The sequence below is a fragment of the Lacerta agilis genome, chromosome 3 (genome assembly GCF_009819535.1).
Source record: "Lacerta agilis isolate rLacAgi1 chromosome 3, rLacAgi1.pri, whole genome shotgun sequence".
Classification (NCBI taxonomy): Eukaryota; Metazoa; Chordata; class Lepidosauria; order Squamata; family Lacertidae; genus Lacerta; species Lacerta agilis.
In genome coordinates, this window is record NC_046314.1 from 58,818,679 (window position 1) to 58,940,574 (window position 121,896).

The following is a 121,896-nucleotide window of genomic DNA, read 5'->3' on the forward strand; positions in this document are numbered from 1 at the left end:
TCTAGAAAGCTCCATGACTGACTATGATGTCCCAACAGTGCACGATGATGAGTGGAAATTGTTGTGCTTCAGGGGAATCATCCTGTTGCTGTTTGTCCCTTTCTAACAATAATTCCATTATACGTTTACTGAACCTTGGAGAGACTGAGACAGTACATTGCCTCTGAAGTTTCTGGCCAGGGTAGTCAACATGGTACCTGCCAGATGTTGTTGAATTACAGCTCCCATCAGCCCTACCCCCTGCATGAACAAGGTCAAGAATGAATGGGAGTTGTGTTCCAGAAACATCTGGAGGGCATCACATTCTCCTTCCTTGGGAGAAACTTTGTGGAGCTCTGTTAGAAAGGTGTATAGAATCCTAAGATATAAAGCTCTCACCTTATCAGAACTTGTGTGCAGTGCATATCCACTCTGCATGCCAAAACAGTCCCTGAATTTTCAGCATCACTTTATCCGTTCTGTGGCAAGAATGTGCAGACTTTGAAGACTGAAGGTAATTTGTCACCTCATTACGACTAGATGTGCTCAAATTATGGTTTTGGACTATTACGTACCGGCATTTGGACTAAAATAATGACGAAATGAACATTCCGGTGCTGTCACTAAAAGCATGCTGAAGGGCAAAGAAAATTGTGAATGTTTCCTTGCATTTAAGCACAAACAAACAAACAAAACCTTCTGTACTCATAGCAAAGAGCCAAGTATTAATTTGCAAAGCCCTGAACAACTTGGATCAGAGATAACTTAGGGACCATCTGAACCCTGATATCCCAGTTTGACCACTGAAACATCTTTGGTTTTCCTCTGAGTTAGTGAAGCTATCTGGTGTGGACATGAAACTGGGGCCTTCAGTGCAGGGGCAGACATTGGTAATCTTTGGTTATATGGTGCCCTTTGTGAGGCCAAAATGGATCTTTTCAGTTACGGATCTTCTCAATTTTGCGCTCCATCAGCTCAACACCCTGTACAGGGGAACTGCCCACACGGCCCTATATCTGGAGCTGCTTCAGTGCTATTGGTCCAGACTTGTGGACTGCCCTTCCAATAGAGATTCAGCAGTCACAATCAGTATTAATTTTTAAATGTTTGCTGATAACATTTCTATGCTGTCAGGCAAACCTATACAATTAAAGACATTTATTTCTTTTATAGTTAGTGGGTGATCTGCAGGTTTGGATTATTGTATCATTTGGTGTGTATGTGTGTGTTGTGCACTGATGTGATTTTTTTATGCTTGTGAAATGGAACTTCTCTCCTTCACCTGTTCATACCTCATGCTCTCCCTAAATCTGCTCTGGAGGGTTGCAGGAACCCCTAGTATAGATTTAATGGTAATCAGGGGGAAGGAGAGGGGAGGGACTCCTGCTGCACAAGCAGAAATCCTAATATTGAGTTACTTGGCACTACATTGGATGCAGCCTTAAGTATATATATATTTTTACAAATAAATAAATAAGCATACTATTGAAGGACCTCTCGACATACAAGTCCATACTATTGTCTGTTGTTTCCATGTGTTTCTGGTGTTAGATTGTGAACCCTTGGGAAAAGGACCTCCTATATCTCTTCTTTGTAAAGTGCCATGCACATTGATGAAACTATACACACCTTTTTGCATGTAGGACAGGTGCTTCTGAGGTGGGGAATCAGCCCAATGTCAAAACCCCACCTGCCATTTGAAGTGAGGGGGGTTATGTTGCGTATTGCTTTTCATAGTGTGCTTGGCGATCCAGATACGAGATCCAGGTGGGTGCCAACGGGCCGCTAATTTTTCATGGACCTGCTGCTTCATGTTAATGGAACTGGGAGGGATAGATTCCAAACCTGCATTTCCGATCCAGCAGAACTCCAAAGCATGTTTTTAAATGAATGTGCCATTTCATGTGTTTCAAAGGCAACATTTCCACATGCCTAAGCTGTTGTGGGTCTCTACCCTTAAGCATTTCCGTATCAATCCAACACAATTTTAACCATACAGTGGCAGACAGAAACTTTTTTATTAATCAGCTTTAAATATACAATATAATCCTTAACATGCAGTTAAATTATGTCAGAAGAGTGTGCTTGGGTTGGAATTCAACTATTCAAACCACAATTACAGTTAGTTTAACACTTAACTAACACATTATGCTGTATGATATACAGAGCACAGCAGTGACATAGTTCCTGCCAGTGAGGCTTACAGTATCTAAGGCTACAATTCTATACATGCTTAATAAGCATAGCATTAGCCTGTAGGATGGTCAGGATAAATGATGGGGGAAAGGAAAAACAGCAGTAACAATGCATCAACCGGGGGGGGGGTGTATTTTTTCCATCTCCCCCCACCCCCACCCAAAAAAGAATTCCTGCAGCCATCCATGATATAAAGGAACTAGCTATCAAATGGCCCATTCCTTGTGAGGCAGTTTCCAATTCAATACCTACTAAGCTTTTTCTCCCTGCAGCATCAGTTATATAATAAAGAGGCATCTGAAGATGTGTGCATGCATACGAAAGCTCATACCAAGACCAAACTTAGTTGGTCTCTAAGGTGCTACTGGAAGGAATTTTTTATATATATAATAAAGAGGGATTGTGTTGCTTCTTACCAATTGTTGTGCAGAAATACAAATATATTACAAAATAATTGCCTCAATAAAAATATAACAATAAGGACTTTTGCCACTTTCTCCCCACCCCCAAGCACTGATCACTGAGGATAGCTATGTGATTATAAAGCAAATGTATAAACAAAAAGAGATTAATACAAAAGCACGGTAGGAATATTAGCAAATTGTTACCTTGCATAGCTTTGCTTCTGTCTTATGAAAGAGCATGCGTTGTTGACTCATGCCATTAGTCTGCAGCCATTTCTCCCATTGTGGCTTACACAACATATTCGCAACACACAAGTAGGCAGGTAAAATTCCAGAAATGGAGCTCAACAAATTTAAATATATTTTCATGTGCTTAAATTTTCATTTCTGGTGGCATGAGTAGCAAACACCAGCAGAATTTGGATACCTCATGAGGGAAATTTTTTCCTGCAATATAGGAACACCTGAAGGATGTAAGGGCTGTAGATGCCAGAGAATCAACTGATAAAACATTATAGTAAAGTAACTCATCCAGTTTCAATTAACGTATTAAGCACTAAATAACATTTCAGTATTTCAGTGCTAAGTACATTCTTAGGATTTCCATTAAGTTGCCAGGTTACCTTGACTAAATAATGCTACCGCTGACAATTTCTTCTTCCACAAATCATTAAAAATCCACTAGCTAAAACAAAAGGATGTATGTGGACTGTTTTCGACCATAATGCTGCAACCAAATTCCCTTTCAATAGGAACAGATCAGATTCATTTTAAGTATGCACAATTTAATACGTAAGTCTTCAATCACACCAGTTGATTAGTGGATGCTTGATTGGTCAGTCACAGAAAGGCATTTACACTGTAACCTGCCCATTAAACAGGAAAGGTAAAAAATTCTGGTTCTTCCTAGGAACCAAAAGGGTTTATTAAAAAATCTAACTGTTCTGCATCAAACCAAAATGGGAAATGGGAATAACGTATTGTTTTTAACACCTTGGCATATTTTTCAATTTGTTTTTAAAAGCTGTTAAAGCCCCTCTACTGCTTCAATGTGTGGCTGAGGTGGTGGTGGAGGCCGAGGGATATTTTAGTCTGCACATAATCGGCATGCAAATGTTTAGGAAATCAATAACATGACTCCGTTGCTCTTCCTAGAAGTTATGCATAATAAGGTTTGACATTTCCCAAAATATGATCTTCATACAGGGGGAGGCAGCAAAAAAAGAATCCGAGACCTATACCCATAAGGCACATGGTCCACCCAAAGCCATAGGACCAGCCGAGCTGATTCCTTATAACTCCTGGGTAATTCTCACGTAAATATTTTGAGACCATTACAGCGTAGATGACAAGGCCCATTAGAGAGAATACAGCTGTGAGAAAGAAAGAAAAAACACTTTAAGTAAAAATTAGTGCTGGTGAAAACAGAAACAATATAATTCCTTCTTGCCATGAATTAAGATTAGGTTAGTGCAATGCACTCCACACAAGGTTGCCCTTAAAGAGCGTTCAGAAACTGCAGCTGGTACAAGAGACAGCATCCAAGAAATTTCTGCATTCGTTCTGCATTCAGACCATATTATGCTGTTCTTTTATCAACTGCACTTGCTTTCAATCTATTTCCAGGTTCAGTCCAAGATGCTGGTTCTTCTCTATAAAGCCCTAAAAGGCTTGCAACCCGGGTATCTGAAAGGCAGTCTCCTCCCATGGGAACCTCTCATAAGAACCTCCTCCCTGTCTAAGATTTGGTTGGTGGCAATGCAAGAAAGGGGCTTCCCTAAATGGCTTCAGCCCAGTATACCTGAAGGAGCATCTCCACCCCCATCGTTCAAGGCTGGACACTGGACCCTCATTGTGACAAGTGAAGTTACAGGGAACCAGGCAGAGGGCCTTCTCGGTAGTGGTGCCTGCCCTATGGAACACCCTCTCATCAAGGAAATAAACAACTATCTGACTTTTAGGAGACATCTGAAGGCAGCCCTGTTTAGGGAAGCTTTTAATATTTGATGAATTATTTCATTTTAATATTTTGCAGGAAGCCACCCAGAGTGGCCCAGCCAGATGAGTGAGGTATAAATAAGTTGTTGTTGTTGTTGTTACTTGTGGCAGCATCCCACGTTTGGAATTCCCATTTGAAAGAATGGCTAGTTACAGCTCATAGGAACTGGAGTTTAAATGGAGAGTCCCAGGTTCTCCATCCCTACTCTTAAAGAAAGTAGCAGAGAGAAGATTTGGTGGCTGGAGATTATGGAGCAGACCACCCATGAGGACAGTGATGATAAAGCTATAAAGACGTTAAATGGCCTGGTTTAGGAGGCATCAATTCCTAAGGCATGATTATTTTTTTTATACAGTATATATAAAAAAAGGCGGTTAACTATTTTGTCATGTGATGATAACATTCTGTAATTATTGCTGAGCAGGCTTCTGGAGGTTTGTGAATTCATGCCACTCTGCACCACCACACCCGCTGCAACTATGCAAAAAGGACACTCCTGATTCATTGTGCTCTTTAAGAAGGTCTGTTGCTCTTTCCCTACAGCTAAAGAAGCAACTGCTCTCTCCAAACCAAAGCCAGGCACCCACCCTTTGCACTGAAACACAGCCTTACCAGCAACAAAACACAGGCCTCCGATGCCTCTGATGAAGTTGAAGCGAAGCGTTGAGATGGCAAACGCGATGATGGCCAGGGCAAAACAGATCACTATGATTACAAATCCAACAAAGAAAGTGGCCGCTGCAGCCTTACCCCAGGCTGAAAATAAAAATAAAAGTTAGCTGCATTTTACTCTCTGTTATTCTAAGATAGCCGTACAAGTAGGCCTATATGCAGTGCTTTTTTCCCTTAAAAAAATGTTTAAGGGTACTCTCATTTTCCTACTCATATTGAAATACTGCCCCTCAATGAGGCTAAACTTAGATTCACAAAATGTTTAGGGATATGTGTACAACTGCGTGTGTGTGCCCCCCCTGAAAAAAGCACTGAGTATATGTAACAGTTAAAGAGGATGCGTGTCCTCCCCTTTTTGTATGAACTGGACTTTTAACATAAGTCAGGTGATAGATATTAGTTGTTTTTTTCTTCCAGAAATTTGAGTTGGAAGGAGACATCTCTGCTCTTAGCATATCCACTCATTCTACTTTCCCCTCTGTTAAACTGGATTGCCAGGTTATGGTGTTGATTCAAAAACTTATTTGTCCAGAGGTGACTGTCAAACAAAAGACATATGCATACACACAATGGCAACCAAAGCTTGGCTCAAATGACTCTTGGTTGTCTTACGAACTGTTGTATGTCTTTAGCCATAAGAATATACTGTCACATCAACACACATTAACACACTGTGTGTAGAAGCTGAAGGGAATAACCTGAAAGTGTCAGGGAATAAAGCAATTCCAGAGTACACATCTGCCTCTGGTCTTTGGGTGTCAATCAGGAATGAATGAATGAATGAATGAATGAATGAATGAATGAATGAATGAATGATTTGAACCAGTCGGCCTTGGGATTTTCATATACCTTCATGTAGGTGAAATCAATACTAAATCAGTCAGGATCTTAAAAACCTGAAACTCAATGTGTAATGTTGCAGAGCATCTGCTACTGAAATGAGTATTTAAAACACACACACACACACACACAGAGAGAGAGAGAGAGAGAGAGAGATTTTAATTCAGGTATTTAAAGTTTTTGAGGCAAACTGTTATGCCCATTAAATTATGTGCCTGAGCATATAGAGTAGGTGGGTAAATAGGTACATAGAACTGCATTACTGCTGTTTAATGAACAACACAGTCAACTGGAATTGACTCTCTCTGTCTCTCTCAGTCTATTATACTTTGTATGGGAATTGTTGCTGTCCCAACAGGCATAATCTTACAAGAGGCATTCCCCATTCTCTAGCACATGAGAGGGAATGTCTTTTTAAAAAATGGGAGTTGAAATTTGCAGTTTTGCTAACACACACACACACACAAACACAGACAGACATACAACATAGAAATATGTAAAATATACCAGCCAATTGATCAGGGGCACCTTTTTACTGGATCAAAATGGTTTTAGTCTTAATCTAACCAATTATTTGACTAAATACTATTTGAAGTCTTACTATATAATATATGTGTTTTTGCATAGCTTGATTAAAATGCTGATGTTATTTTGGAACAAAATAATGAAAAAAATAAACAATATAGAAATTATTTCTAACATATTTGAAAACATTATGCCTGCAAGGTTTTTCTCATGTTGCCACCCAGCCAATGCTCTACTGCTGGTCAATTGTTCTAAGAAGGAGAATGGGGGGAAAGCAGTCTTTTAGAGGAGAAAAGCCTAGGGAGACAAGATGCAGCCCAGAGATCTTTATCTAACTCTCCATCCATCTTTTATGCCAGGGTGGAGAACCTGTGGTACTGCATTGCTGGACTACCTCACTCATCATGCTTGACCATTGGTCATGTTGGCTCGGGATGATGGAAGTCCAACAACATCTAACACAGCCACAGGCTCCCCACCAATGTATTATGGCATTTGGCTGAAAGCCAAAGAAAAACAGAAGAATCTGTATAAGACTAATGTACACACTATCCCTTTAAAGCACATTCTTTCCCTCAAAGAATTATGTGCGCTGTAGTTTACCAATCACAGATTTGCAATGCGCTGTAGCTTACCAACAACAAACTGCAGTGCCAAGAATTCCTCAGGGAAAAGAATGCATTTTAAAACATAAAACATAATTCAAAATTTTACTTTCAGGTAAGTATGTATAGGGATTACAGCCTTAAAGTAGTGTAGTCATATACTATCTATACAGAGATACACATGAGTCAAAATGCGTCTTTTATTGTAGCGCAGATGGCCACTATCTATAGCCTGTTCTCCACACAGTCAACTGGAATTGTTTTGTTGTGCAATCTCCCCATCTTCTACCACCTAGCAGAGAGAGTTTCACGTTTATTTAATATAACCGTACATGCTTAAGAATGGCTGGAACATTACATACAAACCACAAAGGAAGATTTATAAAGCCAAATTCACATTTCTTATTTAAAGGGTGAGGAAGAAACAGAAGTATTTTGATCATTGACTCCTAAAATCAGTTCCCAAACTGACAGGAGAGCACTATGAATTAACATATCCACCAGGGAGGGGTGGTGCTGTATGTCAATTGACCAAAACGGTGAGCGCTTACTTTTTACTAGTGGGTTTGCATTTTTACATATTATGACCAGCTCATAAATTGACCCGGCCCATAACCCAGATTTTCACCTGTTGTTAATCCTGTTTCAACATTTTCCCCCCATCATGACAATTATTGCAGTTGCTGATTAACCCAACATAATCTCTTGTGAATCACAAGAGGAAGGAGAAAGAAGTCATATGGATTTCAAAACTGATGCTATATGGGAAACAGGGAGTCCGTATTAAGAAGATGCTTAAGGGAGGCCTTCATTCCAGGTCATATTTTAAGAAAGAAGTCAGAGATGAGGAATGACATCTTAGAGTAGACCAAAGTTTTTCTACTGCAGATATAGATTTGCTAAACAGAAAATTACCTAAAGTGACAGTTTGGATATATATTACACCATTTGTCCAAATAGATTTCCTTCCTATTCATTAATATTCTGCTTTCCCCACACAGTTCAACACAGGCTCTATCACATGATTCTTCTGAATATGCAAAGCTCAGTTCCACACAACAGTTCTTTACAGTATGCTTTCGTTTATGGATTCTCTGCCTGATGACATCTCCACGCTTACCCAAAACTACTTCTTGTCATGGTGGAAAGTGCAGGGGAGATAAGAAGGAAGCTGTTAACCAAACTTTGTTTATACTGTCAGCACTTGTTCTACTGTCATGGATATAAAATTGCTCCTAGAAAACTTGAGGGAAGATTACTCATTTATGTAACTGGATTTTGCCTCATTCTAGCATTTCAAGATCACTCCTTGTCATAATTGCTAAAATTCATTCTTAAAAATAATTTCTGAACATTTCTATTTTGAAGAAAAGTTTAGGAGATATTGGTCAAAGTGAGCAGAAGCACTCAAGTCCAGAATAAGAAGAAAACATGACACATATTTACCAATGAAAGATAATTACTTTCTTCTCTGAGCTCTCCTTTCAAATAGGAGATGATAGATTAAATAGATAGAGATAGATAGATAGATGATAGATAGATAGATAGATAGATAGATGATAGATATAAAGCTTGAGTAGACTAATCACTATCATTGGATCATAGTTTTTACCACTGTGATTCTTACCAAAATCCATGAGCGATATGCATTCCCATTCTTCTCGTTGAGTACATAATCTCCATAACGAGCCTTGTTGAACAAATGGTCGTGTTTCTGAGCTTACCCAGCCCCAACCAACCAGTGCGATGATACCAAAGATCATTGCTAAGCCCAGAAGAAGAGGCAAGATCCATCTGCAGCGTGTATAGTCCAGACCATATTGAACCATCTTGTTTGGGTCTTCTTTAGTGGTTTGACCGATAAGCAAAAAAGTCTTCCTACTATTTGCTTCAGCAGCCTGGGAAAAACAGTAGTTTAATAAAGGATTATGAAAAGTGTGTGTGTGTGTGTGTGTAAAAGAGAAAGGAAGAAAGACAAAGACAGTGAGCAGCTTTGTGATCCAGACAGGCGCTGAAGGAAAAGGCTCCACCTACATTTCACTGAACAAGTAGCTGCAACAAACCTGTTGAGCTGGAAAGAAAATTCAGAGCTGTGCACACCTTGAAACCCGCCCTCCCTTTTCTTTTTCTTTTTGCTGCTAATTAAATGATTATTATGACCCATTGCCATTAGCATTTTGCCCTTTCCTGGCTTTAAGATTTCACAGCAAAGAGCAGTGTGGTGTATTGACGGGAAGAGAGAAAAGAAAGATGGCGAACAACAAAAGTAGCTCTTGGTTTACCTCTATGAAGGATAAACAGAAGGTCGTGCTTAATTTTATCTTACTGTAACAGTGATGGCTTCCACTAAAGATACTTAGGAGTTGTTCCTTTGGCAAAAAGGCTTAAAATTATCTTAGAGAAATTGTGGATTCACGATAATCTGTCAAAGAAAAGGAGGCAGTGCCAGCTATGCAGCCAGCCATGTTTTGAGGCTATTTGAGGTGGGGGTGTTTGCTTGAGAGCTTTATGAAATGAATTTTGATTTGCTGAATCCAAATCTGACATTATCTAAGTCTCCAGTTTAGCATTGACCAGACTCTCCAAACTTTCTCCAATGAAAATAGGGACATCCTAAGGAAAAGTGGGACATTCCAGGATCAAATCAGAAACTGGGACAGCTTCTCTAAATCAGGGACATCCCTGGAAAATAGGGACACTTGGAGGGCCTACGTTGACCCTAAAACCACAGCTAGCAGCCAAGTCAGCTAATTCCAGCTCCTCACCAGCACAAACATGCTCTTGCATATTCACCATTCAACCAATTTAGATGGGCTTTTGAGGTTCAACCTAATGTTAGACCTAACTCTTATCCCAAACCATTTCAGAAGCCTAATCTGAAAATTTTAAAAATGGCGGCCAACTGGAATTTATTTTGGGCAACAACACATCTGCACAAAATATGTCGTGAAACCAATCTTGTTAGTTGTGTAGCAGATTGAATGACAAATAATAGACTGTGAGGGCCTCTCAGGCAAGATGCCCTTGGCTTAGTCAGTCCTTTTAAAATGGAAATGATGGGCTCATAGACTCCACGCCCCAGCTACTGCTGCTGTGAGAGTTACTTCTCCTCATGATCCAAAGACAGACAGCAGTTGGCTGGGGAGCAAGGAGGAGCTTCTCATTGTATCAACAACTGTCTCATGTCCAAAACCGCAGCAGTTTTGCTGAGCTGCTCTTTGAGTAAGGCTGCATTTGTAAGCAGACCACAATAATAAATTCTGTTCTGTTGTTTATTTATTTGAATGGATACCTCCCATTCTTTCCCCCTAGTGCAGGCATCCCCAAAGTCGGCCCGCCAGCTGTTTTGGGACTACAACTCCCATTCTCCCTGACCACTGGTCCTGTTAGCTAGGGGTGATGGGAGTTGTAGTCCCAAAACAGCTGGCGGGCTGAGTTTGGTGATGCCTGCCCTAGTGCTTAAGACTTTTGAAATGTAAGAACATGAATCATAATGCAATCTGCACAAACCTAGTGCCCTTCATATGTTTTGGACTACAACTGCAAAACATTTGAAGGGCACAAGATTGGCCAAGGCTGTCATAATGGATCTGCTTGTTGGATTTCTAGAACAACAGCAGAGATTTCACTTGCTATCTGGATGGGTAGTTATGGGGGAATTAAGGCACTCTAATGTGCGCTTGCATACTAAAGATGTTTTTAAAAGCTGCCCTAATGGCAAAATAAGGATGATAATTTAGGGGCTGTTCTTCCGCTCGTAACCATTTAGTGATCTATAGTATCACTTGTCCTTTTCTCCAAGCTGTTAAGTTTAATCAGGAAACTGATTAAACTGGTACTTTAGGATAGGATGCACACAATACCTTTCACATCCTGAATATGAGGAGATTGAAGGGCTGCTACTGACATGTGCATTGTCATCTCCCCTGTTGGTCATTCATTTGGCCAGAGATGCACAGGTAGAGGTCTTTGGTGCAAGGGAATGATGTGTGGAATCATGGCTGGCATGTATATCAGTAGTGGCGGGGGTGGCGGGGGCAGGGCCCCACCCTGTGCATTGAGCGAAACACGTTAAGGATATCCCCGACATCAGGCTCTCAAGATGTTGCTGAACTACAACTCCCATCAATCCCAGCAAGCATGTCCAATGACCAGGATGAATGTGACTGCAGTAAAGCAAGTCCTTGAGGGCCAAAAGCTCCCCACACCTGCCCTATATGAATGTCATTGGTGGAACTAGGGTAAGATGTGTGACTTCTGTGGCAAGTATAAAGCCCTTCTGTGGGAATGAAAGGCTAGATATATCCAGTGGCAGCAGTTTGTAAGATGTGATGAACAAGTAGTCTGAAAATTGAATGAAGGATAGGTTTATCATCAACTGTTAATGTGGACTGCTACTATTTAATTATACCAGCCAGCCAGGAGGCACCATTCCATTTCCCCCCTGTCCCCCCCCCATTTCCCATTTCTCCCACCAACCAGCATTCCTGGCTACTGAGCACACTCAGTTCTCATTGGGTTGCTGGGGGTGAACTAAGAGGAGCAATGAGTCCTTAAGGCCAGAACTAGTCACATGGAAGATTATCATCTTGATTTGGCTCTTCTGTTGCCAATCTAGAAGTGTGTAGCTGCTCTGGAAAAGACACTTGCTGGCAGTGCCTTTTGTAAGGTTTGGGGTGCTGTGACTCACCTCAAAGCACATGCCTCTGTAAAAGTAGTGTATGCCATTATGGCTTGGAATACAGCCAACCTCTGCTGGTTCCAGCATGCCACTGGGTGATTTGCAATGGCATGTGAAAATAAGGTCCCCACAATTGCATCAGGCTTTACTCAGTTGTCCTGGGTGCAAACTGACTTTTGTTTGAAGTCACCACACCCTCTGTGATGGTGAGAATAGGCCATCTGTAATCCACAGCCACTGCCTGCGTCATAATTATTTTGTCAATAACACCAACCCTCTGCTTTAAAAAATAAATAAATTTAAAAACATTTCCCCATTTTATTAGCATGTAACTTTAATAACTTTAAAACGCTTCATTTATTTACAAATGCAGACCGAAATTATTCTTTAAAAAGTCAAAAGCTATTTTATTTATTTTATGTTATGTTAACCTTTCCCTGCATAACCTATGCAAGGCATGCATGTCATTTTCTAATGAAACACTCCCATTTTAATGTATCAAAACTGTTTATTTAACTGAAGTCCGTACGATACAACAACCTGAACATTTAGTACAAGCAATTGGTAAAAACAGACTTGCTACTCTAAAACATCTGAACGTAAGCCATTAAGCAAAATAACAAATTATGTGTCCTAAAAATATCCCTAGTCTATACAAACCAAAAGCATCCCACCCCATCCAGATTTCGGACACATTTTGTTGAATTTAGAACATTTGTTCCTATTGGGGTTAGATTGTGGGGCATGAAGACTGGGCTCCATAAAAAAGAGGACAATAACTGCTGTAGGAACTGAGGGGTACAAAAAGGAGCTATTTAAATCTTGCTATGCCACAGCAAAATGGAAGGCTGACTCTACTTAATAAAAGGTACATGTCCTGTTTTAAGTCTTATAATGAAAAACAATACAAGAGTTTGCAAGTGTAAGGCGTGCACTAATACTAAACTCCCTCTTCATTTCATTGGTCATGTTAGGAGGTGCTCCAGATACGATTTCATCAAACAACTTCAGCACAGCTTCCAAGGCATGTGAATGTCAATCCTCTACTGAAAAGCGCCAACGTTTTAAGAGCTGACTCAAAACATCCATTTAAGTATGTGCCTGAGAAGGGGGAAACCCCATGGCATGCTTATGCACCATTTCAACTGGTGACATAATGCCACTACTATGTGCATGAACACCCTTCAATTGATTATCAGCCTGGAGTTATCTTTGGATACACCTTTGCTACCCAATACTCAAGTAAATGTCATGTTCTAGACCAATCCTCCAGATGCTCTTGGCCTGTAAGCCCCCTCAGCACCCGCCAGCATGGCCAAGGGAGTCCAAAACATCCAGAAGGCACCAGATTGAGAAAGACTGTACCAAAAGATGGGTTTGGCCTTTGGAGGTGCAAGCACATTGCTGACTTACCATGGGCGGAAGCAGGTGGAAATTAAAAGGAGCCATTCTTTGTCATCACCTATCAAATTCCACCTTTAAGAACTGTAAGTTCTTAAAAGTGACAAGCAGTATCCAATGCTGCAGTTCCACTGCTGCAACATATTTCTGTAATGCAATGGAATTTCCTCCTCTGCCCCCTCCAGAAGAGGACACTCCAGAAAAGATTTTGGGAACACATAGGGGAAGGAGCCAGCAGAACCAAGCATGCAGAGCATTGAATACAGCTCAGTGTTAACAGACTTCTGCATGAGTTACTCAAAAACGTTGGCATGACTGTTCACATAATGAGTCTTACCTTCCTTAAGCTTTCTCCCTTAACCCCCCCCCCTCATTTTTTGTCTATTTTGATGTTTTGCAAAGCTTGACAATAAGTACAACCATTTATTTAAAAAAAACAGCAAATATTTCAAACTTTTAAAGAAACATTTGTTTTCTTTGGTTGTGTGTTGCTATGTTTTGTGATTTAATATACGTACAGTGGGGCAGCAATCACATTGCAGAGTCATTAAAACTGTTGCATTAGTTTTTTCTTGAGAACTTATTTTGCTTTACCAACCTTTATTAAGCAAATTATTCAACAGTGGATGGATTTGTTTGGACAATGAGATTTATAAAATACATCAAATAGTCATGTCTGAAGTTATAAATCGCAATACACAACATTTCTGCAAATACAAAAAAAACCCTGTAAAAAGGTATAAAACTGATATTTGATATTCCAAACTCTTCTTAGTAATATACTTTAAATCATGATGGCTGTCATGATAAACATAGGTTTTATACATTTACAAAATATTTTAAGTATATGAAAGTATACACATATTCCAATCAAGGTTTCCAGTCATAATAACCTTTTTAAAAAATATTGTGTTCAAAATAGTACCACTTTAATCCTGTCCATCACTACATATAGCATCTAAAATCTGGACACTTTGAAGACCTAAAAATATTTGTCATCATCCAAGTTACAGAACCCAAATTGATACACTTTTAAGTCCCACTAATTTTTAGTTTGGGAACCCCAGGTTGCAATTCTATTGTCAGTAACTCAATGGGCTTACTTCAGAGTAAAGAGTTATAGGACTGCACTGCTAAGCACATGCTTAACTTTCCTAGATGTGATCAAATATGGAGGAGCATCACCATAGATTTAAAAACCTGCAATATAGTATCTCACTGCTTGATAATTGCCCATCTTATCTCTTATGTGATTATGGCTAGCTTTGTAAATCCAGCTTTTAGACATCTCTGGGAAAGCTACAGTTCTCATTTCATGGATATGGTATCCCTGTTGTGAATTTTCTGCCATAGGGACTTTGGAGAGTAAGACTGGAAGCAGGCACACATTTTTTATTACTACTACCATTACCTCTGCTAGAGCATGTTACTTTTTGCAATTTATTTGTATCAAAAATTGTATCTCAAAATTCTTATAAAAATTTTTACAGGGAGGTCCATTTAGCATTGATAAAATTCTATCAGATATTGAGTGTAGGGATAGAAACGCAGCTCTAAAGCTTTCTTTCACCCTCAATTCACAACTGAGAAATGTAAAACATACAAAATATTTTACAGTGTTTGGAGATTGATTGACATGGGGTGGGAGGAGATTGAGGCAATTAATTTGAAAACCTACAGAATGCCAGTATGCATTATACTTGTGCATACAAAATGTTGCAATCCTTGCACTTGAATTTACTGTGGAGTAAGTAGTAACTATTTAAGCTCAGTACTGTAGTCATATTGGCTGCAACTCTTAAGCACTCTTCTGGTGCAAGCCTCACTGAAACTTTGCTTAGCTTAAAAGATTGTGTGCTAAATGTATAAATATTTATTCTGCACTTTTCGAAAGCATTCTCATTGACACTATCTTGCTGTAACTTTTAGTTTTTTTCTAAAATCCATATCAGACTGACATTACTGGATAAGGATCCTGCAAACCTAGACTCTGAGGGTTGTGCTGGTCTTAAAGTGTAAAAGGAATTTACTCAGTAAAATATCAAAACATAGAAACAAACCACACGGAGACACATCTTACTTTCTTATGAGGTTATTAAAAGGAAACTCGTATTAACCATCAAAATACAATTTATTCTGTCTTCCTTGTAATAACAGCAGCTGCCAGATCTGAAAATGGATACAAGACTAAAAACGAACTGTGAAATTTGGTGTAATTATTAGAACAAAGCTAGGAATTCTATGTCAAATGAAAACAGGGCAATATAAGCATGCTCTTTCCCACAAGCCAGAAACGATATAGTTTTCTTTACTGAAAGCAATCTTTTCTACTAACTCCGTATCAAACACGTTCGCCACTGCTGTAGATGGGGTAGGGTTTGATGTTGCCCAGGACTTCATCTTCCCAGTTGGGGAGGCAGCAGAAAAAGAAGGCACAGCCTATCGCAATCACAGTGCTTGCCCAACCAAAGCCATAAGCCCAGCTGAACATGTTGCTTCCTGTCAATGGAATGTCCTCCACAAACATCACTGGATAGATGACCAGGCCTATAATTTGGAAAGCAGCTGAATGGAAATAAAGCGAAGAAAAACAAATTAGGAGTTATATTAATAGCCTTTTGTCCTGAGCAACTTATTTGGAGCTAACTGTATTCCTGTTAAATGTTTCATCAGTTACTCCTACAGTTACAGACTGGTTGCAGAACCCTCACGCTGGGCGTTCCGGAATCATTAACTATGTGTTATTTCTGAGCAGATGAAATAAAGAATGTTCAACTCAGTACTTGTCTTGCAAACTGGACACAATTCGCTTATCAACACCACAGACTCAAAGTGGGTTTAACAGTCATTCCCCCTTCCAAGAGAACCTGAGAAATTGTTTGGGTTCTGTAACAGAGCATTCTTAGCACCTCAATACTACAGTTCCCAGGATTCTTTCTAGGATACTAGGAACTGGTATGGGTTTGCAGTGTCAATAAGTTTCCACAGTAGTGCCTGAAGTTCCTAGCAGTCGTGGAAATTCTTCACATAAGTGGGGATTTATCCACACAAAAAAACCCTATATGTTGAAGTATAAAAAGGAGGAAGGAATAATGGGGGTGTACAAAAATCAGGAAAATGTGTCAGCTGCCTCCACTTGACGGTGCTGCATCTCAAGCAATGTCACGTAATGTACATGCATTTCCTGCTTTAGGAACACAATGCATTCCCTGAAAATTGTTTGTTAGGCGAGCATTCATATAATGTGTCCATGATTTCCATTCGCATAGCGAGTCACCAATGTGCATTGATTACTATGGGGAAATTTCTAATGCACTCCTGACCCCAGGAATCTGTGGTGCACATAGCAAGGTTTTGGGTACTAATTCCTAGTGTTCAGATAAGTGAATTTCGCATAGCGAGCGTTCATAAGCAGACCTGTGAACACACGTGTTGAGTCACCTCAACACTAATACCTTAAAACACATATAAGATGTATCTGCCACTGAAAATCAAGATAATTTAGTTCCTAGAAACAATGACATTTGACTGCTAAAGTACATAACGGTCCAGTTTGGCTGTAACAGTAAGCAATGGTTTATTAAGGCATGCATGAGCCTGGAGTTTATCTATTCACCCTCCTGCTTGCTCCTCCAGGCCAAAGATCAGAAACTTTTACTTTCCGTTTCAAGTAAGCACAGTTAAACATTTGCATCCAAGGCATTTAGTTAAAGCAGCCACTATGTTTTGCAGGCAGATGCCTTTTCTGTAACTAATCCTAGGCAGAGTGTGAATCTGCCGTGAAAACAAGTTACAAAAATCTCTGCTGCTACTTCTGCAATTGCAGCAAGCACAGAAACTGTAGCATTATGTACCTGTGTAGCAGTTTTTCCACAGTCTTTATTGGTGGCTGGTCAAGATGGATTTGGTGCGGGGGAAAGTAGTCCCTATTTCCCCCAACATGGAAAATGGTTCTCATACAGAGGAGCTCTGTAGGTCAGAATCTGAGACTAACAGAGGTTGTAAGTCAAAATTAACCTAAAGGCTGATGGGAGTTTGGTGCCTTAAAATGTGTGTGTGTGTGTGTGTGTGTGTGATGTTACAAATCTCAAATATGCATCCCTAAATATTACAACCTTGATTACTTCTGGACTAACACAAGCATAGTCACTACTGATTAGTTTTTGAAATGGAAACAAAATTTTCTCTAGGACCAAGAAGATTCTGGAAAATAAATCTAAGGAAAGTCACATTGTATTGAGTGTAAGCCCAGCGTTTAAAATCAGTTTCTCTTAGCTGTAGTCTTACCAACGACGAAGAGCAACCCTCCAATGCCTCGAACAAAGTTGAACCGTAGTATATCAATGGAAAAGGCTATGACTGCTAGGCAGAAACAGATGCAGAGGATGACAAAGCCAACAAGATATGTAGCAGCAGAAGCTCTTCCCCAACCTATGATTTAAAATAAAGAAGGGGAGAAAAAGAGAGGCTATTATACACACACACACACACACACATATGAATTTAGAGCTTAGTGATGCATGCAGAGCACATATTTCACATTTTCTTCTGGTCTTTTCCCCTTTCCTGTTTACTAAGACCCTGTCCTTAAAGAGCGTATAAAGCTGACTTGAATTTTGCAAAAATTTGAATGCAGCTCCAAGGTAACACAACTGTGAATAGAACGCACAACATGATTTTTTTAGAGAAGGAAGGAGGACACGAATCCTGTTGGATTTATATATAAGCAGCAACCATTTTGTGTGGGGGGTCCATTCTTGACCCCCATGTGCATCGGCAGAGCATGAAAAAGCCTGCCCCACCCCGTTTTCAGGCCACTTCTGGGTCAGCAGCGATGAGCGTGTGCATGACCACACGTCAATCAGACAGACACCTGTAAAATGGTTGCTGCCCAGAATCCTGTTTCTTCACAGTGACCAACCTATGGAAAGGCTGCAAGCAGGACATAATGGCAACAGCCCTCTTGCACCATCGCCCTCCTGCAGCAACTGGTATTCAGATTCACTTTGATCACACTGCCTCCGATCAAAGAGATAGCATGCAGTCATCATTACTCATAGCCTTCTCCTCCATCAGCATCCTATCATTATACATGTAGTACATTACGTTGCTTCTCTGGGCCCTGCTCAACTATCTAGGTGCATCCAGTGTTGCATATACCCTGTCTAAGACAGCCAGAAATTGAGAAAAAGGATGGCTTAGCTGTGCTTTAAGCTGGTAATGTGAACACAGCCTAAGAGTGTGAGACAATGGATTTACATGACACTGGAGGCCAGTGGTAATAACATATTCTATCATTTTATCAAAAGGTATTAAGGAATGTATGGATTCAGTAATAATGCGGTAGCCAAAAAACCTTAATTGCATTGAAAGTCCCAGATTTGAAGCTGTTCAGTTTTAATGAGACAGAAAATGCACATGTCAAGAAATGAGTCTAGATCCAGCGGCTTCCTTAAATTAGAGCTGCAAGCTTTAATACAGGCCTTCATGTGCATTGAAGAGTACAATTTTGTGCCCATGTACTTAGAAGAAAGTTCCACAGATAAAGTTAAGTGCTGTACCAACATACCAAATATTCCTTCCAATGTAACTTGAAAGTTTCCTGCTCGTAGATTGTGTCCTTTTATTGCTTCTTGTTGAGTTAGACACCAGAATTATTGATGACTAGTCTGTTAATTAGGGACGCAGGTGGCCCTGTGGTCTAAACCACAGAGCCTAGGGCTTGCCGATCAGAAGGCTGGCAGTTCGAATCCCCGCGATGGGGTGAGCTCCCATTGCTTGGTCCCAGCTCCTGCCAACCTAGCAGTTTGAAAGCATGTCAAAGTGCAAGTAGATAAATAGGTACCGCTCTGGCGGGAAGTTAAATGGCATTTCCGTGCGCTGCTCTGGTTTCACCAGAAGCGGCTTAGTCATGCTGGCCACATGACCCGGAAAAACTGTCTGCGGACAAACGTTGGCTCCCTCGGCCAATAAAGTGAGATGAGCACCACAACCCCAGAGTCGTTCATGACTGGACTTAACTGTCAGGGGTCCTTTACCTTTAGTCTGTTAATTGGCCCTTGTCAGTTTTCATTCCGTCAGGGGCTTTAATTACCAATCTGAAGCACTAAGTTTGCTCTTAAAATTTTAATATATTGGGAAACAGCTGACAGGTTTGAAGATTCACAGGTGAGGTTGGGGGGCCAAAGATGGACAAACTACCCCAGAAAAAGCACCCCTGCCACAGATACTACTCCTTCCCTAACACCACATAAACCCTATCTAAATATAAAGGGCAAAAAATGTCGTATAATGCCCAGCTTACACTTAATGCTACACACAGTTTAGCATTATGTCTGAACCCTAAACTGTGGTTAATGTGACATGAATTTAATAAGGACAAGCCAACTTCATAAACAACAGTTTGAAGTTGGCTTGTTTCCACTAACCATAGTTAAAATTAACTGCAGTTTGTCCAGCTTTGGATATCAGAACAAGCTGCAGTTAGCCAAAACTGGAAGTGAAAGCTTCCAAAACCCTCACAAAGGTGCACCAGAGGAAGAGAAGGTAGTGTTCAAGCCCAAGACTCACTCCTATTATACTTTGTATATTATTGTATTTATACTGCTTAATGCTAAAATAGGCCTCTAAGCAATTGGATGGCACAGGAGAACACATCTTAGCTTGTGTTGCACATTTCTGTTTACACATCTTTAAAGGCATACTGATTAATTGCATCTGTCCCAAATTGTCTCTAAGGATGATATAACCCTTAACCATTGTTAAATCTGGAAGGGAAAGATAGAAACTAAAAAGAGATGGAGAGAGGGAGTGACTGATCCCACAGCTTGCCTCCAGCTTCAGTGCTTTAACCATGGCCATCAGCTTGAGCAGTCCTTAAATAATCCTGCTTTCTTCCTGCTATGTCTCAGAATTAAATCAGACGCAAGGGTTAGTAACAGGCAATTATTTAATAAATAAAAGGAGGACAAACGTAGGTTCGGCTATGTAGGTCTATGATGAACCCACTGATTAGAACAGTTTATAGCTATAAAGATGCTTCACACACAATAATTCAGGAAACTCTTAATTATACAGCTTCTTTGTACCTCAAATGATTATGAATGCTGTGTCTGTATGTTTGTGGTCCTGGGGAGATTGGAAAAGCTAATATGAAAACACCCAAGTAGTTGGGCTTGTTAAACTTTGATCCTGATCATAATTGTTACAGTGATGGTGCAACAGTAATAATAGACATAATTATTATCATTCCAGCGAACAAGCCACTCCTAAAATCTCTATGTCTTTTCAGGGCTCAGTCATTTATTTTTATATGATCACATGCCTTTGCCTCTGTACATTTTCCCTACCCTTCTTCAGCTTGAATAAGCTTCTTCAGGCAGCATCATGCTTCACTGGAAACTCAATACGTCAGGCAGGAGAGGCGCTGTGCTGAATTGGCCCATGCCACATCATGTCACCTACAAACTCCCCTGTCTGTGCCTCACATACACTCATGGTCACATGGGTGGCATGGAAGCCTTCGAGTATTCAGCTGCACATGAGAAAGCCATCTCCCAGCAGACATCTCCACAGAAATGGCTACCTGGCACAGGTGATGCAGGGGGCCTTCTCAGGCCTGCTCCTCTTCATGTGCTGAGTTTACATAAGAGTATAATGCCTGAATAGGCGAATGCTAACCATGGTTAACATTATTGTTCTACTCCTTCCTAACCAGGGTTTGCTAACCAAATTGTTAAGAGGGGATACTCTTAAGTATTAACTGTGATTAATATTGCTGACATAATGCTTAACCACAGTTTAGAGTTGCCCTGCCCAGCTGCAAGGGAAACAATAGCTATATGTATATTTTTCTATTGATGGGAGTTAATTTTGAGGGGGAAATACATAAAGGAGAAGAAATTTGCCCGGTTTCTTCTCCATTTCTGTACTCCATGTAAGAAGCTTCCTTGGGCTGTGTTTTCATTACAAAAAAGAAAACCTGGAGAAAGAGACTCGTGATTCCAAAGTTAAGTCTAATTTGGTTCTCAGACAGATCTGAATGAAGATGCTGGCAATTTAGAAATCATTACAAGCAGAGCTTTCCCCTCTCCCTTCATATGGAGGGTGTGGCTTTTTTCCATACCCTCTGCAACACTCACAACCAGCAAGTACAAGCTTGATCATGAAGCTGCAGCCAAGGATGGTGTGCATCAACAAGTATTCTTTCTTGAAGTTAAGCTTCTTTATACTTGGGAAGGGTGGGGAAAGAAGCACTAGCAGAGAAGGGGTTCAACCAGAAATCTCTCACACCACCATCATTCTGCTGCGACTGCTTCACACGGCATTCGCTGCCACATTTTAACAAAGAAAACATAATGGCAAGCAGCAGGTTTCTGTGGCAATCTTACAAACTAACTTGTTTATTCTGACAAATTAATCTTAGTGAGTAGAGAGATTTGACTCCCATCCAGTTCCAACGAATTTGAAGCACACCACCCTTATTTGGAAAGCAGTACTGTATTTCTAAAAACCTACAGGTGTTCTCAGTCGGTACATAATAGATATGCTGAGGGAAATGACCTGAGAATATGTACCAGTCTCTCTAAAAATCCAATCTACCTTGCTGGCACAACAGCCTAACTTCTTCATTTCACAGCAGCTACCTGTCATGTTTTAAGCATCCTCACTATGCATGGTAGGAACTGCTCCCCATCCCATAGTTTTCCCTATCTAGAAACTGGAAGGTAATCCCAGTCTACAGCCTCTAGGTTACAGTAGACTGAAAAAATCTTCCAGTTCTCACCATTTACTTCCGCCTTCCTGGCCTGTTGAAAGGTGCCAATGCAACATAATATTTCCTATGAAAAATTGTTAGCTTCCAAACCACATGGGTGATCCTTCCTAGCAAGTTGTGTTTTGGGAGCTATCTTCTTTAAAGAGTAAAAACTGGATCACATGAAATTCTGCTTTCAATACTGTTTGTGCCTCTAAAGGTTACACTGCTTCATTTCCAGTCACTGCATATACTGTAACTTTTTGGTAAAATCTGGCAACTTTTTATATCACAAATCTTCTGGTTTATTTTTGTTCCACTTTTGTTACACTATAGCCCCTCTGGAGAGATATAATGTGGTAGTTAGTGGGGACACATCACAGAACAAACTACGTATAGTGGAACAAATCTCCCAGTAATGTACTACTATCATGCCAAGAACATGTTGCAGAACGCACCCACAATAAAACACCAGTCTGGAGGGCCCAGGGTAAATTGGGAAGTGATGGCAAGAGAAATGGGAAAATCTAGTCTGGTTGTAGCATAACAGCAGCTGGACATCTTCACACATGCCTCTAAAAATGTATATGAAAGAGTCTAAAAAAGTCTTTCTTTAGAAAAAAAGTAAGTTAAGATGATACTTATCCAGCATCATCAATGTTTCTATTTTTATTTATAAAAAAACTTCTTTAATATTCAAACTGTAAGCTCCCTATAAAAGGTTCCAACGCAGCACAGTTTTTTTAAGCATGAGTAAAAAAAAGTGCCTCAAGATACGTTTAGGTACAGCTTGCAGCTTAAAATAAACGAGGCTCTCATACAAATAAGCTGCTGCAATTAAATCTGCAGTAGTCTGCTTGAGCAGATGGGTTACGGCACACTGTAGAGACAAAGTACAGCTGTGGCCATTTTTAACTTAGCAACAAAACAGCACAATAGGAGCAGTCTTATCTATGCTTCTCTAGCACCGATATAGTTGCTTGTCTATAACCGTCAACTGTGTACAGAGAGCCAACAAAGGTACAGTTTGCACATCCCTAAGGAGAGTTTTGACCTTCATCTGAACATGTTTAGGGTAGGGCAAGGCTTGCCACTCCCCATGAGTGTCAGTAAGGAGGCAGTTGCTGTGAAAGATGTTCCCAGAGTTAATTAAAAAAAAAACCAAGTCTCTAGTCTTTCTACAACCCAAGATAAGATAAAAAACATGGAGGCGGGGTTATGGCTATTATTATTATTATTATTACCCTGCCTATCTAGCTAGGTTTTCCTGGCCACTCTAGGCAGCTTACAGGATATATAAAGCATAATAAAGCATCAAACAGGGCTGCATTCAGATGTCTTCTAAAAGTTGTATAGTTCTTTATCTCCTTGACGTCTGAAGCGAGGGTTGCCTTTCAGTGTTTTTAAGCAATGAATGAAGTCATGAAAAGGAGTTATGTTTCCTGATGTTCATTGTTTCAAGCTTTTTTTGTCTTGCCTGGTGAATACAGTCATACCTCGGGTTACAGATGCTTCAGGTTGCGCATTTTCAGGTTGTGCACCGTGCTAAACCCGAAAGTACCGGAACGGGTTACCTCTGGGTTTCGGCGCCAGCGCATGTGCAGTAACACTAAATCACGCTTTGCACATGCGCAGAAGCACTGAATCACAACCCGCACATGCGCAGACGCAGCGCTACGGGTTGCGAACGTGCCTCCTGCACGATCAAGTTCGCAACCCGAGCATTCACTGTATGTGATTTGTGCCCCTTAGACAACAATTCAGAAATCCAGGGATTCAGTATAGCTGTGACTTGGCAGTAGTGTTCTTACACACACAAAAATTACGAAGACAACAATTCATGATCTTTCTAACTCAGCTTTATATTTAAGATTATTCTAAAACGGGCTTTCCACCCCACACCCCACTACTGAATTTGTAAAACGTTTTAAAATGTCCACTAAAAGCAATTTAAAATGTATCTGCCAATGCAGGAAAAAGTCCATCATTATTATACCCATATTGCAGGGAGCAATTGTATGGCTCAGAGTATGGGATGGGTCATGGCAGCCTTGTAAAACACCCCAGCGTTGTTATATCCTTTTTGCTGCTGGCGTGGGGAGTTGCAATAGTCCATTTTTACCTAGTTTCCTGGCATGCACCCCCCTCCTGCACCCTCCAAGAGAAGTGCAGCAGTAACACAACTATGGGACCATTTCTTGTTTTGACTCCATTATAAGGATTGACACCTTCCCCCTGCAATTCTCCCACAGCAGCCATTTTCAATGGGCGGAAGGTAAAATCATGTAAGGATCCTGTTTTTAAGGGCCACGCTAAGTAGCAGTAAGGTTTCTCTGTTCCTAAAATCCAAGTGCTCACTGTTATATTAGTTCCTGGGCACCATACAACACCCCCTCCCAATAACATATTACAAAGACTGCAAAATCTGGATTTATTTTGTTTTAGTTCTTTTTGTTCAGTGAGAGCTGAACTTCTTGCATGACTTCTTCTATGCCCCCAATTTGAAGAACCAGAAACAGCTCTGCAGAGTCTGGCATTCAAAGAAGAAAGTTTCATAGGGCGTCCGTCAGTCACACATATAATTGGATTGCGGCCTATGTATATGGCTGGCATTTACTGCATTATACCCAAAGGAATAACTGTTACCTACTATTTGTGCCTATTCTTCTGACAGAATGCAGCTTGTCTTTCTTGAATGCTAAATTTTACATTTTTCCTAGACTAATTAGCATGTTCACAGTCAACATATAAAAATTCTGAACGTTTTTACATGCTTTGTAAGAGTAATATACGGTCCAGGGTAAAAGGCGGATCTAGACGGATCCTCATGAATTCATATGATTTTTTCATTCAAATGAAAAAAAACCACCATGATACTGTAGACCACATCTCAGTCTATATGTAGCATCAAAAAAATCATGCATCCACTGTTTTGTGGGGCCACAATGGTGCAAAAACTTGTTTAAAAAACACGGATCCTCATGGATCCTCATGATTTCTGCATTGGGACACCCCAAACTCACCGTCAAATCACATATCATGTCCAGGGGCACAGCCTGCACCACAAAAATCTGGGATCCATGGCTTCCTCGCGACAATAGGGCGCAAAAACTTGGTTTTGAAGCATGGATCCTCACGGATCCGCACCCTTTTTGCATTGGGCCACCCCTAACTCACCGTCAAATCACACATAATGTCCAGGGGCACAGCCTGCACCACAAAAACACGGGTCCACAGCATCCTGGCAACACCGTGGATCAAAAACGTGGTTCTGAAGCGTGGATCCTCACGGATCCTCACCCTTTTTGCACTGGACCACACCAAATTCACCGGCAAATCACACATCATAGCAAGGGGTACAGCCTGCACCACAAAAAACACGGGTCCACCGCTTCCTGGCGACACCACGGCCAAAAAACAGGGTTCTGCACCACAAAAAACATAGATCCGAGGCATGGATCCACATGAATTCATATGATTTTTATATTGAAACAAAACAAAACCACCATGATACTCTAGACCAAATATGAATCTATAGGCAGCACCAAAAAAATCACGTTTCCACTATTCCGTGAGGCCGCAATGGCGCAAAAACATGGTTCTGAAGCGCGGATCCTCACGGATCCTCACCCTTTTTGCACTGGGCCACATCAAACTCACCGGCAAATCACACATCATTGCAAGGGGCACAGCCTGCACCACAAAAAACACGGGTCCACCGCTTCCTGGCGACACCACGGCCCAAAAACGGGGTTCTGCACCACAAAAAACATAGATCCGAGGCATGGATCCACATGAATTCATATGATTTTTATATTGAAACAAAACAAAACCACCATGATACTCTACACCAAATACTAATCTATAGGCAGCACCAAAAAAATCACGTTTCCACTATTCCGTGATGCCACAATGGCGCAAAAACATGGTTCTGAAGCGCGGATCCTCACAGATCCTCACCCTTTTTGCACTGCGCCACATCAAACTCAACGGCAAATCACACATCATAGCCAGGGGCACAGCCTGCACCACAAAAAACACGGGTCCACCGCTTCCTGGCGACACCACGGCCCAAAAACGGGGTTCTGCACCACAAAAACATAGATCCGAGGCATGGATCCACATGAATTCATATGATTTTTATATTGAAACAAAATAAAACCACCATGATACTCTACACCAAATACTAATCTATAGGCAGGACCAAAAAAATCACGTTTCCACTATTCCGTGAGGCCGCAATGGCGCAAAAACATGGTTCTGAAGCGCGGATCCTCACGAATCCGCACCCCTTTTGCACTGCGCCACATCAAACTCACAGGCAAATCACACATCATAGCCAGGGGCACAGCCTGCACCACAAAAATCACGGGTCCACCGCTTCCTGGCCGCACCACGGCCCAAAAACGGGGTTCTGAAGCGCGGATCCTCACGAATCCGCACCCTTTTGCACTGCGCCACATCAAACTCACAGGCAAATCACACATCATAGCCAGGGGCACAGCCTGCACCACAAAAAACACGGGTCCACCGCTTCCTGGCGACACCACGGCCCAAAAACGGGGTTCTGAAGCGCGGATCCTCACGAATCCGCACCCTTTTGCACTGCGCCACATCAAACTCACAGGCAAATCACACATCATAGCCAGGGGCACAGCCTGCACCACAAAAAACACGGGTCCACCGCTTCCTGGCGACACCACGGCCAAAAAACGGGGTTCTGAAGCGCGGATCCTCACGAATCCGCACCCTTTTGGCACTGCGCCACATCAAACTCACCGGCAAATCACACATCATAGCCAGAGGCACAGCCTGCACCACAAAAAACACGGGTCCACCGCTTCCTGGCCGCACCACGGCCAAAAAACGGGGTTCTGAAGCGCGGATCCTCACGAATCCGCACCCTTTTGCACTGCGCCACATTAAACTCACAGGCAAATCACACATCATAGCCAGGGGCACAGCCTGCACCACAAAAAACACGGGTCCACCGCTTCCTGGCGACACCACGGCCAAAAAACGGGGTTCTGAAGCGCGGATCCTCACGAATCTGCACCCTTTTTGCACTGCGCCACATCAAACTCACCGGCAAATCACACATCAAAGCCAGGGGCACAGCCTGCACCACAAAAAACACGGGTCCACCGCTTCGCGGTGATACCACGGCCCCAAAACCTGGTTCTGAAGCACGGATCCTCATGGATCCTCACCCTTTTTGTTTTGGGCCACCCAGAAGTCACCGGAAAATCACACATCATAGCCCGGGGCACAACCTGCACCACAAAAATCATGTTGCACCACATTAATCACAAAAATACCCTCTCCTGCACTGTTAATGTGACCACTGGAACGTTTTTATTAGAGCCAAGAGGAGAATGTACGACTATATATTGTACCAAGATATGGTTCGTCTTCAAGAACAGATCAAATTCATGCTGAAGTATTAAAGAAGAAGAGAAATATGAATCTGCTTGTTGTTGTTGTTGTTGTTGTTCAGTCGTTCAGTCGTGTCCGACTCTTCGTGACCCCATGGACCAGAGCACGCCAGGCACGCCTATCCTTCACTGCCTCTCGCAGTTTGGCCAAACTCATGCCAGTCGCTTTGAGAACACTGTCCAACCATCTCATCCTCTGCCGTCCCCTTCTCCTTGTGCCCTCCATCTTTCCCAACATCAGGGTCTTTTCTAGGGAGTCTTCTCTTCTCATGAGGTGGCCCAAGTACTGGAGCCTCAACTTCAGGATCTGTCCTTCTAGTGAGCACTCAGGGCTGATTTCTTTAAGAATGGATAGGTTTTATCTTCTTGCAGTCCATGGGACTCTCAAGAGTCTCCTCCAGCACCATAATTCAAAAGCATCAATTCTTCGGCGATCAGCCTTCTTGATGGTCCAGCTCTCACTTCCGTACATTACTACTGGGAAAACCATAGCTTTAACTATACGGACCTTTGTCGGCAAGGTGATGTCTCTGCTTTTTAAGATGCTGTCTATGTTTGTCATTGCTTTTCTCCCAAGAAGCAGGCGTCTTCTAATTTCGTGACTGCTGTCACCATCTGCAGTGATCATGGAACCCAAGAAAGTGAAATCTCTCACTGCCTCCATTTCTTCCCCTTCTATTTGCCAGGAGGTGATGGGACCAGTGGCCATGATCTTAGTTTTTTTGATGTTGAGCTTCAGACCATATTTTGCGCTCTCTTCTTTCACCCTCATTAAAAGGTTCTTTAATTCCTCCTCACTTTCTGCCATCAAGGTAGTATCATCAGCATATCTGAGGTTGTTGATATTTTTTCCGGCAATCTTAATTCCGGTTTGGGATTCATCCAGCCCAGCCTTTCGCATGATGAATTCTGCATATAAGTTAAATAAGCAGGGAGACAATATACAGCCTTGTCGTACTCCTTTCCCAATTTTGAACCAATCAGTTATTCCATATCCAGTTCTAACTGTAGCTTCTTGTCCCAAATAGAGATTTCTCAGGAGACAGATGAGGTGATCCGGCACTCCCATTTCTTTAAGAACTTTCCATAGTTTGCTGTGGTCGACACAGTCAAATGCTTTTGCGTAGTCAATGAAGCAGAAGTAGATGTTTTTCTGGAACTCTCTAGCTTTCTCCATAATCCAGCGCATGTTTGCAATTTGGTCTCTGGTTCCTCTGCCCCTTCGAAATCCAGCTTGCACTTCTGGGAGTTCTCGGTCCACGTACTGCTTAAGCCTGCCTTGTAGAATTTTAAGCATAACCTTGCTAGCGTGTGAAATGAGTGCAATTGTGCGGTAGTTAGAGCATTCTTTGGCACTGCCCTTCTTTGGGATTGGGATGTAAACTGATCTTCTCCAATCCTCTGGCCACTGCTGAGTTTTCCAAACTTGTTGGCATATTGAGTGTAGCACCTTAACAGCATCATCTTTTAGGATTTTAAATAGTTCAGCTGGAATATCATCACTTCCACTGGCCTTGTTGTTAGCAAGGCTTTCTAAGGCCCATTTGACTTCACTCTCCAGGATGTCTGGCTCAAGGTCAGCAACCACACTACCTGGGGTGTATGAGACCTCTATATCTTTCTGGTATAGTTCCTCTGTGTATTCTTGCCACCTCTTCTTGATGTCTTCTGCTTCTGTTAGGTCCTTTCCACTTTTGTCCTTAATTGTGGTAATCTTTGTACGAAATGTTCCTTTCATATCTCCAATTTTCTTGAACAGATCTCTGGTTTTTCCCATTCTGTTATTTTCCTCTATTTCTTTGCATTGTTCGTTTAGAAAGGCCCTCTTGTCTCTCCTTGCTATTCTTTGGAAATCTGCATTCAATTTCCTGTATCTTTCACTATCTCCCTCGCATTTTGCTTGCCTTCTCTCCCCCGCTATTTTTAAGGCCTCATTGGACAGCCACTTTGCTTTCTTGCATTTCTTTTTCATTGGGATGGTTTTCGTTGCTGCCTCCTGTATAATGTTACGAGCCTCCATCCACAGTTCTTCAGGCACTCTATCCACCAAATCTAAGTCCTTAAACCTGTTTTTCACTTCAACTGTGTATTCATAAGGAATTTGATTTAGATTGTATCTTACTGGCCCAGTGGTTTTTCCTACTTTCTTCAGTTTAAGCTGGAATTTTGCTATAAGAAGCTGATGATCAGAGCCACAGTCAGCTCCAGGTCTTGTTTTTGCTGAGTGTATAGAGCTTCTCCATCTTTGGCTGCAGAGAATATAATCAATCTGATTTCGATGTCGCCCATCTGGTGAAGTCCATGTGTAGAGTCGTCTCTTGTGTTGTTGGAAAAGAGTGTTTGTGATGACCAGCTTGTTCTCCTGACAGAACTCTATTAGCCTTTGCCCTGCTTCATTTTGAACTCCAAGGCCAAACTTGCCAGTTGTTCCTTTTATCTCTTGACTCCCTACTTTAGCATTCCAATCCCCTATAATGAGAAGAACATCCTTCTTTGGTGTCATTTCTATAAGGTGTTGTAAGTCTTCATAGAATTGGTCAATTTCAGTTTCTTCAGCACTGGAAGTTGGTGCATAAACTTGGATTACTGTGATGTTAAAAGGACTGCCTTGGATTCGTATCGAGATCAATCTATCATTTTTGAAATTGCATCCCAGTACAGCTTTCGCCACTCTTTTGTTGACTATGAGGGCCACTCCATTTCTTTTACGGGATTCCTGCCCGCAGTAGTAGATATGATAGTCATCTGAACTGAATTCGCCCATTCCCGTCCATTTTAGTTCACTGATGCCTAGGATGTCAATGTTTATTCTTGCCATCTCATTTTTGACCACATCCAGCTTACCAAGGTTCATGGTTCTTACATTCCAGGTTCCTATGCAATACTTTTCTTTACAGCATTGGACTTTCCTTTCGCTTCCAGGCATATCCGCAACTGAGTGTCCTTTCGGCTTTGGCCCAGCCACTTCATCTGCTTTGGATCTACTTGTACTTGTCCTCCGCTCTTCCCCAGTAGCATGTTGGACGCCTTCCGACCTGAGGGGCTCATCTTCCAGCGTCATATCTTTTATATGCCTGTTGTCTTTGTCCATGGAGTTTTCTTGGCAGGGATACTGGAGTGGGTTGCCAGTTCCTCCTCCAGGTGGATCACGTTTGGTCCAAACTCTCCACTATGACCTGTCCATCTTGGGTGGCCCTGCACGGCATAGCTCATAGCTTCCCTGAGTAATTCAAGCCCCTTCGCCACGACAAGGCAGTGATCCATGAAGGGGAGGGAAGTAATAGTACCATTGTATTCTGCTCTGGTCAGACCTCACCTGGAGTACTGTGTCCAGTTCTGGGCACCACAGTTCAAGAAGGATACTGACAAGCTGGAACGTGTTCAGAGGAGGGCAACCAAAATGGTCAAAGGCTTGGAAACGATGCCTTATGAGGAACGGCTTAGGGAGCTGGCCTAGAGAAGAGAAGGTTAAGGGGTGATGTGATAGCCATGTTCAAATATATAAAAGGATGTCACATAGAGGAGGGTGAAAGGCTGTTTTCTGCTGCTCCAGAGAAGCGGACACGGGGCAATGGATTCAAAGTGCAAGAAAGAAGATTCCACCTAAACATTAGGAAGAACTTCCTGACATTAAGAGCTGTTCGACAGTGGAATTCGCTGCCAAGGAGTGTGGTGGAGTCTCCTTCTTTGGAGGTCTTTAAGCAGAGGCTTGACAGCCATCTGTCAGGAATGCTTTGATGGTGTATCCTGCTTGGCAGGGGGTTGGACTGGATGGCCCTTGTCGTCTCTTCCAACCAGGGGCATAGAGACGGGCGGCGGGGGGCGGTCTGCCCCAGATTCCAGGGGAGGGCAGGGGTGACACTTGGGCCAGCCCCGCCCCGCCGGTGGCCCAGAGAAAGCCGCAGAGTGAAGCCACTCTGCCCTGCGGCCCATCCGGGGTCCACCCGTCACTGCCGCTATGGGGCTGCCCTGCGAGATCGGCGGCTTGTGGGGCTCCCCCACCCGTGCTGCTACAGCACGGACGGGGGAGCTCCAGGAGCCAGCACTCGCTTAGCGGGTTGCCCCTGGAGCAGCAGCGCCGGCTGAGATGGACTGCGCATGCCCGGATTTTTAAAGCAGCATAGACAGGGAAGCCCCAGGAGCCAGCGTTCGCTCGGCGGGTCCTGACGCATGCATCATGATGTCATGACGTCATGGCGTCATGATGTCCCGCCCCCAGGGGGTGCCTCCACGGCAATGCCGCCCCTGGATGCTACGCCTCTGCTTCCAACCTCTGCTTTTTGTACCATTGTGATTCAATGTTATATTTGTGCTCAACAAGGGAAACCCACACGACCTGAAGGTGCTGCTGTGCAATGCTAGGACAATGATTCATAAGACCACTGCCATCCCTGACTTGATTGTGGATGGAGGACTTCACCTGGCATGTGTAACAGAGATTTGGTTGGATGAAGCAGATGGGCCTGTCTTAGCATCTGGTTGTCCACCAGGTTTCTGTTATGCACAGCAACCCAGGTCATGTGGGTGGGGAGGGGGGGTATGCAGTGATTTTTAGGAAGTCACTAGCTTGCATCAGGTGTCCTACCTGAAATACCCAGTTCTCTGAGTGCATGTTCTGGAAGTTGGGCAATAGGGGCAGTACAGGATTCCTTTTGGTGTACCGACCTCCCCGCTGCACCAAGGATTCCCTGCCCGAGCTGCTTCAGGTCAGGTCGTGGCGGATGTTCTCCTGGAGACACCTAGTTTGGTGGTCCTAGGGGATTTTAACATCCATGCCGACACGACCTTACAAGGGGCTGCTCGGGACTTCGTGGAAAGCATGGCCTCCATGGAGCTGTCCCTGAATAAGTTTGGCCCAACTCATAGTCACGGACATGCCTTAGATCTGGTGCTCACCTCTATGGATGCTGGTGATCTGACATTAAGTAAAAGCAAAACAAAAGAAGTGCCATGGTCGGATCACTTCCTGGTGCAACTGGACTTCTCCGCAACCCTTCCCCTCTGCAGGGAGGTGGGACCGATTTGGATGGTCCGCCCCTGTCACTTAATGGGTCCAAATGGTTTCCAGAGAGTGGTAGGGGATGCTTTATCCCATGTTGAGGGCTTTTCATCTGATTTCCTGGTGGCTCGCTGGAATGCGGAGTTAACCAGGGCTGTCTGGTTCTGAGGCGCCCTCTCCGATTGCATGGAGCCCAGACAGCCCAATGGTGTTCTCCAGAGCTGAGGGTGAGGAAACGGTCGCTGAGACAGCTAGAGCGCCGGTGGCAGAAAACTCATTCTGAATTGGACCGGACACTGGTTAGAGCTCAACATCAAGCCTACCAAGTGGCGATAGCGACGGTGAAGAAGACTTTCATGCCTCCATGAAGTTTTAAATTTATTTTTCTGTCGAAAGAGTGTGTTGGTAATAACAAGGTTGTGCGCTGCACATATCATCAAAAGTAAAATTCCGTTCTGGTTGCTGTTGCCAACTCCTTCTTTCCCAATAGTCCCAGGCCACAGATCGAAATCTCGCCCAACTCTTGCATTAAAATCACCCAGGAGGATAATTTTATCTTCCTTAGGTGTCTCTGATAGGATGGTATCCAGCTGAGAGTAAAAAATTTATTTCATGTCTTCATCAGCATTCAGTGTTGGTGCATGAGCGCTTATAATAGTAGCCTGTTGGTTTTTGGTGAGCTTTATTTGAAGGGTTGAGAGTCGCTCATTAATACCGGTAGGGACTTCTGACAGGAGCTTCACAAGGTCGTTTTTGATAGCGAAGCCTATCCCATGTATTCAATGTTTTTGTTCAGATAGACCTTTCCAGAAGAATGTGTAGCCTCCTTTTTCTTCCTTCAGCTGTTTCTCGCCTGCTCTTCGAATCTCTTGAAGCGCTGCAATATTGATGTTAAAACGCTGCAGCTCTCTTGCAATGATGGCAGTTCTGTATTCAGGACGCTCGTTATTTGTATTATCTGACAAAGTCCGTATGTTCCATGTTCCAAAGTTGGATTGTCTTTTACGACCACTGGGTGGTGACCTCACTGGGTGCAGTAATCCAGACAGGGAAAAGGGGAAGCAGACTATGTTTAGGCCACCTTTCCTAGCCCCTCCCCCTTTTCGGGGTGAGCAGAGTGGATCCTAAAAGGGCTGCTCAGTCATGGATACAGCTGCAGAGCTGCTCAACTGCCTCGTTCCTTGAGTCAGAACAACTGAATCTGTATCTACCACCCATGTGCCAGTTCATGACTAGGGGCTTCCAGATTTCATGATCCTGCCCCCGTTACCATTTGCCAATCACCATGGGACTTTGGGGGTTTGGGTTGGGTTTTTGGAAGATGCCTGTGCGTGAATTTGTTTTAGGTGTGTAGATCAGTGCACAATGACCAACGCAGTGTCTTTGCAGTAGGGCTCTGTTCCAATGGCATGAGTAGTCATGACAAACTGGTAGATCTTATCTGCTGCAGCCTTCATCTGCCTTCACAGCCATTGTAACATACCGCTTGTTTACATCCGCCTATTCTGCCGTTGAGGACTTCTTGGATCATTCTTTGTCTAGCTCCTTCCCTTTGACCTTACCGCCTTGGGAGGCCCTGCTTCGCTCACAAGGGCCATAGGAATGTGCAAGCCCACTCACCACTGTAAGGTGATGACCCAGCGAGTGAGATAACTGAGATACATTGCGCTGAGCCCTGGTCTCATTAGACAAAGTGTTCCACCAAAAAGGCTCTGGCTCTGGTTGGGACAGCTGGATATGTTTTGGGCCAGGGACCACCAGTAGGTTGCTGTTAGATAAGCATCACCCTCTTTGGGGGATGTATTGGAAGATAATTCCCACAGATAAGAAAGGTGACAGACTGTTTAGGCTTTAAAGGTTAGCACCAAAACCTTGAACCTGATTTGATACTCCACCTGGAGCCAATCCAGCTGATGAACCACCAACTGAATGTGGGCTCTCCACAAAGTCCGAGTAAGAACTCATGCACCTGCATTTTAGACCATTTGGAGTTTCTAGAGTAGTCTCAAGAGTAGCCCTGCGTATCTATCTATCTATCTGTCTGTCTGTCTATCATCTGTCTATCTATCTATCTATCTATCTATCTATCTATCTATCTATCACATTTATACTCCGCCCACCCCAGCTCAGGTGTAGAGCAAGTTAAAGTAGTCTAGACTGCAGGTGACTGCTTCATGGACCACCATGGCTAGGTTGGAAAGAGACAGGTACAGTACCAATTGCCTAACCTGTAAAGATTTTAAAATGCCAGTTTGGCTACATTTGTGACCAGTGCCTCCATAGAGACAAAAGCATCCAGGATCACACCCAGACTCCTGATGGCGGGTACAGGTGACTATTGTGCATCATCAAGAGCTGGGAGCTGGCAAACCGAACCAAAATCATTCCGGCCAAGCCATTGGACCCCCATCTTTAATGGATTGAGATTCAGCCGACTCCATTTCCTGCATCCCAGCACACAGACCTAAATATTGGCCATTATATCCAGGGCAGCATCTGGCCAGGACCACGAAGCAGTAGATCCATGCTTTTTGTGGTCAGATCTGTGGTTATGTACAAGATATTTGAATTAAGGGTGAATCTGGGGTCCCAGAATGCAAAAACCATGAGGATTCGCGCTTGAAAAAAACATTTTTGGGCCGTGGTGTCGCCAGGAAGCGGTGGACCCGTGTTTTTTGTGGTGCAGGCTGTGCCCCTGGCTATGATGTGTGATTTGCCTGTGAGTTTGATGTGGCGCAGTGCAAAAGGGTGCGGATTCGTGAGGATCCGCGCTTCAGAAACCCGTTTTTGGGCCGTGGTGCGGCCAGGAAGCGGTGGACCCGTGATTTTTGTGGTGCAGGCTGTGCCCCTGGCTATGATGTGTGATTTGCCTGTGAGTTTGATGTGGCGCAGTGCAAAAGGGGTGCGGATTCGTGAGGATCCGCGCTTCAGAACCCCGTTTTTGGGCCGTGGTGTCGCCAGGAAGCGGTGGACCCGTGTTTTTTGTGGTGCAGGCTGTGCCCCTGGCTATGATGTGTGATTTGCCTGTGAGTTTGATGTGGCGCAGTGCAAAAGGGTGCGGATTCGTGAGGATCCGCGCTTCAGAACCCCGTTTTTGGGCCGTGGTGCGGCCAGGAAGCGGTGGACCCGTGTTTTTTGTGGTGCAGGCTGTGCCCCTGGCTATGATGTGTGATTTGCCGGTGAGTTTGATGTGGCGCAGTGCAAAAGGGTGCGGATTCGTGAGGATCCGCGCTTCAGAACCCCGTTTTTTGGCCGTGGTGTCGCCAGGAAGCGGTGGACCCGTGTTTTTTGTGGTGCAGGCTGTGCCCCTGGCTATGTTGTGTGACTTGCCGGTGAGTTTGATGTGGCGCAGTGCAAAAGGGGTGCGGATTCGTGAGGATCCGCGCTTCAGAACCCCGTTTTTGGGCCGTGGTGTCGCCAGGAAGCGGTGGACCCGTGTTTTTTGTGGTGCAGGCTGTGCCTCTGGCTATGATGTGTGATTTGCCGGTGAGTTTGATGTGGCGCAGTGCCAAAAGGGTGCGGATTCGTGAGGATCCGCGCTTCTGAACCCCGTTTTTGGGCCGTGGTGTCGCCAGGAAGCGGTGGACCCGTGTTTTTTGTGGTGCAGGCTGTGCCCCTGGCTTTGATGTGTGATTTGCCGGTGAGTTTGATGTGGCGCAGTGCAAAAGGGTGCGGATTCGTGAGGATCCGCGCTTCAGAACCCCGTTTTTGGGCCGTGGTGCGGCCAGGAAGCGGTGGACCCGTGTTTTTTGTGGTGCAGGCTGTGCCCCTGGCTATGATGTGTGATTTGCCGGTGAGTTTGATGTGGCGCAGTGCAAAAGGGTGCGGATTCGTGAGGATCCGCACTTCAGAACCATGTTTTTGCGCCATTGCAGCCTCACGGAATAGTGGAAACGTGATTTTTTTGGTCCTGCCTATAGATTAGTATTTGGTGTAGAGTATCATGGTGGTTTTATTTTGTTTCAATATAAAAATCATATGAATTCATGTGGATCCATGCCTCGGATCTATATTTTTGTGGTGCAGAACCCCGTTTTTGGGCCGTGGTGTCGCCAGGAAGCGTTGGATCCGTGTTTTTTGTGGTGCAAGCTGTGCCCCTGGCTATGATGTGTGATTTGCCGGTGAGTTTGATGTGGCGCAGTGCAAAAAGGGTGCGGATCCATGAGGATCCGTGCTTCAGAACCCCGTTTTTGGGCCGTGGTGTCGCCAGGAAGCGGTGGATCCGTGTTTTTTGTGGTGCAGGCTGTGCCCCTGGCTATGTTGTGTCATTTGCCGTTGAGTTTGATGTGGCGCAGTGCAAAAAGGGTGAGGATCCGTGAGGATCCGCGCTTCAGAACCATGTTTTTGCGCCATTGCGGCCTCACGGAATAGTGGAAACGTGATTTTTTTGGTCCTGCCTATAGATTAGTATTTGGTGTAGAGTATCATGGTGGTTTTATTTTGTTTCAATATAAAAATCATATGAATTCATGTGGATCCATGCCTCGGATCTATGTTTTTGTGGTGCAGAACCCCGTTTTTGGGCCGTGGTGTCGCCAGGAAGCGTTGGATCCGTGTTTTTTGTGGTGCAAGCTGTGCCCCTGGCTATGATGCGTGATTTGCCGGTGAGTTTGATGTGGCACAGTGCAAAAAGGGTGCGGATCCGTGAGGATCCGTGCTTCAGAACCCCGTTTTTGGGCCGTGGTGTCGCCAGGAAGCGGTGGACCCGTGTTTTTTGTGGTGCAGGCTGTGCCCCTGGACATTATGTGTGATTTGACGGTTAGTTAGGGGTGGCCCAATGCAAAAAGGGTGCGGATCCGTGAGGATCCGTGCTTCAAAACCAAGTTTTTGCGCCATATTGTCGCGAGGAAGCCATGGATCCCAGATTTTTGTGGTGCAGGCTGTGCCCCTGGACATGATATGTGATTTGACGGTGAGTTTGGGGTGTCCCAATGCAGAAATCATGAGGATCCATGAGGATCCGTGTTTTTTAAACAAGTTTTTGCACCATTGTGGCCCCACAAAACAGTGGGTGCATGATTTTTTTTGATGCTACATATAGACTGAGATGTGGTCTACAGTATCATGGTGGTTTTTTTTCATTTGAATGAAAAAATCATATGAATTCATGAGGATCCGTCTAGATCCGCCTTTTACCCTTTTCCAGTAATATACTACTTCATGAGAAAGTGTTGATTTTAGAGCAGAAGTAAACCTGTATATGGAAAGTCATGTTCCAAAATTATTCCAACAGGTCGAGTCACCAAGCAACTCAGAAGCTGCCATTCGAGGATCCCTGCCACACAACGGACATCTTGTGCACTTCAAACAAGCAGGCAACAATGCCGCTGGACAAGTCTTCTCAAAACTAAACAAAATAGCATTTGATAGGGTGAAGGGTGTGGCCTTGTCCAAGGCCCTTTGAAGTGAAGAGAATGATCGTAAAAGGCACTGGCGTAATTGAATAATGTCCTCTTCTTTTGTTGAAGTCTAGTTCTCATTACACATCAAAACAGTTAACTGAGCAATCTGAGCGCATGCAAGGCGTTGCTTTTTTAATTCTTATCCCTGCCTCTCCCGCAGGTCCTAGCAGAGTTTTTCTTAGTCTTTCCTCTTTCCGGTCCCTGTTGCCCAATTCAATGCCAGCCCAGTCCTATTACACCTGTCCCAGGCTCAACAAGTCACAAACTTTCTTCTACCGGGATCAGATACTTATAGTTTTAGTTAACAGCCACGAATATGCCAACGCTGCTCACAGCTCCAGGCCCAGGTACCAAGAGCATTTCCTTAACAGTAGGCAACATTAGCAAAGGTGACCTTTGTACAATGCAATCCTGGGCCTTTTACCGGTGCATTTTCAGACACCAGTTTAGCCACTTGGGCCAGAACTGATAATTTAGATTCCGCCCCCTCCCCGTCCCCAGTTATTTCAATGCCCGGATGTGCATGGATGGGTCCAGTCCCTGTGAGGCCCATAACCAGCCCATGCCCCCGATTTCGGATACTCACTATAATCCATCAGGGATCTGCACTCCCAGTTCAAATCATCTTCGCCGGTTTTCAGGCAGTCCGACCAGAGAGAGGCTTTGCGCACGTAAGGCTGTTCGGCGGACTCGAGCCACCCCCTGCCAGACAAGGCGATGATGCCCAGGATGATAGCTAAGCCCAAGAGAAGGGGCAGGAGCCACCGGCACCTCCAGCAGGCCAAGCCGCAGCGAACCATGTTGGGCAGAAGAGGGAAAAAGCGGAGAGGAGGAGGAGGAGGAGAAGCTCCCTTGGACTGGGCCGGTGCGCGCGCGCGAGGCCGCTTTTAGGAGCTGGGCGCCTTTTAATCTCCTCGCAGGGAGGAGAGAGCCGCGCCTAGATTCCAGGCACCGAGGGAAGCAGGGGCAGCGGCGGCGGCGGCAGCAACCTGTTGAGCCAGAGAGAAACTTGGCTGGTAAACAAACCTGGCTTCCAAGTACACTCCCAGGTTTTTAACCCTTTGCTGGCAAGCACCGCGGGGCGTGTTTGCTGAAGCGCAGCAGCAGCACGGCTAATGTTGTTCGAGGGAAGGAGATTCGAACTCGCTGCCAAAGCGCTGGTCTTGGTCTGAGGCGGGGGACACCGCCTGGCGGATACACGCGGTAGCAGGCCCATTCCGGAAGTAAGGCCCGCGGAAAGGCGCACTCTTTTCCTTGAGAAACACTCCGTTTGCAATTGACTTCCAGATAAATGTCACAGAATCATAGAATTGTAGACTTGGAAGGGACCACGAGCATCTTCTAGTCCAGTGGTTCCCATACTTTTTTTGGCCATGCCCCACCTAAGTATCTCTAAAATCCTGATGCGCCCCCACCCCTACCCCCCATGCTATAGAATTCTTATTATTCAAAAAGTGATCTATTCACATGGAGGAAGCCTAAGGCCACTAACTGTTAATAACTCATTCTCGAATTGCCCCCCATAAAAATCAAATTGCCCTCACCCCACGTTGGGAACCACGGATCTTGTCCAGCCCACTGCAATGCAAGAATCTTTCACCCCACCTGGGGCTTTAACTCACAACCCTGAGATGCTAAGAGTCTCCTGCTGCACTGACTGAACTACCCTTCCTTAAGAGCAAGCTGCATACAGTCGTACCTTGGAAGTCAAACGGAATCCGTTCCGGAAATCCATTCGACTTTCAAAATGTTCAACTTCCAAAGCACAGCTTCTGATTGGCTGCAGGAAGCTCCAATCAGAAGCCGCGGAAGCCCCTTCGGACATTCGGTTTCCAAAAGAACATTCAAAAACCGGAACACTCCCAGTTTTTGATCATTTGGGAGCCGAGATCGATGTTCGATTCCCAGGGCGTTCAGGAGCTGAGGTACGACTGTATAACCTTTATCCCCATCTCCTTGTGAATCATTTCATAAATATATGTTCCCTAAGTATACTCTTTATTTGAATGGTCCGCATTTCTTAAGCAGTACAGTATTGGACTTTTTTGGTCCTGCCTTCTGGGAGTATTGGGGTTGCTTTCATGTGGCTTCCTTGTGCCATACATTTTGAAATATTTGTCAGAGCATGTAAGGTTGAAGGTTTGAACAGCCCACAGTGCAAGCTTTGCATCCGGCAGGCAGAGCAAAGGCAACATCCCCCTTCCCCCACCATTAACAAATCTCTCAGACAGCTTTCTGTAATCTCTCCATCTTTCGTACATTCCTAACCCATGTAGTCACCTTTTCAGCCTGGACCATCCAGCCCATACACCCTAACCTTTAAAGGAATTTGGGTTCAGTGAGCCTAAGCCTTCCCCCAACCTGGTGCCTTTCATATGGTTTTGGATTACAACTCCAGCCACCTGGGACTGGTAGGAATTGTCGTCCCAAACATCTGGAGCGAACCAGATTTTGGAAGACTTGTCATCTAATCTGAGTTTGTCTGTTTATTGGCCATGTTTGCATGTCAAGCTAAATCTACATTTTGCCATGAAGGCAACAAGCCTAATCTCTCCCTCTGCTTCTCTCAACCAGTACTGCTGTGCTCCTTATAGAAGAAATTGGGAATTTTCCCTTTCTAATTCCCTTCACTGCAACTTAGCATGTTGTCTGAATTGTAAACTGTGCTTGATGTTAACTGGTTTGTTTAAACATGCCAGCTTCATAACCCAACCCATGGTTTAAATTGGATTGTTTCAAACAAACCATAGTTAACATTAACCAGGATTTGTCAGTCCAAATAACATGACAAGCCGTGTTAAATGAAGTGAAAGATTTTAAAGTTCTCCTGATGGGCGTGTCAAAGGAAGAGAGGGCAAAGGACAGCTTTGCTAGTAATACATTGCTGCCCTGGTACAAGAGCACTTAGGCAAGATTTTATGTAGCTCACAAATTTAGAATTTATTTTTGATCTCATTGCAATGGACAGCTACAAATTATATTTGATAGGGCCTGTACCTTAAAATGATTTCCCTTAACACCTCTTTTCTGCTTTTTAGACACCTACTGATCTGAATTTCAAGAAGAGAGAGCATTGCCTAGACCAGTACAAAATGTAGAACATTCCAAAATATCATATGCAAAGTTGGCTTGCAAATGCCTGTACTAAGCATGGCTATATTAAAATTTCACACAATATACAAGACTTTGCATATGCCTGTCACAGCACCTCACCTATTCCTTCTCAAATGGGGATGAAACTAAACAGACTTTAAACAGTGACTCCACACAGGAAAAAATGCATCTAGAGAACTCACTCCTGTCTGGTCCCTTGTATGTTTCCCTTCATTCCTTGTATTAAATACCTCAATCCTACATTAAAGAAAAAACTTCCCTAATGCCGGGGGGGGGGAATGGGACGGACGGGACTTCAGTGTAGTACAACTGTTGAGTAGAAGCATAAGGAGAGTCAGGGAGCAACGGGCACCTAGCTTCTCCTGGGAATCAGTGCCAGATCTACAGATATTGCTGTAGGGGGCAAAAGTCTGCACTGCTAGGGGCACCTGCCCTTTCTTGCCCCCCAGCCAATAGTCAGTTGCTCTTGACCTTTTTGTGGATTTTCCTGTCTGATGCCGCCTTCTCCTTCCTGTCTGATTACCCTCTCCCTGACATCGGCTCCAGATCACTCTGGACCATCCAACCCAACCTGCAGAGATATGTGGCTGTCTCAGCTCAAATTGACCAATGCCCAAATCCCTCTGAAGAGGCCCGATTGTGGCCTGAGACTTGGCAGAATCCAGTGCACAGCCCTACTGGCTACGTCCTACTAATTCAATATTTTATTACTCCTGCACCTGTAGGTTAGACCTCTGCATCTTCCAGATGTAGATATAGTCCCAAAGGAGCCCAGGGAGGATTGTCTGCTGCTGAATTTTATCAAATGGAACCTGCAACAAAATGTTGCCTTGTATCCTCGCCACCCACTGATGCCACGGGGGACTTCTTTCCAAGGCTCCTCCAGCCACGAGGGAGTGTGTGCAATCTCCATTCTGAACTCGATAAGGAAGTGAAAGAAGAATTGGGCTCCCCTGAGCCTGTCATTAGGTAAGGAAAAACAAGATACACAGCTGCCTGCTGTGCATTTCAGTGTGTGTCAAGTTTGGCCCTCAGGCTCTTTGCGTGCATGAGAAGCACTAACCTTCCTGTAACTGGTTTTTGATAAGCATGCTGGAGTGACACTTATTCAATTCATTATTCTGAATCGGATGCTTTTAAATTTGGTTTTGAAAACACACTTGACTTGTGATCTTGGAGCGTTTTATCTTTACCTCTTACAGTAACACAAATGATGGCTTTGTGGCTTTAAAAATAAAACTGACCCAACTTGCTTACTGTGCAGTGGGTGGGTGCACAACCTCACTTCTGATCAGATCACGGTGGGGGAGTGAAGAGATAAGCCTCCTGTCTCTGTCTCCTTATGGACTGGGTTCCCCAGTATTTGTAATTACTCTGTTTAAGGAATAGCAAGATACATAGCTGCATCTAATTTGTCCCTCTGGAAACCATGAGTAAAGAAATGGACCTGCACTAATAATAATAACAACAACAACAACAACAACAACAACAACAACAACAACAACAAGGGGCTCTGGCACATCAAGAGTCTAAATATCTTTGTCTCAAACCCCCTGCAATCCAAGAATCACAGCTAAAGAGTCTTGGAAAGTTGGCCATCCAACCTCTCTTTAAAAAACTCTAATGAAGGAGATTCCACAACCTCCCCAGTTAGTCTGTTCCACTATTGAACAGCTCTCACCATCAGCAAGTTCTTCTTTATGTTTAGTTGGAATCTTTTGTCTTGTACTTCGAAAGCATTGGTTTGGGTTCTACTCTCTAGAGCAGCAGAAAACAAGCTTGCTCCATCTTCCATGTGACAGCCCTTTAAATATTTGAAGATGGTCATTGTTGAGCAGCATCAGGCCTAGGACAGAACCCTGCAGTACCCCACTTGATACTTTTTTTCCAGGATGGTGAGGAACCCAAGCCTCATGAGGAACAGTTGAGGCAGTTGGGTATGTTTAGCCTGGAAAACAGGAAACTGATAGGAGATATGGTAGCCATTTTCAAAGATCTCGAGGGAAGATGGAGTTGGCTTGTTTTCTCCTGCTCTGGAGAGTAAACATCAGGAAGAACTTTCTGACAGTAAGAGCTGTTTGATAGTGGAACGAACTTCCTCAGGAGATTGTGGCCTCTCCTTCATTGGAGGTTTTTAAGCAGAGGTTGGATGGTCATCTCTCATGCATGATCTAGTTGAGATCCCTGCATTCTAGGGCATTGTACCAGATGACCCTTGTGGTCCCTTTCCAACTCTACAATTCTATGATTCTAACCACTGGTGAATAATTTCATTTGCCAAATTGTTTTAAAGTGGATAATTAACTAAACTATTTTAATCCATTTCCAACCTTGATTGCTTCATATGTGCATGTCATTAGATTTGGTTGCAAGTAAAACAGGGGTCAGCAAACCTTTTCAGCAGGGGGCTGGTCCACTGTCCCTCAGACCTTGGAGGGGGTGGACTATATATATATATATTGGGGGGGGGGGAAATGAACAAATTCCTATGCCCCACAAATAACCCAGAGATGCATTTTAAATAAAAGGACACATTCTACTCATGTAAAAACATGCTTATTCCCGGACCGTCCATGGGCTGGATGTAGAAGGCGATTGGTCCGGATCCAGCCCCTGGGCCTTAGTTTGCCTACCCATAGAAGAACCTCTTACTGAATTTATTTATACTGCCCTCTGCTGGAAAATGCTGTATTAAACACCCTTTTTGTGTTGTCTGTAAGCCCAGCCAACGTATATGTGACACAGCACTGGGCAGGTGTTTCTTTTGATGTGCTCATCCCACTCATACATGGCATGCACAGGTGAGGATTCACTGAGAGTAAAAGTGGATGGAACTCTCCATGCTCACGTTGCCTCCTTGTCAATCAATCCACTGGTCCTATCATTTCACACCCAAAGATGCATGACTTACATTCAGAGCCAGAAACTAAGATACAGTAAGTGCAATCAACTAAACGCAGGTAAGGCACAGGAAGGCCAGGGGGGCTTAATATCCATCTCCCCAATTTTTCCTTTTACTGTTCAAGTAAGGCACACCCTGTTCTGAATTTATATATGAAACGGGCAGATACACAAATGACAGCCTTGTTGTCATGTCTGATTTGGCTACACGATACTCCTTTTTCAAGTGAATCACAATGAGACCTTTGGGATGGACTCTGCTTGCAAAGCTCTCCATTACACCCTTCATGAATCAGTGTTATTAAATGGGTGTAACTTGTTCAGGTGAAGAAATCTGTCAATAATGTCAGTGAGTCAGCCCTTTGGCTGTTGGTTAAATGGTTACAGCCAGATGCAGGCCAGCGTTGAATATGATGCTGCTCTTAACAAGTAGTCCAACCCTTAAGCAAAATTAGACCCACCCTTAGTCAGTGATTTTAAATCTCCCTTTGGCTTAAGACTATGCAAACCTCTTCTGATAAGAACCGAAGTAATCCAAACTAAGCTGTTTTTGATTTTAGAAACAGAAACCACACTTATTGGACTGAACCACTTCAGACAGCAGTTGGGAGATCACCCGTTTGATTACTCTGTCGTGCAATGAATAATTCAATAACACCCTTGCAGGTAGAAAAGTAGCTAGGCTGGAACTCCTCCCCTTGGCATGCTACATTTCTGTGTGCAGTGAAGTTATTTCTGTTTTAAGTGTTGTTGTTTAAACTGGGGAAAACAATCAAAGAAGCAATTTTCCAGTTTCAATTTGAAGTGGTACAATCCTGGGAAGGCTTATACCTATGGCATTCCAATGTGTGGATATCTCTGAGAATAAACCCTGAAATGCCTTTTGAATAAAATGGATTCCCCCCCCCCTTCCATTGCTGCTTAATCAAAATAAATCTACTGCTTACATTAAACATGAAAATCACCAGGGCAGACCTGTTGAAATTACTGGACCTAACTTAGTCATCTTCATCATTTTCAATGGCTCTACTCTGAATAAAACTTAGTTGGACACGACCTTCTCTTTTCACTGCTGCTTCAGTTTTGTTTCATTGTTAGGACTCTTTTTAATCCTGAGTGATTAGGATTTTAATTGTAAGCTGTTTTACGTTCAGAAGCTGACAGCATAATTTCCAGCTGCAGTTCTATACACACTTATCTAGGATTAAGTCTCACGCATACTAAGGCCATCCTATCCAAGTTCAGACATAAGTGCAATTAAGTTCAGTAGGAACATTGGAAGCTGATTCATACTGAACCAGACCATTGGCCCCCTCTAGCTCTGTATCTTTTTCCACACTCTCTGGCAATGGCTCTCCGGGGTTTCAGGCAGGGAACGTTCTCAGCTGTACCTGGAGATACCGGGGATTGGAACTGGGACCTTCTGCAAGCAAAGCAGATACTCTGCCACTGAGCTGCAGCCCATCCTGAACTCATACGTGATTTTCAACCAAGTAGGTGTGTACACCACTGCTGCTTAAAACAAATTTTAGCAATTTGCCCCCAAAGGGATCTCAAGGGTCATCTAGTCCAGCCCCCTGCAATGCGCGAATCTCAACTAAAGCATCCATGACAGATGGCCATCCAACCTCGGCTTATAAGGAAGGAGAGCCCATAACCTATGGAGAGAGTCTCTGTTCCTCTGCTGAACAGCTCTTACTGTCAGAAAGTTCTTCCTGATTTCACTACCATGAGTCCGCATTGCTTAGGAACAAATGCCAAACACATATTTGCCACTAGAGGGCAGAAGATGCAACGTTAAGGAATTCTAGGAACAAAATCCAGCTATTGACAATTCACACCTGGGTGACTGTGGGCACCAGAGTCTTTTTTTCTGAATCCATTATTTAAATTATTTTTATATAGTAAACAACTACAACAACAACGTTCTGAAGTCACTTACCAGATCAGGAAGTTTACCCTTTCCCAGTATATGCTCACAGCTTCTCACAGAGGCCTTCCTTGCCTTTAGCATATAAGCACTTCTGATAATAAACTCTTTTAAATATATCATATGTTTGAGAGGATGTATCTATTTCCCATGATAATCATTTCGTGAAACACAGTTCTAACACTGGAAAAAAAATTGCATTATGTATTGAGAGTCACCTTTCCAAATGACCTGGGTTGGAACTGTTTAAACTGTTTGGGCAATCAAAAATTTATCAGGCTGCCCTGGTACACAGACACTGGACAACAAACAACAGCAAAAGCAAAAGCAGCCCACCAGGCAGGGCAGAGTTGCTGAGTTAGCTTTCTATCAGGTGGGTCACTGTTGCTTACTGGGAAGGGAAGGGTGAGGAGGTGTGCAGCCAATCTAGTGTACCTGACCATGTGCTGGCACTGTGCCAGCCTTCAGGCTGTCTCTCCCTTCCACCTGCAGCAATCTACCTGCCAGCAAGCTAATGTTAACAACTCCACCCCACCTACTGAGCCACTTCTCTGCAAAAGTGGAACAAAGAAAAAGTCCTGCTGCAACACTAGGGTGGCCATGTGTCCTTCTTTACAGACAACAGTCCTCTGTTCAAAAGGTGGCAGAGGACAGTCCTCTATTTGATGGGCTGTTCGGTTCAAATTCATAGAATCTTAAGAGTTGGAAGTGACCACGAGGGTCACCTAGTCCAACCCCCTGCAATACAGAAATCTTTTTGCTCAATGTGGGGCTCGAACCCACGACCCAACTCATAAGAAGAGTGAGCAAGGGCCTTGAACTTAGCATCTCGACAGCAGACTGGGCACACTCACAAAGGTCACTTGGGTCGCAGATGCCCCTCTGTGGAGAGCTGCACTGCATTTCCATTTAAAGTGTCATAACTCTTTCTCCATTTGAATCGGTGCAGATAAAATTAGCATATGCAAATATAAAGGAAAACTCTGTCCTTTTAAAAGTTATTCTGATGCTGCATTTTTTTGTGATGATGTGGAAGTGGTCACCCTATCCAACACAGTGCTAAATGCCCTTGTCAAAACAAAATCGAAAATTCTTTCTAGTAGCACCTTAGAGACCAACTGAGTTTGTTCCTGGTATGAGCTTTCGTGTGCATGCACACTTCTTCAGATACCTGAAGAAGTGTGCATGCACACGAAAGGTATCTGAAGAAGTGTGCATGCACACGAAAGCTCATACCAGGAACAAACTCAGTTGGTCTCTAAGGTGCTACTAGAAAGAATTTTCGATTTTGTTTTGACTATGGCAGACCAACACGGCTACCCACCTGTAACTAAATGCCCTTAAGATCTTTTCATTGCTTTCATATATGATATGAATGGCAGACAAAAATATACCTTGAAACCTCTGACTTACTGAAATGACTGTTTTTATGGTGGAGAAAGCTCCTAGAGCTATAAATGGCCTTTTAAGGTAACAAAATGCAAAAGCAAATTTATAACCAATGGCCATATACAATGCTCTTATCTGAATATGTGAACCAAAACCATGTTTGACCAAAGGGACCCTTGTTGGGATGTGGGCCTTTGGCAGGTGCCTAGGAGCTCAATTTCCCACCAGCCCCAGTCAGCATGGCCAATAGATAAGGATTATGGGAGATGTAGTAGTACACAAATGCCTAGAAAGCCACAGCTTCCTCACCTCTATATGAAGCATGAAAAGCCTAAACCCCCACCTCCCCCCAAAATAAAGCCATTCCTTAAAGACACAAGCCAGTCCTTTCATTTGCAGGATATATAATGGATGCCATGCCAGCATGTGATTTGAAAAATACCTGGTCGGTCGGTGGTAGAGGCACTGTTGGATTTTTGTGTGTTTGCAGGGTTGTGTCAAGTGGCAAAGGAGGAGGGGGTGGGGAGGAAGGTTTTTTTTTCTTTTGCTTGTTTTTATTATGCATTTTGTATTTTTAATTATTAGTTTTAATCAAATAGGTCAAGTGAAAGAGATAACCCTTTGCTTTCAAAATACTCTGTTTATTCAACAAAATGCGTGATCCCACCCCAAACAATAGCCAGCATAAAAAACCCCAGTGGTCAGCACCCCATAGGCGGTATCATCTCCTAGCTGTAAAATATATTTTTTTAAGCCCTTATTCCGATATCTTTGACTACTTCGCTCCAGGCAAGAGCTACGCGTCTCCTTTACGCGGAGTTGAGCTCACTCCCTTGCCCCTACGTGAGGAAAGGGGTTTTGCAGCCCGGCAGATAAAGCTTCCTTTTCCTTTTCCGCAGGCCCGATTTCCTAGGAAAAGGAAAGGAAGCACAGCCTTTCGCACTCGAAATCCATTCTCGATGCAGCCCCGCCTCTCCAAAATCTGTGCTTTCCCCCTCTTTATCCAGTCCCTTGCTCCCGTTTTCCCCAGCGCCTGGCGAGCGAGTGGTGGCCTCTGTTGTTGTTGTTGTTGTTGTTGTTGTTGTTGTTGTTGTCCCAGCTTCCTCCGGGCGAATCTGATCCGCCCCGCCTGTTAGCCAGCACCGGCGACGGAGCCCCTCCTTCCTTCCTTCCCTCTTTCCCTCCGGTTGGCGAAGCTGAGCCCGCCCAGCCGAAGCCTCCGCCGCCACCGCAGGAACCTGCTGCTGGGCTTTGCTGCTGGAGGCGGAGGCAGGAGGCGCGCAGGGTGACGTGTCGCCGCCGTGAAGCTTAGCGTGATTCACCGATAGCGGCAGGCGGAGGTGGGATGCTGCGCGCTGAGCGAGGAGGACCCGCCGCCCTTTAGCTCTGCCTGCCGCCGGCGCCTTGGCTCTCCTCTCCCGCCCCCGGGCGCTGCTGCTGACCGAGGATCCCTGGAGGATCCAAGAGGCTTCAGGATGGAAGGAATCCTGAAGAAGCTGCAGAAGGAAGCCTCGGGGAACAAACACAAGGCGATCAAGGAGAGCTGCACCTGCGCCAGCGGTAAGGAAGTGGGCGAGACAGAGGGAGAGAAGGACTCTTCTCTTCCCCGGCGCCGGAGGGCAGCCTTCCCTAGTTCCCAGGCGAGCAGGCATTGCTGGGTGGGCAATGATCCGAGAGGTATTACTCTGATGCCTAATCCCGTTAGCAGAGACAGCATCAAAGCACAGCGCCGCTTTGGTTGTGCTTGTGTTGTTGGTTGCGGGGGGGGGGGGAAGGGGGTTGTTTGTGTTTGCTTACGGGTGACCGGGACGGTTCTATTCCTGCATCCATCCCACTGGCCTTCAGACTGATATCCCTACAGGGCAACTGAGCCCAAGTGTTTGCCAGAGCTTCTTCTAGGATGTAGTGGGGTTCTTTGGCAGCTTCCCCCCCCCAACCCAGTTAATCTTTTCTGCTATAGACTATTCTAGTTGTGTGATTTTCAGCAAATCTTCCACACCTACTGCAATAATTCCCCTTTGCTTTAACGGTGCTTGTCAGTCGGCACATCAAAACACCAGCTTTCAATTCCTGACCGTTTTGTTTTTTAATCCTCTGCCCAACTAAGCAGCGTTTAAAACAAACAAACCCTAAAACCACAAAAAATGGGCTATGGAATTGACTTCTGGTTGTGCTCTTAAATTGCAGAAGGCTGAACTGAGCCAGATTAGCTGTTCACAAAATGAGCATAACCCTAGGTAATGGCTTTTTTTTTTAAGGAAGTATAATGACATAATGAGGGTAGCTAAATGAAGATTCAGATCTGCTGGGTAGAAAGACTTAATTGCTTCTCTCCCATGACTGCCTAACCAATTGCCATTTTTCAAACCAACCAACCAGATTTATTTCATCCACTTCACCAGGTCCTGTAGAAAAAGCCACATCCAGTGTTATAACATGAGTTAAAAGGAAAATTTAGTTCCTGGTCACCTTTTTATTAGCAGCAGGTACTTACTTCAAATATGAATTGGCAGTCTAATGCCATTTAAATGTGCCAATTGCCCTGTGGCTATTTTCCTATGTATTATGGGTTGATTTGGTTAATATTTTCATAGTGAGTTTTTGGTAATATTCCTCTCTGTCTGTGTATTCAGTGTGATTTACACATGGGTTATTCTAAAATAGATGTCCTTCCACAAATTTGTACCAAAGACATTGGTGGCGGTGGTGATGTTTTTTATGTTCTGGAGTTAGCAGAAGAGAAAACAGCTTTAATGGGCTGTAAGTTTGTGACTGAAGGGCATGGCCTTTTGACTGGGGGCAAGGCAAGCTAGGGAAACTTCTTATTTTCACCAGGAATGTATAATGCCTGCTGAAGTCAATGAGAATTTTAAAAATGCTTAACTTTGGCTAGGTCATGCCATAAGCAATTGTGATGTTGTACTGCTTCAGGAGTTGGCTTTCTTAATTTAACATGCTTGCTTAGAAAATGAGTGCACATACTTAAAAAGCTAGGCAAAGGTGCACTTCAGGCAGGTGAGCAGGAGACTCTTACCTTTAATGTAAGGGACATATGTACTGGGAAGAAATGGTGCCCTTGCATTGTAATGGTGACCATAAAATGTGTTGCTTAGGAAAAAGTGTTTTCTCACATCTCTCCTGTGGAGTGACAATGAAGCAGCTCACCTGTGGGCAAATCTGCAGGTGTTTAAATGTATCTGTAAAAAAAAAAAAGCAATCCTTTAAGCAGATTTTTAATTATTGTTTTAAAAATGCATGGTTTACGTTAAATTTGTTGGATATTGTGCATGATTTGTATGGATAGTTGTTTGCTATTCAAGGTGGTTTAAAAAGGAAGAAATACCATTCTGGAAGAGCAGGATAGATATGATAAGAAATAATGCAATAGGAAAGCTTAACTAAGGGAGAAAACTATAATGATGAGCACAGAAGCATCACAAATAAGGAGCAGTAGTTTCCATGTCCTTGTGTGTGGGCCACAAGCTGAGTTGTTTGTTGAAAATTATACTTTTAAATATGGCCTCATCTGGACTGAGATTTTGTGATCTGAATTGCAACTAATTGCACATATCGAGTAATGCCTCCAAAAGCAATATGTACGTCTGCATAAAAAATACAGTCATGCTTGTGAATATTCACAGGCACTTCATAGACTAGGAGTTGGAAGCTTCATTGCCAAGACAACTGCCTCAAACTTCCTTTGCACATTACATTGTTAATTTGCACTTGTAACAAAATCTAGTAAAGGAAGCAATTTTTAGATGCATTGAACTTAGGTTGTATCAGTGACAGCCAGCACCTTGAATAGTGTTTATGAGGTTATAAGAAGCCAGGGCAGATGTTAGATCACCGTGCTTGCAGGGAGCCCCCACCTCTTTAAAGAGAAAGTTTTGCAAAATGTAACAGTCTGTCTGAGGCTCCTAAACAGTCCTCAAGGGCAGCCCCATGTGTTTAAACTAGGTCCCCCCACCCACCCCATCTTGTGCTTGCTAAGTATTGTTTCCTTCCCATGCTGCCACTTGTTTGCATTTTCCCTAGAAAAAGCAAGTTATAATTGTTTAAAAGGAAATTCGTGGATAAAAGACATACATGCTGATCCGCCTTTCACACTCATTCTGCCAGTTTCAGTGGGAAACAAGCAATCGGCTTTGAGCCACGAGAAGAAAAGCAGAGTACTGTAATTCAAAAGGACATGTGAGCTAAGCCTGCACATAGTAACTCTGTGTGATATCGAGTGCGCCGTTCTACTTGCAAAATGGCTTTGATGCCACAGAGGCACCTGCTAATACAGGTGTGGGAAATCTTTGACCCTCCAGATATTGCTGAAATACCACTCCTATTATCCCTGACCACTGGCCATGTTTGCTGGAGAGTTGTAGTTCAGCAACATCTGGGAGGCCAAAGGTTCCCCACACCTGTATGCAAAGAAGGGGCTCAGATTTCCTCCAACTTCCCCTTTCCTTTGAAGCCAGATGCACCACCTTTTTGCCCTTCTGTATACAGGTAGTCTCCTAGTCCTCTGGGACTGAATTTTGAGGCTGCGATGGAGAGAGAGAAATTGGTGGAAAATGTTTTCCCTATCCCTTACATTAGTGGATTCCTCCACTGCATTAAAAGCCATCTTGCAATTGGAACAGTAGCATTGGATTTCATCCTGTAAAGCAGGGTTGAGGAATCTGCAGCCCTCCAGATGTCCATGGGCTCCAGATCCCATCATCCCTGAGCGCTGGTCATGATGACTGGGGCAGATGAGAGTTGGAGGTCAATAACCCCTGGAGAGCAACAGGTTCCCTGTCTCTGATTTAAACAGCGGAGACATGTAGGCAAATGCTTTTGGGTATGGATACGATAGGTTAGCTACAATGTAAACCAAATACAGCTCAGTGCAAAACCTTTGTAAATATGTATACAAATGAATCAACAATATGTGTTGATTATTCAGGATTATTATTATTTATACTCTGCCCATCTGGCTGAGTTTCCCCAGCCACTCTGGGTGGCTTCCAGCAAATATCAAAACTTAATAAAACATCAGACATTAAAAGCTTATGTTAGATGCTACATTTTTTCCTTAACTGTTTGAGGTTCCTTCAATGGTTTCCCATCCCAACTGTATACTTTCAAATTCATCTATCTATGCCACAGTGCTCTATATCATGCCCTCCCATCCTTCTTTATTTAATCTGCAATAACATCTCCCAGTTTTAAACTCACAAGCACTAAAGCAGAATTTCTACGTTGCTTTTAAGTATGCAATGAAAAGGGGTTGACAACACCTTGACAGGGTGTCTGAAGGCTATTTGGCTCAGGATAATAAGTAGATATTTATGTTGCCTTGTCAAATTGCACATGCTCCACTTAAATTTTAGCAAAATAATGATAACAATACAATTGGATTTCTGCAATACTGTGCTTCTTAAATCTGCATAACGCATAGGAAAATGCCTTACACTGAGTCAGTCTGTTGGTCCATCTAGCTCTGTATTGTCTACTCCGACTGACAGTGGCACTCCAGGGTTTTCAGGCAAGGATCTTTTCCAGCCCTGCCTGAAGATGCCAAAGAACAAGGGTCTCTCTGCATACAGAACATGTGCCCTGTCACTGAGCTACAGCCCCTTACCATTCCAATAGCTTCTACCTACCACATGAGCTTTAAGATGGTTTGAAAATTCTGTCATTCCAAATAACATGGAGGCAGGAAGGCATTTAGCTCCTAGACCAGGGGTCTCCAGTGTGGCATCTAAGAGCACAACGGTGCCACTTGAGGTATTTCTCTGGCACCCACAAAGCCTCTGAGCTCCACCACTCACTGCCTGCTTGGTCATAAGGTGGTCATGGGTGGTTACCTTTTTCTTCCTTGAAAAGTACAGGCAACCCTCCATTTATGCGGTCATTGCACGCTTGCATGAAAGCGCATGAAATGGAAAAAGCCTGCAAAGGCCCAGTTCCACCCCCTGTCCCTATTTCGCCCTTTTAGTGATGTTTCCGTGACATCTTTATCAGGTTTCCAGGTCACTTCTGGGTTCGGTGTTGTGTGCATGTGAGCAATCACACACCTATCTTGTAATGAAGAGTGGTACATCAATCTAATAAAAAAAATATAAATAAATAATTATCTGTCACATCTAAAACAGTAGTTGCATGTACATGGAGCTGAAGGAAGAAGTTAAAAGCACCCCATTCTTTCTCACTTCCTCCTTTGGTTCTATATGCTTCTCAAGGCTCAGATTAATTCTGTCGAATCCAATTTTACTCAGATCATTTGGAAAAAACGAAATATTTGTGTGCATACTGTCTCTCTCCATGAGGAGCATAGCTGAGGGAGAAAAATGACCAGAAAGCTGCCAACCACAGCTCTCACTCAAAAATATGAATGTGCTCACAACCCTGGAAAGGTTGGCAACCCCTGCCAAGCATTATACAGGTTCGTTCCCTTCACAGTCAGAAATACAAACTGCTTGTCTTTCTCAGCTCCTACCCACAAAAAAAAAAAAAGTTGCTTCCTGGGCAGCTCAATCTGGCTAGTTATGTTCCTGCTACAACAATTTAGTGAGCTGCATGTTTGGCCGTTGAGTCTGTAACAATTATGTCTACACATAGTCACAACTTGGATCAGCCAGTTTAAATGAAATTCGTACAAGATGCAGAGCATGTAGGCAATTTATGTTGAAGTATACTGGTGGTATCTGCCCCCACATACTTCCCAAATGCCCTGGAAAAAAGGAACATGTTTTTTCATGCAAGATCTTGGTGGTCATTTTGGGTGCTGCACTGTTGCCCTGAAACAAAGTGTTTTCTTCAGGGCCGCAATCTCAGCCTACACCCAAAATTGCATGAGATCTTGCCCTGAAAAAGTGCTTCCTGTAAGACACATGTCCCAGGTTAGGGCTTGAAAAAGTTGGACAGTATGCCTTCATTGCCCTCTATAATGATTCTTCTCCCTTCTCTATACAGAAATGTTGGAATCCCCAGAGGCTGCTATGAAGATCCCTCCATATCAGTTAAGGTAGGAAATGTATACTGCCTTGGTTATAGATGTCAACAAAGATACATGAAGTGGCTGCAGAGCTTGAGACTTGCGTATAGTTGAAACCAGAGTAAGAATGCTATGATAAAAAAACCTGCAGCATGCTGTAAGCAAGCCATACTAGGGGTGTCATCTATCATTTTCTGTTTATCGCTTACAAGTTATTTTTACAGATTTGTAGTGTTAAGAAAATGGTCTGGTCTCAAGAAAGCAATGTTGTACATTTTGGCTGAAAATATGGTTGTACAGGCAGTTGTCTACCCAGGGTTCAATTTCTACCACAACGTATCAGCAACAAGACCTTTTTTATCTTACTAAAGAAACAGCTCATGCAGCTGATTGGTATTAATGCTGATACACTCAGAGGCACTGCCAGAATTAAGGGCTCCCAGGACCAGGTGCCTTCCAAAAACACCCACCCCCAACATCACTTTTACTTTAAATACAAGGGGTAATGAAAGTTGTTTTAAAAGAAGAGTCTTGAATGCCTTTCCCTCCCTCCCTCCCCCCTCCCCCCTCCCCCCTTCCTTCCCCAGCTACTGTTGACTATCTCCTCTTCTTGGAGTCAGATATGAACTGTTTTCTACTGGTGACGTCCAATTGAAACTGTTCCCTATCCTCTAATAATTCTACCTGGGTGCTACCAGCAGAGAAAAATGCCCAATTCTAATTAGATGCCAGCAGCAGAGAGAACTGTTTCACTCTTTTCCAAGTCTGCTGAAGCTTTCTGTGTTCATTTAAAACTTGTACCTCTAGACTTGAACTGATTGCGTTCTAATGTTCACGAAATGTTATTTCTTCAAAAGATATTGCCTGAAAATACCCAGCAATCAAATAAAAGTATGAGTAACAGTTTCTGAAAGCATGTTTTGCCCTATGAAAGGAAACTACAAGACTTCTAGCTGACTGTTTTTCTGGCTTCTCGTTCTCATCACTGTTTTAGTGTGTGTGTTTTTATAATGGTTCATAGTTCAACAAACTGTTATGAAATTGTCATTGTCTTTCGGATAATACAATAAGCTTATTGATGAAAGTAGAATTGAATGGAAGGAAATTTTATCCTATACTTTGGGAGAAGTTTCATCACTTATTGATATTGCACAATGGAACTCTGGAAAACCCTGTAAAAACAGATTTTCTTATATCCAGAACTATGAATTGTCTTACTTACAGTTTCCCATAAATGGTGTCATAGTGAGTAGTTCCATTGAACTGTACAACTAAGGCATCTCTGTTTAGGAAGTGTTGAGCCCAGAGTATAGCTTAATAACCTTCAGTGCATAAGTAGTGTTGATTTCATCGCTTCTTCCTTCTCCTATCTGATTTATTTCCCATCCGCTTTGTCTGGGAGTCTTAAGCAAGCAGAAAAAAACTGATTTACTCCGCAGACCATCTCTCATTCACAGTGAGATAGCTTGGTAATTGCTACTGATGCCAGTGGGTTTGCTGGCCATCTGGCATTTGTTCCATTGCACATATGAAGCAGATAACATTGTGAGGTCTTGTGTCACTGCATCTGGCTCAAGACCAAAGTTTTGTATTACTTTTGTTACGGATTATTGAGTTTGCTGACATGGTTCATTGTTGTCTCAGGGGGAAAAAATGAATGTATATTGTATAAACTCTTTCACAATCAAGCAGTGCATAAGCCCCAGTAGCATTAGCAGATAGTAAAGGTGTGCCTTGGGACACGGGTGGTGCTGTGGGATAAACCACAGAGCCTAGGGCTTGCCGATCAGAAGGTCGGCGGTTCAAATCCCCACAACGGGGTAAGCTCCCGTTGCTCGGTCCCTGCTCCTGCCAACGTAGCAGTTTGAAAGCACATCAAAGTGCAAGTAGATAAATAGGTACCGCTCCGGCGGGAAGGTAAACAGCGTTTCTGTGTGCTGCTCTGGTTCACCAGAAGCGGCTTAGTCATGCTGGCCACATGACCCAGAAGCTCATGCGGACAAACACCGGCTCCCTCGGCCTATAGAGCGAGATGAGCACGCAACCCCAGAGTTGTCCGTGAAGAGCAGAGAATAGCATTGTACTACAGAGTTGGTTATTAGTAACTGTATCCAACCAGTGAAAGACTTGTGGCTCTCAAATTTCTGTGGTGCTAAAATTCGGCACCCCCTGCCTTTAGAGCGTTCTGTTCTACAGCATTGTTTTGACACCCCTGGCAGCACAGCGCCTAGTGCGACCGCACTGGTTGCCCCACCCTAAAACCGCCTCTGATCCAACCCCAGTTTGCAAGCGAGATCCTTTCTGGTTGGCTTATTTCCCTGCTACATTAAACAAGATGCATTTGCTTTTCAGGTTCTAGCGAATGGATTTATGTCCATTTTAGATACTGTTGGAATCAGCTGCAGGAGGCAGAGGGGGAGGCAGTGGTACGGTCAGTGTGGTTCAAGTGCATTGGTGGAACTAATTTGGTGCCCTCACCAGTGGGTTAACACCTTGTTTCTGCCTTTGTCCTCCCTTTCTACCTCCCAGTAACACAGCCAACTGGAGGTCAGGTGAGCACTGGCACCCCACCCCACCGTCCGCTACTGTGTGGAGCTAGTAAGAATAAAACAATGAAGCCCTACTAAATAAAGCAGTGGAGAGTGACCTGCTTTTCTGAGCACATAGATCCACCTGAGGCATACTCCTTTTTTCATTAGTTTCCTCCATGTGATGGAAAACATGAAGGATTGATTAGTAAACTACCTGGCTCAAGAGACATCATCATGTGCTTCGCACACTGTAAAAAAAGGGAAGAGGTATGGAACAACCTCAGAAACTCAAAGTAAACCACCTGGCTTTTACAAATGGTGCTGTGGTTTAAACCAGTGTGCTGCTTGGCCTTGGTTCGAATCTGTGTGACGGGGTGAGCTCCTGTTGTTCTGTCCCAGATCCTGTCAACCTAGCAGTTCGAAAGCATGCAGCTCAAGTAGATAAATAGGTACCGCTCCGGCGAGAAGGTAAATGGCATTTCCGTGCATTGCTCTCGCTTAGTCATGCTGGCCACATGACCCAGAAAAGCTGTCTGCGGAAGTGGGCAAACGCTGGTTCCCTCAGCCTGTAAAGCAAGATGAGTGCTGCAACTCCAGAGTCGTTCACGACTGGACTTAACTGTCGGGGGTCCCTTTACCTTGCATGCATAGCTCTTGATGATGTGGAGGGCTTAATATGCGTATGCTCCTTTTTCCTGCCCCAAATCACATCCCAAGCTGTTGTAGTACCTTCAGTAGGAAATCATTATTTGGGGGGAGGAGTAAAATGGTAAAACGTAATGTGGGAAATGGGGCTATTCTCCCACGTGTCATTGTCCCAGTCCAGATTGAGTTTCTCTGCAGCTTTTTATCAAGAATGTAAAATGGCAGATCCTGCTTAGGTTATTGTTAATGAAATGTGTAGTTTGGCCCTGAGAATGCCTGTGGATGTCCAAGAAAACAGCCTGAAAGAGCCAAAAGGAACTCCAGTAATTGCTGGATGCCCTGAATTGTCAGTAGCACATTTGACCAAGCAAGCATGGATGGAGAAATGTGAATGAAGCCCCAGCACTGATTTATAATAATAAAGTGAAATGTATCCATTTAAGAAAAGGGAAAGATAAAAAAGTCAAGTTTCTTACACACTTAGAACACACCCCTAAAACTGTTGTCTATGATGAAGCCCTGCTATACAACTGCATCGTCAAAAAGAGACTTGCACCTAAAACAAATTATATCAGGCTGCACCACTGACCCAAAAGAGATTGTTCCTGACTTTGTCAATCTACTATGGACAGAAATAGAAGAGAAATGACAGGCTGACACTAGTTGTCAGTCCCAGCTGCCAGGCAGTGCCCAACATTAAGGGGGCCCATCACACGTGCATGACATCACATGTGCAATTCCCCCCCGCAACCCAGCCAGGCATACTCGGCCCACCCACGCACTACCAGCAGCCTTACCTTTGTGAAAAGGATGTGCGGGGTGAAGATGCTTCACCCTGCATGTCCCTGACAGAGATCGCCAGTGCACCTTCCAGGAGGGTTCTCTGGTGCCCGGTGAAGACTCTTTGCTGTGCCATGTCCCTGGTGACCTTCAAAAGGACACAGCAGGGCCAAGCATCTTTGTCCTGGTGCATCCTTTTGAGGATCGCCAGGCCGGCCTCCTCCTTGAAAATATTGGGGGGCCCTGGCCCTCTGTAGGTGGCGCCTCTGCTGACAGGTAAAACCACTCAAACCTGTCATGAAGAATCTCCAGCCCATTGAGGACAAGTATATTTCCTTTTCACAGTGGGGGCTGGCCTGTATTTGCTTACAGACAACCCCAGCTGCTCACCAAGAACAGCAGGTAATGCAACAGAGGTACAGATTTGGGGATCAGACCCAGGTGCCAACCATGTCTCTGTATCTCTGTATCACCCACAACGTGAGGGGTTCATTCACCTCTTCATCTATATCTGCCAAGAATGGCCTTCTGCGTTCTATGTACGACAAAGAGACAGGCCTCTATGTAAAGGACACTTTGCAACTGGCTATAAAGTAGCCGTATTTTAACAAAGGAAAATCAAAGGGATGTGAAACAGCAGGATTTCAATACCGCAAGTGGTGCAAGTGCTCTAACTTGCAGATTTAATCAGTACAATGGGTTTTTATCACACTGTGTGTGTTAATGTCAGGATGCCTGTGCTGCCAACTACTGTTTTTTTAATGAATGACCACTGTTAATAATGCAATTATCACTGTCTGTATTTATCTGCATTTCATTTCCTTCTGACACCACTGTTTATAGTTCCCCCATCATCACCATTAATGTACATACCTATATTCCTGAAGTTCAGAAAACATTTCACACATCTGACAGTAAATCTGTTTGCCTTTAAAATGCCACAAAAATGTTGTTTGTACTTCTAAAAACTAATGTAGCTACCCTTTGAGAATGGCTTCAGATTATGTTCCAAGGCCACCTCGTCTTTCTAGCATATCCCACAACATAGCGTTGTTTTTATCATTCCCCCCCCCATTGTTCATCTGTTATTGAGAAAGAACACTGTGTTTTTAACACCCATTCTTCTTGACAATGCTATGAGGATTCTGTGTTTCTCTAAATGATTATGTTGAAGAATGAAATAAAGATGGATTCAATTAGTTCAACTGTAAGTGAGCAATGGCCCTTCTAGGGGATCTGTTTCCCGAAGCCCATAATACAAATGATTTTACACTTGCTTTGGGCTATGCTACTTATAACTGCCTGTAGTTTATTCACGTTTGCTATCAACACAAAAGCAGTTATGCCTGTCATAGCAGCTCTGATGTAATCCCACCCTAGGGGGAAAAAAGTCATGATTTCCCCCACCATCATGCTTGAGTTTTTATCTATCCTAGGTTGCTAGTAGCAACACCTGAGCAGCATTTGCTGTTAGGCTATATTTAGACCTATTAAATCCGAGGTGGAAATGATAGCAAGCTAATCACAAATATGTTTTCATGGCAAGCCCCAGGTGGTTAATACGGTATATATAAACTCCCAGGATTTGATACCACAGCGGGTTTTTTTTAAAATAAACAAATAAATAATATACAGTATCAGTAAGCAATTTTGTGAAGGGCCTGCCAGGTGTTGATTGGTACACAATTCTTAGCCAGGCCCAAATCTTGACTGCTTGCCTTTACACCTCATTGAGAAAGCAAAGGATGAAATTTGCTGTGTGGCATTTATTTGAACATAATATCTCCCTGACTTCCCACATTTCCCATTATTTCTGGAGACAGACAACAGCTGTATCCAGGTAAACACAGCACAGCCTAATTAATTTGCTAGCTCCTCCCTGAAGTAAGCGTGAATTCCCATGACACACATCACACACCAGGTTGTGAATGCTTTCTAGAAAAAGTCATATACAGGTGAAACTCGAAAAATTAGAATATCGTGGAAAAGTCCATTTATGTAAGCAATTGTTTTCATTAGCTACTGTAGTTTAATATATGAGATAGGCTCATGACATGCAAAGTGAGATATGTCAAGCCTTTATTTGTTATAATTGTGATGATTATGGCGTACAGCTGATGAAAACCCCAAAGTTGAAATTGTTAATTTGGGGTTCTCACCAGCTGTACGCCATAATCATCACAATTATAACAAATAAAGGCTTGACATATCTCGCTTTGCATGTCATGAATCTATCTCATATATTAGTTTTACCTTTTAAGTTGAATTACTGAAAGAAATGAACCTTTCCACGATATGCTAATTTTTCAAGTTTCACGTGTGTGTGTGTGTGTGTGTATATATAGCTCTAGAACTTCTACAGCAACATCTGTTACTTCTGAATAATTCAAAGATGTATGTCAGTCAAAACCTGAATATATCTGACCAGGTTTCAACAAACCTCCTTGCTTTGGCAAAGGTGGAACCGTAACTTCTAAGATTCGACCAAGCTGTCCAAAGAGTTTCTGCCAAGGCAGGTGAAACTGGCTTTTTACTCTTCCTGCTGTGGAGCAGAAAAGGCAGGGGTGGGGTGTACAGTGAACGCTTTCCCTCCACCTCTCTGTCAGCAAACGCAAGGTGCAGAGAGGGTTGGAAGTTGCTGCCTCAGGGCGCTCAGTGCACTTTGTGGCAGCAGCTCCCAATGGTACAGACTCCCTACTAGTTGCGGGATGAGAGACTTGACAGATGGGGTGACTACAACTTTTGACTTGGTCAGCAGAAATGTTTTAGAGCCCTGTATTTAACTTTTCTTCAAGGTTACACTCATAGCAGTACTGCATATTCCCAGCCATATTTTGTGCCTCTGCTTTATATTTTTAGCTCCACATGGCATGCCCCAATTGAGAATTTTCATCATATGCTTATTGATGGGGGCAATGGAACTGTCCCATGACTGTGACCTTTAATAAGATGGTGATACTACTATTATTATTCAATGTTTAATTCTTTACAGACTGTTACTCCACCACCACTGAACTCTGCCGCACAAGTAATCATGCAGACATCATTTCTTTTTAAGAAATGCTGCAGACAAACCAGCAAGACTTCAATTAATCCCTAGCACCAGTGACCCACCTTTTCTATGTAAAGGTGACATGCTTGTATTTGTCTGTGCTAGAATGCCTGTCTAGTCAGCTATAAAAAACAAGAAAAGGTATAAATAGCAGCCTCTCTCCTCCCCACCATTCCCTATAGAAATAGGAGATGTTGCTATTCATCTTGAGAAGGGATGGACAGATTAAAAGCACTATGGATTAGGATACACTAACTGTCGTGCTGTCAGTCCCTTACATCTGATGTGAAGGGCCAAAAGTTACAAAGGGCATTTCTAGATCATTGGTGCTTTGTGGTGGAATTCAGTCACAAACCAACAAATGCAGGTTGCAAAATCAAAGTTTATTTGGAGCTCTTGTGTATCTTTCCACGTCGGACCTTTTGCGATAAGCGAAGTCATGGGGAAACACATTGGGAAATGTGGGATTATGTGTGCTAGATGCAAGAATGTCTAACCTCCCTGCAAACAAATCAGAATGAATGCTGAATAAACGGGTCATATGGAAACAACCAAAGTGTGTTGGGTTGTAAACTTTCTCCATCTCCTCTATCAGCCTTTGAGGACAATTGGGTTTGTTAACATTCTACAGATGTTGTAAGGAAAAAAGATTCAATTTGTGCCAGTTCTCATTTCCATCTCAATTTTAACCCAGAGCTCGAATTAATGAGCCATTTCCATTCTCTTCACATTTGAAGTCTTTTACTGCCAGAATGAAGTAGTTGAACTTCCATTTTACTATCGGTTTTTCACAGCCAGCGACTGTGTTTCTGTGACCTTGCTAGCGCTCTAGATTTTAGTTGGCCTGTCATGTCACTGCTGTCCATAGTGACAGCATCTCAGACCTGGAAACAAGAAAAAGGCAGCTCAGCCAATTCCCAAAATGGAACGTGGGAAAGGTCACTGATTTGCATTGATGGCATTTACATTTTAATAACTCCTTCAGTTTCAGGCAGGATCCCCCCCCCCCGAATTATAGCTTCTCTGTTCACACTGTGCAAAAGCTATTTGAGGAAGACACCAAAGGAGGGTGAGACAAGCAGTTTCTTTCCTAATCATAAAGAGCCAGCCAATAGGATCTGCACTATTTTGCTCATTTTAATAATGGAAGATGGTTTCCTCATCACATTTCTTTCTTTCTAGCTCACCATAATTGGAATGTGAATACTTTGGTCCATAGGTTTCTCTAATTTCACCGCCATCCTGTAGGTTCTTGTCTGTTCTCAGCCCAAACAGTGCACCTTATGAATAATTAGGGCAGCTTCACACATTTTGTTTGCTGCAATTGACTCCCATGCTGCCTTAGCCCCTTAATTCCAAACATGTTCACAGGGTTACAGGTTTAGGAAACAAGGCAGCAAGGATCCTATGCACAACAAATAGTCAGAGCAATCTTATACTTGGATGCTTTTGCTAAACAAACAAACTCACTCACTAATCATCCTCAATCAGCAATCCCTTTGCTTCTAAGGCAAAGTAGAAGCTTGAAGGAGGGTCGTGGTGGAGAAAGGAATGGCCCATATAATTTACTATCAGCAGTCACTTGGCCAATTAGATTGCTTAGTTGGCTTAGAATTGCAGGGCTTTAATTTTAACACTGTAAATTGACTGCATGTTGCTGCAGTTGAGGGCCTATGATTTCTGAGTGGGCCATTCCTATATATATAGGGACAGGAAATGGCACAATGACAGTTCATTTTGTTAACTGTTGTGATGGGAATATAGATGGTCCATTAGCATTAATCAGAGCTTTAGCTAAATGCTTTTCTCAAGAACAGGGAGGAAACTAATTGAGTCAGTCCTGATTTTTAATCCATTTTGTTGCTTCTGAGGTTTTTTTTTTTTAAAGAAAGAAATCTGATTTTTATCAGTTAAAAGGATACGGCTGTAGATCAGCCTTCGTCAGCCTGGTGCTCTCCAGATTTCTAGGGCTACAGCTCCCTTCCTCCCCTGACCATTGGCCGTGCTGGCCAGAGAGACTATATCACAACAAAAGCAAGACAAAATAAACCAGCTCAAAAGCATTTGTGCTTTGAAAAGTTACAGGATTTCAGCAGGACGTTACAGGATATGCACAGACTGCAAACGAAGCCGTATGACCACCCCAAAACCTTTGCCGGGACAAATAGCATTGTCAACGGGATCACATATCATGGATGTTTGATGAACAGGACACCTGGAAGGAACCTGCAATTGCTTCTTCTATTACGTACTATGATGAATGTTTGCATCAAAGAAGATTAAATGTAACATATGCTGTGAATTGCCTTTCAAGAGCCAAATTCAAAAGTTACAATGTACTGTAGGCTTTCTGAATGCATAGTCCTAAACAAAGTTTATTTTTCTTTGGCCATCAGGGAGAAGTGCCTCCTTCCACTCCAGCTTGCTTTGGAAAGCAAGAACGTGAAGCTGGCCCAGCATGCTCTAGCAGGGATGCAGGTATATGGCAATGAGGTTCTGCCGCAGTTGGATGTGTTTGATGGAGATGGATGGTGCCCTGCTGGCATTTTAGTTGCTAAGGCAGGGGTGGGGAATCTCTTTCAGCTTGAAAGCCATATTCTCTCATTGGCAATTGTTTGGGGGCCACATACCAGTTGTGAGTGGGCGACAGATGGACTCAATTGTTACTACAATTCAACTGTGCAAAAGCCAGATGTTTCTACATATTGATCTCTAAATATCTCCTCAGGCCCACGGTAGTTATGCTGCTGTGGGGTTCCATGGGTTACTGTTTTGTCCCCAGTGCTATTCAAGACCTATATGAAGCCACTGGGAGTGATCATTAGGCGTTTTAGTGCAGGATGTCATCAGTATGCTGATGATACCCATCTCTGTTTCTCCATTACATCTGATTCAGGAGAAGTTGTGAAAGAATGGGGCCCGGGCATGGATGCAGTGGTAGACAGGATGAGGGCCAGTCAGCTGAGTCTGAACTCTGAGAAGACAGGGGCCTTATGAGTGGGTGGTTCTTGGATCTGATGGTTCTTGGTCAGTTGTTTCCCCTGGATGGGGTTTGCTCCCTCTGATGGAGCAGATATCTAGTTTGGGGGCACTCACTGGACCATCATTGTCACTTGAGGCACAAGTGACCTCTGTGGCTAGGAGAGCCTGTTTTCAGCTTTAGCTGGTACACATGTTATAGCCGTTCCTGGACAGGGATACCCTGACTGCAGCAGTTCATGTACAGTGGTACCTGGTTTTCGAAAATAGCAAACTTTATTTATTTGCATAGCCCACAGGCCGTTGCATCAAAACAAACAAACAAACAAACAAAACATATTACAGATACTGATAAAAACCATATATAACCAATAAAATGAGCTGAATCGGGATTCGGCACAATTAAAACAAGAATAAATGAGATCTTAATTATGAGGGGGCACTGTTATTCCGCTGGCAGCCCTCAATTTCATGGCCCTCTCAACAAATCTGGCTACCTTCTCCGTTATCTGGGTATTCTGGTCTGCCAGGAGGAAAAACAGTATGTCCTCGGGCGAGCGGCCTGGAATGGTGAGTATAGGCGGCGTGACGATCTCTTCCCTCAGGTCTTTATATAAGGGGCAAGACAGGAGTACATGTGATACAGTCTCCACATTACCGACTCCACAGGGGCAGAGTCGATTCTGGAATGGTGTTTTTGAGAATCGGCCTTCAAGAACAGCGGAAGGTAGCATATCTAATCTGGCCAACGTAAAAGCTCGTCTATATTTTGGAATAGTTAGATTGGACAGGTATGCCGCCTGGGAGTCCAGGTAGGAGGGGGGAAGATGAATGTACCATGCACTGAATTTCTTAATGATGGCCTGGTTATTTTGCTGTTCGATATTCTTCAGGCGATGGTTTATGATGCTTTTTGCCTTGAATAGGCCCAATGTGAGTAAATGCTGTGCATGCAAGCCACACGAGAGGAGTTTTTGGTGTACAGCCTTTTCCCATGAGCTTTTGTGTACATCCCGTGTGACTAGATGCAATAGCCCAGATGGATTTAGATTTAGACGGAGCCAGTAATTCAATGTTCTTTGCCAAGTCCGTGTCTCAACAGATGGAAGGCTGGCCTCAAGACGTAGAGCCGCATTTGGTGCGCATGGTGGAACGGCAAAGATCTGTCTTAGAAATTTTGATTGGACCGTTTCCAGGATGCTACACTGATTCCCCGCCCAAATTGGAGCCCCGTAGAGTAATTGTGCCAGAGGTTTTGCTTGGAATACCTCTAAGGCTGCTGGGATATACCTGCCTCCCTTTGTATAGAAAAAGCGCGACAGAATCTTAGCGCTTTGGGATGCTTTTTCACTGGCATATTTTTTATGTGCCACCCACGACCCTGTTGACTGGAAGACGATTCCCAGGTATTTGAAGACCTTGACCTGCTCTATTATCTGATCATCCATTGCCCATCTGTGTGTTCTGTGTCTCCTGGCAAACACCATAACCTTAGTTTTCTGGCAGTTGACCACCAATTGTTCTCTCCTGCAGTAAGCCGAAAATTCCCTCATCAATCTTTTGAGGCCAATTTTCGTTCGTGAAAGGAGAACCGCGTCATCCGCGTACAGGAGCACTGAAATTGGTTTTTCAGCCAATTTGGGGGCATGAAACTCCGGGGCTGTTAGGCAGTTGATCATGTCATTGATGTATAAATTAAATAGTGCCGGGGCTAAAATGCAGCCTTGTTTGACCCCTTTGGTGGCTGTAATAGGACCAATGAGTTGCCCATTAAGTGATGTTCTTACATAAAGCTTGGTATCTTTGTATAGGCAATTTATCAATCCCAATAGTCTTTTATCAATGCTAGTTGCATTCAGTTTGGCCCAAAGTCTGACTCGTGAAATTGAGTCGAAGGCCGCCCTCAGGTCTATGAAGGCCGCGTATAGCACCCCACGGTTTTCGAACGTCTCCATTGACAAACATTTCAAAATTTGAACACTGAAAACCCAGAAGTAAATGCTTCCATATTTGAATGTGCCTCGAAAGTCAAATGGCTTCCTCTGAGGTACCATTGTATTTTTATCAATTTTCTCTGTAAATTTGCAGGCCGCCCTTTGCACCTTGGTTTTCGAACATTTTGGAAGTCGAATGATCTTCTGGAATGGATTACGTTTGAAAACCAAGCTTCCACTGTATTGGTAACTTCAGGACTGGATTATTGCAATGCGCTTAATGTGGGACTGCCCTTGGGTCTGGTCCAGAAGTTTCAGATTGTGCTAGCGCAGAATGCTGTGGCAGGAACAGACTTCTGCCAACACATTACAACCAATGTTTAAACAGCTGCACTGGCTTTCCATCTGCCGCTGGGCCAAGTTCAAGGTTCTTATACTAGTGCAGGATTTCTCAAACTTGGGTCTCTAGCTGCTTCCACTACAATTCCCATCATCCCTGACCACTGGGCCTGCTAGCTAGGAATGATGGGAGCTGTAACAACAACAACAACAACAACAATTTTTTATTATTTATACCCCGCCCATCTGGCTGGGTTTCCCCAGCCACTCTGGGCGGCTTCCAACAGAACACTAAAATGCAATAATCTATTAAACATTAAAAGCCTCCGTAAACAGGGCTGCCTTCAGATGTCTTCTAAACGTCTGGTAGTTGTTTTTCTCTTTGACACCTGGTGGGAGGGAGTTCCACAGGGCGGGTGCCACTACCGAGAAGGCCCTCTGCCTGGTTCCCCGTAGTCCAACAACAGCTAGAGAAACTCTGCACTAGTTTATAAACAAAATAAAAAGTAAAAAATTCCTTCCAGTAGCACCTTAGAGACCAACTAAATTTGTGCATGCACACTTCTTCAGATACACTGAAACAGAAGTCACCAGACCCTTATATATAGCCAATCACCCATTCCCACCACCCTTTTGAGTAATACCCCTCCCCACTCTCTCACTATATATATGTTATGAAACGTCCCGGGGGGGGGGGGAGTTGTTAGAATGACCCCCAGGCAGGAATGAAGCTTGTGTGCCCTCCTGGCTACTCGAGTCCAGGGGCACATTAGTAATATGTGCTTGTTCCCCAGCTTGAAAAACAACACACACAAGCCAGTAAGGCTAAAACTACTTTATTGCAGTTAAAATGCAGAATATGTTTCTGCTACCCAGCTCATGATTTCAGAGCTGAGCAAAAAGCGTCTGGCATCTCTCGAGCCAGAACTGAAAGTAAAGTACAACAGTACAGTGAAAAAACATCACGTGTGTGAGAAAGTTGATAGGACTGGTAGCTTTCCCACAGGATGAAAACAGACACAATAGGCATGCTGACCTCGCTGCTGCAGCGTTCGCAGCTCGGCTTGTAATAATATCACAACAATATAAGGGTCTGGTGACTTCTGTTTCGGTGTATCTGAAGAAGTGTGCATGCACACGAAAGCTCATACCAAGAACAAACTTAGTTGGTCTCTAAGGTGCTACTGGAATTATTTTATTTTATTTTATTTTATTTAACTATGGCAGATCAACACGGCTACCTACCTGTAACTAGTTTATAAAGCCCAGAATAACTTAGGCCCAGAATACCTTAAGGACCCAGTGCACTCAAAGTTGATTACCGAGATCATTGAGAGGAGCACTATTAGTGGTTTCCCATAGGCCAGAAGCATGAGTTATATCAGTTAGGAGTTGTGCCTTGGCTGTCGTGGGCCCAACTCTATGGAACTGCCTCACCACAGACAACATCCCTACTGAGTTTCAAATGCCTGGTCAAAACTCACTTTATTTCAGGAGGCCTTTGGACCTTGAATGCGTCTCTGATGCTTTACATTATTTTTCTGACATTTAAAAATTCTGAGGATTTTTGAGATGTACTTTAAGCTTTAAATTTTGTATATTATGTATTTCATTGTCTTCAGCTGCTTTGAGAACTGCATGGTGAACAATGGGGTATACATTTTTAAATATAAGAAAAAAGAATAAGGTATTTTTTTTGGGGGGGGGGGTAATGTGATTTTTATACCAGCATTAAGTATCAAGCAAATCAAGAATCCCTGTGATTAAGCAGTCCCATTCTCTCTTTGCAGAAGCTACTGTCTGATGAGAGATTTGTAACCATGGAAACAGACTCTGATGACAAGCAGTTGCTTAATCAAATGCTGAATGCAGTCAGAGTGACTCCTTCCCTCAACGAAGACCTGCAGGTAGAAGTTATGAAGGTTAGTATTTTACAGACATCAGTACTTACGTGGCTGCAGGGGAGACTTCCTGGCTGACTCAACTCTGCAGCTCTCTGGAGCGTCTCTGAATCCTTAGTAACATTTCTTACGTCATGGTACGAAACCAGCTCTCATATTTTTGCTGCAAGTTGAACTCGGCTTTACCAACTGAAGTCTGGATTCATAGGGCATCAGTGTGTCAACATGACATTTATGACAGAAGATTTAAATTGTGACCACACTGTTGAGACAGAAAAATCCTTTGGATCCCCTGGTATCTAGAAATGACTGCATGCAAAGAGTTTTGCATTTTTATGCCTAATGTAAAATGCAGGTGTCTTTAGCAAACAGCATTGCCAGTAGCAGATGGCATGGTGGGGGGCCACCGTTCAGCTGACCTCCAGTCCGCTGCAACGCTGCAGCTTATCGGGGGCCGGGGGGAGTAGGGACCTTGACGCAGTGCAAACACACCGTCAGGAGCACCGGATCGGCTCTGCAAGTATACTCACCACGTTGCTTTTTCGCTTCCCGGTAAGCAGCAGGAACAAACTGGAGTTTGGGTGAGTGGGCCCCACCCCTACCACGCTGGCTGCTATTAAGCATCGCACTGTGTGATGAAGGAGGCCACATATAATGTTTATGTAAGGTGGCTCATCATGGGCTGATGGGATGAGAACGTGTGGGGCAGTGGGAAAGGTTAACATTGTGGATTGTTCTCCCCCCCCCCCCGAGAAGCTTTAAATCCCCTTTGTGCTCAAAATACTCTAGTGCCAGAACTGAAGTGTGAGACTTGTAAATCCTTTGTATATTTAATGGACACTGCTGTTCCTAGAACTATACACACTTTAATTGCTGAGAATGAAATCAGGAGGAGTGCTTCCTTGGCAAGCGGCCTTGTGCACTGGAGATGAGAGGATGCCATTAGATCTTTGTTCCAACTGACTTTTGTCACGTCAGTTCCTTCCTGGAAAAGATATGCCTGACTGGTGAGAAGTAGTGTTAAGCTAGATGATTTTTCACCTTTGGGGTGTATAAGAGAAGGGTGCGTATGAAAGTGAGTGCTGAAAATGAGCATTCCTTATGCTTGTTGAAATTTATTTCTCAGTTTTAAATCTATCACTGTTTCATCCCAGGAGTCATACAGTGGAGCTCTTTCTATACAAGGTTATAAAAATAACCTTGTAGGGTGTCAATGTGATTTTTCTAAATCTGTTCATTTAATAAGAATAATAATAATAATTATAATACCTTTATTGTCATTGTACAACCTGTGTACAATGAAATTAAACGAGCCCCCCCCCAAACACTCAATCTCTTATATGGAATAATATTTGTCCTTTGCATATTTATGTAGGGTGACAAAGTACTGTTGTTCCTTGTTCTAGTTCATACTGTTATGGTGAAAGGCATGGTGGCAGGAGCTTGTGGGAAAAGAGACAGATTTCCATTATTTTAATCTATCTAGTCTTGGTAGCAGATTTGGCCAATTTAAGGATCCAATATATAATTCCCTATAATGCACAATACCTCAGTCATCTATTGGGAAGTGAAATGGGGCCAGCTAAAAATAAGGTAGTGGTTTATGCAGTGGCGCTGTGGGTTAAACCACAGAGCCTAGGGCTTGCTGATCAGAAGGTCGGTGGTTCAAATCCCCGCGATGGGGTGAACTCCCGTTGCTCGGTTCCAGCTCCTGCCCACCTAGCAGTTTGAAAGCATGTCAAAGTGCAAGTAGATAAATAGGTACCGCTCCAGCGGGAAGGTAAACAGTGTTTCCGTGCACTGCTCTGGTTCGCCACATGACCCAGAAGCTGTACGCCGGCTCCCTCAGCCAGTAACGCGAGATGAGCACCGCAACCCCAGAGTCGGCCACGACTGGACCTAATGGTCAGGGGTCCCTTTACCTTTACCTTATGCAAACTCTGGTGATTCCCTGTGTTTGTAGAAGACTGTTATTTTGTAAATGGAAAAGCAAAGGGATATTTAGAACCTAGGACCCCATTGCAAGGACCCCATACACAGTGACTGTAAGGGCCTGCTGAATACAGAAACAGAAAACAACCTCATGGCATTCTACAGTGATTTTTTTGTGACAGGGGTGAGGAGACTTACACACCAACACCCATAGCAATAACATGCTTAAGATCATGGCTGGCAGCCAGACCCAAACCTAAATCCTTTAGCATTATTTAGAAAATTCCAGGAGGCAGAGAAAGGCTGGGAAAGGTGTCCCTTTTCCTTCTTTTTCTATCCCAAAACATTCTCTCCACTATGAGCCTTGAACAAGGCTACTGTTCCTGCCTTGGACAGGAGGATGTTTCCTAGGAAGTGGGGGTACATCCAGGTTCTTAGGTTGGTATATTATCTATTTAATGTATAAGGAAATCCCTAATCCTAAAGGAATGCAAACTGTCTAAAACCTAGATAACTCCTGTGAGATCTGTTATATTTAATTCAATACCATCAGCCAGTTACAACTTCAGAATTTATCCATTTACTTTTTGAATTTATATCCCACCCTTCATTGCATGAAGGATGAATCAGACATGAAAATGCATAGGTACGCTTCCAGAATCTTGTTTGGAATTGCACAGATTGAATTTCCTTTCATGAATTTCTTTTAAGTATTTTTTTTAAGGACATACGGTATGTTAGAATTAGGCTGTAGACTCTAATAGTCTTCACTGCTATGTGCTCTGAATGCTTTCAAAGTGGGTGGTGTTTGGGGTTTTGTTTTTGCATTTTTCTTTTGGTGCAATGGGATTTTTCTGCTTTGTCCGCAAGAACATGTGCCATCTTGACAAGAACAGTACCAAATTTAGTCAGGTCAGCTATGCGGGTGCTATCTGATCTTCTGCTAAGGCCAAGCATCCTTGTTTACTAATCTGAATGATGCAACTACTATTTGTCACCTAATAGCAGACCAAACTTTGGAAATGTCTCTCTGACTTGGTTTTGTAAGATTCTAAAGCGTCTATAAAGACGTCAGGAAATACCAAACACTTTTGTTGTTCGCACTTTGCACTGATCAAAATCACCTATTACATTACCCCCATCACTAATCATTGTCCAACTCCCATATAATCTACTAGTAGCCTTGAACTCGGCATTGCTCAGGAATTCTAAGAAACCATACCAAAAATAAAGTAATGCAATTTTGAAATCAATGGTTACAATCAGTGCAGTTTTGAAAGGTCCGGTTCACCATCTTGATTCCAGTTGTACCCACACTTAGGTCTGCTCCTTGGTCTTTGGAACTATCGTGCAAAATTTAGTTTTGATATCCTAAGAGATGTCCAAATGCCTAGTGAACAGGCAAATAAACAACTTTCCAAAATGTGTGATAGATAAGCTGCTATTTCACTTATGCGCAGTCTAGATGTCATATTCCTGATCACAAACTACCACATTTTTCCGTGTATAAGACACCCCCATGTATAAGATGACCCCTCTTTTTTTGAACCCAAAATTAAGAAGTCGGGCCAGAGCCAGAGCCTGAACCAGGACCCAGGCCACCCACACCAGAGTCCAAACCCAAACCCAGGCCACATGCACCATTTTTTACTTACGGTACATTTTAACGAAAAAGACATTGTCCTATACACGGAAAAATATGCTACATTTAAGAATGGAATCATGCACGCTTAATAACTCTCCCATCCATCTCACGGATGAATTTCTCCTGTTCTTCTCTCAATGATCTTTACTAGAATAAGGATTACATCAGCACTGGAACTGGTGAATTTTGTGAATGACCAATAACTCAGAGATATACTAGGGAACACTGACAGTCTCCTAAATGAGGTTGTCAACATTCTCTAGTGAATGTCTGATAGATGACGGCATAGTAATGCTGACATTAACACAATTTATCTGGGATTCTCACTATTCAGATGTGAATGGGAACATTTACCAAATTCCTAGCATACTTTGTAACAAATATACACCTTTACATTCATATTTCACTTTTTGTCAAAGTCTCATTTCCTTTTATTACATCATGTTGCAGTGCAGAGTTGAAGGTCTGTCTTGTTGGCTGCTAAGGAAAGGAGATGCTTCAGTTCCCTGAATAGTGGAAGCATGTTCTCAGTGGGGTTTCTGAGAGAGTCTCAGTCTCCTGCATCTAATTCAGCCCATTGCAGATACTCTGTGTTCTTCCAAATGCCTGCCACAAGAACCTAGCAACATTTATATGGGTAGATCTACAAGTCACTATTTGGAAGAAAAAAGCATTAGTTATATTAGCATTGCCAGTTTTTTAAATGGAGCCCCAGATATTGCTTGACATGCAATTTTATCTCCATGCTGATAAAAACCACTACATTTCTGTGGTTCTGGTTGCAGACATAAGAGTTTTTCCATTAAAAATTAAATAAAAGTCATCCCCAAATATGAACCCTTTAGCAGTGCAGGAGAAGATCCCAGTAGGTACAGAGAGGTTATCTGCATTTTACAGGTAGATTTGAATGGAATATTGGGTGTCTGCTTTCACTGATATGGCTAACACCTGCATTCCTCAAACCCTAACCTAGTGGCCTCCCAATGTTCTGGACTTCAACTTCCATTGCTGGAGATTTAAGCATTGGCCATGCAGCTGGGGGCTGATGGGGGTTGTAGCCCAATACATTTGCAGGGAACCCAGTAGGGGCAGACTGTCCTAGGAAATATGGAACTGCTGAGAGAACTGTTGTGTGCAAAGAAAAGCGAGAGCTGGAAACAACTAATTAATCCCTGCTCAGCTAGTTCCCTGAACTACTGTCAGTAGTGACCTTTTCTGGTATTTATGAGGCTGTCCCCCCCTTTACTGTTAATTAAAGTGATAAAGAACACCAGGATTGGTGGTATGAATATTTCTCGCAATATTAATAGACTTTGATCCTTGTTTTTCACTCTGACTCTAGAAAAACTAATCTTCATAAATTTAGCAGGTCTGTGTGGTATGTCATGCAGGAATGGAAACAAACAGAAGCCTTTTGAGTTGCTAAAAGAACACACGTAGGAAGGGATTAAAGAAGGGCTGTTGATATCTGTGTTGCCACCCGTTCAGTTTAGTGTTCACCCAACAGAGTGGTGGGATATACTTATTCCCAGTGAGCATTTGTTTTTGTAGTGCTTCCTTTAGGGAACCTGTCATCTCCTTTTAATGAATAGTAAATATGTAACTTACTGAACAGGAAACTGATGCTCTAGTTGTGGTCCCCCCTTCCTCAATCTTTCCATAGATTAAATTTTGTGTGTGAAATAGCAAGTGAGATCTGATCCTAGGCTTGTTTGCCTGGCTTGTTTAAGTCTCACTGAAACAAACTTCTAAGTGATCATGTGTAAGATTGAAGTCTAAAATACTGTATTTGATATATTTTAAGTTACTCACCTTGTATAGTTACATTTTATTCTTGCCTTGAGGTTACACTGACCTGTCGTATTAACCTTCAGTAAAAACATGGCTTTTAGGCAATACCCCACCATCCTGTCCATAGGGTATGACTGGTGGTAAATCGAGCAATCTATTAAACTGAACCTTTCTGGATTGTAGCCAATGGTGGCTTTGCAGAAGCTGAATGTTACTAGCAGAAGGTGAGACACTTGTTTTCTTCCAATTCCTCCACCACCAATGTTTAAAGTTAAGAAACAACTATAAAAGAGGCTCACAGGTGGCAATCCTGTATATACTTACTTGAAAGGGAAAAAAACTCAGTTTTTCTTTTTCTGCCTTCTATAGTTCCTACATTCCTTGTATTGTCGTAACTCTGAATGCCAAATCTACTACCAGAGCCATTAAAGAACCCTGTTAAATGATTCTCCTTGTTTCATTATTACTACTGTTGTTGCATATCAGCTGATTTTTAGTTGGAGTTCTGCCTTAGCACAGCAAATTAATGGAGGCTTTATTTAGATAATGTACAACATGTCACATACTTGGTTATTCCACTCCTGATACAAGACTTTGCCCGGACGTTTGAAGCATTGATCACTCTGAATAATAGTTTCTAGTGGCAGCAGAACCTTTTTACAGCTCCACTGATTAATGGGAAACCACTATGTTCATCATCTTCATAATTAAACATGCCATGCTTACACAACACACCCAGAATTATGAATGTGTTTGCCCTTGTTTTGTTCATGGGGCACAAAAAAAAATCACTTGAGCCAGGCTGTTGGGTTTTATTTCAACAATCGGAGACAACAAGAACTAACTTTTATTGTATCCCAGACTCTGGTCAATATTATTTAGGTTATTTATTTATCTGCATAAAGCTCAATGGAAGCAGCCTATTGAGGCCTACAGAAAACATGAAAATTGGCAGATAGCTGACATATTCCATGTTGCAGACAGAAGCATATATTGGCTCTGAACATGTCTTGGCTGCACCTCTCCTTCAAATCAGAACTAGTGAGGGCAATGAAGGTCCTGTGTGAGTGTCTGGAGGTGGTAGGTGGATGGATTGCTGCTACAGATTGAGGTTGAATCCTGACAAGACAGAAGTACTGTTCTTGGGGGATAAGGAGCAGGCAGGTGTGGGGGACTGTCTGGTCCCAAAGAGGGTAACCGTGCCCCTGAAAGACCAGGTGTGCAGCCCAGGAGTCATTTTGGACTCACAGCTGTCCAAAGGCGTAGGTTACTTTCTTCAGCTTCATGTCTACATCCATCCATTATTTCTTCAGGTTTTTGCTTTTCAGAGTATTGTCTACTTTATCCCAATTACAGTGGTAATCCTGCGTCTGTCTGTCTGTCTGTCTGTCTGTCTGTCTCTCTCTCTCTCTCTCTCTCTCTCTCGTTCCATAGCATTTTCAGCACTGCTCATCTTCAAAGTCCTGCCCTGATTAGTTCATTCATGCCTCAGTCACTTGTCTCTTGTCTCTTGGGCCTTTTCTTCAGTCATCATTTCTGTCAACCTGTCCCTCGGGTTTCTTCCCACTACTTGCTTTTGGTCTCCCTGTCCCTTAGCTCTTTACTGTTTAGGACCTCTTCAGAGCCTGTCCATTAATAACTTTTGATTTGTATTGGTCATCTTATCTTATTCATAGCTGCCTCAAAGCTCCTATCAGAGAGGGAATCTACTGTGTTTCCTGAGCAGCTGTATTGATCATGAGCCTGAGCAGCTGTATTGATCATGAGCCAGAGGGCTGCAGCTAATTTTCATTTAAAGCAAATGTTCATTACATACCTGGATCAAAACAAAATAAAAAATTCTTTCCAGTAGCACCTTAGAGACCAACTAAGTTCGTTCTTGGTATGAGCTTTTGTGTGCATGCACACTTCTTCAGATACACTGAAACAGAAGTCACCAGAGGATACCCAGGATGTGATTTTTAATTTGTGAATGCCATATGAAGTCTTCATTGCTTAAAAACAAACTAATAAATCTGAGATTAGTGACACACCCATTAAATGTTCTCCCAGCCATATGTGAGCAGTTGAGGTATCTACGAGCAGATCCTATGCAGCTGGGGTTGTATTTAATTGATCCAACCACAAGCAGGGGTCAGCAACCTTTTTCAGCCGTGGGCCGGTCCACTGTCCCTCAGACCATGTGGTGGGCCGGACTATATTTTGAAAAAAAATATGAATGAATTCCTATGCCCCACAAATAATCCAGAGATGCATTTTAAATAAAAGCCCACATTCTACTCATGTAAAAACATGCTGATTCCCTGAAGTCCATGGGCCGGATTGAGAAGGTGATTGGGCCGCATCCGGCCCAGGGGCCTTAGGTTGCCTACCCCTGAATGGATCAACACAAAGCTCTGCCCATGTGGTTGGGTCATTTAGACATTCTGCGAGGTATGGGGGAATCTGTTAATACAGAAGTGTTTCCCCACCCATGACTGAGAGAATATTTAAAAGAGCACCTAAAATGCCCAGCAAACTGTGGGAATATACATATATTGAAACAGGACCTACGGACAGGCAAGTCCTTGTATAATGGGCAAATTTCACAACAGAATTCTAGAGCTGGCTAAACCCCCAAGGAATGCATCTCACATTCTTCATAGCCTTACTTCTTATCTAGGTGTAAGACTGTGTTGTAGATATGCTGATTATTCCTTGCTTCTGTATGCCTGTATTAATACCACACAATTGTTTCATCTTTGTTATACACAGACCCTTGCCTACAGCTCTACTGGACATGGATTTTTTCCCCCTTGTTTTCTCTCCCGTCTCAGCATATTTGATTGGAAGTGTTATTACATTTGGTTTATGAAGCTGCCATTATACCCACCTCTCTCTGAATGTGGGTGGTCTAGAGCACATGATTGGAGAAAAGCCCAAGCAACACTTGCATAGATGTGTGCATCTGATGTGAGGGTCTGTTGCTTGCTAGCTGACCGTTTAATTTAGCAACATGGAATGCTTTTCATTTAGTGTATTGTGGGTAATCATCCAAATAGATATGGAGAAAAGATGATTGGGGAATTGGTGTTATAGCTGTGAAACCTGCAAAATACCAACACACTTGTAGATTTCCAAGCAGTTATTTCTTCTGTGAGATACTTGTGTGTGTGTGTGTGTGTGTGTGTGTGTGTGTGTGTGTGTTTGTGTGTGTGGTATGTTTCACAATAATATATAATAGGCTCTTAGTCTCCCTTGCCCTTTCTGAATTATATGTCTTTTTCCATTGTAGTGAAGGATGGACAGATTTATAGGTATATAAAATACTCTGTAAAGACTTAACCTGAAATGTTTCTAAAACAACAGCCAGGAGCCTTTAAGATTTGTGGGCTTAAAATTTGTGATACTTGAGGAGAAGAAGAAAGAATTTAATTGGGCTTCATGTTACTTCCTTTTTGTTAGGACTAGGATTTGGGGGTGGGGGTTGCATTCATTTTATAAAGCTGTTTTTGTGCAATCCTGCAGGCTATAAACAAAAAGGCACAGGCCATACAGAAGTACTTTAAAAGGGATGCAGGTGGCACTGTGGTCTAAACCACCGAGCCTCTTGGGTTTGCCGATTGGAAGATTGGCAGTTCAAATCCACACAACGGGGTGAGCTCCTGTTGCTCTGTCCCAGCTTCTGCCCTCCTGTTGTTGTTCAGTCGTTCAGTCGTGTCCGACTCTTCGTGACCCCATGGACCAGAGCACGCCAGGCACACCTATCCTTCACTGCCTCCCGCAGTTTGGCCAAACTCATGTTAGTGGCTTCGAGAACACTGTCCAACCATCTCATCCTCTGTCGTCCCCTTCTCCTTGTGCCCTCCATCTTTCCCAACATCAGGGTCTTTTCTAGGGAGTCTTCTCTTCTCATGAGGTGGCCAAAGTACTGGAGCCTCAACTTCAGGATCTGTCCTTCTAGTGAGCACTCAGGGCTGATTTCTTTGAGAATGGATAGGTTTGATCTTCTTGCAGTCCATGGGACTCTCTGCCCTCCTAGCAGTTTGAAAGCACACCAGTGCAAGTAGATAAATAGGTACCGCTGCAGCGGCAAGGTAAATAGTGTTTCCGTGCGCTCTGGCACTCGTCACAGTCCTCCGTGCGCCAGAAGTAATTTAGTCATGCTGGCCACATGACCCGGAAAGCTGTCTGTGGACAAATGCCAGCTCCCTTGGCCTGAAAAGCGAGATGAGCACCGCACCCCATTGACTGGACTTAACCATCCAATGATCCTTTACCTTTTACCTTTTTAACTTCAAAAGGTTGTCCAACCCAGTTCTAGGGGAAGTGGTTTTCGTTCTGATAAAGACGGCATAATCTATTGTTTCTTTTCCTTGTTGATCTGAAAAATCTCATCAGCATATTATCAGTTGTGTGGTCTGGGCAACCAAGGAGCAAAGCAGTAGTTTTTTCAAGACAGAAAGCACTCTGGCCGTAATTAAAATCCACATCCTCATTATGGATCACTCATTAATGGAAACAGCATTCATCAGGGCATTTGCAAGAGGACAATAATCCTAATATTGTTTGCCTATTTAGTCGACATTACTACACATAGCAGGCTTTCTCTTTTTATAGGAGAAATTTCTGTTTCTTGCTCTTCTTTCCATTTTGTGGAGCAATTTTGGTGCCCTCCTTAAACTGCTCTGAGTTAGAGACCTTGCTCCAGGTATATTGTCTTTTTGAAAAGCGATATTTGTATTACACACAGTATGGCTTTTTAAAGTTGGCACTAGTAATGTGGAATGGGATCCCTAAGATGATCCTGCAGACAACTTTCTTATTGTGTTTTAGCTGCACATTAAAAACCTTTATAATTCTGAGTTTATTAATTGGTAACAAGAATATTTAACTTTTTACTGGCTCAGTTTCTATTTTTTAGGTTTTCTCAGGCTTTCTTAAACCATTCAGTTTGTGTTACGAGAGAGCAGAGAAATCATACCAACAGAGGCCACTGAAATCCTGTTTTATAACAGGGAGGATTCTATTCTAGTCCTCTCTTCTACGGATAATGTTTGGGTAGAATCTTTAAATTTCTGCTTGCCATTTTGCAGAAAATTTCTTACAATTTGCATAATACCACAGTTTAATATTTTAAAACTTATGAAAAGACATTTACAGTATTTTGTGCACTGTTACAGTTTGTACACGTTTGTCCTTCAGGCTAAATGCACAGTTCAATGGATATATTTAATTGCTAGTGAATAATAGCTAGCATTTTTCCTGGTAACCACAAATTTCCTATTTCTTGCAACCCAAGGATTGTTAAAGTGTGTGAAAAGACATGTATGAACTGGTTTACTTTCAGGCTAACCTTCTCAGGGGCATTGTAAAATCTTACTTCCACAAATGAGAGGTTAGGTGGAGATGACCACAACCCAGCATTCCACGCCATCTCAGCTATGCTTTGGCTTGCCCTAAGCTTGGACTGCTGGGAACTGTTGTAAAGCAGAATTCATACGATGAGTTTTGACCAGAGGGCAAATGCCCCATTTTCAGATTTTTGGGTCATTGAGTTTGATACCAAAATAGACAGTTTCATGTCACATTAAACTTGTATTTCACACCAGTGTGGTGTAGTGGTTAAGAGCAGTAGACTCGCAATCTGGTGAACTGGGTCCGCGTCCCTGCTCCTCTCTGAAGTCTCTCAGCCTCAATCACCTCACAGAGTGTTTGTTGTGGGGAAGGAAGGGAAAGGAGATTGTTAGCTGCTTTGAGACTCCTTATGGCAGTAATATGGCGGGATATCAAATCCAAACTCCTCCTCCTCCTCCTCTTCTTCTTCTTCATTCCTAATTGAATGAATGGAACCCAAGTCACTACATGTGATGATCGGTGGATATGCTTCAGAATAAAAAGAGCTGGACGTGATTTTTCCACCAGGTCAGACTGAGTAGTGACACCCAGACAATTTGGAGCAGAGTGGGGGAACGTGAAATAGAGTTTTCCTTTAGTCGCTATAAAAGCTAATCAATGACTAGCCATGTCGTACGCAGATACTTTTGTATGGCGCTCCTTCTTTATTCCTATACTCTCTTCTGAGCTACATGAATTAATCTGTGGGATCCTGCCTTGAGGAGAGGTTGGATTTGCCCCTCTGGTCTGTTTCTGCCTTGTGATTCTGTGATTAGCAAAGATAGGACACGTGGTGGACTTGCTTCTCGGTGAACTTCATAGCCTTGGCCAGGGTTTCAGGGCACCGTCCTACTAAAGCTCTTTCCCTCTGTTGTTCCTTTGATTGCAGGTCCTGCTCTGTATAACATACACTCCAACATTTGAGCTGAATGGGAGTTCGGTACTTAAGATTGCTGAGGTGAGTGCTCTTTCTCCACTGGAAGCCAAACTTGGGCTGTTAATAAAAGTCTGCCACTAGAATGTGCCTTTAGCAGCTAGGTCAGAGGTAAATTACTCAATTGACAAGAGGACCAACTTAATTTGGACTTGTGCATGAATTGAACCTAGCTATCAATTGAATTTACACATTCTATTACCGGTATTTCCCCCCCAATGCTTTTTCACCTCAGATTCAAGTATGTAAAGATGGCATGATTCCAATTCGTAAGACCAAATAATAAAAGAGGGTCAGTGGATAATTTTTAAAGCTGCTCTTAACTAGGGGCTAGTTCCTACTAAAGTGGTAAGTCTGTGTTAGGGTTCTACTATTTCTGCATAAAGCTCAATGGAAGCAGCCTATTGAGGCCTACAGAAAACATGAAAATTGGCAGATAGCTGACATATTCCATGTTGCAGACAGAAGCATATCTTGGCCCTGAACATATCTTGGCTCCATGCGCCGCCGCTCCCTCCCCTAATAAACTGCAATTCCCAAGATTCTTGGTGGGGGGCGGGATGGGCTTTAAATGTAGGGCGCTTATGCAGAATGAATAAGGCTATGCTAGATCTCATGATGTTCCTGATATCTAGCGTTTTCTGTACAGCTGTTTTTTGTTGGTTTTATATACAGTATATGTATGTATGTATGTATATATATGTATGTGTGTGTGTGTGTGTGTGTATATATATATATATATAGGAACACTGAATCATGTGACCTCTTACCTGGAGTCTGAAATGGTACATTCCAAATAGAGGTGTGTATATATGAATGAAACAAGTAAGCCTCTTCCATCAAAATATGAGAAGCTATATTAAAACTATCAGGTAACCATTCAGACTGGAGTCCTAGTAGTTTTCTTACTTGGGGAAATATTGTGGTATAAATGATACTATTTAGACTTAGGTGATTCAGAATTTAGACTGTTGTCAGAAATAGTTCTATGTCATTTAACTTTCATTTTTATTTATTAAATTTGTATACCACCCTTCATCTGAAGATCACAGGGCGGTTCACAAAATTAAACATAAAACAAAAAACTATGAAATACATAATAAAATGAAAATGAAAACAAAACAAACCAATAACCCCCTCCTACTTCTACCGATTATAATTATGTTGGTAGTCTTTATTTTATTACATCTATAATTACATTGCTTCTGCTGTTCCTTTCTCCCTTCCCAACCAGGTGTGCATTGAAACCTATGTCTCCAGTTACCATCAGCGGAGTATTAATACAGCTGTGCGGGCAACTCTCAGCCAGATGTTGAGTGATTTGAGTTTACAGTTACGGCAAAAACAAGAGAATCCAGTGAGTTCTATAGCAATAACAATGAGTTGTGATTTCCTCGCAATGCTACTTATGGCTTCATTCAGAAAGCACTTTATTCCCTTTCCCCGATGTTTCCTTACCTGATAATTTCCATGTTTTATATTATCTTTCATACAGTGTAAAGGCCAGGTCTGGAAAACTAGCATCCAGCAGAAGTTTAGCGCTCATTTCCATGTTATGGAAATTGTTTCCATGTTAGCATCCAGAAACAAACTGTTTGCAACCCCATTAACCTGGGAAATCACAGGACTTTTACGTTGCAATTTTATGTGATGAAATTCAGGGCAATATTCCAGCATATAGTTATTTCCTGCCATTTAAAATTTATCTTGATATGGCACTAAATAAATAAATAAATAAGCAAGCCACAGATCCATACTGCAATACATAATGCAATGTAAAAGAAATGTTGGAATCCAGGATAAAATTGCTAACATTATAGACAGTAAAACTAATGCTACATAGTGCATTAGTTTATCTCATTTAGAGATAGAATTCTTTTCAGAGCCCGGCCCTAGAAACAATCTTCTGCAGCCCTGAAAGCCCATCTGGAAACTCCATAATTCTCCTTGGATCGGGTTAGAGTCTTGTCTCAGGAGTGGTTTCCGTAATTGCTCATATGTCTAGAAATAGAAAAGTGAAAAGTTGTTCTTCAGTAGACATGGGTACTTTCCTAATATACCTGTGCTAATGACAATATATCTCTTTCCTGAATAGATAGCTGAAAGCCAAGGAGTCCTTCAGGGGTGCAAGAGCCCAGGTATTAGTTCATAACTACTCAGAAACTGGTTTATTTCTCCCCTTCAACTTCCTTCCCCCCCCCCATCATGCCTATGCAAAATTATTGTGAATTTTGTTACAAGCCACCTCAATCTCTGCCAATCGGTAGCAAGGATCCAGGGGTCTTGGCCCTTAACCAGACTTTGTGTTCCCTTGGAATGATACACGGCAGAGGTGGCAGTGTCTCTAAGAAATATGGTTTATTCACGCATATTTACATCTGACTTTATGGAGAGAGAGTTCATAGCATTTACATCCCAAGAGGGGCTTGTCCTTCCCAGCAGCGCTGCATTGGATTCAGAGGTATCCTAAGCACCATCCCCGTGTCTCCCTGTCCTTCATGCAGCTGTCCTTCAAGCCCTGCATGGAGTTCTGCTCACTTCTTCATTCCCAGCAATACTTGCAGGAAATAGCTCCTCCCCTTCCGCTTCCGGCATTCCCTTCCCCCAACGGTTGGTCGAATAGTTTTGCTCAATAGATGTTTCATTCCATATTTTGCACCAGAGCACTGAATTAGGGGCACATATGCCCAGAGAAAGCTTCCCTTTCAATGCCATATCCATGTCTTCCTCATCATATTCTGTGCAAAGTTTGAAGTCACTGAAGCTGGAGATGTTTCTGCAGGTGTCAAGCTTTGGTGTAGTTAGGTGTACACATGGCTGCTGCTAATATCTGTCCTTTGCCCCTTTTGGAGATTCTACCACAGAGTCCCTTTGTGACGATGTTGTCTCTGTCTTCGCGGTTCTCTGTGAAAAACTTCAGGCAGTCATCAGGTGAGTAATTGTTTCTGAATTTAAATGGGGAGCAAGGGAAGTCCAACATTGTGTTTAGGTAGAATCATTCTCTATGGTATAGAATCAACCTGAATATTGAAACATCTATTTCATACTTCTGGTACTTCTTTCCTTTTTAAAGAAAAAGGCTCTTCTGCACATACAGAAGAGCTAGGAAAATATATAGAGATAATGTCACAGAAAAATGTATTTTACCCATCCCTCCACTTCCTCACCAGCCTACTTAACCCCATGTAGTGCTCTGCTGTTTCCATCAGCAATACAAAAATGGAAAATGGGAGAAAAAATTAATGCAATTTTTCTGTTGCAGAAACTCAGTAGCTTCAGACCTGTGAAGGTCATTAGTAGGGATTAGTGACACACTTTTCTAGATTTGCTGATAGTTTTGGATTTATTACTCTGTCTCCATTATGGAGTTTCATTTTTTATCTGTTGTCTACTTGTGTCCACCTGATGATTGAATTCAAAGACAGTAGGGAACAACAATTAGCTATCTTTTTAAAAAAAATGTTCCATGTAAGCAGTTAACAGCAACTTAAGCTTTTCATTTCGTGACAAGAAATGGAAATCCACCTTGAGTATTGCATGCCAGCGTGTAATTAGCACATATTTAAGTTAATTAGTCCTTGATGTGCTAGGCTGTGATATATGAACATTATCATGGAAAAATTATTTGAGAAGTGAATTGGGTAACAATAGAGTAACTCTGAGCTACACTGCAAAAGCAGACATTTCCCATTTCCCAGTAATTATCAGTACTAATGTGTCCTATATTAAGTTTAAGTAATTACTCGTACATCTAAATAACTGTAATTATTTGCATGTAGGATCTGTCTACTTTGTAATTGCAAGCAGTTTATTAGCAGTAGCTTTATTTATATCGATTGTATTTTGTGCTAATGGCACACATTCTTAATTACTGGAGCAATCCTGTAAGTGAAGTAGTTGTTAATACTGAACAGCAGTATTCATTATATATTATTATGTTTGGGAGTTTTTACTAAAATATTTTAATTTATTGCTTCAGTGTTTTTACCATGTTCATGTGATTATTATTTTTTAGAATTCTGCTTGAGTTATAAATCATTTTGTGAAGTGGGAAGTGATAAATACATTTAATGTTTTTAACAACCCTGAACATTTTCATGAGAAAATTGATATTTCTATTCAGGAGAAATTGATTCTGTATAATTGCATTCAGCTGCTTTCATGTTCATTTACTTTGCAGAGAATTTTCCTTTTGTATATCTCCATGAAATAGGAAGAAAAAGTATTTGCTTTTTTAATTTGTATTATTGCATCTGGTTGAAAAGAACAATAAACTGTAAGACACTTTGCTTCCATTTGTCAGTGAGAATCAGCAGTTGCAGCTTCTTTTCCTGGAATGCATTCTCTCGATGCTGAATAGTTCCTCTCCTAATATGCACCATCATAAAGGATTCACTGACCTCATATGGTAAGTAAATCTGCTCGGAACCTTTTGGAGTGCAATTCTGTTCATCTAATCCTCACTGGGTTCATGGTTTGCTCCCCATTAAAAGAAGATTACGTTCTTCGAGAAAAACTGGAGTTTCCATCTTACATAAATATGCTTAACCATACTGGAGCAAATATGAAATAGCTTTGTGTCCAATCAGGACTGTAAGTCATTCAAGGTTGTAAACCCTGCAGGGACCCTCCACAAGTAGAAGAGGCTCTTCATGCCATATTGCTGCCCTCAAACTTATGGATGGCTCTAAACTTGGATAAACGTGATGCACCAGAGAGGACGGGACTTTGTAGCACATAACTGCTTTTCCTCAATTGTTGTTTGCATTCAAGAAGACTAAGCCCCCAAAGAGGGCTTTGGTAAATGAGAAATTGTCATGAGTATGTCGTTCTCCATGATAAATGTAACCTCTGGACCTCTTTGCCACAGAGGCCCTTTCAAGCCTTTCCAATAATAATACTGTCTCCATTCCCAAGGGAATAAGTGCCCTCATTAAAAGTGTGTGTGTGTAGAATATAGACCGGGGTAGCCTTGGGTCGTATGACACGGTAAGCTAAATGATGATTTGCTCCTCTCCTTTATACAGTTGCACAGCGCTGAGCTAAGTCAAGGTTTGTGTGTCATACAAACCAGGATATGTGGTTAAGCTCTCATCTCACTAGCCATGAGATGCAGCCCTGTTTTAGATAACACACTTAGCCAAACCTTGGCTTAGCTCATTGCTGAGACAACATGTTCACCTGGTCCTGCTACATTATAGTTTGGCATACAGTGCTGTGCCCAATGTGCTCCCCTCCAGATGTTGTTTGACTCAAACCCCCATCAGCCCCAGCCAGCATTGCCAATAGTCAAGAATGATAGCCATTCTAGTTCAGCAATATGTGGAGGGCACCATCTTGGCTACTCCTGATATTGTCCAGTTTCACTTCAAAAAGGTGTGCCAGTAAAGATATAGTAGCTATATTTATATCTGTATACATATTATAATTCTATTTACATATGCCTCTTCCGTGGTAGTTGTTCAATTTCTGTAGGCATTTTATGGGTGCTGAGTGCTTTACAATGATCTCATTTATAAATATAACTGAAGTTTGTTGTCCAGTGTGAGTACAGTGGTACCTCTGGTTACATACTTAATTCGTTCTGGAGGTCCGTTCTTAACCTGAAACTGTTCTTAACCTGAAGCATCACTTTAGCTAATGGGACCTCCCGCTGCCGCTGCGCCGCCAGAGCACAATTTCTGTTCTTATCCTGAAGCAAAGTTCTTAACCTGAAGCATTATTTCTGGGTTAGCGGAGTCTGTAACCTGAAGCGTCTGTAACCCCGAGGTACCACTGAAGTGTGTTGATTCCTCCGCTTTTGCCACCTATTTGTCTGTTTCGCTCTCACACTGCTTTTCTTTTTCAGGAAGCAGCTGTGCCCGGCTCTTGTAGTAATCTTGGGAAATCCAGTCCATGACAAAACCATCACCTCTGCTCACGGCAACATCTGTCACGAAGCTGATTCTCCTTCCTCGGGGGTCTCCGATCACGGCAGAGGGTCAGGTTGCTCTTCCAATGCACCTGCCCTTAGCAGTCCTGCTGCCCGGACGATCTATTACATTGCAGCAGAACTTGTCCGATTGATGGGATCGGTGGAGTCCATGAAGCCGGTCCTGCAGTCTCTTTATCACCGAATGCTTCTGTACCCTCCACCTCAGCACAGAGTGGAGGCTATCAAGATTATGAAAGAGGTGAGCTAACTGCAAATACCTTCTTGCTTGTTTATTTGTTTGTTTGTTTGTACCCATCCCCACCCATCTACCCCATGGATTTCCTTTATTGACCCATCCACCCCTAGTTTCCTTTATTGACTGCAAAGAGTTCATATTCAAAAGCAATTTTATATAGATTGTTTCCGTATGAAACAATAAACGCAATGATAAAAGAAGCAGGGGAGGGACACAAACCCAACAGTAATATTCCAAAGTAAAACACAAGTAACTCAAAAGTCTTCATTCTATGGACTCAAAAACTGACAGAATATGCGGAGTTAGATAGCTTATCAGAAAAAAATAAAGAATAAACCAAACAGGAATTTGTCTCAAAATGGGAAGTCTTTAAAATATATTTGAAAAATAACTACAGCAGTTTAAACTCTGTCACAGCATTTGAATAATTTCAGCAGTAGCTTCAAGAATGATATGAGACCTAAGATAAATTAAGAATTAGTTAGATCATGACAAAAGTGTGTATTGGCAACAAGCAATATACAATTGCCAACCTAGAATTTCGAAAGTACGTCAAAGTGCAAGTAGATAAATAGGTACCACTCCGGCAGGAAGTTAAATGGTGTTTCCGTGCGCTGCTCTGGTTCGCCAGAAGCCGCTTAGTCATGCTGGCCACGTGACCCGGAAGCTGTACACCGACTCCCTCGGCCAGTAAAGCGAGATGAGTGCCGCAACCCCAGAGTTGTCCGCAACTGGACCTAACAGTCAGGGGTCCCTTTACCTTTACCTTTAATATACAATTGAAGTAAGGAATAGATGGGAGGTCGAGTCTACAGTCAAAAGACCCATTTTCACTTTATTGTTTTGTAAATGATATTTTGTTCATTATTATTTTCGCTTGTATTTCTGTTTTTCTTTTCTTTCTTGGTGTATCAACAAAAAAAATCAAATAAAAATTATATATAAGAAAGTCTTCACTCTAGAGCTGAATTCAGACAATGAAGTAATGGGGGGGGGAGTCCCTAAGCAATTACCGTATTTTTTGCTCCATAAGACGCACTTTTTCCCTCTTGAAAAGTAAGGGGAAATACCTGTGTGTCTTATGGAGCGAATGGTGGTCCCTGGAGCTGAATTGCCCAGGGGCCAAAAGCAGATTGTGCTTTTTATTTTACAAAGAGAGAAAGGAGTGTTGAAAGGACCCCGCTCAGCAGCTGATCAGCAAGAGATCGGGAGAGAGATAAGAGTCCCGGCTCCCTTTCAGCCCCGCCCTCCTTTGTTGAATGTGCTGCAGAGGGAGGTTGTTTGTTTCCCTAGCTGCATGTGACTGGCTGATTAGATTATCTGTCTGGAAACAGTAGAAATGGCTCCCTTTCCTTAAGATTTTTTCAGAAATGTGAGTTAAACCCCATAAAAATGGGGCTTTTCCTCTTTGCTTTTCCCCCTTTGCAAAAGGAGCTTTGCTTTTCCCCCTTTGCAAAAAAAAAAAAGCTGCAAAACCTTTAGCTGATCCTAAAAAAAAAAAAACAGGGCTTTTCCCTTTGCAAAAAAGCTGCAAAACCTTTAGCTGATCCTCAAAAAAAGGCCTTTTGCCTTTGCAAAAACAGCTGCAAAACTTTTAGCTGATCCTCAAAAAAAACCCCAAAAAACAACAACAGGGCTTTTAGAGGAAGAAAACCAGAAAAATATTTTTTTTCTTGTTTCCTCTAAAGATGAGGTGCGCCCTATGGTCCGGTGCGTCCTATGGAGCGAAAAATATGGTGGCTCCAAAGTACTGGCACCAGAACTCTCTGACAATCTGACCCTCCCCCCCAAGCTCCCTCCAGTTTTGCAGCATGTGAAGAAGAGGTGCCAAACAGGGCTAACCCCAACTGATCTCAAGGAATGGAGGTGTAGGGATCCTTTAGAGAGGTAGGCCAGGGCTGCACAGTAACATTTAGGCTGTCAGTGCGGGCAGGCTAACACAGGTTTTATCTGCTTTCTGAAACCACCTTCTGTTAATAAATTGATGGGTACATCCTGCATCCTTGAATTAATAAGCTCAATGCATCCTAGGGCAGATCAGCTTACTGAAGAAGTAAAGTTTGTTCCAGCATTGTGCAATTATTTGACCTGTGATGAGTTTTTGATTTTTCATGCAAATCTTGAATTGTACCTCATTTAGATACTTGGCAGTCCTCGGCGGCTCTGCGATTTGGCAGGCCCCTGCTCTACTGAACCAGAATGCAGGAAAAGGTCGATTTCAAAAAGGAAGTCCCACCTGGATCTTCTCAAACTGTATGTTCTACTAGGTTTCCTTAAGCCAATAACCCTTTTTTTTAAATGCACGCTTTTCCAATTAAGAAAAAAAAAAAGAATAAAATGTGTCTTGTTTTTATTTATTGTAGTATCTTGGATGGGATGAGTGAAGCTTGTGCAAAAGGTGGGATTGAAGCCTGCTATGCTTCAGTGTCCTGTGTCTGTGCCCTCCTTGGCACCCTGGATGATCTCAGTCAAGGGAAAGGCCTCGATGAGGAGCAGGTCCATCTGCTTCTCCGACGTTTGGAAGAGTTAAAGGACGGGGGCGAGACAAGCAGAGATTCCATGGAGATAAACGATGCTGATTTTAGGTGGCAAAGGCGCATCCTGTCATCAGAGCATACCCATACCCCCTGGGAAACTGGCAATGAAAAGAGTCCTGACATTAGTATTAGTGTCACCACAGATACTGGTCAGACGACCTTGGAAGGTGAAATGGGACAGACCACTCCAGAAGATCGTTCTGATATTCGTAAAAATTCTCTTCAGTCACCAGCTGGACAAATGGGTAAAGAAATTCATTATAAAGACCCAGAATCAGAAACCATTGACCAGCCAGATGTTGTTCAACGGAGCCATACAGTTGTTTATCCAGATATAACTAATTTTCTTTCAGTTGACTGCAGGGCACGTTCTTGTGGATCCAGGTACAGTGAGAGCAATTTCAGTGTTGATGACCAAGATCTTTCTAGGACTGAATTTGATTCATGTGACCAATATTCCATGGCAGCAGAGAAAGATTCCGGAAGGTCAGACGTTTCAGACATAGGCTCAGACAATTGCTCGTTGGCTGATGAAGAGCAGACCCCAAGAGACTGTCCAGGTCACAAGTCCTTACGAACTGCTGCCCTTTCCTTGAAACTGCTGAAGAACCAGGAAGCAGATCAGCACAGTGCCAGATTATTCATCCAGTCCCTTGAAGCTCTTCTCCCTCGACTAATCGCTCTTCCTAAAGTGGAAGATGTTGATTTGGCCCTCCAGAACTTCGCTTCAACTTTTTGTTCAGGTTGGTGATCATTTTCTTCACAGCCAGTATTAAATGAACAATGCAGAGCATTGTTGATTAAGGGTCTTTGGTATGTCAAATACTCTTTTCAGATATGTTTGGGAGAATCTGCATTCTAATCCATTTGCAGCCCTGTGAATTAATTCTGGAGTTGATGCAAGGCATGTCTGTGTGGCCTGGCTCCAACGTAACTATTCCCCCCCCCCCACACACACACACAAAAGAATGAAAAAGTATTTATTTAATTTATTCATTTCATAAGATTTTTGCACCGCTTGATTGTAGAAACTCTCAAAGTGGTTTACCTAAAACAGGCATAGGGAACCTTCGGCTCTCCAGATGTTTTGGCCTACAACTCCCATGATCCCTAGCTAACAGGACCAGTGGTCAGGGATGATGGAATTGTAGTCCAAAACATCTGGAGAGCCGAAGGTTCCCTATGCCTGACCTAAAAGATAAGAAAATTAAAGCGGGGAAAATTTACAACCCTACTTTAAAATATACATAACTTAAAATACTAAAACAGATTAAAATCACCTCTAAACATTTGGGTAGGCTTGACTAAACAAGAATGTTTTTAGCAAACGTTGAAAAGAGTTCAGTAAAGGTGCCTACTTGATCTCAGTAGGCAGCATGAAAAAGTTACCGGATATATCAGAATCTGAACCCTTGTGGACTGCTTAGGAAAGATCTACAAACAAGGTACAAAATTCCAGTCTGCTCCTCATAGATTTTTCCAGCAAAATCTGTGTGGAATTTTCATTCTGACATAGCAGTTTCCATTTTTATTTCTGCATTTTTGACAAATCAGCCTATTACAACCTCATATTATATTATGTAAAACTGTTCAGCAAGCAGTTTTAACATAACATTTCAGTCACACCCATTATCTTGGTGTCAGGTTTATAAGCTATGTATCCGGTGTACATAACAATAGGGTTACAGTAGTATATGGGGAATCTTTAATGCTAATCAATTTCCTGATCAAATTATCCCATAACCCAGAGGTTCAAGTGTTTTAGTACACTTGACTACTCAGACAAAAGCTGAATGTTCATGTTTACTTTTAAGAAGCAAGCTGTTCTCCACGTTACTAATAAGTTGCGCCCACTAATATGATAAACTGCTTTTGTATGCAAAAGTGTGCCTTTATGATGTTTTGAGAACCTTCCTCCAATATATTCTGTAAAGGTTCTGTGCAAAACAAGGTTCTATGTATAAAGGTTCTATGTACTGAAACCCAAACAAAATCCAATGCTTTATTTACTACACCAGTCTGTTTTAATGCATTGCTGACAGTGGCATCTACTTTATTCATGGAAGTGGGTGGCGCTGTGGTCTAAACCACTGAGCCTCTTGGGCTTGCCGATTGGAAGGTTGGCAGTTCGAATCCATGTGATGGGGTGAACTCCTGTTGCTCTGTCCTTGCTTCTGCCAACCTAGCAGTTTGAAAGCATATCATTGCAAGTAGATAAATGGGTACCGCTGCGGTGGGATGGTAAACGGCGTTTCCGTGCGCTCTGGCTTCCGTCGTGGTGTTCCATTGCACCAGAAGCGTTTTAGTCCTGCTGGCCCCATGACCTAGAAAGCTGTCTGCGGACAAATGCTGGCTCCCTTGGCCTGAAAGCGAGATGAGCGCCACAACCCCATAGTCGCCTTTGACTGGACTTAACCGCCTGGGTGTCCTTTACCTTTACGTTTACTTTCTTCAAAATAGGGCAGTCTCCACTGGGGCTGTGGAAGGCACTTTGGCTAGTGCAATGAAAGTTTCTGATCATGTAGTTACAGAAATGTGAGTTATAGTGCAGTAACTGGTAAATCGCCATATAAAAAAGAAAGCGGCCTCGAATCTCGAAAGCGAGAATTCTCTTACAAGGCACTTGCTATAGCTCTCTGTGTTTTTTGATAGGTATGATGCACTCTCCAGGATTTGAAGGGAATGTCGCCTATAGCTTCCAGACACTGATGAATGCAGATAGTCTCTATATGGTCTCTCATTATACTCTCCTGCTCAACCTGAAGCTGTCCAATGCAGATTACTACCGAAAGAAGCCTGGCCAGTCCCCCGTGATCATGGTGAGTGGAATGCAGTGCTGGTTATGGTGAAGAACAACACACATTTGCAACTACCCTGACTTCTTATAGCTTGTTGGTCCGCAGCTCAGTGAATAAATACGAAGTGCTCAGATCTGATGCAGGTTGGACCCAGAGGAGCATTAAATTGGAGCAACTGGGTCCAAAATCAGTTTTTGTCTGTTTCGTGGGTTTAAAGGGTAGGAGACTTCAGAAAGTAGAGAGGACAATATTTTACAAAAGCCATTCTGGGGAAAAAATACTATGGGAAGGGAAAATGAAAATGTATGGAAAAATTTGCCGCCATACTCAAGGGGAGTTTTGCTCCCTGATTCTTGCCCCATAGGGAGAAAAGTGCTCCCTGAACCTCATCATTCTCCACTTTGCACAAACGATAGTTTGTTGTGTTTGGACAAGGCCTATGGTTTGCTAAGGACCAAAAGCAAGTTAGGGAAACCTGGCAGGGTGGGAGGAGGAGGAGAGATGCCGTCTCGAGGCTCATTTTTGCACAAGTATATGACATCATGGTTTGGTGTCACATCTGAACTGCATCAGAGAGAAAGACGGGTGGTTATTATGTGTGCCGACAGATGCATAATTTTATCTATGCTTGTCACTTTGGTTTTATGCTCCTGATCATATCTGTATGTTTCTAGAAGTCTCTGAGGAAAAGCAACATGCCCAGTAATGCAGTGGTAGCTGAATTGTGCTGTTCCATTCTGCAGAAGGAGTTTATGAAGCAGGTCCAATCCAGTGGAGTTTTGATGGTATTTTCTCAGGCTTGGGTCGAAGAGCTTTACCATCAAGTGCTGGAGAGAAATCTTCTTGGAGAGGCAGGATATTGGGGGAGCCCTGAAGAGCACAGCCTCCCACTCATCACCATGCTGACTGGTCAGTACGATTGGAATACCAGGGCGATAATAGAATTAAATACACATCTTTGGTTAAATGCATTGAGTGTCCAGACTATCCCAGTCCCAGTCAGCATGGCCAGTGGTCAGGGTCTTGTATTATTATGATGGGAATTGTTGTATTCTCATAATGATGCCAGGTGACTAACCAGTGGGTTGTCCTGCCCACCTGTCTGTTAACCAGCCGGAAGGGGGGGGGGCTTAGAAAGATCTGACCCACCATGCCAAAAAGGATACCCACACCTCATTTTTATAATGCCATTTATGACTGCAATAACTTACATTTTGCAGTTGCTTTGTTTTAGTGGCTCAGACTAACTTTATGGAGGCACCTCCATCCCCTGCAATATGAAATAACAACTAGCATGTGTGAACAATCATTATACATATAAAATGCTACAACCAGAGCTTTCTTATATCACTTGTAAAATGGCTTGTATCCAGTGGCGACAGCAAAGCTTCTGTCAGTGGAACAGGCTTGAAGGTAATTTTCCTTCTCACCTGTACCCCCCCCCGCCCCCGCCCCACAACTCTCTGGAGCAGATTTAGAGTGGGGGAGGGGACCTCAGGAGGAAAGAATAACCACTGAAAATTACTTCCCTTCCACTGTTAAAGGCTTTACTGTCAGCTGAGGGACACTGTTGGATCAATCTCATACCAGTGGAGGCATTTCACACATTCCGGTGCAACTTCACTTGAGGGAATTCATGAGGAATTGTCCCTTAGGTGTCCCCCCCCCCCTTTATCCCATAGTAACTTATTGTTGTTTTTCTTTGCAGACATTGATGGTTTGGGGAGCAGTACAATAGGTGGGCAGCTGATGGCTTCTGCATCCTCGCAGTCTCCTCTCACCCACATCCGGAAGCCAGATGATGCTGTTCTTGCAGGTAAAGGATCTGCATCATGGGAACAATGAGCCACATTTTTATATATTTGTAGTATTTCAGATACGCCCCCTCCAATCACTTACCCTTCATGTTTTTATGCTGGATGTGAGTTAGGTAAAGCTTCCTTCTCGGTTTCTTTATCTCTCACATCTACGCGCATGAACATATGCTGATCCAGGAACTGCACAGTCCAGGAACTGTGTTTTAATTTCATTTGATGCTTTTTACAAAAATAGCTGAAAGTGACTTACATAAAGTTAACATGCAAAGATTCTGTAACACACACACACACACATTGTAAAATGCAAAGATTCCGTAACACACACACACACACACACACACACACACATATATTGGTGGTTTTTAAGCAGAAGTTGGATGGCCATCTGTAATGCATGTTTTAGTTGAGATTCCTGCAATCCAGGGGCCACGACTAGATTACCCTCAGGATCCCTTCCAGCTCTGCAATTCACTGATTCTATGATCCAAAACCACCAAAGGATTCCTTTCCATATATTGCATACTGGGAAGCAGGGCTAATTTGGGAGTGGAGCTAGCAACATGGCCCCACTCCTGTTTCAACTTAGGAGTGAATGGTGGATTTTAAACTTTCGTCCCAGCTCTCTCCAGTCATGATGAAAAGCATGTGTCTCCATACCACCTGTTAATTAAGGTGTGTGGTGGTGGGGGGGGGGGACCTGACATGCTTCGTATTCTTATTCTTTTAATTGATTACCCACCCTTCACTCCAGGTACCAGTGCAGGTCACAACAATTTAAAAACCATTCAAAACCTTACAGCTGTAACAAAAATTGCAACCACAAAAATTGCAGTTTTGTCCTCAAAAGTGTCAAAAGGCTGTGATAAAGAGGTTGCATAATGATGCTGTTTGCGTCATGTCCGTCTTGGCTCTGACTGATGCTTGTATTTCCCAAGACTCCCAATAAACCATCTGTTTCTCCTTTCTGCTGCTTCAGGTGCTGCTTTTGCCCGATACCTGCTAATTGGTTGCTGGAAGAATTTGATTGACACTTTATCTACGCCTTTGACCGGCCGCATGGCAGGCAGCTCCAAAGGATTAGCCTTCATTCTAGGAGCTGAAGGAGTCAAGGAGCAGAACCAGAAGGAGAAGGATGCCATCTGCATGAGTCTGGATGGACTGAGAAAGGCAGCTCGCCTTAGCTGTGCTTTAGGTATAATGGACTCATTAGCATAGGCCCCATTTTTAGGTGAATTTGGGCAGGTAGATGTCATCCTTGCAACACCCAAATGTGGCAGCTTGAAAAACAGAAGCAAGCAGTAAGCTGGGTTCACTTCTCCCTATATATTTCTCCTTATATTGCCAGTGTTTCAGCTGGTATATATTTATGCCCCACCCATCTGGCTAGGTGTCCCCAGCCACTCTGGGCTGCTCCCAACAGAATATTAAAAACATTATAAAGCATCAAACATTAAAAACTTCCCTAAACAGGGCTGCCTTCAGATGTCTTAAAGTCAGGTAGTTGTTTATTTCTTTGACATCTGATGGGAGGGTGTTCCACAGGGCGGGCGCCACTACCAAGAAGGTCCTCTGCCTGGTTCCATAACCTCACTTCTTACAGTGAGGGAACAGCCAGGTGGCCCTCGGTGCTGAACCTAAGTGTCCGGGCTGAACGATGGGGGTGGAGACACTCCTTCAGGTATACTGGGCCGAGGCCGTTTAGGGCTTTAAAGGTCAGCACCCACACTTTGAATTGTGCTCAGAAACATACTGGGAGCCAATGTAGGTCTTTCAGGACCAGTGTTATATGGTCTCGGTGGCCACTCCCAGTCACCAGTCTAGCTGCCACGTATATGGCTAGTGGGAGGCACAGAAATTCAACAGCCCTGTTTCTTGCTGCAGGGGTTGCTGCTAATTGCGCATCTGCCCTTGCTCAGATGGCCGCTGCTTCATGTGTTCAAGAGGAGAAAGAGGAAAAAGAGGTGCAAGAACCCAGTGACACCATAGCTCAAGGTATGACTCATCAAGGGGATCCACTGGTTATCATTAGTGAAGATATGGGCCGTGTGTTTGTCATGTATCAAAATTATAGGTAGTTGGAAGCCTTGTCAAATGTAATTTTCCTGGGCCTGCCTATAATAGGGATGTCTCCCTTTAGGTCTACTGTAAAGATCAGCAATGGCTGCCTGCCTGCAGAGAGGCAGAGCCTACCTAGATCTGAAAGTGGTGGGGTGGGGTGAAGAATCTCATTGCAGTTCTTGTTTATTGCTCGGTATTACCTGCTTTTCCTAAGCATAAGCAGCATAGATATCAGTGGGGCTTATTCCCAGATAAATTTGTTTTGCATGGCAGCAAAGAACATCCTCAGGGTATCTTCCAGTTCTAGGATTCAACATGGTTCTATGATTTAAATAAAGTAAGGTGCTAGTAGCTGCATAGGATGTGCAGAAATCAGTTGTTCCAACTATAGTGAACTCTCAAGCCCTTTCTACACTTTTGTTAAATACTGCCTGAACAGAGGAGGAATCAGGATCGGACCCACTCATCCTGCCCAGCCTCTGAGCATTCAGCAAGAGTTGTGAAACAGGCTCTCTGTGCACAGTTCCATCTGTGTAGACTCTTCCATGCAATCTGGAAACTTAACCAATATGGACTTCCAGTCATACGTAAGACTCTTTCCTTTATACAGCTCCTTTCACACTTCCCACTGAACACGTGCAAGTGTGTTCCAGGGAGCACGATCCATTTTCTTGTTGTTGTTGTTCAGTTGTGTCCGATTTTTCGTGACCCCATGGACCAGAGCACGCCAGGCACTCCTGTCTTCCACTGCCTCCCGCAGTTTGGTCAGACTCATGTTGGTAGCTTTGAGAACACTGTCCAACCATCTCATCCTCTGTCGTCCCCTTCTCCTTGTGCCCTCAATCTTTCCCAACATCAGGGTCTTTTCCAGGGAGTCTTCTCTTCTCATGAAGTGGCCAAAGTATTGGAGCCTCAACTTCAGGATCTGTCCTTCCAGTGAGCACTCAGGCCTGATTTCCTTCAGAATGGATAGGTTTGGTCTTCTTGCAGTCCATGGGACTCTCAAGAGTCTCCTCCAGCACCATAATTCAAAAGCATCAATTCTTCGGCGATCAGCCTTCTTTATGTTCCAGCTCTCACTTCCATACATTACTACTGGGAAAACCATAGCTTTAACTAAACGGACCTGTGTCGGCAAAGTGATGTCTCTGCTTTTTAAGATGTTGTCTAGGTTTGTCATTGCTTTTCTCCCAAGAAGCAGGCGTCTTTTAATTTCGTGACTGCTGTCACCATCTGCAGTGATCATGGAACCCAAGAAACTAAAATCTCTCACTGCCTCCATTTCCCCCCTTTCTATTTGCCAGGAGGTGATGGGACCAGTGGCCATGATCTTAGTTTTTTTGATGTTGAGTTTCAGACCATATTTTGCACTCTCCTCTTTCACCCTCATTAAAAGGTTCTTTAATTCCTCCTCACTTTCTGCCATCAAGGTTGTGTCATCAGCATATCTGAGGTTGTTGATATTTCTTCCGGCAATCTTAATTCCGTCTTGGGATTCATCCAGTCTAGCCTTTCACTTGTGGAATTCTGCATATAAGTTAAATAAGCAGGGAGACAATATACAGCCTTGTCGTACTCCTTTCCCAATTTTGAACCAATCAGTTGTTCCATATCCAGTTCTAACCGTAGCTTCTTGTCCCACATAGAGATTTCTCAGGAGACAGATGAGGTGGTTTTCTTACTCCCATGTATTTCTTGAAGGTAAGAAAAAAAGACTAGGGCCTGCATGCAAACCTTGAAAGAAGCTGAAAATAAGTTTGTTTGCTTTTTAAAAGAAAAAAAACTCTACAATAACAGTTCTCTCCTATACAGAAGCCTCTCTTGTTTTAGACGTAACAAGAGATTCTTTATTTCTAACATTTGTATTTGTGATGGCACAGTGAAACAGAAGGTGGAGCAAAAACTGGAACAGATGGGGAAAGTGCAAGGGGTCTGCCTCCACACAGCCCACGTTTTATGCATGGATGCCATTCTTAATGTGGGGCTGGAGATGGGAAGCCACAATCAAGACTGCTGGCCGCACGTATTTAGGTATGGAATTGGAAACTGTATTCCATCTTCAGTTTGAGGCAGTTTAGGCTAGACTCCAACACAACATTTCTTTGAAACTGGCAACACATGTTGATTGGCAGGTACCTAGTTTGCTGTTCAGTGCATTTGGTGTACTTTTTTCGATTCCATAAAAGTAACCAGGTAGTGTGCTTGTACTGCAAAAAGAAAATGAAACAGTACCTTTTTAAACAGTGACTATCCCCCATTCGATGGGAAATAACTATTTAGGTAGGAGCTCAATACACATTTGATAGTTCACTGCATACAGGACCAATTTGCAAGTCACACTAAACTCAAAGTATGGCTTAGTACGCATGCACAAGTGTGTAATTTTCCAGATCATAGTCACTTTGCTCCCTCGTGGTCTCTAGTTTATCCTCTGGTCTATGGTCATCAGTTATGGTGACTCTAGATAATCCAGACAATAACCCTTGTATTTTTATGTATCTTATTTCTATATATTAGAGCATTGAAAATCCACTCTCTATTATGCAACAGCTGCATCTAAAATGTAAATGTAATTTAAAATGTTTTTAAAAGTCAAGTAATGTTGTAAGGAAAGTTTAAGTTTATGAATAGCTTAGTCGAGTGACACCTTGCTTACAAAAGAGCTTTTCATTTCAGGAGGCTTAAGACTACTGTAGATCATCCTCAAAGAGTAAATGTTGTATGCAGTGGGAAAAACCAATAAGGTCCTCTGTCCTTTTGCTTTGTTTTCTCAGAGTTTGTGAGTACATCAGTACTCTGGAACATGCTCATTTCAGTGATGGGACATCTCAGCCACCGGTAACTATTACCCAGGGCCAACAGGCCACAGATGGGCTTCAGGGAGATGTCCAGTCTACAGACAGCACCCAGGAACTGACTCTAGATCAAGAGACTGCACTGAGGAATAATCCTGTAATCCTGCCGGTTTCCATTCAGGAGCTCATCAAAGAAAGTAGCAAGGGAAGAGCGTTTGATTTCCGTGGGGGCAGCCTGATGACTGGAAGCAACGCTGCCAAAGCTATCCTTACCCTCTCTACCCAGGCAGACAGGTATTGTTGGCATCACATTTGACAGTTGCTACCTGTTCTGAGTTTCTTCAAGATGAAACCATTATGGATGTGTTACTGTGAATATCCAAAATTTGCAAATGGTGACATCCTAGTGAAGTGCTGCCAACACCAGAAAAACATCAATGAATGTTGTAAAATATATACAGCCCCACTAATGGGCATGCAGTTTTTACTTCTCCCAGGTACTTGTGCTGGTTTACTTCCTTTACCCCTACTTCCACCCTGACTGCATTTGTGTGTGTATTTTAAAAGTCAGATTTCATGTCCCCCTAGCGATGCAGCAATAAAACTGCTAGCACATTTGCAAAGCTAAGCAGGTTCCCATATGGTTTCAAATTGGATGGGGGACCGTGTGTTGAGATTCATGAATTGCAAGGCTAGATGACTCTTAGGGTCCCTTCCAACTCTACAATTTTATGATTTGGTGGTGGTTGTTGTTGTTGTTGTTATACCCCACCCATCTGGCTGGATTTCTAAGTGATATATTCTGCCTTTTTGCCTGAAGGCTATTTGAAGATGCTGTTGACAAGTTGAATCTGATGGCATTGGGGGGTTTCCTGTATCAGCTGAAGAAAGCCTCTCAGTCCCAGCTCTTCCACTCAGTTACAGACACTGTTGATTACTCCTTGGCAATGCCAGGTAAGTATCTTATATTTATATATATGTTGTATGTTACAATGTTTTAAATTTATATTATCAGTTACTCTGCACAGCCGTTTTTTTGCCCTGGTAGGTGAAGTAAAATCTACCCAAGACAGGAGAAGTGCGCTGCATTTATTCCGTCTCGGAGGGGCCATGCTCCGAATCGTAAGGAGTAAATCCCGTCCTCTTCTCCATCTTATGCGCTGCTGGAACTTGGTGGCCCCTCACCTAGTGGAGGTGAGAGAAATACAAAGGCTTCTTCCCCGCCCCTGCCCATGCAATTTCTCTGTGTGTTGTAAAAATTGCAAAGGGCAATCACAATGTTAATTAATGTACTTGAAAAAGAGAATGTATAGGTGAATGAAGCACTAAGAAAGATTATACTCTGGAAATTTGCAGATTATAGCCATCAGTCTAGCACAGTTCTTAGACAGATCCTCCTAAAAACAGCTTTATTCATTTATTTATGATAGGTTGACCATTTGTATGTTTCGTTGATTTATGTCTCCCCCTCTATCTCATGGGCTCAGAACGACATACAGCCATTTTTCTAAGGGGATCGCAGTCTAAGGAAATCAAATAGCTCGGGGAGATAAAAGAGGCAAAACAAAATTAAAATGGCATTGTAACATGAAATCTAGTTCAAACAGATTTCCTCGTTGTACTTACAGTAGACATTTTTAATGCTAGGCCTCACCAGATTTTCTTTGAATTCTCTCCCACCCTCCTCCTAAGTAACAGTCCTTGCCGGTTCTTGTCGCAGAGGCATTTTTTGCTTGACTGAAATCCTGCTTTTTACTCCTCTTGTTGCTGCAGGCTGCCTGCCATAAAGAAAGGCATGTTTCTCGGAAGGCCGTCTCTTTCATCCACGACATCCTAACTGAGGTTCTGACAGACTGGCATGAGCCCCCTCATTTTCACTTGAATGAGGCCCTCTTCCGCCCCTTTGAGCGTATCATGCAGCTGGAGCTCTGTGACGAGGACGTCCAGGACCAGGCAAGCTAAACCTCGTTTACAATGGCAACAGCCTACCCTCAACTGCAAGACCACTTTGATTCCTATTATATGCCTAGCAATCACAATCCTTTCAGTTGCTTCCTGGGAATGGGAAATGGCAAGAGAAGATTCTGTGCAGGGCTTGTTTGTATTTTATATTGGAAAGGGTTTAGCATTGGGATAATTTCATTTGAAGTGTCTATCTTTCAAGTTTCTGAAGCAGGTGTTGCTGGATTCCAGTTCCCATCAGCCCCAGCCAGTATGTCCAATGGTCAGGGATGATGGGAGGAAAGCCACATTCTCCTCACTTCTTTTTAAAAGAGCATGGGCAAAGTCAGGAAGGGTTTTTAGTTGGATTTCCAGAGATGGAACGACAAATTATCATGAGCATCTGAAAAAGAAACAAAATGGCTTTGCTTAATATGCATAGGATGTAGGCCTCACAATTCAGTGCTTATTTGTGTTGCCATAGTGCGGGTTATTTTTTATTATTATAATTAGAAAAATGTTATCAACAATAGTATTGCTTTCTACTCAAGTCATGTAGGTCCCCTATAAAAATAAATAACCTTGGTAGCATTATTTGGTTGCATATATAATATCAGAAGTGGCACACCGGGGGTGGCAGAGGTAGATTTCCAGCAGGTGGGCCACTGTTGCTTTCCAGGAGGGGAAGGGCAGTGGAGAGGTTGACACACTGCAAACAACACCCATAGGAGCACCGGAATGGCGTTGCCAGTGCATTTACCCCGCTGCAACCTCCCTTAGCTCCTGATAAGCCACAGAGACCCCACTCATAGGAAGCTGCTGTAATATCTCCACCCCACCTGCTGATCTGCTTCTGCATTTCTCATAAAGTATATTATCTGTGTTGGGTTGTTTACTTCTGCAATGCTTTGTGTGCTCTGATTGTGTCAGGTGATCACATCCATAGGCGAACTGGTGGAGGTGTGCTCAACTCGGATCCAGTCAGGGTGGAGGCCATTGTTCAGCGCACTAGAAACTGTGCACAGTAGCAGCAAGTCGGAGGTTAAGGAATACCTTGTTGGAGAGTATTCAATGGGTAAGACCTTTCTACAGTTTTCTAGATACCACTATTTAGGTACTGGGTTTTTAAAGGGTCAATGTTTGAAAGGCAACACAATCCATATAGCAGACTATCCAAAAACATACTGAATAAAAGAGTAGATCTGAGCTACTGTGAAGTTTTTGCATCACAACAGAATTCTGGAAGGTCTTTACAGTGAATGTAACGTTTTCCCCACATGTTGAAAAATGAGTGTCCTTATAATTTTTTTTTTCTGTTCAGCAAAAAGTTGTTGAAAATGGATGAGCCCTTTTGAACTCACTGGGACTTCTTTCTATGCATATAGGATTGTGCTGTCAGTCACTAACCGACACAATTTGACTCTATGCTTGTCTCTAGCAGCTGCATTTAGTAACATGAATGTTTTTATGTTGCAAACCACTTTTGAGATATTAATAGCAAGCAGTATAAAAGAATCTTCAAGGAATTTTCAAAAATACATATACAGTACTAGGTTTGTCTGTATCAACTGTGAGTGAGCACTGAATGCAAGATTTGGTTCAGGGGCCTGATTTGGCTCAAACTGTTTTGGAGGCTGCTCACTTCATTTCAGGTCTGAATCAGGATCTCACTTTAGGAAAAGCAAAGCTTGGTTCTCAGTGATTTAATAGGAATACATACACAGATCCAACTGCTACATCTGTGCAGTTAAGATGAAGGTCAATGACTCCAGTTGTACAGAAGACTTATAATGTGCCTGTGCAGCATGACACCTGAAACCCCAAAATCTGGAAGAGCCATTTTGACTATGAAAATTTATTCCCATTTTCCTTGGAATAAAGCCACTGAACACTGTGGGGCTTACTTCCAAGTAAATATAGAATTGCATTGCACATTAATTTGAAGCAAGTTAGAAAATCACAGGCTTTCCAGTTAATGTGTATCTGAATCAGCTAAACAATTCTTCTTGCTCCCTTAGGAAAATGCCAGGCACCTGTGTTTGATGTCTTTGAAGCATTTTTAAATACAGACAACATCCAGGTCTTTGCAAATGCAGCCACCAGTTATATCATGTGCCTTATGAAGTTTGTCAAAGGATTGGGTAAGGAACCTTTTAAATATATCCATCTATATGTTTACAATAGGGCTTGATGTTTGTGGAGACAGATGCAAACAGTTTACTGAATGATAGCGAATGTCAACAAAGGCTATGAATGCATTTTAGAGGAATGAAGTTACAGCACTGTGATTTGAGAAAGTGTGCCCACATGGAGCTATTATGGTGTTCTGTTGTAATTCCACCCTGCCAAATGCTTACTTGTTCCAAGAAAGCTAGTGGGCTTTTTTGTTTCCTTTTTTAAAAATTTTATTGGAGTTTTTATCTCTACAAAATAACAGAAAGAAAGAAAGGTTTACACATATGTACATGTTAGTAAAGGGACGCGGGTGGCGCTGTGGTCTAAATCACAGAGCCTAGGGCTTGCCGATCAGAAGGTCGGCGATTCGAATCCCCGCAACGGGGTGAGCTCCCATTAGTAACACTAAGCATCCCACCACCTCACCCCCCCCACCCCACCACCATTGGTTCGACATAACTCAAAATGTGAGTTCAAATCTGACTTCCTTCCATCATTGCTTGACCTTAATTCTATAACTTATGTTTACAGTTATGTTGTTATATTGTATTTCACAAATATTCTGATTTTACTTCCATTTGTAACCTTTTCACCTTACAAAATTTGTTCTTTACATATCAATATTTCTGTACCGGAGCAGTGTTTTTTCGTATATTCATTCACGCAACTCCATTCTTTTATTAAATTTTGATTTGTTTGATCTCTGATAGCTGCTGTCATTTTGGCCAATTCAACAATTGCCAGTCTATTATTGTGGGTATTTTGTCTCCCTTCCAGTTCTTTGCTATAAGAACTCTTGCGGCAGTGGGTGCATATAAGAATATCCTTTTCTTATTTATGGGGATGTCATTTGTTATTAATCCCAGAAGATACACTTCTGGTTTCTTGTTGAATGATTTTTTAAAAAAATATTTATTATATCTTCATGAACTTAATTCCAAAAGGTTTTTATCACACTACACCGCCACCACATATGATACATTGTTCCTGTTTCGCTGTTGCATCTCCAGCACACATTGGTTTTTTGCATATAAATTTTGGCCAATTGGAAATTGGCTTTTTTGTTTTGTTTTGTTTCCTTTTTGAAAACGGGCCCTTTGCCATTCCCTGATCTTCAAGCTTTTTAGGGGGGGGTTGCATTTGCCAGGCACCCTCACAGTTGTGAAAGATGCTGTCTACAAAAAGTTAACTGCTCTTTCCTGGTGAGGGTGGAGGGTAGAGTGGGGAACAGTGTCAAGGAGACTTCATATAACAATCAAAAGCTTAAAGAAGTCTCACAAAGGGCAGGAGTGACGTCCTGGCTACATTTCTTCCTTATGTTTCTAAGCTAGAAAAGATACCCCATCTTGCACAATGTAGTTGTTAATATTATTATGATGAATCAAAGCATTCTCTGCATAGGGGGTCCTCCCACACCTCATGTTATAGCAGTTGGCAACCACTCCTCCTTGTTGCACATTAAGAGTACAAAACTGCAGAAAACTTCCGGCGGCGACGCCATTGCGGGTGGTCGTGGGCTGCTTCGGCTGCGAAGCGCCCAGTCCATCCCGGGGGTTTGGAGCCCCGCTACCGCAAAGCGGGGCTCCGGTGGGGTGCGGGAAGAGCGTCCCGCACCCTGGGCTCCCCGGCTGTGCCCGTTGTGGCTCCGAACCCTCCCCTCACTCCCCCTGTAAAGGGGGAGTGGGGGTGAAGGGACGACGGAGCCGGGCTATAGGGGACATGCCCCAACCGGGATGTAAATGCGGCGACAAATCCTGTGATGAGCGTCTAAGTTCTACCTGTCTTTAACGATCTGAAAGAACCCGGTGGTTGTGAGTATTTGACTGACTTTTCTATTTTTGGAACGATCCGGGGGGAAGAGGAAAGGGAGCCTGCCTCCCTCCCTTCGGGAGAGAAAGAAAGTAACCAGTTTAAGTGACTGCTGCTACAATAATGGATACAAAGTGCTCGGAATTTGAAAACTGAGACTGCTGAGTTTTCCCTTTGGGGATTAAGTGGGGAGAAAATATCTCCATTTAAAGTTTTGGTCTTTACACTCTGGCTTCAGAAAAAATGGCGATGGAAAATTTGGACTGACGTGGGAAACAATTGAAACAAAGGAAGGAAGAGACAGGAACTGAAATTTGACACTCACCCTCCCTTTCAAAATGCTGGACTTTGTGTTTGAACTTGTTTTGAACTCTGGTCTAAAGGATGAAGAAATGCTCACTGTCTTGAGGCTGGAACTGCTTAATCGGAAATTGCAAGTCTTGAGTGGGATTATAAATAAAAAGAATCTATTTCCCACAGAGGAGGCTTTTCAAAAGTTTTACACAATGGAAGCAAACCTTGGCAAAGAGCTGGAAGGGGTGCTTGAAGGATGGTCTGAAATGGCTGGGCGACTCCGGGAAAAGGAACCGTTTTCTGGGGGTGGCAGCCCTGGAACGGAAAAATTTATAATATCCAGACCCCGAGGTGGGAGCTCGGGGGCAAGGGACATGGAATTAAGATATTTACAAGAAGTAGAAGTATGGTACAAAGAAGCGGAGGAGCCCAGGAAGGATGTGATGTGTACCCTGAAGCTCGATGCAAGGTCTGTTGTGAATGCTGCCTGGATCTGTGGACATTTGGGAAAAGAAGACAACTGGAGGATTGGTTCTGGCGAAAGACAGAGAAAGACAATGGACAGAGGGGGTGTGGGATGAAGTATTAAATGTAAAACCCAAATGGTTTGTTATGGTATCTGAAATCGGAGAGTGAAGTTTGTTAATTATAAGTTTATTTTGAATAAGCAAGGAGATATTGGATTTTAAGTTAAAAGCAGCATGATAAAGGACAGAAGAAATAAGTTTAGTTTTTATAAGAATATTCTGCTAAGATTTATGTTATAATAGGATGATTAAGAGAATTGTGTTATCTTTAATTGAAGTTAAAAAAAATTTATAGAGAAAAGTTGTTAAGAAAGTAAAATATGGATTTAAAACCGAAGGTGAAAAGGCGGGGGAAGTCAAACGTCAAGATTCAGAAATAGAATTTTTTTTTGTAAGGTATACAAACAAGAAGAAGAATCCTGGCATTATGTGTATTTGTATTTGTTTTGTATTTGTAGGTGTGGGTCTGGGTATGTGTTGTATTATGAAAATGTTAATAAATTCTTCTTTAAAAAAAAAATAAGAGTACAAAACTGCAGCTGGGGTGTGGGGTCGCTGGATGCTTCAATAGAAATGAGGCACAAAAGGGCCAACTTTGAAGTGATCATTCTGGCCATCTGTATAGAGCATGGAAATATATGACATGGGGAGTGGGATGGCCCTACAATAGAATCCCTCTGTGCAGGCAGGATTGAACATACTATGTCTAACATTTTCACCGAGACATTTCTTCATCCTGCTCTGCGAGTTATTCCTCATAACTGCTGTGTGCATTTTGTGAATTAGTGAATCCCTCTGGATTCCACAATCACCATTCAGGGTCATAGTAATTAAGAGCGTTCAGAGCAGCATTGTGTTCTGCTTAGACGTTTTCTTTCTTCCCTCCCAGGGGAGGCAGATTGCAAGGAGGTTGGGGATGGTGTGCCAGGATCCGGATCCATGTCTACAGACTTGTGCCTTCCTGCTCTTGATTACCTCAGGCGGTGTTCTCAGGTGAGTGCAAGGATGCTAAAAGCTGCTTGAAATGGCATCCACAAAGGGGTAGAGGCTCCCTGTAGCGGCTCTTTCTTGTGTAAACAGGTTGGTCACTGCAGCATGCAGAAAAGCCCCGAGCCTCATGGTGAGCCTCTTACAAATGACTATACAGCAGCATGCAATTTCAAGTGGAGCATTCCAGGCTAAGAATACTAATACTAATAATATGCAATCCATCTGATTGGGTTGCCTCAGCCGCTCTGGGCGGCCGAGACACATAGCAAATCTTTGAGGTTTCTGGCATTCTGGCAATGTAGTCTATTCTCTCTCTTGCCACAGGGAGCACAGATGATGCAGTTACCAATTTCTGTGCTCTTTCTTCTGCCAAATCAGAAGACGTGCAAGTGTTTAAACACAGTGGCAACAGCTTTTCCCATCCCTCCTCTTACTGAGAAAACATAGCAAAGTGATTGGGCTACTAACAGCTGCTGGGCTTGTCTCTGTTTTGCTGGAAGAAAGAGAGAGAGAGAGATCACATGATGGCACAAAACCTGGCTGCCTGGAGGTAACTGTTACTCACCGAAGGTGTTAAGGCAAGTGCTTGTTTACAGAGTTGCCAAGACAATACAGTGGTACCTCAGGTTACAAACACCTCAGGTTACAAACTCTGCTAACCCGGAAGTAGTACTTCGGGTTGAGAACTTTGCCCCAGGATGAGAACTGAAATCACGTGCTGGCAGTTCAGCGGCAGTAGGAGGCCCCATTAGTGAAAGCATGCCTCAGGTTAAGAACAGTTTCGGGTTAAGAACGGACCTCTGGAACAAATTAAATTCAGAACCTGTCAGGAAACTGTCCCCAGCTCAGCGCAGAGTGGTGGAAGGGGTCTCTGGATGCTACAGAGAGCCCCGGCCCCACCTGACCAGCAGCCTCTCCTCTTCCAGCGGAGGAAGCAGCGATGTCTCTAGTGGGGAGGGGCATGCAGCTCAGGGGCTTGAGAGCAAAGGCTTTGGGGATGCTGGAGAGACCCTGCACCCCCCTCGCTCAGCAGGCGAGGAGGAAGACATGCCATTTCCGTCGCCCCACATGCGCAGAGGGGTGAAATGCAGGGAGGGGAGGCGGAGATTTCGGATACCGAAACTCTTATGTTGGGGTCCCTGCCAGAAAGGACCACTCCCTGATTCTGCTAGCAACTGATACGGTCATGTTTTTCAGCACTCTGCACTGTAAATACGGTAGTTTGCACAATAAAACTGTTAAAAGACAGTTCGGACTCATGCCTGCTTACTCGTGAGCAACCCAAAGCAGACCTGACAGAACCCAAGGTACCACTGTATTTGTAAATACAGGGCCAGGAATCTTAAGATACTTCCATGCTCAGGTTTTGATCAGGTCCTGTGTACATTAAATCAACATGACCAGAAAAAGACAGACACCCTGCATGATAGATATGTGGTGTCTCATGCCCATATGGGAGTGGCTTGATTACATTATCTTTAGCAACCACACACCACGTTATCCTTCTGTTTCCTGGGGTTACTCCCACATTTCTGAGTGTAGCATTGAAGCCTGAAGCAAAAGCCCAGACCAAGTCCCTGGGCACACAAACCCTTTCCTGCAGGAATATCAAACTATTTTAGCCAAATCATTGTCTGTATGAATGTTCTACAACATGTAGCTCTGAAACTCTCATGCCAGTGCATACTGCAGAGTAGTCTCATCATTTCTCTCCCTTTTTAGTTGCTTGCCAAAATCTACAAAATGCCCCTGAAGCCTATTTTTCTCAGTGGGAAACTTGCTAACTTACCCCAAAGAATACAAGAACGATCCGCAAGCAGTGAAGATGGCATTGAGTGTGTCCTTTCTGATTTTGATGATGACACAGGTAAGCAAAATTACTGTTGTGATCCTAAAGAGGAACGTCCTTAAATAGCACTTACCAAATGGGGCTTCTTCACCTGGGACTCTGTGGGAGCAGATTTTGCTACAGCCACAGCCCAGACCCAGGGGCTGTCTTCTTCCTGTGTGGCCTGGTATCTTCCCTTCTAGCTTCTTAGGAAGGCCTGCCAAACAGGACCCGGGGCAGGGGGCTGAACTAGGCCCACCCCTGCTGTATTTAAGAGGACAGCCTCAGGTAGTCACCTTCTTGGGAGATTGTCATAGGATTCACCACCCACCCACCCAGGCTGTAAGTGACCTGCCAGAAGATGAGTGGGCAGGCGAGAGTGAGGACCTTGCTATGCTTTATCCAGTTGGTCCAGGGGATGTCTCTGTTTGGGAGTCCACACAGGGCCGATGGACCATAACACCCCTCCCAATGGCAGCCTGAGTGGAATCGCAGCTCCTGATCCATGTCAGGAGCAACCCCCCGCCAAGCTCTGGGTCAGCCCCATCCTGTTCATCAAACAGTTGCTTAATACTAGATGCATACCCAATGCCTTGGGCCAAAACCTACTTGCATCTGTAATGAATGAAAGTTGTGGCCTGTTTCAACCCAATACAAATCTCCTGTGTTTATTTCTATGGTTTGCCCCTTCCCCACAGGCATAATGCACCTGTGACAGCGATGACGTGTGATTTTACATCTTCACCTTTTTGTATGCTTATATATGCTGTGATCATACCCTGTTCTGGGAGAGTCAACTCATGGATAGTTTCACCTCAATAATGCAGTCTTCAACAAGACACCACCACCCCACAAAAAGGGTGCATCCCCCTCACCTACATTCTGTACATTTACACATTTATATATCTAAATAATTTATGTTACAGGTAGATAGCCATGTTGGTCTGTCGTAGTCGAAACAAAATAAAAAATAAAAAATTCCTTCCAGTAGCACCTTACAGACCAACTAAGTTTGTTATTGGTATGAGCTTTTGTGTGCATGCACACTTCTTCAGATACCACTTCAGGTTTCTGAAGAAGTGTGCATGCACACGAAAGCTCATACCAATAACAAACTTAGTTGGTCTCTAAGCTACTACTGGAAGGATTTTTTTATTTTTTATTTTGTTTTAAATAATTTATAATCCCACCATTCAAAAATATTGTTGCCATGTACGAAGAGAGAAGTAAAATGAAATGCAAGGCTAAAACAATAGGAATACATTAAAACAATCAGTAAAATCTGTCAGGAAGATTGAACCAAGTGATCAGCATCTCTCAAGCACTTATAAAAGAAAAACGGAAGAGAAATGGGGCAGGAACTGGGAACCTAGCAAAATAAATTCCACAACAGAAAACCTATGCTACACATAGCTTCTCACATGCGGTTTGGTTTGGTTTTCCTAGGCCTTATTAATGTCTGGATCATTCTGCTTGAAGAGTTGACAACTGCCATTTCCAACTGCCCCCGTCAGCATCAGCCTCCCACCCTGGATTTGCTCTTTGAACTATTGAGAGATGTTACCAAAACGCCAGGTAATTGGTTTGAATTTACTGACTACTACCAAAGTCAAAACAAAATCGAAAATTCTTTCTAGTAGCACCTTAGAGACCAACTGAGTTTGTTCCTGGTATGAGCTTTCGTGTGCATGCACACTTCTTCAGATACACTGAAACAGAAGTCACCAGATCCTTAAATATAGTGGGGGAGTGGGGAGGGGTATTACTCAGAAGGGTGGTGGGAATGGGTGATAGGCTGATAAGTGTGGAAAACCTGTTGACGACTCTAAACGGCTGCAATTAGTCTGGCAGGGAAAGATGGCTAAAGATGGCTTTGTTATGTATAATGAGATAAGAATCCAATGTCTTTGTTCAAACCAGGTTTCTCCATGGTTTTAAGTTTGGTGATTAGTTGCAATTCAGCCACTTCTCTTTCCAGTCTATTTCTGAAATTTCTTTGTATTAAGACAGCTACTTTGAGATCTTTTATAGAATGTCCTGGGAGATTGAAGTGTTCTCCTACTGGTTTCTCTGTCTTGTGATTCCTGATATCAGATTTATGTCCATTTATCCTTTGGCGTAGGGTTTGGCCTGTTTGTCCAATATAGAGAGCTGAAGGGCACTGTTGGCATTTGATTGCATACACAATGTTGGAAGATGAGCAATTAAATAGTCCTGAGATGGTGTGTTTGATGTTGTTGGGACCAGTAATGGTGTTATCCGGGTTTATGTGGCAGCAAAGTTGGCATCTGGGTTTATTGCAGGCTCTGGTACCAGTGTCCATGTTGAGTCCTGTTTTTGTATTATTGTGGGTGAGGAGCTGTTTGAGATTGGGTGGCTGTTTGTATGCGATGAAGGGTCTTCCTCCCAGAGCTTGAGAAAGAGAACTGTCATTGTCTAGGAGAGGTTGTAGATCTCTGATGATGCGTTGTACTGTTTTAACTTGGGAGCTGTATGTGATGACTAGTGGTGTTCTGTTATTTTCTTTTTTGGGTCTGTCTTGCAGCAAGTTCTCTCTGGGTATCAGTCTGGCTCTGTCGATCTGTTGTTTAACTTCATCAGGTGGATATTTTAGTTCTAAAAAGGTTTGCTGTAGATCTCTTAGGTGAGAGTCTCTGTCTGTAGAGTTGGAACAGATGCGGCTGTAACGTGTACTACCAAAGTGTAGGATTCCTACCCCTGGGTCAGAGCAGGGGTGGGCGGGCTCATTAAAGTCCATCCCATCCCATCTCCAGGCAGATTTTTAATAGAGAATCCATTTGAACTGCCTGGAAACACAGTGTTTAAAGTACTACCTGCAAAGTGCTCTGAGGGTTGTGCCCTGCCTCTGCTCCCCTGGAATACAAGTTTTTTTCTTTAAACCTTTTGAAATGGCACCCACCTGCCTACAGCATGCCCACCTATTGCATGAGGCTGCTTATCACCACACACCTTGGACGAACTTGGTGCAAGTCCCCCTGGGCGCAGCAGAGCTTGATGGCATTCCATCACTCCAAAGGGGAAATATTTGGGGGGGGGGGACGACACATGGCTGCCTCCATGACCACTTGATGGCTGCAACATCAGCTGAGCAAACAGACTCTCAATGGCACTTTTGTATCACCCCAAACACATCTAGTTGATTTATTGCTGTTAACATTTTAGAATTGTTATACTTTGTTGTATTTTGTAACAAGGACACAGGAAGCTGGGCAATTTGATTTTTAAGGGGGACAATTCGCTTATGAGTTATTAACAGTGAATGGCCTTTTAGACTTCCTCAACATGAATAGGAGTTCACTTTTTGAATAATAAGAATTATATGTCACTCTGGGGTGGGGGGAACCATGCCTGCTATTTATAGATCTGTTAATAAAGTAGCAAACCCACAGGTAGGAAAATACACAAGTGTATCCTAGAGATGTTACCTGAGTGTTGACTTCCATGTTAAATGTGCAGGCATTATACATGGGGCTTTTTAAAAGGGGAAATTGTAATATGAGAAGCTGCCAGTAAATTACTGGCATGCCAATTATGAAAGAAGCTATGCAAATGGCAGGTGAAGTTCCATATACTACTGCACAGTTGTAAGGGAAACCCTCCTTGCAGTGCATCTTCGTTCTCTGGTCAGTCTCAAGGAAGGGAATCCACCATGAGTATATAGGATGTATTGGCCTGAGTTAGCCCTAAGCATCTCTTTGAAGGCTCAAAATATTTACCTGTCTTGTGTTTTTATTCTCTAGGCCCTGGATTTGGTATTTATGCAGTTGTTCACCTCCTGCTCCCTACAATGTCCCTTTGGCTTCATCGCAGTCACGGCGACCATTCTTACTGGGATGTGGCATCTGCCAATTTCAAGCATGCAATTGGCCTTTCTTGTGAACTAGTAGTGGAGCACATTCAGGGTTTCATTCATTCAGGTGATTTTATGTAGTCTTATATGCTGCAACCCATTCTAACCATACCCTTGTAGGCAAACTTTAGTTTTGGCATTAACTATTGCAGTGTGATCAGGACCTTTTAAACATGGATGAACTACTATTTTAGAAGAGAGAAAAGATTGTAGAGTTTTTAAAAAGTGTGAGCTTTGCATATATACACTGGAATGTTTGTTTATTTCTCCAGTGAAAAGTGAAACGACTCAGCTGTCCTTGCTCTGTTTATATGAAGATTTCAAAGACACCCATTCACAGTGCATTTAAGAACGGGATTTGATTCCCAAATTAGGTTTTGAGCCTCCAGTACCAACCAAACATTCTCTCCAACCCCCAAATCATCTGTGATTATAAGGTACACACCACCGTGGATATCTGCATGACAAGGAATACATTGACTAAAGCACAGACAGATGAGTCGAGGCAGTGATCCAAACACTACTCTGAAGAGGAAACATGTAACTAAGCATCCCAGCTGAACAGGGGCAAAAGTTTTTCCCCAGTACTAAATGCCACAGCATTATAGTAAACTGCTTTGAGGTTCTAGTTACAGGTGGGTAGCCGTGTTGGTCTGCCATAGTCGAAACAAAATAGGAAACAAAATAGGAAATTCTTTCCAGTAGCACCTTAGAGACCAACTGAGTTTGTTCTTGGTATGAGCTTTCGTGTGCATGCACGCTTCTTTGAGGTTGTTTTTTTTAAATAATCTAGCAATATATGAATATGAACAAGATAAATAAGAAAAAATAGTACTGTAAAACTGTAACAGATCAGAACATCATCTGGTATTATCCCACTGCACAAAAGCAAAAGTAGCTCTAATTATCCTGACTAGAGTATTAGCAATATCCCAGTTTATAACCAGGTCAGAGGGCAGCGAGATCGTGCATGAAGAAGATGCTGGGTGCATTTATTTCTAAAAATGCAGTAGTTCCTCTGTGTTGTAATTCTATTAAATTGTGGTTAATATCAAAGCCAACAGCCTAATTTCCTCTTTAGATATCGGCTATGAGAATATGATCAACACAATGCTCAGAGACCTCTTCAAATTACTGGTAGCTTGTGTGGCAGAACCCACAGAATCCATCTCTAGAGTTGGGTGCTCCTGTATCAGGTAATATGGCTTTCATTTCTATATTCATTTTACACATAGGTCCAGTTTGCACATAACACTAAACCTCACAGGTCCTTTTGGGGGGGGCACACAATTAGACATGAAATACTAATGTGAAAGTTAAAATTACCTCTAGTTAAAGAAGGTATGGGTTCTAAAGGCTTCTGCAGAAAATGACAGAAAAGTATTCTTTGCCAACTCAAAGATCAGACTTTGAAATCACCTGTCTACCCGATAACTCTGCGGCTTTGGAAGCACTTTCAGACATTACTGCGTCACTTCCCTTTGTACTTCAAGTATGGAGAGAAATGCATTGGTTACTCCTTCAAACATTACACAGGAAGTGCAAACAGAGCATGTTCAAGTGGTGTTCCAAGGTGCCTTGATCTAAGCTTGGGCTTCCCTTGGCTCTTCACATAGATCTACATCAATAAGAAAAGCCGTTTTGGCTTTTGAGCTAATCCCAGTTTTGCAATCATGTTGTGAAATGGTTATTGGCTGGTTATCTGCTTCATGGTCTTTTCCCTTATCTATAGATATGTTCTAGTGACAGCTGGTCCTGTTTTTACAGAAGAAATGTGGAGGCTGGCATGCTGTGCGCTGCAGGATGCCTTCTCAGCAACTCTTGAACCAGTGAAGGTATAACTTGCATTTCACTGGGTGCAGCAAGCATCCCTGCTAATATGCGGCTACTATTTTCTTAGACTGTTGCTCTCATCTATGATTACTTAGACAGCCAACACCTTGGAGGGGGGGAGCATTGGTTGTTTGAACTAGCATCTCTGTGTGGATGATGTATAAGCAGCCAGCAAGATTTCTGCAATGACAGCACTTTGGGAAAGCGGCTCAACCATCACATAAATTTTGATGACTTGTGGTCTCTACTCATATGGAAAAAAACATTTCAGCAGGAGCTTGAAGTTAGCTCCACACACACTTAAGGTGATCAAATAAATGGGGTACAACCTGTGCACAACGCATTCTAGTGGGCACTTCCAGACTGTCACTAGTGAGCACTTTAGAAAAATAACACACAAGTCAGCTTTTTAAAAAAAATAAGTTAAAAGAACATGATGATGAAAGTACACCAGGTTCATCAATTAGGTATGTGTGTGAGAGAGAAAGAAACTGATGTGAGCCAGGGGTGAGCAAACTTTTTCAGCAGGGGGCTGGTCCACTGTCCCTCAGACCTTTTGGGGGGCCGGACTATATTTTTTTGGGGGGGGGGATGAACACATTCCTATGCCCCACAAATAACCCAGAGATGCATTTTAAATAAAAGCACACATTCTACTCATGTAAAAACATGCTGATTACCATACCTCCCACGGGCCAAATTTAGAAGGCAATTGGGCTGGATCCGACCCCTGGGCCCTAGTTTGCCTACCCATGGCTTAATATAACCTAGCACAATCTTTTATTTAAATCAACCCTATTGGCTGCTTAGCATTCAGAATACACACTGAACATCTGATGCTGTTTCTCTGCAGAATCTGTTGGGCTATTTCCACAGCGGCTCTGAAAACTTCAGTGGGGATGCCTGTGAGGTGAAAGTGGCAGCCCCGTCCCTCTCTCCTAGTGCTGAAGCTGAATATTGGAGAATACGGGCCATGGCTCAACAGGTAAAGACTTTGAGAGAGATAATGAGCAAAATGCATATTAAGTTAAACCTAGGCACTGGTGCAGGCTGAACACTTCTACAGTAATCAGTTGGATTTGCATGCTTAACTATGACTGGATTGTTTCCTGTGGGTTTTGCTTTTACAAACAGTTCATGGTGAGATTTCTTAATTGTTTTAAGCTGTCTTTTTATACAATTTCAATTAAGGAACAGTCAGGTATTGATGCCAACATTAATTAAGCATTTTAAGATGGCTAGGCCTGATGCACCTCCGTTTAGTGAATGCTTCTTCTCTTGCCGAGTTGATAATCTTTGGATGGGCTGGACCATGAAACCTTTTTGTAATGAAACCTAGCCTTCCTTTTCCCCCTCACATGAAACTATTTAACTCAGTAGTGGGTTTATCTGGGCAGAGAGGGTCACTTGCTGTGCTGGGTGTTGCCACTTTTAGAATTCCATTTACAATCCTGGGTTAAGGATATACAGTGGTACCTCTGGTTGCGAACGGGATCCGTTCTGGAGGCCCGTTCGCAACATGAAAACCCCGCAACCTGAAGCGCCGTATCTGCACAGGTGTGTGGTGCGATTTGGCGCTTGTGCACATGCATGAAGCACGATTTAGCACTTTTGCACATGCGTGAGCGGTGAAACCCGAAAGTAACCATTTCCGGTACTTCCGGGTCACCGCGGGATGCAACCTGAAAAAACGCAACATGAAGCAAATGTAACATGAGGTATGACTATATAAAGAACTGCCTTGTACCAAATGAGGCCTTCAACCCATCTAACCCCCTGTTGCCTGCTCTGTGTTGTGAATAGATTCAGTTTACGAGCTCCTCAACCTTTTACACAGTTCTGCTGTGGAAATTCCAGAGCCTGGACTTGGGACATCTACATGTGCAAATTGTGTGCTCTACTGCTGTGTTATGTCCCCTTCCTGAATTGGCTCAGGGCTTTAGCAAGTTGGTATTATTTGTTTTTATAGGTGTTCATGTTAGACACACAGTGCTCCCCCAAAACGCCAAACAACAAAGAAGGGTTTGAGCATGCTCAGTCCTGTGTGCTTATCATCGAGTTGCCTCCTGACAAGAAACCCAATGGCCATACGCAGAAAAGGTAAGATGACATGTTTATTACAAGACCCCAGAGGCCAAAGCAAGACATGAGACCAGGTGCACATCTATTTAAATCTGGGCAGATTTGTTTCTCGTGGCAAAGCATGAAAGGCAATCCATGCTGACCCTCAAGGGGCACTTTTTCTCATCCTGTCATCCCAGTCTTGACTCAAGCTAAACGCTTGCCATGACTGGCCATGTTCAACACTCAACCTTGGTCCCAGTAGCTTGGATTAGATACAGGCCATCATTGCAGAGCTCAGACTCCCATCTGTAATGCAGAATACAAACCAGTCACAGTATATGGGGAAAGTGAAGGATATTTAGGAAAACATGGCTTCACGAGCAGTTATTGCAGAAAGCCACCAGCTCTTAAATCCGAATTGCTGTAATTATTATTAAAGGCATTTTGTAACAACAGTGAGCAACATTTTAGGAATATATATATATAAGCATTCTCTTTCTGGATCAGACCGAGCCCCAGCACTCTGTTTTGTAGCCAGATGCCTTACCAAATGATGTTGAATTGATGCTTGCCTCTGTTGCATGCCTGGCAATCAGTTGCACTGCCTCTGTTCATTCAGCTAGCATGGTTAATAGTTGTTGTTAGGTCTCTCTTTCACGGCTGGGAGATGGTCAAGAATAGGGGTGAAAGGAAGATGCACCACCTCTTCTACAGCTGTGCAAACTGTCTCCCTCCCTGCCAACCCCCAATCCTTCCAGAGGGCTTGTTGTGACTGATTTTGGAAGTTCTTTAGAGTTACTTCTGCCTCCTCTTCTCCCCCTGAACTGCAGTAGCAAAGCAAGTGTCTGCTACAAGGTTTGCAGCACATAGTGTGGAAAATTAGGAACACAGGAAGAAGGTGCCTTTGGTCATTATATTGAGTCAGAGCATTGTTCCATCTACGCTGAATGACACTGGCTCTCCACATTTTCAGGGGCTTCTCCCATCCTAACCTGGGATTGAGCAGGGGATTGAACTGAGCTCCTTCTGCATGTGAAGCATGTGCTGTAGCACTGAGCTACAATTGTTCCCCTGGGGTTTTTCCTGCTATAACGATTTTATAGCCTAATCAGCCACCCTTGAGCCAGAGAAAATAATGTTCATGCTGCCCGTGTTGTATCTACACAGAAAACACCATGATAAAAAATAGATGGTGTATGAAGGGGACCTTACTGCCTAATTTGTTTTAGCAGCTTGATCCATAGTAAAGTATGGCTGCTCCCTGTTAATAAGGCTTGCTGCAACAGTGAGTTGTTCGTTTGTTTGTTTGCTTGCTTGCTTGCGCCTGTCTTGCATGCACACTCTGTAACCGTGCTGGCCTTTTGTAGAGTTCCTCTTTTCATATCTGATTTTCTTTCTTTCCTTTCTTTTTTTTTTTTTTAAATGCCGCCCATCAATGCACAGGAAGCTTGGGTAAGGGAGCATTTCAGCCTAATGCAAAAGGCAAAATAAAAGTCCTTGATTTAATATCTATTCTCTTCCACAGAAAATTCCATTTTAGCTAGGCAGTCCCAGGAATAAAAGAAACTGCTGTTTGCCGGCTGCCTAGGTTAAAAGGTTACATATTCCACCCCCTCCCAATTCTCCAAATTGGGCCAGTGCAGCTGTAGCTGCAACCTCTTGATGTGCTGGATCCTCTGTCTGAAATGTTCTTTGAATGGGAGGTTTCACTCCTACAAGAAAGTTCATGTGTATAGTCCCCTCACCACAGTGTTGTGTGAGTGCACGAAATATGGGGGGCTCTCCCGCCCCCATGCACAATGCTGGCACTTTTCAATAAGTCACTGTATTATTTGCATGCACTTTAAAAGGGAAACACAACCCCAGAGCCACTTGCACCACTGAGCTGAAGTACGCATGCAGCTGGGTCACAACACTTTGGACAGACATCAGCTTCTGCCTCCAGAATTTCTATTGTGGGTCACTTTTGATGAGGCCCATAAAATGAATGCCAGAGTGCAGCCACTAGAGAGTGTCACAGCACAAGACAAGCAATCTATTTTTCAAGGACGTGGACAGAAATTGAAGGCCTGGGGGTTAGGGGAAGAGATTCAAGCTCAGAAAACAAATGGCAAGGCTGACTGAATGCAGAACAAACCGATTTGTTTGTTTTCATTCATGCTCAAAATAATATATTCTCCACCTGAAAATGCTAGCTTTGTGTTCCTATTTACTGCTGCAGTCCTATGCAATGTTATTCCGAAGTAACTCATTAGTACTTATTCCCAGGTAATTGAGTTTATGACTGCAGCCAAAGACTTAACCTTTTATTTTCTTCTTGCACACAAAATAGAGAATAGCAAACTGTCCAGACCATCATCTGACCCATATCTATAAACCTATTCATGGTGGTAAATAGGCCAAATATCCACTGTGGCTTGAATGTTTGGCCTTTCATTCGTATTCTTTGGTGCGGTACACATCCAGTTTTTTCCTGATAAATTCCCTTATAGAAACCCTGGGGTGTTGTTCAGTTTCCTCCGAATTATCCATGTTACAAAACACATTATGTTAATGTATAAATGGAAGACTAACATAAATGTGGAGGATTTTGCAGGATAACTCTTTAAAGCAAATATGGGGAACCTATCGCCCTTCAGGTGTTGCTGGACTGCAACTCCCATCATCCCTGAGTGTCGGCTATCTGGGCTAGGACTGTTGGGACTTGAGAGTCCAGTGGCGTGTGGAGGGGCACAGGTTTCCCAAACCTTGATGTCAAGGAATATGTCTCCTTGGAGGAAAGGTGGCATATTATTATAATAAATAAAAACGTTTTAATTTGCAGGGAGTGTTAAATTCAGTTTGGGTCAAAATTGTAGAACGCAGGGGGAAAATGGATTGTGCATGTCGCCTGGACAATATGGATCCAGAGCAGCCTTTCCCAACTGGGTGCCCTCCAGGTGTTCTGGACTACAGTCCACATCAGCCCCAATCAACATTGCCAATAGCAATAATAGGAATTATAGTCCAGAATATCTGGAACAGTACCTGGTTAAGGAAGGTTAGCACAGAGATAGTGTTTTGAGGAACTTTTTGAAAGCAGCTATCATAATGATTATGATATAATTCACCACCTAGAGTTCCTTGGAGGAGCAGTAGGATATAAATTCAAGTGATTTAAAAACATTATTGAGATACTCAGTGTGTTTGTCATTCCTTCCCCCAACCCCTTCCACCTTTTGGATGCATGAAGTATCCCTTTCAGAACAATTGTAGTGAGCCTGCTGTCCCACCAAGTGCTGCTGCAGAATTTGTACGATATTTTGTTGGAAGAGTTTGTGAAAGGGCCCTTGCACTCTGAAGAGAAGGCTGCGCACCAACCACCGGAAACTAAACTGGCAGGCTTCCTCAGGTACATTTCTATGCAGAACTTGGCTGTCATCTTTGACTTGCTGCTGGATTCCTACCGGACAGCCAGAGAGTTTGATACGAGGACTGGACTGAAGTGCCTGCTCAAAAAGGTCTCTGGCATTGGCGGAGCTGCCAATTTGTACCGCCAGTCGGCGATGAGCTTCAACATTTACTTCCATGCCTTGATCTGCGCTATTATGACCAACCAGGAAAGCATCACCGCAGAACAGGTGAAGAAAATCCTCTTTGAAGATGACGAAAGAAGCACCGATTCATCCCAACAGTGCTCTTCGGAAGACGAAGACATTTTTGAAGAGACGGCCCAAGTAAGCCCACCAAGGGGGAAGGAGAAGAGGCAGTGGAGAGCCAGGCTGCCATCTCTGAGTGTCCAGCCTGTCAGCAATGCAGACTGGGCTTGGTTAATCAAAAGGCTTCATAAGCTCTGCATGGAGTTGTGCAACAACTATATTCAAATGCATCTGGATTTGGAAAGCAGTGCCGATGAGCTCCCGGTCTTCCGAGGGGACCCCTTCTTCATCCTTCCGTCCTTCCAATCTGAAACATCCACCCCATCTACCGGAGGGCTCTCTGGGAAGGACACCCCTTCGGAAGATGACAAAAGCCAAATTAGGGATTCCCTGATGGAGAACATCACTCCCAAAGGAGGAAGTGGAGATATACTTCTGCTTCCGCCCTTGAGCCCCAGAACAGAGAAGAAAGACCAAGGCAGGAGAAAAGAGTGGTGGGAGAGCGCTGGCAACAAAATCTACACCATCGCCACAGACAAAACTATATCGAAGCTCATGACAGAATATAAGAAAAGGAAACAGCAGCATAGCCTGGCCACTTTTGCCAAAGAGATGAAAGTCGACAAGAAAGGGGACCCACTAAGCACGAGAGGGCCAGATTCCCCCCTCCCTCAAAGGCCTCAAAATCTGGTTGATCAGGGCCAAATGAGGCACTCCTTCAGTGCAGGGCCAGAGATTTTGAGACAGGAGAAGAGGTCACGCTCTGGGTCAACGGTCAGTTCACTCAACATATCCATCCGGGATGGTGAGGCGCAAATACAGGTAAGAAAACTGGCTGGCAGAGAAACTTAAAATGGAAGAAAATATGCCCTTTCAATTGTAGTAGTTGTTTTCCTCGTTTGGGATTAAGCAGAAAGCAGGTCTTTCAGAAATACACATTCATTATTGTAGAATATAACACACACTTGTGCTTGCAGGGGCAGCCTTAAGCACTGGGCACTTGAGGTAAAATATTAAGGTGTCCCATACAGCCACACCCACCCACCCACTGACCCCTGCAACCTCTGGGCCAGAGCAGCCCATTATACCCCAGGTTCTTTAGTTTTTTCATTTTAGCATATTTGCCACACCAGCTACTCCTTCATGCATCTCGGCCTTACCGAAATGAATCATATGCATGGTGAACCAAGATTGCTTGGGGTGGAAAAGTTAATTATAGAACCAGCCCTCGGTGTCAGGCTGTGTTTTGAACCTTAAATTTGATGCTAACGTTTTTTCAGAAATTACTTCATATTTACATTATGAGCTATATTCTTCATGATGTTTTTACACAGCTATAGTTACAGATTTCCTCTCTCCCTGTATCGTTTTAGGCATGGACTAACATGGTACTGACAGTTCTTAACCAGATTCAAGCCCTTCCAGACCAGATCTTCACAGCTCTCCAGCCAGCTGTGTTCCCTTGCATCAGTCAGCTGACTTGTCATGTGACTGACATTCGAGTTCGCCAGGCTCTGAGAGAATGGTTGGGCAGAGTGGGCAGAGTGTACGAAATTATTGTGTAGTAGACACTGGATGCAGTACCCACTAGAGAATGAATTGAAGGCATACAAATATAAAGTGCAGTTACTGAAATGTTATCTTTTGAAAGTGATGAGGTAACTGTCTATTTGCTGGTAATTAGAAACTGGCAACGTCTGTCCTATGCCGTTAACTGCTTAAGAGCACAGTTTAGTCTTGCTCGTGCCCACAAGAGCATGTGGTAACCACAGTGTGCGTATACATCAAGTATCCCAAAATAATACTGTATATTAAATCTGAAAATGCTGTTTTAAGTCAGGCTGATATATGAAAACTCAGTATATTGATGTTGCATATTTTTCAAAGAGTGAAGTATTTCTCCGCAGGGAAATGGCAGTGGAATGAAGGTAGCACAAAATGGACACCTTCACAAAAGTAGGCTAGACAGGAAACAACCCAAGTGAGCGCCTGCTTCCACAAACCTTCAGTGTGGCATCAACATCTTCCCACTCCAGTGCAATTTTGAGTTCAGAAAATTGAAGAGCTTGCATTCAGAATGTACTTGAAGAGTACAACAGATGCATAGATGTCTTTAGTATAGAACCATTTTGTGCCCCCAAAACTGGCAGACTGACATTTGAAAGTACCTTAATTCAAAAAAAAAAAAATTGATGGGAATCAATGAGCTGTTTCAATAAATTGTTCGTGTAAAACGTGACATGAAAAACAGATGATCCAAATTCCAAAACTGATAGTTTCAAAATTCACAGTGCACATTTCATTTTCTATGACACACCAGGGTTGTGGTGAGAATCAAACATGCACTGGCTTCTGAGCCACTTTTAAAGTGACATCCTAGATGTGGATGCAGTATGGTGTGATATGGCAAGAGCAGCTTGCCTGGTGGAACATTGGTGTTGCTGACCAAGAGGAGGGACAAGCAACTGTGTAGTTGGGGCTGTGCTGTCACACAGCCATTATCACACCTTTCCTCTTCCTCCCAGATGTGATAGCAACACTCCTACTGGAAGGCTGTTCCTGCAGTTCTGCCCCACTGGGGGAAGGACTGTTATGCTATGGTGCTGGAAGCTGTCTAGGGATGAAATAGTTAACCCTGTATAGGAAAACACGTGCCAAAAGCCATAGACTTCTAAGAGGTTTCGCCTCCTTAGATGTCAACCCAAAGGT

The 121,896-nt window shown here is 43.1% G+C and overlaps 3 protein-coding genes across 3 annotated transcripts; 1 reads left to right on the forward strand and 2 right to left on the reverse strand.

The window, feature by feature from the left end:
• Positions 1 to 2,521: 2,521 nt before the first annotated feature.
• Positions 2,522 to 9,285, reverse strand: LOC117043800 (p53 apoptosis effector related to PMP-22-like). The gene is made up of 3 exons (XM_033143872.1): positions 8,848 to 9,285; positions 5,191 to 5,334; positions 2,522 to 3,952 (listed from the first exon to the last, which is right to left on the reverse strand). Exons 1-3 carry the CDS (start codon positions 9,047 to 9,049, stop codon positions 3,738 to 3,740), a joined length of 561 nt encoding a protein of 186 aa, XP_032999763.1. The 5' UTR covers positions 9,050 to 9,285; the 3' UTR covers positions 2,522 to 3,737.
• A 4,578-nt stretch (positions 9,286 to 13,863) lies between these two features.
• On the reverse strand, positions 13,864 to 38,889 carry LOC117043802 (p53 apoptosis effector related to PMP-22-like). Its single transcript, XM_033143873.1, has 3 exons — positions 38,480 to 38,889; positions 17,590 to 17,733; positions 13,864 to 15,867 (listed from the first exon to the last, which is right to left on the reverse strand). The coding sequence occupies exons 1-3, from the start codon at positions 38,691 to 38,693 to the stop codon at positions 15,644 to 15,646; spliced, it is 582 nt and encodes a 193-aa protein (XP_032999764.1). The 5' UTR covers positions 38,694 to 38,889; the 3' UTR covers positions 13,864 to 15,643.
• A 9,680-nt stretch (positions 38,890 to 48,569) lies between these two features.
• Positions 48,570 to 121,353, forward strand: ARFGEF3 (ARFGEF family member 3). Its single transcript, XM_033143877.1, has 34 exons — positions 48,570 to 48,787; positions 54,182 to 54,233; positions 63,608 to 63,689; positions 68,254 to 68,385; positions 79,998 to 80,066; positions 81,277 to 81,399; positions 82,138 to 82,180; positions 82,895 to 82,973; positions 84,346 to 84,450; positions 85,891 to 86,215; positions 88,353 to 88,465; positions 88,576 to 89,492; positions 91,402 to 91,568; positions 92,291 to 92,456; positions 93,256 to 93,363; positions 94,341 to 94,556; positions 95,246 to 95,356; positions 97,303 to 97,453; positions 98,197 to 98,511; positions 99,038 to 99,171; positions 99,266 to 99,411; positions 99,991 to 100,170; positions 101,089 to 101,233; positions 102,177 to 102,299; positions 105,853 to 105,956; positions 107,676 to 107,820; positions 109,228 to 109,356; positions 111,543 to 111,719; positions 112,734 to 112,848; positions 113,385 to 113,487; positions 114,339 to 114,470; positions 115,455 to 115,585; positions 118,782 to 120,009; positions 120,561 to 121,353. Exons 1-34 carry the CDS (start codon positions 48,703 to 48,705, stop codon positions 120,750 to 120,752), a joined length of 6,543 nt encoding a protein of 2,180 aa, XP_032999768.1. The 5' UTR covers positions 48,570 to 48,702; the 3' UTR covers positions 120,753 to 121,353.
• The last annotated feature ends 543 nt before the right edge of the window (positions 121,354 to 121,896 follow it).

What these genes read in the sequence shown, in the direction of transcription:
- LOC117043802 (XM_033143873.1), bottom strand. Translation starts at nt 38,693, where the DNA reads ATGGTTCGCTGCGGCTTGGCCTGCTGGAGGTGCCGGTGGCTCCTGCCC. An exon ending in CAGATCCCTGATGGATTATA is followed by an intron (nt 17,734 to 38,479) that starts GTGAGTATCCGA and finishes TTTAAATCATAG; the next exon opens with GTTGGGGAAGAGCTTCTGCT. An exon ending in AGGGTTGCTCTTCGTCGTTG is followed by an intron (nt 15,868 to 17,589) that starts GTAAGACTACAG and finishes ATTTCCATTCAG; the next exon opens with CTGCTTTCCAAATTATAGGC.
- LOC117043800 (XM_033143872.1), bottom strand. Translation starts at nt 9,049, where the DNA reads ATGGTTCAATATGGTCTGGACTATACACGCTGCAGATGGATCTTGCCT. An exon ending in CATATCGCTCATGGATTTTG is followed by an intron (nt 5,335 to 8,847) that starts GTAAGAATCACA and finishes TTTTATTTTCAG; the next exon opens with CCTGGGGTAAGGCTGCAGCG. An exon ending in AGGCCTGTGTTTTGTTGCTG is followed by an intron (nt 3,953 to 5,190) that starts GTAAGGCTGTGT and finishes TCTTTCTCACAG; the next exon opens with CTGTATTCTCTCTAATGGGC.
- ARFGEF3 (XM_033143877.1), top strand. Translation starts at nt 48,703, where the DNA reads ATGGAAGGAATCCTGAAGAAGCTGCAGAAGGAAGCCTCGGGGAACAAA. An exon ending in ACTCATCACCATGCTGACTG is followed by an intron (nt 92,457 to 93,255) that starts GTCAGTACGATT and finishes TTTTCTTTGCAG; the next exon opens with ACATTGATGGTTTGGGGAGC. An exon ending in GTTGGGTGCTCCTGTATCAG is followed by an intron (nt 112,849 to 113,384) that starts GTAATATGGCTT and finishes CCTTATCTATAG; the next exon opens with ATATGTTCTAGTGACAGCTG.